The sequence below is a fragment of the Pholis gunnellus genome (genome assembly GCF_910591455.1).
Source record: "Pholis gunnellus genome assembly, chromosome: 20".
NCBI lineage: Eukaryota > Metazoa > Chordata > Actinopteri > Perciformes > Pholidae > Pholis > Pholis gunnellus.
The window spans coordinates 7,727,995-7,872,173 of NC_136547.1; the positions used below are offsets into that span (position 1 = coordinate 7,727,995).

Below are 144,179 nucleotides of genomic sequence, written 5' to 3' on the forward strand. Positions count from 1 at the left end.
GATGCATCACTCGGATAAGAGGAGCAGCGACATGGACAAAATCCCGGCCCGGGGGGGGGGGGGGGGGGGGTCACATGACTCCATCATGAGCTGTGAGATTGACTCACGGTGCCATCGCTGACCAAGTGACACTGACCAAGAGCGGCTGCTGCTGTTACAACATGTTATTATGCTTGCTTTTTACAGCCTCACTACATGTTTCTTTTTGATATTTTCTATTATTCATTAATGTATTTATTATTCCACATATCATTTTTAAAGTTATAGCCTTTAATGTTTTGCGATTAACAAACGTATTGTGTTTGTATCTGTTATCTGGCAAACTGCTGCATACAACCGTCTTTACAGGGATACATCATTTAAATGAATTAATTGTCACTTGCTGTTATGAAGCCCTATCAACTCCCTGCAGGCCGCAGCTATATTTTGTCGTATTTGGTGGCAAACATCTTCTATCTGTTGCCTTTAAGAAAGCTTGTGACATTTATAATGAACTCAGTGTGGTTTAAATGTCCAAGCAAGACAAAAAAAAAAATACATCCATAATGAAATCAAATGTCCTTATAGCTACTTAAACCTCCATGAAAGCCAATTCCTCAGAAATAGTGGATCCTCCCTTGTGCTCTAAAGGGAGAGAAGGAATGCGACCACATGCAGAGAAATGTAAATCACATCACTTTGGATGTCCTCTGTGCCAAAACACACTGAAGCATAATAAGTGACTGTGGAACATCGCGACATCATTGTAAACATTACTATATCATTACTCGCTTTATACATTCCAGGTGTTAGACAGTGTCATAAGCTGTTTCTCTTGGCAGAGGTGACGGCACCACTTAGCAGTGTTGGTATGTTCGTGACCTGAGCTCTGTAGCGGCTCCACAATCAGTCGTCCTTGAAGTGTCCTGTCTGAACGGGCTCGTTCCTCACTAAACATGAACAACAGGGACATCTGGTGGCTGAGCCGAACGTCAGACGCAACATCTGGGACGTTTCAACTGGAAAAGTGTCATTGGTGGTGGGTGGATGTTGGGACTGTTACAGGGTTATTTTTGATAAATCTGTCGTCAATTTTCTTTATAAAATGTGCAGAAATAGTGAGTCATAAATTCCCAAAGCCCAATTTTATGTCCTCAAATTGCTTGTTTTATGCCTCCAACAGTCCAAAGCTATACAACTTAGAATAGGAGGAAACACTCACTCTTGAGAAGCTGGAAACAATCAAAAAAGAAATTTGGCAATGAAATTTCAGTGGAATGACGAACCAAACAATCAACTAATCATTTCAGCACTATGTCATTGTTACATAGGAATAAAAACAGCTACATTTAATATTTTTACATAAGAACTAATCTGAAACAACCTTCCAGAAATAAAAAAATAATGAAAATACACAAAAAAGGAGTATAATTCAAAGCCTGGTGTACAGTATAGTCGTGTTTTAGTACGCGGTGGAGTTCACCTACCAGGTAGCTCTTCAGACGGATGAACTCCACCCGGGTCTCCAGATACTTGTTGGAGTTGCGGCCGAGAACCTTGATGAACTCCACCAGGTCTGAACAGAACTTGTAGCCCCCCTTCAAGACGCACAGCACCGTGAGGTTGTCCCCGAAGTCATCCATGACGTAGCGCGCCAGACGCTCTACCCTGCAGGAAAAAAACACATGAAGACAAAATACAAATGAGCAGGAGATGGTTTTAAAGAGTCACCTTGCAGGTGTGTTCATGTGTTGTTGTTCTTTACCTGTCCATGATAACCCCATGTGGTATGTAAACACTCTCTATGTCTTCATGGTAGTGTTCAGGGTAAGTGAACAGGTCCAGACTGTAGCCTGGCCAGTCGTCTTTTATCTGGGACAGACAGCCGACTGTTAGTACATCGCTGTGGGTGTTTAAACCACTCAGCCGTGCAATATGTCAGAGGGAGCAGTCAAATAAAGAAATACAAAAGACCTGTTCAAGCTTCAGAGAGGCCGGTGGATTTCAACAGTGTAAGAAACATGTAATAGTGACGGTTACTGGTATTTATTTTCAAAATGTATCTGAATTTTGCTGTAGGAGGCATTTTAAAACCTGGAAAACTAACATTCAAAGCAGCTTGGCATGGTAGTTTAACTTTTTTTTAAAGTAATTACAGCAAGGATAATATGACAACAGTTTCAATGAGTTTAGAAGCAGCCAGAACAGTAGCTAATGAAACGTGCAGACCCCCAAAAATGTTAGTACATTTGTTTATCATTAAATTGTCTGGGAAATAAAGATTGAATACAAAGTATATGAGATATACACAAGGATTGTTGGCCCATGGCATCTGTAACCTTTCCGCTCAAACAACAAACTGATTGTTGCTCTAGGTTTAGATTAAATAACAAGCTTGAAGGTTCTTTAAAAGCTGCTTACTGTTGAATTGATCAAAAAATGACTTCAAGGAATTCATTCAGAGAATTACAAACACGTTATCTTTGTACAACAGCTGAGCAAATAATTACCCACAATAAACCCCAATCATTCTCTGTTGATAACAAAAAGCATACCACGATTCCTCTTTTCATCACGGCGTTGTCCATTTGTTGGCGTGTTCACCGGCGTACAGATGCAGGACGGGACACAAAGAGAGAGAGTGTAGAGAGAGCACATGGTCCTGTGGGATCACGCTCCAGTCATTTGCGTAAAAGGACGGCGTTGTTTCAGTCGTGGAGAATTACAGGGATAATCAGCTGCATGTGATGCCACGCTGGCTTGTGGCCGCATCATGGGCCAGGGCAAGAGGATTTAAAAAAAAGCAAAAGTTTGTCAAGAAATACTTGGCTCACTTTCAATGCAGTACATTTTATTCCGTCAGAATTAAACTGATTTTCAAAGGACGCTCTTTTGTATTCTTTTGTTCTCCAAGAAATTCCATTGAGAAGGCAGATTGGTGAAAAGAAAGAAAGAAAGGGATAAAGACTCACTTGTTCTTGATTATCTGACATTTTAAATGTATTATCTCTAAGACATACAGAGGCGTTACATTACAATTGTTCCTTTAAAATTAGAAAGAGTGTAATACTGTATACTTAAGAATGGCAATAGTCCACTGTGAAGTATCCCAACCGCTGGCCAGACTACCATTTTAATTCAGAATAATCTAACAAAGTTTGATCTTTGTTTCATTGTTCATATGACAAAGAGAACACACAAATTCAGCATCTATTTTACTCAAGCTCATGGGACATTTGTTTGGGGGTCTCAAGACACACAGCACAGCACATCCGATTGAATCCAGTGGTTTTATGTCTCAGTGGTCGGATACGTAGATGGTCTTGAACCTCTTGAAGAGGTCCATGTCGTTCTCCAGCTTCTTCATCGCCCCGTCCAGCTGATCCCTGTGGGCCTTCTTGCTCAGGTTGTCTATGACGAAGGAGAGGCCCTGGTACTCTTGGTGCAGCCCATCCCAAGTCTTCTTCAGACCCTGCAGCATGAACCCACACAGGTAAACACATCACTAGTACAATATAATCAGCTTGGTAATGTCACTGTCAGGAAAAAAGCATTTTCTCATTTTCTTATTTTGTCTATGACTTGATACTATTGTATCAAAGTCAGATTCCTTGCATGTGCGATCCCACTAAACCGTTTCTGATTTAGATTCCGACGTGTTGGAGTACCTCGAGCGTGGCTTGTCGCTCCTGGTCAGACAGGTGCTTCATAGCTCCCTTCTCCTTCTGTTCTTTCACAAAGTCGTCATACTCCTCCTGAGCTCTCCGCTTGTCTTCATTGCGCTGCTGCAGGTACTTGGGTACTTCTCCGTAATGCTGCGAATAGGAACTGGAAACTTACAATACGTTGTGGAGCTAATGACAGATAGATAGACGATGTAATCAATAAAAAGGGGACTATTGTCATGTAATATTCTGTGTTTATCTAAACGTATCTGACTGTTGTAACTGAATTAAGCATGCACAATGTCTTTCTTGATTCTTTCTTGTGTGATGTGGAAAGAAAATACCTTCTTCTTGATGTATTTGGAGACAAGTCCTGATTTCTCGAGGAGCTGCCTGTGTCCATGCCGGGTGTCCACGCTGGTAAGCTGGGGCTTCATTGGCACCGCTGTAGCTGTAGCTGTAGCTGTGTGTATAAAGTCTCTCTTGGTGTGAATGCCCATAAGTGGTCTGTCCGTCTGCGCAGGAACGTGTGGTTTCTTCACGGCGCAGGTGTGCTCTTTTGAACACTGTGCTTCTGAAAGTACATTTGAATATGAAGTTAAATAACAGAATCACTGCTCAAAGACGTACCCACGCATTGTTCAGATAGTCTACAGGGGAACTCACTTTCGGGTACTTTGGGCTGTTTTGAATGCTTCTTGAGGTAGTTCTCCGGGGAGGGCACCTCTACCTTCGCTGGTCCCATCGTCCTCTTTGCACGTTTGGTTGACTTTTCCTCAAGAACAACTGTCGGCCTGTACTTGGACATATACCTTCTGAAGCAGGACATTGAAGACATCATTTTATAATCTCAATTAAATTATATTCATCCAGTGCCAAATCATAACAGAAGAATCTCTTTTTTTTACTATACCCTTATATTATTAATTACACATACCCATCAATTCCTTTTATTACCTTACTCTGCTTTATTTACATTCCAAAATAAAATAAAATGTGCACACAATTTACAAAGTTAAACCCAACTTGAGGTGATACTTTGCTTTCTAGGTTTTATTTTTTTTTTGTGCAAACTAGTTGCACTTACCTTTGCGGTTTATGAGCATGAACCTCTTCCTTTGTGAGCCAACTGTAGACGCTCTCTGGTGGATTCACAACGCCAGACATCTTGAAGGACTTCAAGGATTAAAAAGACACTGAAATGAAGTTCAGTTAGATATTTCACTTGACCGGGTTACCATCAGCTAACACGGGTAAAATCGTGGGGTTTGTTTAACAACACAGGGCTAGTTTCTAGGCAACTGTCGTATCACATGATGCATTTCAGCACAGTTGTAAAACGATACATTTGAGGTGTCTGAGCGGTCCAGATGTGAAGTACAAGTCTTGGTTTAGAGCACTCAGTCTTCATATAAAACTCTTTTTTTTAAATTTAACTGACACAACTAAATACATTTTATTCTTCTCGTTTTGCTACTGCATACATATCTCTGTGCTGCATTTCTACAGATAATCAGCTGTCATCAGAAGCAGATGTGTCAGGATGTATTTAGCTATTTATCTGTCTCTGTTTGCATGTCGTGGACTATAAAGAATGAGCGTAACATTGCTATTTTCACTCGTACTTTTCAGATTTCTACTCACTGAAGCACAACGTTCCGAGGAGCATTTGAATGCAGCACAAAGATCACTCGTGCAAGTAGATTCGGGGTTGTTGAAAGTGATTTGATCGTAACGTTTGTAATCCCGTGGTTAGATTGCATAGCACATAAAACGTTTTATAATAATTGTTTTTGTAACGGGAAACTGGTGCGCCTTCGACTTCTCATTGAAGCTGAATCAATTTTGTCCCTCCAGGCTGACCGTAGATGTTTGTGCACACAGTAGTTTCACGTGTGTAGTGCAGAATGGTGCTTGTTCCCCGTTACAACACGGAATACTTAACTAACTAAAAGAATCGTCAACAAGTACGGAAACACATCGTTGCACGTGAGTGTCTTGCTCATTATATCATTATAACACTATGACAGGTCACTACTGTCCTGGCTGCAAAACACGTGCAAAGTTATCGCAGCCACTTGCACAACACACAGTCTATGTTTCAAAACACGAGGTGGCTAGTCTGCATAATACAGATTATTTTTAAGTGACTGTATTTTAAATGTCTCTTGTGTTAACAGGATAAAGGCTGCTGTCATTTGCTGTCCCCTTAATGGGTTTGCTGACTGCACTAAGAGCTGTCAGGTGCTCCCTGAGTCCCCTTTCAGCATCAAAATCATGGCTTTCTTCCAAAGCCTCCCCGCCGGGGGACCAGAACATCCTGCTCATGGGCGCTCCTGGTGCAGGGAAGACCACAGTGGGGAGGATAGTGGCCCACAGACTGGGACTGCCCGCCGTTGACATCGACGATGACATCTTGGAGACGATATGGAAGATGCCCGTGGCCGCCAAGCTGGCGGCGGTCGGCGGAGAGCGTTTCCTGGAGGAAGAGGGCCAGGCTCTGTGTAACTTCTCGGCCTCTGGGTGTGTCGTTTCCCTCACGGGCTCTAACCCTCTCCACGCCGCGGCGATGCGGCGCCTCAAAGAGTCCGGACTGGTCGTCTACCTGGACGTGGACGGCGAGGACGTCATGCAGCGGCTCTCCAGGATGAAGGTGAACAGGATTGTGGGCCAGGAAGCGGGGGCGTCCGTGAGGGACATCCTGCGCTACAGGAAACAGTTTTACGAGAGATGGCTCGACGTGCGGGTGCTGTGCGGCAGAGGGGTCACGGTGGAGGAGGTGGCGGAGAAGGTGCTGAAGGCCATCGAGAGGTATCGCAACCGCGCTGCAGAAACCTTTGTGTCAACCAGGAGCGACAACGCGGCGTCGTCCAATCAGGAGACACACTTTAGCGACGTGGTAATTGAGGGTCTCGCCACAGATGGAGGCCTCTATGTTCCCAGAAGCGGCTTCCCAAACATGGCCGCTCGTGAATGGCTGAGACTGGTCGACATGTCATACCCAGAACGAGCATTGGTGCTGCTGGAACAGTGCATTCACCCGCTGGACGTCTCTGCTCTGGACCTGAGAACGATGATCTTCAAGGCGTACGGGTCCAACTTCTCTAGCGAGGCAGTGGCACCGGTGAAACACCTCGTCCGCAATCAGTACGTCCAGGAGCTTTTCCACGGCCCCACCGCCTCATTCAAAGACCTCGCCTTGCAGCTGATGCCCCAGCTCTTCGCCCACTGCCTCCCGCAGATGTGCAACTACCTCGTGCTGGTGGCCACCTCCGGGGACACGGGAGGCGCGGTCCTCAGCGGCTTCGGCGGCCTCGGTGGCACCGACGTGCACCGGACCGGGGTGCTGGTGTTCTTCCCAGAGGAAGGCGTGAGCGAGACTCAGAAGCTCCAGATGACGAGCTACAGGGAGGGCAACGCCCGGGCCGTCAGCGTGCTGTCAGACTTCGACTTCTGCCAGAGGAGCATAAAGAGGATGTTCGGAGAGTCGGGGCTGACCGGACACCTCGCCGTAGAGTACAGCACGGTGCTGAGCACCGCCAACTCCATCAACTGGGCGCGGCTGCTGCCACAGGTGGGTTGACGACCGAGGAGGGATCACACAAGCAACATACACACACAGTTTTGTTAACGTTTCCTCCTCTTGCAGGTGGTTTACCATTCCTCAGCCTATCTGGATCTGTGCAGAGACGGCGTCGTCAAGTTCGGGGAGCCCATCGATGTTTGCATCCCTACCGGTAACTTTGGTAACGCCATGTCCGCTCTGTACGCCAAGCAGATGGGCATCCCGATACGAAAAGTAATCTGCGCGTCCAACCACAACCGCGTCGTCGCCGACTTCCTCGCCACGGGCGAGTACGACCTCCGGGGGCGGCCTCTGATGCCCTCCCACTCCCCGGCTATAGATATCCTGAAATCCTCCAACCTCGAGAGGTTTATCCACCACGTCTCGGACGGAGACGGCCGTCTCGTGAAGGAGCTGTTCGCTCGCTTGGACCGGCAGCAATACTTTCAGGTTGCCGAGCCTCTTCTTGGCAGGATGCAGCAGGAGGTGGCGGCTGGCTGGTGTTCTGAAGGCGACTGCTTGGCCGCCATCCAGAGCGTCCACGAGCAGACGGGCTACCTCATGGACACGCACACCGCCGTGGCCAAAGTCGTGGCCGACAGGCTGCAGGACGGCTCGTGCCCCGTGGTGCTCTGCTCCACCGCTCACTACGGGAAATTCGCTCCGGCCGTGCTCAAAGCTTTACAAATCCAAAATATTCCGGAGGATCCCGTCGAGCAGCTGAGGCGGCTCGGATCGACCGCGACCGCGCCTGAAGTGCACGGAGGCGTGATGAGATGCCTGGAGGAGAGAGGCGGGAGGGCACACACCGTTTGTCAGGCAGATTACGGCGTGTTGGTTGAAGAGGTGGAGACCATGATACAGGACTCCTTCTTAAAGGTTATGTAGGACTATGTCCTCTTTGCATCATGTTCCTCATTCTTCCAATGAAGTAAAAATGTAGAAAAAGTTCCAGTTTTGAGCAGGAAGGGTCATACGTTTAATGTAAAACACATCATTTAAACCCAGTCTGCAGGGTTAATGAAAAAACAACAACCACACATGCTGCAATAGAGCTCTAAACTCAATTTAAGGCCTATTGATTATGCAACATTTCTTTACATCATTACCCAGAGCCCTGGCCCACTAGATGGGGATGTCTACCTCTTGGCCACTGCTGTGTGGAAACATTTGTGCAGACAGTGCAGTAACAGTAAATGTGTATTACTGTTCGGGGGGGGGGGGGGGGGGGTAATTAATGACCAAGTCAGAAGGTCAAATAAACTAGTAAATGACAAATCAATATCATCAGTCGGGGAGAAACCCTTCTTAAAGATGATTGTAAGCTTCTGCGTCGTGCTGTGGCCGTACATATTTGCCTTGTGTTTGATTGATGTTCAATGATTATATAACAAACGCTTTATTTACCTCATCCTCTTTCTCATTACTCAAATTTTTCCCCGCTGACGTGAGCACAGATGACGGGCTGTGAAAGCGTGCGCGGTAGATCTCGCAGCGGCATTAAAACACGGCTAATGAACTGATCTGCACAGGCCGTTAATTGCCAGGGGAAGCTGGAGCATCTGGTACACTCATCCAATCAGAGTCCTCTGACTCATTAGCTACCCGACTGAAGGTAGAAAAATGGTTATTATTTCATTAAAAAGAAAAACCTTTTGAACCACACTGTTTCCTTTTCTCTTTCATGAGCTGCTAACATTCAGGAACACATATTCTTTAATAAGACGGTTAAAGCAGATTTAGTTATCTTGAGAATAACATTATTAAAATGAGCAATTTGGGGAATTATGCTACAAGAGGAAGTGGCTACATTTTCAGCTCATGTTTCCTCTCAACAAGATATATATATATATATATATATAGATTTACCTGAGAAACACCTATAACTGAGGTAGAAATGTTTAATTTTGTGTTGTTTTATAGATTGAGTACTTGTATTGATTTATTAAGATGAATTGATGTTAAGCTTTTCTTTTCTTAGGAACAACAGCTCCTGCAACGCATCGTCATACAACGGTTCTCATGATTTCTTACAAAAAGTTATTCCTCATTTTTCCAGCAGCACGTGTCAATTTCTGCTCGTTACAATGCTAAATTCATTCATGAAGTCCTTTCAAATTTGTGTTTAAAGATACATTCACAAAGACTTCTTGCCACCCATGTAACAGCGTGTGACTTCAGTGTGTTTGGGGTGAATATATGGAGATTGGTTGTATGATACAAGCTTTCTATAAGTGTCAACAGCTCTTGGGATCCAACAAAAAAACACATTTCGCTCTTATTTGCCAGACATCTGTCAGAAGACGCATCCTGTAAACAGAACAGAGTGGGCCTGAGGGTCATTTTCCACCGTCCGACGAGAGAGGGCTCCGGTCTCTGCGGCTATCAGTCGACTCATTTAAACCCAGGTGCTGCCTCAGCAGCGGGGAGGAAGATACCTTTTCATAGACCTCCAGGATTGCTTATGGCTGCAGTTGTTGAAATGGATGGAAAGTCGGGCCAGATTTGACGAAGCACTTTGCCGACATGCCCTCTTATCTGGATCTCTGTCTCTCGGAGTCTTTGCCAGAACTGAGAGGAGCAAGTTTTATGAACTCCTTCACTTTATCTTTTTTTACCTGTAAAAGCAGTTTTAAAAGCCTAGTTGCTTTCATGGTTTTGTGGGAGAAAAGGAATGGAGGCACCTCACATACGGAGACCCTGCTGCTCTCTTCCCATTGGCTGGCAGAGCTGGGAGCTCTGTGGTTGGAGCCTCTTGGTCTGTTGCCATCAAGTTGGAGAAAATCTATTGTTTAAAACAAAAGAGGTCGCAAAGTAAGTCTTAGTGAGGCGAGACTTAACGGGATATAATCCTATTTCTACGACACAAAATGAGGTTAATTTTAGGTTTAATACTTTTTTCTTGGGTCATTGTAGCTGTTTCTGTATTACTCTCTATTATCTATTTAATGTGTTATTGTCTTTTAATTACTTTGCTGTTTTTTAATCTACCCTTTCTCTATTTTATTGGTTTCATTATTAGATTTTCAGCCTTTTTATTTCCGTGCTGACTGTGTCAACCCTCCGGGGAGCGATCTTCTTTCAGGAGCATAAACGTGCACTTTATTATGGAACAGCTTTCTATTTCATGAGCATGGATGAATTAAATTATACATCATTTAAAAGCCAACAACCTCGTCCAAGGCTGGATCCTAAGTTAAAATACATAAGCTTTCCCTAAGTTATCAGCTCTGACCTTTGTGTGGTCGGGGTTTCCAAGAACCAGAGAGTGGTCTATTTAGTAAATGATATATAATGTCTATACTCTACCCATAATGTTATGCAAATTACAGTCACTAACTGTAAATATTTGTTATGGTTTATTGGGTATTTGGAGCTATTTAACCGTAAAATGTACAGCAAAGTGCACGTGAACAGGGTTGTCTTTGGTTGTACTGTGTACATTTATACCATCTTCCATCGCATATCAGCAAAATACCTCACAGCCCTCCCCACGTTTCTACATGTCATCGGAAAGGAGTCAACAGTTTCCGCATTACCATCGAGAGATAACAAACGCAACAGGAGCGTTAGTCTTTGCTTTATTTCCTCATCTTGGACAATCAAAGTATCAACAACAGGAGGAAAGCGTGTGTGAGACAATGAGTGCAACATCTACAGCAGCCCGTCGCTATTAGTGTGGAAATGAGAGAGAGAGAGCAACAGTCTCTGAGGTGATCCATTGCTCCTGACAGACCTGAGCTCTGCTGCTATTGGGCTCGCAGCAAACAGACAGAGAGGAGGAGAAAGGTGCGGAGGGACATCCAGATTAATTACAACTTCTTGTTTTCAATCAGTGCAGCATTTTTACAATCGCCCCTTCGACTGTACTCAAGTTTCCGTGCTTACTCGATGACAGATCGCCTTTCTTTCGTCCTATATGCATGAATATATTACACAGCACATGCTCACACATACTGGAGGCTTCTATTGCACCGACGCGGCGCTTGTTCTTTCTGCCTTCCTCCCCTCTGTGTCTGTGGTTTGCTTCGCTGGGAGCTTTGGCCTTATTAATCAAGCTGCTTGGCAGGTGAGTGTGAGGAATGGGTGGGTAAAGTGTCTGAAAGGGGGGAGGAGGGGAGCGTGTAGGTGCATGTGTGTGTGAGTGTGCGAGTGGTGAAGGGAAAGAGAGAGCCAGCTGTTGCTCAGCACCTAGTGGCCCACGGCTGGGTGAGCAAGGATAATTGCAGGTACCAGCCTGTTCCCATCTCCTTAATGTGAACCTGTGGAATAATGGAAGCTGCTCTCTCACAGTGGAGGGAGACAGAAAGGAGAGAGGAGGAAACAAACGGGTTGATTTGAGCTTCTGCTCCCGAGATCATTCGATGTATTTCTTTTTGTTGCAATCCTCAATGTGGTGGACCTGAGATTTGAATGAACAGTATTTGGCTCAGGCATCACTGTGGTCTTTTCAGGGTTTCACTGTGGAAAGGAAAACGTGAAATAGTTGTTCCTGTCTACTTTCATTTATTAATTTAAAGTATATATATAATAAAACATATACTGTATCATAGGTACACCAACTTATTTCGGGAACCATGAATTATTATATTATTATAAGAACTGGAAATTTAAGAAAATAAGTACAAACAAACAAGGCCTCCTTACATGTCTCAAATTACAAACTAAGCAGGAATATAATCAAATACAGATTTATAAAAAAAGACAGTAACATAAAATTACAAACTAAATCAAATACAACTACCACAGCAGGGCTATCTCAAATTAATTTAACGCAATCAAGTAAAGAAACCAAGTTGCTCGCACACGAGTTCCCGTGTGATGAGGTCACATATTTTAATATCTAAAGTTTTACTTGATGGATAAAAAATTCATAATAGAAAGAATCATAACTTGACATTATTTGCAGCTTGAGTTTGTCAACAGTTTTACAGACGTCTCCTTCACATCGGTGGTCTTTGAGGAAAATGCTTTTTGAACAAAAGGAGGAATCTTTCAGATGCAATACCGCGAGTGGTCACCGGGTAAGATTTGTAATCTGGGTTGAGCGGCGGTGCCGTATTCAGTTCTTATTGTACATCCATGGTCTCTTCTGTCCAGGTCACAGAATGCATTCATTTACCACAACTTTGAGAGTAGAGTTCAGTGATTAAGTGGGTTTATGTCGTGTCTTAATAGAAACACTTTGAACTTTTTTAATTGCACAATAACTTGTTTTGTAGGTGACTTTTGTAAATGTTGAGAAAGTGAATTGGTTCAAAGTGTCCTTAAAAACAGTCATTTGCATTGGTTTCGGTGGAATTGTTCCGTCCCATGATGGTTTGAATACATTCTATTTCAGAGGCTTTTCCCCTTCTGCCAAGAACAAAACCCACAGGGGGAACGAGGAATCTTTGTCTGCCTTGGCACCAAAAATCGTCACATTTATAAATGTTGGCGCGAAACACTGGCACCAAACGTCGGTTCTGAAGTGGAGGTAAAACACTCGCCCACCTCTGCAAAGACCTGAGTTGAATTCTTGGCAGCAGCGCGTCTGCCTTTGCCAACGTGCTTCGACAGACACAATTATGAGTGTTGGAGTGGGAAGCCAGTGAGGGATCACGTCCCGGTCCAGCTCACGTGTAATCTTATATAAAGTCATAATAAAAGGATTAAACATATACATACACACTGTGCGCTGTACGTGAAGCGAAATACACCAGTGTAATGCAGAAATTGATTTACTTGTATTTGTACTTAATGTGTCGTGTTTATTACAAAAACTAATTAACAAATGAATAGTTATTGAAAAAACGTTCACAAATGGTGTAACAATTGTAGCAGATGGTATAGGATATTATAACTTATCGTTTGTTTAATTGCGTTATTAGTATTATTATTAAAATATACAATGTTACTGCAGACATTGCACTGATGTTGTTGGATAAGATCAGACATTTAGAGGAAACAGCTTCTGATTCTTTAATGATTGTATTAGTTGCTCTGCATCCTGATATCCTCAATCTACACTTTGGTATGTTTGTTTACGAGCAAGTTCAATCAGAATCACCTTAGTTGGACAAGTACGTAGTATGTGTGCACATACAAGGATTTTCTTTTTTTGCATCTCTCTTGATGTACCTTTAAAGAAATAGAAATGACAGCTGAGAGTAAGGACAACACAGCTCGGCAAATACGTGTAAAGGGTAGACAGGTCTGTAGAAAGCCCCAATGATCAGCAATAAAATAAAAAAACATGTATATAGGAGTCAACTGTTCTGTTGTAAACAATACAAATAGTATTGCAAATATATAAATACTGAATAGATACATTGACTGGATGATTATGCACAGCGTACATGTGTAGATTTGAGGTGTGTAAACTAAAAACTAAACTAAAAACTATGAAATTAAAATCTTTAACGGCAGCAGTGGATATTCTGGTATTCTTTCAACATTGTGCAATATTATTTTTATTATACTCTGTGCAATATATGTGCAATATAAAGTTTTACTACTTTTCAGTATCATTGACAATATCACTCCACACACAGGGTTTGTGACCTTTCTTTATGAAACGGCTGGAGGAGACTTGTTCTTCACGCAAATCAAGTGATCTGATGTGATTTGTCAACAGAGTGAAAACAGTGTGTGTATGTGTGTGTGTGTGTGTGTGTAGGTACTTTTTATAAGGAGTATTATTGCACAGAGAAGTGTTTCCCTCCGTGATCAGTGGTTTTTTTCTGGAAGCCAGAGCCAAACAATCAGCTAACACATCTCAACGTCGTGTTCACCCGAGGCCTCCCTGCTAATTACCCCAGACATTGATTTGCACCTCTGTGAGGAAGAGGAGGAGAGAAAGGAGAGCTAATGAAGGCGTCAACGGGAGCTCGCCAACCAGAAGATGATTGTTATTGGATTGAACTTATTTGCATTTTGATGCAAGGCACCACAGCACCCGCCGGCGGGCGCCTATCTGGTGTTAACAGTCTTTGACGAGCACGCGGACAAAAAAAAAAGAGCAAGTGATTGAATTGGAGGTGAACAAAACAACTGAAGGGTCCTGAAACAGATTACACTTAACAGATGCCTCCGTCGGGCTCCTGGCGACCGTCTGAGAATCCATTTCTCACTCGGAGAATGAGAAATCAATGACCCCCCCCGAGTTGGATCTGTGTGAAATGAGATGTGAGCGTCGGTCTCGGGGGAGTCGGCGGGGCTCGGATTGACGGCTGGCTGACAGGGGTTAACTAGGAGAGGCCGACTGGCTCCGAGGTGTGAAACTGACCCCTCTCAGACCAGGTGTTGAGGGCAGGGCGGCTACATGCAGGCCGGATGTTCCTGGTGTCCCAAGATATTCCTGTAATTGTCTGTCTGCTAAGCCCCTTATAGAGTGCTGCAGGGATGACATATTTCTGTAGGACAACAGGAAGATATAGCATCGCACTCCACAAAAAGACAACGGGGATTTTCTTTCCATTTTGGGAATATTGCAGAAAATAAGCTCTTTTTGTTCAGCAAGATGGCAACCGCCTCATTTAAGACACATAACAGGGGCATTTACTGATTTTTTTTTTTTTTTTTATCTTTTTATTGTGTAGAAAAGTGAGTACAGCATGTACATAAACATATATACGAGCTAAGAAATGACACAAAGTAAGACAGGGACGAGAACAAGGGGGACATAAGGACACAAATAACTGAAGAGTATAAAAGTGAGAGGCGGAGGTCCAGCAAACGTATTTTATATCGTAAAACAAAAAGAAATCTCTTCAGCTTGTGTTAACCACGGACCCTTACTTCAGGCACCTAACTAAAAACCCATTCATAAAACCAACTGAGTTTGAGACGAGATGTGCATGAATGCTGACTCCTCATTCCTTCACCGATGTCTCGTGGAGGACTTTGTTTAGTTCAATTTACCGTCTCTCACTTGCTGCCATTTAAGATCCCTTTAATCCCCAACACGGGAAACAATAAGATTATCAAAACGTTTACTATACCATGTTTTTATGTGTTCACGCATAGTTATTTAGTTACTAAAGCTGGGGCACGCCTACATGTCCCATTTTATTACTTTACGACACATGCTGGGTACTGATTTTCTGTAAGTGACGTTGGTTTTCTGGGAACTCTTATCATTTCTTTGTTTGAAGTAGAGTTTGAAGGGAAGTCTCGTTGCTCACGTATCGCTTTACGGCCACAAAGAAGCATGAGATTACCAGTAACACCAAACACTTCCCTGTACTGTTTTTCCTTTCCGGTTTAAAAGTAATTACTGTGCCTTTATTGGCCAAAGAGAGTCCCTCCAACCTTGCAAAGAAGGGTGTGTAAAGAGTGCTGTGATCTGCATGGCTTTTAAAAAGGGTGACATTCCTCCACATCTGAGCTAACTGTGCTGCGAGTCTGAAGATGGGACGAACATGCAGACGAACCGACTGCGTGGCGAAGCCTCTGTCGGGCCTTTTTGAAAGACTTGGGTCTCTCGTGGGCTCCTGCCCTTTGTACTTTTTGGTGATTCCTCTCATACTCTCAGCGGTGCTCGGCGGAGGCTTCACTTTCCTCAAAGACAGGGAGGACAACGACTTTGAGCGTCAGTTTACGCCCAGGAAAGGACCCTCGAAGGCAACGAGGGCCTTCGTCAGGGAACACCTCCCCTACAATGACTCCATGTTTTCAGAGGACCGGCTGTACGACAAGGGCAGCTTCGCCTCCCTCATCGCCGTATCGACCAGCAGCTCGAACATACTGGCAAATCCTGCCTTTGAGGACATCGTCAGACTCAACAACAGGGTCCTTAATATCACCGTGCTCAACGGGAGCATGGGATTCAGTGAGCTGTGTGCGAAAGCCAGAGGAGAATGTGTCTCGAACGTCCTCCTGGAAGTGATCGGCTCCAGTGAGACTGATCAAACCAGCATCACCTTCCCAGTACAAACGCACGGGTCCAGCTCGGTGTTCCTGGGCTCGGTGCTCGGCGGAGTTATCGCAGAAGCCAACGGCTCAGTCACGAGCGCTCAGGCCGTAAAACTCTTGTACCACTTAGAAAACAAGGAAAACACAGCCGACGCCTCGAAAGCATGGCTGAGAGCATTTAAAAGGCTGTTATCAGAGGAGACGGGCAGCAAACACATCGACGTACGTATCACACCGCTGCTTTTTCTCACACGCTCTTCAATATTTGATGCTGTGTTGTGTTTCTTTAGGATGGAACAATGATTATTTATTTTGCTCTGAACAACTACAGCTCCCATGAGGCTTCGACAGCGTGCCAATAGAGCATGTTTTCAGTGCGAATAAGACCACCAGTTTTTTTTTATGAATTGATTCATTTTTCTATTGTATTTGAAATATCTGACTGGATCATAATGTTTCAAGAGAGGGACATACAAAGATGAATGTCAGAGTGAAAGAATACCAGTTTTTAACACTAGACCACAATGCAATGCAGCGACAAAACAAAGGTGGATTTTGTCTCCTAGCTGAACATGCCGTTGCACTGTGATGTTAATCTGTTAATGTGCAATAAAACAAGCAAACAGAGGCGTTTGTCTAAACACATTAGTTGCAGCCTTTCTGCTCCAACTGTGTCTTTACACTTCCTTTTCCGATAATGTGTTTGGCAAAGTTTCAGACACACATCCTGCGCTGTCATGTAGTGACATATGTGTGTAAAACACAGTTTTCTGACTTCTCGTTGCCGTCTTCCTGCTGTACTCTATAGGTGTCTTACTACACATCCAAATCCAGGCAGGAGGAGATTGACAGTCACACCACAGATGGCTTCCCTTTATTCCTCATCACTTATGCCTGTGCTATCACCCTCTCTGTGATATCCTGCCTGAGGTAAGAAGTGATCAGCGCCCGTCACACAGTGAGCGACTTCCTGACTGGAAGCCGAGTCTGAGACGCAGGGAGATGATTTATCAAAGCGACTGATTCAACACAAGCAGCTCACATGTAGATGTCGAAACAAGGTCAGCATTCATGTGTCCAAAGCAGAGCTATTGCAATTTAAAGAGGTTTCATTTTTATTTCAAATTTAGTTTACATTTGAGTTTCTAGTTATTTTAGATCCGTTTGGCTTCTGTGAGGTGTAGTTTCTATCAGGTATTTCATGTTTGTCTGTACAGGGAGTCACCTGCTAATTTAAAACAATACGTTAAAAAACATACACGGGATCAAAACAATACAGAGCTAAACAATAACCAAACACACTCTAGGTAGTTTTAATACACAATTAAACTTGATTATTCTTGTACACAAATTTGATGACAGGTTTTAAAGTGAGACTTTATAACTTTTGAAAGAGGGAACAGCACATTCAGCCTCTTGCAAATGAAATGTTGAATTCATAAACAAACTGATCCACCCTTTCTTAATTCAACACACTCAGGAGTTCTGCTGCTATATCTCTACTTTGTCTGGTACGAGCAGCAGCTCATAGTGGGTCTCCCTGCTCATCTGGCTCCCGTTAGCCAAACAAAGGAAGACACTCGTGATCCAGTTTGTTGACTTTATGACTCGCCTCCACTTGTGCTACCGCAGGTTTGATCATTTACCACGATCCTGTATTTAGTAGCTTCTACTTAGCAAGCAAAGGTCCTGCTTTAAAGGTACCGGCGGAGTTTGTGTTTACCTTCAAAGCTAATTGCCTAAATGTATTGTGTGTATCCTTGAGGTCTGATAAATGTATTCCGTGTGTTTTTATTTCCTCATAAAATGTTTGAACAGCAGATGTTTCTTGAAAGTTTGAAACTTGTGTTCACGTCCATGTTTGCGAGCTAGCAGTCTTCTTCTTCGCTACCACGTGTGTGACGTGTGCATGAGAACAAACAAAACCGGGACCCACACATAAAACATTGCACCATGTAGTGGTCAGAAACTCCACAGGGTCTCTTTAACAGCATTTGTTTTTGCTGACCTTCACGGGTTTCACTGCTCATCTTGCAGCAGTTAAATACAAGCGTACTCCAGGGTGTGGCAGTACATAGTGACATCACTGTTGGGTGTGGTCACATTTACATAAACATTTCAACCAGATGGCAGTGTAACGTAAAGCAAGTCATTTGTCAAAGCCTCATTTTAAATTTTACTACACAACATTTTTCTCTAAATGTGCACATTTTGTAACTTGTTGCTAACAACATGCACGTGTGATGCCTTTGTTACAAGTATCCAACAATCAGCAGGATTATTGTGAGGCTGCGCAGGTTAATCTAAGAACAAGTGTGGGATTAAAGGGATGATATTTGTACTTTGTTAGCTGCATGATTCTAAATACTACACCAACACCTCCCTGTCTCTACCTCCTTGACAGATTGGACAATGTGAGGAACAAGGTGTGGGTGGCCGTCTTCGGCGTCCTCTCCACGGGCCTGGCTGTTCTCTCCTCTTTTGGTTTGCTGCTTTACATCGGAGTGCCGTTTGTTATCACAGTCGCCAACTCTCCTTTCCTCATACTTGGTGAGAAAAAGCATCCTTGTCTTTTTGTTGTTGTTGTTGTTCCGGACTGTAGTTTTGGGGTGTAGTTTGGAATGCAACATCCATCAAGAAATACATCGCATTTACATAAAAGTGACAGTGAAAAAGATATCTCTGTGGTGTTTTAACTGCTTCATATATTTTAAGGACTATAAGACAATTGCGGTTCATCATGTTTTACCAGCATTTTATGTTTTACAGTAAAAAATCCTGTAAAATGTTTTAAGTCTCAAAACTGTCATTGACTTTACATCTCTACTGTATTTTGTTTCCTCCAGGAATCGGTCTGAACAACATGTTCGTAATGGTGTCCGACTGGCAGCACACCAACGTGAAAGACCCGGTGCCGGAGCGGATGGCTCACTCTTACAAAGAAGCAGTCATGTCCATCACCATCACGGCCCTGACCGACGTCTTCAAGTTCTCCATAGGCGTCGTGTCCGACTTCCCGTCGGTGCAGTCGTTCTGCCTGTACGCCAGCGTCTCCATCGTGTTCTGCTACATCTACACCATCACCTTGTTCGGCGCCTTCCTGGCTCTGAACGGGAGGCGAGAAGCCAGCAACAGGCACTGGCTGACCTGCAAGAAAGTACCATCAGACCACAGTGATCATTATTCTGCGGCGTATAACATCTGCTGTGTGGGAGGCGACTACGATAAGAACACAGGAGCGGAGAAAAAACAACCGGCGAGTAATTTCTTTAAGGATTACTACGGCCCGTTTTTGATAAAACCCTGTGTCAAGGGGGTTGTAATCTTCCTTTACGTGGTATATTTAGCTGCAAGTATTTATGGATGTTTCCACGTTCAACAGGGGATTGAACTCTATGATCTGGCAGCTGATAACTCCCACGTTACCAGATTCAATAGGAAGGATAGGCAGTATTTCTCCGATTACGGCCCATCTGTGATGGTTATTGTGAATGAGGAGTTCCCATATTGGGATAAAACCAAGAGGCACCAACTTCAGGGATGCATCGAGGATTTGAAAAAGCTCCAGTTTGTAGACGAGGACGTCTCTACGTCCTGGCTGGACTCTTATTTGTCATACGGACGAGAAACACATTTAAACCTCGACGATAAAGACGTTTTCCTCAAAAATCTATCTCGCTTTTTTGATTCATTTCCTTTTTTCCAGCAAGACGTGAACCTCACCGGGGACGCCGTCCGCGCATCCCGGTTCTTCATTCAGACCGTCGACATCGCCAACGCCAGCATGGAAATTCACATGCTCACAGGTCTGAAAACCACCGCGGGAAGATGCCGCGCCGCATCTTTATCAGTCTATAACCAGAAATTCATCTTCTACGACCAGTACGACGTGGTGGTCAGCAGCACGATTAAGAACGTGTTCGTGATCACAGCTGGGATGCTGGTCGTCTCTCTCCTGCTGATTCCAGACCCGCTGTGCGCGTTGTGGTTGACTTGTTCGATCGGCTCGGTGACCACCGGCGTCACCGGTTTCATGGCGCTTTGGGACGTCACTCTCGATTCCATATCCATGATCGTTTTCACCCTCTGCATCGGCTTCACCGTGGATTTCTCAGCTCACGTGTCTCACGCCTTCGCCTCCGGCGAGAGGACGAGTCCCGACGACAAGGCCGTGGACGCCCTCTCCAGTTTAGGCTACCCCATACTTCAAGGGGCCCTGTCCACCATTTTAGGGGTGTCGGTGTTGGCCACGTCTGAATTTCACACATTCAGAACATTTTTTAAGATCTTCTTTCTTGTCATGTTTATTGGGATGCTTCACGGCCTCGTTTTCATTCCAGTATTTCTGACACAGTTTACATGCGGATCGGATAAAAGTAAAGACGAAAGTAAAGACAAGAGTTTGCAGATCAGCAAACTATGACCACAGTTACAGCGTTGATCGTATGTTAAGAAGGTGCATTTACTTGCAGATCCCACAATAAAAAAGGAATTCCAAAACATTTGCTTTGGAAGTCATCATTAACTAAATATAAATAATGTGTTTAAGCACAACGTTCCTTTTTTATTTAGTTTTTAAAGAAAATCTGAATTCATGTGCACATGTATAAGTTAAGGTGTGCTACATTTACTATTTAAGTTATTCATTTAGTTTTTCTCAAGGAATGAGCTTAACAGATGGGGATTTATTTAGTGATTTTGTAAATAGTTGTTGTTGTATTCAATGCTATGTAATGTAGTCATAGATAATTATAGATTAGGTTTCAATAAATGGTTAGTTATTTCACTATTTTTCTTCTTGCAACAGCACACAGTCACTCTTATAAATGCATTGATTATAATTCCATGCCTCTTATTAGGCCAGATATATCAAAATGTGTAGTTAGTGGAGCACCTTTTATGTGCTGCTCAACTAGTCTCAAACAGAATAAAAAGGTTCCATTTTGTTTCACATCGGCTTTTGTTTCTCTGGCAGCAGCGTGAACAATTGATCATTGTCAGGTGTTTTTTGCACTCTTCACGGTGGTGGAATGAAACACTTCAATGACACAATGATGACAGACCCGGCTATTATAAATACGATTAGCAAAGGCTTACACGTGGGTTACAAAATAGAGGTGAATAACACTTTTTAACATTTAACATCCACAAATCTGAGTGTGTCATTACAACACATAGAGCGATGCAGAGAGGACATATTATTTAAAGCCAACAAGAAGTCAGCATCTCACTGGTTCCCTGCACAAAAAGCCAATGGGATTTTTTTTTCATTGGATTTTGGATTATTGTAGAAAATAAACGTATAAACAAACTGCACCACTGCACGAGGCTGTGAAGGCGGACTAGTCAGCAGGATGACGTTTAACCGTCTCATTTACGCTCAAAGGCTTCACAATTCACAGGAAGGGTATTTACTGACATATTTTATATCATAGAACAAAACAATAAAATAACCTTGTGTCAACCTCAGACTTCAGACATACAACCAGAAAACACTTTGACTTTGAGACGACGGGACCGGAAGTGCAAACCCACTCACTCACTGTGTTTTAGGACTCAACACTGTCACAGTGATGTAACAAACCTGTCAAGTAGAGCAAAAAAAAAGAAAAATCCTGATTTTCCCATCAGGTACTCATTCTTTTTAAATGTCACATTATTCAAAACTGCACGTAATTAAGCAGAACCACAATTTCTCAATTCCAGGAATTGGTGTTGATGACATATCATAAGTCTCCAACTGGCAGCACATTAACATTAAGAACCCACTGCTCATGCAGATGGTTCACACCTCCAGAGGAGGTGCCATGTCCACCTTTGTCACTGTCATCATCACCATGACTGATGTTTTGTGTTTCTTTCATTTCCTTCTCTGCAGCACTTTGATAGCGCCAATATCAAAATGGAAAGAGAAAGAGGAGAAATAATCCTGTTAGGTTTAGGGAAGGATTGAGGCTGATGTAAAAATATTGGGAAGTTAAATGTCCAGTGTGTAGCATTTAGGGGATCTATTTGCAGAAATGGAATATAATAGGGATGTTTAACAGACAATACAAAATGTTGACCGATGATTAATGCTTCAGTTTCCACTCAGTATAACAGTTAAAAGAAATATAAAAAGTAAAAGCAAAACTCCCTTAATAACAGCTAGTCCACCTTAAAAGGTCAGCCCACCTTAAGTGAGGGCTGTAGTTGTCGGTTAGAAGAAATAATCAAAATTAGCATCCCTAGACTATAACATTAATAGGTTTTCTTTAGTGTATAATCACCAGAATGCTTCAAGGAGCGGGCAAACGGGAGGAGTTTCAGTTGATTGCAATCTGCCGCCAAATCCTACACGCTGGCCCTTTAACAGGGACGTTGACACCTTTAATCCACGCTGTCATCTAACTAATGAGCCCAGATGCTAAAAGACCTCAATCCAACAGATATGAATGGGAGTTTCTTACATGCACAGCTCTACTACTGCAAGGACTTGAGAAAGCAGAAAGACTTTTTTCCACAGTGAGAACGTACAGCAGCCATTTTGATATCCTGACCAAAACAGCTGTGCAGGTGTCATCACGCTATTCCAATTATGTTCTGTACAGCGGTGCATTGATGGCAGCTGCTGGATTTCCGGGCCGTTCGCTTGAAAGATTTCAAGAAAGGACAAGCAAGCATCCTTGTGGATGCAGCCGTAAGTCGGCAGGTCATGAAGTCCAGGACGTCTTCGAGGTTTCCAGCATCCCCCCCCCCCCGGTGGCCCACACAGCACACAGGTCCACTCTCAGCTCTGTCACCCTCCGTCACGCCTGTCTGCCGCACCCTGCTTCCAGGACAAGATGCCTGTAGCCCACACAGCGTGACGTGACATGCCCCTACACCCAGGAGACAGAGAGAGGGGAGGGGGGGGGGGGGGAGAGAGAGAGAGAGAGAGCATCCTGCTTGGACTAATAAGAAAGAGAGACTGATAGATTGGTGAACAAGTGGTAAAATAGATTTTAAAAACCCAGATGCTTCTGTGGAGTGCGCTTGACGGAGCAACCGCTTGCATCGACTATAAATTAGTTTATTGATTATAGAAACATGTCCAGGTTGATGGGAAGGCATGACTGAATTGCCACTTTTTTGTTTTATGTCCCTATCTACGAGGACATACGGGACGTACTCTTCAGTAAAAAGATCTCCATTTATGTTCGTTTCTTTTGGCTGAATGACGATAAAAAACTTTCGTAGTGCTTCAGGAAAGGAAACCTTTAGTGGAGCAAGTTTTATGTGGCCAGCCTGGGAGGAAAGGCAGAATATTTTTGTTTAAAGTGACAACTGAGCAGTAAAATAACCTGTGGTTTTGTACAGTAATTGAATAAAATGTTTGACCACTTTATGTTATAGTGTGCTTGCTGTACTGCAGTTGGAGAAGCCCAAAGAATATATATTTACAGTATTTGACAAAGAAAGAAAAAGGCTTTTCGCAAGATTTTGGACCCTGCAGGGATTTGCTTCCATTCAACCTCGAGAGCGTTAGTGAAGTTGGCCCGGCTCACAGTCACCGCTCCAGTTCATCCCAAAGGGAGTAGGATGAGGTTAAAGGTCGGGGCTCCGTGCAGGCCATTCAAGTAACTCCACAACCATCGACTCATGCTTTGTTCATGCGCGATACGAGACAGAAGATTTGGGAGAAAAAATGCACGTGTTTGGGAAGTAGTGAGCATACGACTGTATAAACGAGACTTGGATTGTACTGCGAGGGTCATGTGAGAGTTTAAACGGATGTTTTGAGGAAGTTTTGCTGTTGTTGAACCTGGCCTCCATCTATTCATCAAGGATTCACTCTGAGTAACTGATATACAAAAGGTGAAGTGTTCCTTTAAAGGCTCTAAAAACGTATGTTTTCTCTGCTTAGAGCACTGACATCCTACAAGAGCTCACTATTTTCTGCCAGAGTTTGAACAGTTTTGGTCATTTCACAGAACAATACTTTTGCATCTCCTGTGTTTTGGGCTCTTTCTATTGGCTTGCAGTCTGCGGGTGATCATAAGAAAAAAAGTGATGTCACCTATACTTCAATGCACCAATCAGGATTTGAATCAGAATGTGATGACATTTGATGGGTTGTTTGGTCTGTCAATCAAATTACACTCAAACAGTCGTGACAAAGCCACTAGGCTTAGTTTTTGTGTGTTTTAAACTCTCAATAAATAACATCTTTCAATGTTTCTTTAACTTAGTTTGATGCTTTTTATCACAAATATTTAATGTTATAGATTAATACAGACTTTTCAGGGGATTTAATTGAATTCAAGGGGCTTGAATGCCTATTGGCCCGTTAACAACATTGGCTCCCAAAGGTGTTAAAATACATAAAGCAAACACACATATCTAAATTACATTATATTGAGTCTCTATCTTCATGAACATGTATGGGTATAGTCTCCTCTACACTATATATTTCTCAAATTGTTTTACAACTAGAAATTAAAGTGGTTGTAATTAATCCTCGTTTATTTTCTCCCACTGATCAACGGTAAACAAACGACTCCTGAATGCCAGAGTGAGAACAAAATCTCTACCTATTGATTCTAAATCAAGCGCTTCATTCTGATGAATCAACGCGACGCTGACTTCATCTGTTTTCAGCACCGGGACAGCTCCCCTCCCCGCGCTCCACCCAACCGAACACCGCGCCGTGATTGACGGAAGCGTGCGGCCACATGCGCGGATCGATGGCGCTTCTGGAGCCCCGATGAGATGACGAGGAAGACGGGCTCTCCGTGGCTTTTTTTTTTGCACACGCAGGCCTCACTTAATGCATGCCGTGGTCGGAAGAGGGCGGAGTGCGTTTGTCATCCAAGTGAGAAAGCTCCCTGACTCGGTGCCTCCTAAGAAAAATATATAAATATAACAATAACCTGCCCACTTTACCCCTCCCCTCCCTCGTTTTGATTCAGTCTGTGTAGCCTGCACGCAGAGGGAGAACGTCCGCCGCACAGCAAAGCCAAGACAGTCTGAGAGAGAGAGAGAGAGAGAGAGAGAGAGAGAGAGAGAGAGAGAGAGAGAGAGAGAGAGAGGCTGGGGGGAAACAGCTGCAAGCGGATACTCAACATCAACAAGCTGTATGAGGCATCTGTGAGGAAGAAGACGGGATTGAGCGAGGACAGCGACGGGGTTCCTCGCGCTTCCTCCTCCTCATCTGCCTTTACTGATTTCAAGATCCGACGCGCGGAGCTTGCAAGAACACCACAAGTGGTGAAGCGATGGTTTAGCGGAGCAATTCGGTAGTTTTTTTCTTTTTCTTCTCCAACACGCCCGCCCAACGACACCGTAATTCCGAGCAGCAAACGTCCCCCCGTCCCCTCCCCCTGAACATCTGCGGACGCTTTCTTTTTTTCTGGAGGGAGGATGGCTGTTTTCCGGCTGTCGCTGCTGCTGCATGTGGGATTTGTGATCGGATCGAACCGCGAATACGCGGAATGGTCAGCGCGTGGGGGAGAAGACGCCGGAGCGCGCGAGGCGATTTACGGCGCTCAGACGCACCGTCGGCAGCTGGCGCAGCTCCGCGCGCCTCAGCATCCTCCTCCCGGGGAGACCGCGAAGAAAGCGGAGGAGCACCTCCCCCGGGTGGTCACGGCTTTCCTCCACACGGGGGACTCGACCACCTTGAAGAGCGCCAACTGCTCGCGGAGGTACGAGCTCACCTCTCTGCGCGGAAGGTCACGAGGCACCCCGCATCACTCCATGGGCAGCGTGCTGGACACGGTGCTGCACGCCACGAACTTCCTCAACATGATCCTGCAAGCCAACAGGTCCAGGGAGCAGAGTCTGCGGCGAGACATTGAGTGGTACCATGCCTTAGTCAGGAGCGTGCTGGAGGGAGACGCCAAGATCCACCGGGCGGTCGTCACTTTTGGCGGGGACTCGTCCGCGGAGGGGCCCTCGGTGCTCCTCCAAGCCACCAGGGCCGGTGGGGAGATAGTCCTCCAAGACCTCTCCGGCGTGGCGCACCGCCACCTGCACAACCGCACGGTAGACACGGAGTGGTACCACGGTGTCAAAGACAGGAAGAAGCCCAGCTTCCATAAGAGGGTGCAGAGGCAAGATTTCAGGTCACTTGACAATTCTTTAAAAAGAGGGGAGAGTTTCATCCCGGACAAGACGCACGTCAAATGGTCTGCGCCCTACCTGGAGTGTGAAAATGGGAATTTTGTCCCCCGTTGGCTTCTGACCTTATCGGCTGCCTTCTATGGCCTGAAGCCCAACCTGTCTCCTGAATTCAGGTAGGCACACAGATGGTAGAAGTCTGAACAGTAATGTAGCCTAAAAGCTGGTAAACTGCAAGCTCACTTTTGCCTTCTTGTCATCAAAAGTGCTCATTTTCTTGTGTTACTCTGTATTATAAGATGTGCGTGAATGAGGATTGTGTCAAGGTAAAGGTGAGATCAGGTGGGTTAAACCACCACTACATCATCAACCCCTGCCTCTCTTCCCCCCCCCCCCCCCTGTTATACCAAGGGGCGGAGGGGGTCTCCTCTCCTCCAGTCTGGCTGCTAAAAATAACCCTGGATGTTACTGGATGTGGCAGTGGTGGAAACCTCTGGCTACAGGCCCTATAATTAATTTATCAAATACCCTCTCAGCTGCATGCTTTACTATCAGGAAATGTTGCATGCCCGTGTCTTTTTTATTTTGGGTGGGGGGGGGGCTGTGAAATGTCATCATGAGATGAGAGACACACCGTGCTCATGCTGGCACAGCAGCCAGCAGATGAAGAAATGATGAAATATGTGTCTGATGTTTGGGTGTTTCTTTTTCTCACAATCCATGTCCTGAAGCCACCCTTGCTGCAGCCTGCTCGTGTAATGTGCCACGTTTATGCCACCACCGGTCCTGATATATGCGTACAGTGAAGTGTTAAGGCTCCATATATGATCCAACATCTTCCCCGATGAATATTTAATCCAGATCACTGTGTGTACTGCCTTCGATGAATCTTTAATTGACACACTGGAGTCGCTCACATGGCAGGCACGGATTGCAAATGAGTCCAAACCTGCAGTGATTATAGGCTTCTAATAGCTACCTGGTGGAGACCAAAGCCTCTCAGAGCAGCTTCACACACAGTCTAAAGTCGACTGAAGCAATCTGATAGTAGCCGGCACACGCAGCTGATGATCAGTCAGAACTCCAGTCTGTTTGTGAAGCTAAATTCTTTCATATTTGCTTTGATTTTTCCAAGTGTTAGAGATGCTTCCATGGCCAAAGAAGCCGTTTGTTGTTGTTGTCCCCCCCCCCCCCCCCCCCCCCATCATTAGATGGAAGGTGTGACATGCGTGGGCGTTTGGTATTGTTTAATGTCCCCGGAGAGAGTGGTCTGTTCAGCCGCACCGAAAAAAACATCCCGCTGCGCTTCAAGGAGCACGAGAGCAACATCCATTCATGAATATGTTTTCTTTACACGGGGGAAAAGTCGAGTGCAGTGGCAATCAAAAAAGGGACATTTCCACATTATCACACTTTATTTATGACTCGTAGCAGCATTACTACTAATGCAGTTGGGGATTCTTGTAGATATAATGGATTGCTAGTAGAACTATAACAATTTAGACCAATGCGGAACGGAAACCATTCAACATTTGTCTCCAGGCTTCATGCTAAGCTATGCTAACAGAGCTGCTAGTTGGCGCTTCATATTTTCATTGAGTGCGGTGTCGATCTTCTCGTCTAACGCTCAGAAAGAAAAGGTATCAGAGCAAAAGGGAATCTCAACGCTTATATTGTCAAATTGTGCATGCCTTTGGTTTTTCATGCAAGTACACGTGGGGAATGAAGTTCACAATTAGAGTTCCCAAGTCATAAATATATAGGAAGCTCCACAGAAGTCAATCAGGGAAACAAAATAATAAAAATGGGGTAAAAGGGAAGGGAGCGACGCTCAAAATCGGGAAAATATTCACATAAACTGCAATATCCACACTCATCAAACACACCAGTAAACTCTACATGCTCCTATACAAAAACAACTGTTTATTATAACACTCTCATGTTAGTATGTTAGATATGAAGCAACCACCAGATGCCAGTTAGCTTAGCATACAGACTGGGGGCAGAGGGAAACAGCCAAGAAATAGTTTGTCACATAATCTCCTGTAAAACCACAATTTGTCATTTCTACACATTTGTTTATGTAGACATTACAACTGAGCCGGTCTAGCTGTTTTGCAGTCTTTTTGCTAAGTGTAGAGTACAGACATGCATTTCTTAGCTAACTCTCTCTCTCTGGAGGACAACAAAGAAGCGTATTTCCCAAAATGTCTAACTGTCCTAAAGGCCCAGTATGTAGGATCTGACGATGACATTTCTTTCTGTCATATTCATCCTCAAATTTCTACACATTTTTACAAAATTTAACAACAAACATGTAGCTGTTTTTATGGCTATTCATTGGAGTAGCCATGCAGTCGTGTTCTGAACAACCTTGCTAATCATAGCTCGATTTAAAGAGTTATTGGGGAATATTTCAGGCACACAAAAAAACTGTCTGTTGCACCTTCTCGTTTCCTTTTTGCCACGCATCATCCCTCGCTTAGTTTGCTTCTCAACAGCCATCTCTCAGACGCTCATATCAAAGTCGCGGGCGGCTCATCCTCCCTGTGCTTCAGCACAATGCCAGATAAGAAACTGGAGAGGAGGGGATGGATAATATAGCCGCCTCAGACATCAGCTCTCCTCCGCTTCCCCTCCAGATGAATACACAATCAATACAACAATGAATTAATAATGAAAGATGTAGAACACCGACCCTGCATGGGCCATCTTGATTCCAGCCTTTTTAATGCTTCAGTCACTTCCTGTTTGGAGTGACGATGAAAGAAGCATCGTGACTTGTTTTTATGTGTTCGGCATATGGAAATAGATTAAAAAAAGAACGTGGGGCCGTTTTTTTGTGTGTGTGTGTCCCGTTTGTTTGTCGAACGCGCAGGTGCTAAACAACTCGTGCAACCTTTTATTAGACCGGGAGTGTGTGGACACGTGTTTGCGATAGATCGGCCTGTTTGTTTTCCGTGGAGGTGCAAGAAATCGCACCTCTCACACTTCGACTCCTCTCTTCCCGTCTGCCTCTTCGGCTGCACTGGAGGCACAGGGGAGGCAGCTTAGACCACACACAGAGGACTGGCTGTTGTCAAGCCTGCAGCGTGTAACCCTGTGTGCGTGTGTGTGTGTGTGTGTGTGTGTGTGTGTCATTGTTGGAGGTTGAGACATTCCTCCGGATGCTACGAACCATCCTAATTGGCAGATCACTCTAAACTTCAGACGCAAACGCGTAACAGCACACAGACACACAAATGCAAAAAAAACAACAACTACAAAGTAGGAATGCACAGAAGAGGAAGAGAGGGAGGTAGTGTGTGTGTGTTAGGTGAACACACTACTTCAAACTCACTTTTCACAACACAGACCTTAATTGCTTTGAGGCTGAAGCAGCAGCAGCAATATGATCAGAGTTGAAACTATCTAAAAAGTAAAAAAACTGTACAGATATTTCTTTTTCTGCACATTTCTCCAAAGGCCAAATAGGTTTCTAATTAGATGGCAGGATAGTCTTCGTTTACGCTTGGCTTAACGCCCCCATTTAGCTGCACAAGCAGCTAAAGCCTGGACAGCCTGACTGCTGTGGGACGCCCGGCCGTCTGACAGGGTGGGGAGGCCTCGAGTTCCGGGAGGAGCCGGCAGCATCTGCTTCCATGGACACCATCCAGAGACAAATAGGAAGGAAACCCCACAATACCCGAGGCTAAACACCATAATATATGACGGTAAGCTGAGATGAAAGAGAGAGCAGGAGAGAGAGAGAAGAAAAAAAATTGCATCCAAGAAGGCAAATTAGTGGAGGCTCTGAGCGAAGTATTTCTCACCCGATAAAGATGTGAGAACGCTGAAATCCTGAGTGCACCACTGAGTGAAACCTGAAGCAAGCGGGGGTTAAAGATCCTAAGGTGCTCCCCCACCCTCCCCATTGCTGACGTCACTGGGACTCCGCTGCTCAGCGAGGCAGCCTGTCAATACGACGCCCTCAGCCAGTAAATGTCAACGCTACAGAAAATCCAAACCAGCGGTCCTTCTGACTCGCTGTGAGGAGATATTGTTTTCCTAATAATACTGCTAAGTACGGGATAATCTCTGTGATTTTTGACACCGTGGCGGTGATGTAATTTGGTTGCCTCTCGAAGGATTTAAGTCTGTAATATCGTTACTGCAGGTTTATCCTGAACTAATCTGGAGTGCAGATTATAAAGGACGCTTCAGAATGGACTATAAAGGGTTTAATGTTCAGTAGGAAGAGGAATTGAGCTAATTTCAGGTTTTAAAATGTTATGGAAGGGAAATACAGCAAATCTTTTTTACAGTAGATGTCTCATTATAAATATATAACAGTTATAAAGGAGGAAAAGCCCATGAGGAAAAAGGACATGTTAAACACCATTTTGCAGGTTTAAGACATTTCATATTCATTTAATTTGGCAAATGTCCCTTTTGTACATTAAGTGTCTTACTATAATATTTCCACAGAGTGGTCGTAACAGTTTCATCTAATCCTCCAGATGTCAGCATCATTGTATGATTTTGAGTTTAAAGACAGAATATAGAATTTGAATGCAACTTGTCTATGAACTCTGTTTCAGAATAATAATAATGTTGGTTAGTTGAATATTGCTTGTTGCATTATGGGGCTGATGATGCTTAAAATAACGAGGATAAAGTGCCGTTTATTAAAAGCCCTGATTAGTTTTCATTCAGAATCAAACTGTTTAATTCTGATGTGAATTGTCACCAGCTACAGTCAGACTGTCAGGTTTTCTTTTGTCAGCAGCAGCAGCGACGTGGTGTTCGGTTTTCAGAGGAGTGCTTTTAATGACAAGAGTGTCAAGAGTCCAGAAGTGCCGGCTCTCAAAATAAAAAATAAAAAAAGTCTGTTATTCCCTTTCTGTGACAGCCGCTTCACCACAGGCGCTGTGTCTTTTTTTGATTACCGGCGACAGGACTCAATGAAATGACCCAGGTCGCACTGAAACGCTGGTAGACAAGCAGCATCGTGCCCGGCGGCTACACTCACATTAGCTTCTGCTCGTCCTGTCAGCTTAATGCATTTCCATCACATAAGAGCCATTTTTCTTTCCTCGGGAGGGCTGCACGGTTCTCGCATTGTGATTGTTCCATGACATAATGCACGAACTGTGCCCTTCTAAAAGGACAGCAATGTGTTCTTGTCAAGACACTCTGGGGCAGGAGAAATGTGCATGCAAGTTCATCTGGGCGTGCAAGTCTTCCGGCTACATGGATAAGCTAAAGGATCATGTTTAAGCTTGTGTCGGTCTTCCATGTTCTCCTTTATATTATTATTTATCTGCACACAGTCGGTGTAACTGGAGACATCTGAGCTTAATTCTCCCGCTTCAGAAGAAACGTGCAGATGCTCTTCAGTCCTGTGCAAATATAGACGATATTATAGAAAAAATAATCTGTGTTCAAGATTCACAGATTAGAATACGCCACACAAAGTCTTAAAATAGCTTTTCGGACAATACTTTCATTGAAAGATGTAACATTACGAATCATCTTTTCCATACATCATACTAACTATAAACAGGATTTCAATGGTGTGCTAACATTGCAAAAGTTAGAGCATATACTTAAAGGAACAGTGTGTAGCATTGAGGGGGGTATATTAGCAGAAAGTATTTTTTCTTTAGTGTATAATCATCGGTAAATAATAATTATCGTGTCACCTGAGAATGAGCCGTTTATATCTACCTATGAAGTGGGTCGTCTTCATGGAGCCTGCCGCCAAGTTACAGTAGCCCAGAGTGGACAAACCAAACTCGTTTTGACGTCACGTTTGGCACATGGGAGAAGTTTCAGTTGGTTGCAATCTGCAACCTCACCACTAGATACCGCTAAATCCCACACACTGCACCCTTGAGCTGGTTGTTTTGATGTGTGGTTTGCTGACAGTTTTACTGCCAACTAACGTTAGGTTTACACCTACTATAAGGAATTTGTCTCGGTGATTTGGTGCCTAATGATAAATACAAAACAGTAAAAGTCAAGAGACATAATAAAGACAAGAATACAATAGAAAATATGGAAACAAATATAAGAAATGCCTATATTTGTATCTGTTTTTAAAGTGTACAGTTTTCAGCATGCTATGTTTAACCGTAATGTTTTTATTTAATAAATTAATTTTGTATGTAAAGCACTAAAGTGATTAGCTACATTGGTCACATAAGCCTCATGTTATCACACTGCAGTCCCCACTGAGAGACAGCTAATAATAGCTGCTAATAGAATAGATTCTTACGCAGCGCTTAATCTGGTATTAGTCTTTATACACTGTGCTGGTTTTACCACATCTCTGTGAAGAGCAATGGATTTACTATGAAATGAACGATGACAAGAATCGTATGAATGTGTCTTCTGCGCTCTGATCAGTTCAGACTTGAACCACGGTTCTGCACAGAGTGGCTAAAATGGGCAAAATGAATCTCAGAGTCCATTTTCTGGGCCTGAATATAGACATTCAGCTCAAAGCCGAAAGGCCTGACATTCAGTATTCATTCATGAATACATCAGAGACTGACTTGTAACAAAGGCTTGGACATGGGGGCCTTCATTGCGAGAATGTTTCGGTGAATATCCTTTTGTAGCCCGTAAGCAATTACCCAGATATATCTACAGTCAACTTCATAATGCCGGGGCTAACATTAGCACAGTCTGACTGGTGTGTCAGAAAGACCAGAGCCCCTGCTGGTGGGACGCTCCTCTCTTCACTGTCCTGGCCTTTTAGACCCACAAAGAATGGGGGATGAAAGGAGAGAGCACTCTGTTTCCTGGGGCACCACTATCTCCGGCTCTCTGTGATAATCCTGTCTTTATGCCCGAGGGCCTTGATGGCCACCATGATGCTTCTGCTTCACTCTCCCCGTTCCCGCTCTATAATTACGACCCCGTCTTTTGTGCTTTCTGAACGCATCTTCAGTGGACATTATACGCTATATGTCCACTTTGGCTGGAAGTTGTGAGAGGAAATAAAGGGATAAAACAGGCTATTTAGTCTCTCAATTTCACAAGCAAAACCCAAGCAAATGTTAATGCTTGAGCTGCCAGTGAAACATACATTTTGACAGCTCCTGCATCCTGTTCTTGTGCTGCGTGTGATTCAGTGGACTCTTTCCAACCCTTATTACGTACAGGAGAATTGAAACGGAGGTAATTTCTCAGCAAAACAACCAGCAGTGCAGCGGGGGAAAGAAGAAAAAAAAGCGAGGTCAGTTTCCCCCAAGGCAGGACCGGAGCAGCAGTTATTAATAACAGGAGTACAGGCAATGAGAGCGTTGCACTCGCCAGGTGTCCACAGGGAGCTGGTTCACCTGGAGAGCAGGCCACACCAGCACTACTCATGTGTGTGTGTGTGTGTGTTGTTTGTAAGTGAAAGCTAGACGGACAGACAGAACATTAGCCTCTCTGTGTTGCCAATGATTGTTGTGTCATGGTTTAATACGTGTGTTGTCAATATTTAAAAAGGATTGAATATATTGTTTGACATAGAGAGTCAGCGCTACTCAATAAATCAGCTATTAGTTGTGTAACCACAGATAACATATTTATTTTGGTTCACATTTGTTATCCACGTGATTGAATTTCCAGTTTTTGCTTGTTTGCACCGTAGAGCTTTTACTTACCCCGCTAAAGTGATAATACTCGAGGCTCGATCGTCAACTGGAGAAAGCAAAGCGGGCACTTTACCCGAGGCCCCTAGACTATCAGAGATTGAGTGTCTGTTGGTTTGTGGTAATTTGATTAATTGCAAATTTGTTTGGGAATATGTAATCACTAAGGCTCAATGTCAAATGAAACGATCAGGCTCTTAATCTCAGTCCTGTAATCTCACCCGTCTTGTCTACTTGTGTCAGAATTAGCTGAATACATTTGTTTAAGTAAATTACCACAAATCGCTTGGCCGTAACAACACACTCCCTCAGAGGTGTGCTTACATGTGCGAATAACAGAGTGAGATTTGAGAGACTAAATCGTTCTTTGATCACAACATGTGACATGTCGACATGTGTGCCGTTGAAACGACCTAGTGAGCAGTGAGCTTTAACTGTTCTGCCATCCCTTCTTTATAATTACAGAAATCTGGAACTCTTTCCTCCCATAAAGTGATAAAACACTGACAACATGCTCTGCCGCTTTCTGCCTCGTGTGATGTTTAGCTACGTTACCACAGGAGCTGGTTTCTAGCTGAGGCGGTAGATGGGACGAGGTGTCAACATGCCTCAGTGGAATATCAGCACTGTCCTTTTGTTGATATTTTCTGATACAGTTACGTTTGCTAAACCGAGCGGGAATAGACTAAAATATACTAGTCTAGTATATTTCAGTTTGAGTTGTGCTGTTGGTGCTGTTTTCTCTGTCTTTTCAGTTAGACCTGCTATTGCTGCTCATGCTAACTACTTTGCTGTCGCTGTTCAATGCTTTCCTCTCAAAAACAGACCACTGACACTGTAAGTAAGGTGACTAGACAGCAGATCATGACATGTTTAACTCTATAGAGACTTTTTAATCCTCATGGCACATATTGCGACATGTTTCTTTTCTTGTATTTTGATGTTTGCTTCGATGCAGCTGCAGCACAGCTCCTTATTATTTTAGAAGTGGCTGGCAGACCTACTCAGAGTATTACGATATAAAAACAAAGGATTGTATCATTCCCTGAACAGCTATTGCACAATACATGTATTCATTCATCAAAACTGCAAGGAGTGTAGAAAGTGGTGCAAAAAGGCTGTTTTAAGAACAGGTGACATTGCATTCTCCGTTTATATCTCGCTTTAACAAAATGGCACTGGGGCCAAAGTGTGTTAATAACATAGACTGGGTATAAGAAGTGGACGTGGTCGTTGTGACATCACCCATTGGTTAGTGGACTGCAGTTTGGCCGTCGCCATCTTTGCTTTTTTTGCAACCGGTGAACGGAAGTGACCATATTTGGACAGCGGAGGAGTGACGTAGAGACGGCGTATACGGCTCTGGTAGCGTAGCGGCCTGTCAGTCACAAGGTAGCCCCGCCCTAAAGCATACTCTGCTTAATCTTCTATTTTACTTTAAATGGGACAATAATGTGCTAAATGATCATCATGCTGTATTGAAGAATACTTAAAACTAGAGATTGAGACGATAAACCCATGTTTACAATGTTTACTGAGGGAATAAATCAAGAGAGAAGTAGAGTCATCTTCTCATAGACTTCTATACAATCTGCTTTTTCTTTTGCAACAAAAGGAGGCGCCCCCTGCTGGTCAGTAGAAAGACACTTCCGCATTGGCTTCACTCGGCAGAACCGGAGGTTGCCACCTGGGTAATAATACAAATCATAGCATTCTAATAAAAGCCTTATAGCCAATGATCACTGGTAGAAACACACACACACACACTTACTCTAAAGGTGAAATCAATCGTTCATCCTTTCTGTAGCTCAGGCTAGAAATAGGAAGACCAAAGTCAGTAGTGTTTGCACTCTGCTTTTATCTTTGCTATCTGTTAATCCTCTAAAAAATATAATGTGGATGTCAATGCTCACACAAGCATCACGGCAGTTAAAGGTTATTACAAAGTCACTCACTGGTTTATTGCCGGTGAGGCAGCTCCAGGTTTTGCCTGATTGAACAGATTAAAACACGGATTCAGGTGTTCGCTTTGGACGAGTTGTGTATTTTATTCATACTGATCCATTTTTTGGGGGGGATTTCAGTTAGTTTCTCTATGCAAATGCCTTGCATGTGTATGTGAAATGCCTCTTTTTTTGTTATTGGTGCACATTATCTGGGTGTCATTACACTTACCCTGCAGAGCTATAACTCTCCAGCATGTCCTCCACAAAGTTTAAAGTCAGTATAGATTTTTTTAACAACACCTTGCCCGGAGGGAAAAGCCTGTTGTCACCAAGAGACAGTTAAGAGCTTCCTGCTGAACCGCACTTGTCTGAGATGTAAAGTGTATGTGTCGAATTAAACAGGGACAAACTTGCTTGTTTTTCCTTATATACTGCATCCAGCCATTGCTCTGTCCTGTGTGCTGCAGCTGTCAGATAGAAAAGACATAATATGCCACACCAGTGAAAAGACGGTCAAAATCAGAGAGGACTGACCTCCAGCACCAGAGCTGCTGAGCTTCTCTTCATAGAGCTTTAAGCAGCTAAGTAAGTGTAAATCCTCAGCATCCCCGCTAGAAGTTCCTGCCCGGCTCAGCTGGCCGAAATCGACCAAAGACTCGAGCCTTTCAAGCAACCGTTGCTGAGTGTTTTGTTTTGTTAAGTGATCTATTGACACTTTATCGTCTCGCTGTCAATATGAGTTTCAGCTGAGCAGAGAGGGGATTCAAATGTGGGGCTTCTCTTTTTTGTCTGATTCCCAAAAGCACATTTGTTTTACAGTTTTTTTTACAGTCGACGAGTAGTACGTATTCTTTTCTCAATTTGCATTATAGCCTAATATGTTTTGTGTGTGGTTTGAAAAATGCTATCCATAATTAACTCTACATGTATGTACATGAAAAGTTAAGAGTTTTCAAAGTGTGACACAACCCCCCCCAAAAATCCCCATCCTCTATACAAACAGTAAGTGCAATGTAGCCATCGAGTCAGTTAGTTAGCTGTTATTTTGACAAATTGGCCTCATAATAAGTGTGCTGAATAATCTATTAGCAGTTGTTGTCTGCAGTTTAAATCATGGATGTACAGACATCAACCACTGGATTACTTTGATACTGAAGAACAGTTCAAAACGTGATGATTCTCCAGCTAGTTCTGTGGATGAACTATCTAGCTTAATTTCTGTATTTAAATGCTCGCACATGTTCCAGTAGTAATTCTACTAATTGCTAATGCTAGGAGTCGTAGAAGGGGATATTATTGTTGAATTGATGATGTTATACAGTTTCTTTTATCACAAAATACCAGGGCCAGGATCACCAGTATCAAGAGCAGCTAATGTACTATTATTATGTAAGGGAGAGAAATACTTTGTGATTCATAAGGTGAATGCATTATTAATAGGCTATTTTATATACTTACCATCTTATGATTTGATAAATATGAGGATTTGTTTTTTTCACTATTCTCTGTTAACTACGTAATCTCATGCATGTTTGAACACGAGACATTTTTTAATGGTAAATAATAAATGTGAATTCTGTGAATTCTCAACATTAACAATGTATTCACTGCAGAAATGCAAACACTGCAGCACTAAGAGGTGTTCTTGTGCTCCCGGGCTGAGATCTAACATCTTACTGAACCTGGAACATTTTTAAATGTTCCTAAACTTTCAGGGGACCCGACCTGTAATAGTGCAGTCTTCCTCACTGTGCACTGACACTGCTAATCCTTCAACAGCCGGGTTAATGGTGTCCTCCTGTCTTGCAGGGGCGTGGTGCGAGTGGACATTAATCTGCAGGATGTTGATATCGACCAGTGCTCCACTGACGGATGGTTTGCTGGAACCCATCGATGCAACCTGACCACTATGGAGGTGAGTGTGCCGAACAGGCGGATCAGACAGAAGATTGATTCGCTCTGGAAAACTGAACACACATTCAGTCACATCTCAACGAGGCCATAAATGGAAAAGCGCTAAATCTGTACATCACGTGATGGATCGTAATCTAATTCCTCTTTAATGATACTGTTACAACCACCTAACTAAACACTATAGGTTGTTTTACAATTCTGTGCATAAAGATGTCTATTTGAAACATCTCCTTTAAGATAAGAAAAGCGTGTATGGGGGATTAGTTTGACTTTTCTCCAAAGCAGATCAATGTTCTGCAGTTAGCACTTTGCTTGCTTGTTGTGTTTACACAAAACACAGTATACTATACAATATTTAAAACTGTTACTGTGCAAACCATCCCTTGATTATCCATCCTTATAGATGTATCCGTCAGTGTGTCATGATTACAGTGAGATAAATGTGTTTTGTCACACCTGAAGCTTTGTTAAACGCACCTGCACCTCCTAATCTCTGTCAAGGTTGTTATGCAGTATGATGTGTCTGTCTGTTGAAACTCAATGCACAGCTTTGCGTGACACTACGTGGACAGATGGGCCCAGTATGACAAGTATTATTTTTGCACAACTAACAGAGATGAGGACTTTGTTCCAAATCGTAAGAGTCAGTTTACATGGACAAGAAGAAATATATTTAATTTAAAAGTTAAGTGATGATGGAGATGGAGAGTTTTGGAAACATGCTCAGCCTTGGCAGAGGAAAAAATAGCCCGGCCATTTTTATGCTGATGAAAAATAGCCCGTCTCAAGGCCGTGGAACATGTGGGCAGAGCTCTTGGACAAGATGAAAAAACTCTCTGTGCTCTGCTATTTTTAAGAGGATGTCATCTATCCACATCCTCCATTTCAAATCGGAGAACTGTCATTCATTTTCTTAATTTTCATCAATGCGAGCTAGAATAGATAGTAACCGATGAGCAAGTTATTCAAGGATTCAAGGATAATGTATTGTCATTATGCAACACAGGGTTACAGAATGAAATGCAGCTGTAGCTCATTTGCTACCCGAAGCAAAAAACAAAAAGACATTAGTGCTTTAGTGCGTGTTATTAGTTTGCATCAGGAGGAATGCAAACAGCAGCAACTAAACATTAATTAAGAGAAAATAGTCAAAATATTTCTGCATTTATAGTTGGCTTTTGTTTACTTGGGGGGCAGCTGAAACAAAGGGCTAATGAGTACAACACTGATTTAGTTAGCAAACAACCAGCAGTGAGGGAGCAACATTATCATTCATTTAGAGTCATGCTTTTGGTCATGAATTTGAGTCCAATATTGTCTCTTTTAGCTCTATTTTTGGTCTCCACCGACCCCTGAGAGAAACCTCGGCTCTTTAACTGCTAAATGTACCGCTATGTTCATCAGTGAGTAGCTCACTTTGTTTATTTTGCTGCTCCTTACCGGCCAGTTTAGTGTGAGAGCGGCTACAGTGAATCAAAACAGTAACATTGCAGAGCGTAAAAACCACACGACTTTGTAAAAGATGCTAAAACACTTAAGGGAAGCTGCAGCCGGTGACCACTTTCATATACAAGTAGTCATTTGTTCCATTGTTAATGCATACATATTCCTCACAGCCGCTTTTATATGTATTCCTAGAAAATATACTTTAATTCAGTGTAAACAGCAGAGAGGAACCAAGCTTTTCAACTTACGCCAGCAGTTAGCATCGCAACCAATAATGTCTTTTTACATTCCAGTTGACAGCATGCATGATTAAAACGGTATGTTTTAATCACAGTTCATTAATTCTTTCTGCCTGCTTTCATAGTAACCTTTGGTTTGCAGAGAGCTTGCTGTCTAGGTAGCGGCTAGCCTTCTGGTCGATGCCTCTTACCTGCCGGTTCAGTCTCATCATTAAGAGCAATAGATCTCCACGAGATGCTGCAGATCGGACTCCTTCATAATGCATGTGATGTAATGGATTGCAGTGAGCGTCTTTGAATAATTCATCACTCTCTTTGTCTGAGTACTTCCACCTTTCCGTGGACAGTCAATGCCAGAGACATTTGACATAGTGTGTGTGTGTGTGTGTGTGTGTGTGTGTGTGTGTGTGTTGGGTGGCTGCTAGGAGAAAAATACATTGTTGCTGGTATAGATTTTAGCTGGGTTTGCAAAATAATGATCTCTGCGTGCTTACAGTGCAGAAGTGTAGAAGTGTGTCAGGAGTATGATTACTTACAGCCGAATAATGAAAGCTGTTGTGGTCATTGCTTGTTGTTGCAGGATGTGACTTGTGTTGCTCGTTAGCGTCATATCTGCTCTAGATACAACACGGATACAGAGCGGTATAGAAGAAGGAAGATATGGACGTGAATACCACGAGAGCAGCAGTGATTTTAACCACCTTGTTATCACTTCGCGCCACTTGTTTGTGTCCTAATAGTGTAGGAATTACAACAAGCTATCTGTAGGTGCACGGCCAGGTAAATCAGAGGTGACGTGGGAGGCTGATGTCTTTCTAACTATGAAGAGAAAGCACGACTGCAGTGTAATCAAGTCTTGTAGGGCAGTGTGTGTGTGTGTGTGTGGTAATGTGATTTAAAAAAAAAAAAATACAGCTTTGTGAGGGATGCCCCAGTATTTGCAAACAGGGATTCGTTTTGTGTTATTGCTGTGTTTTTCTCCTTATGCAGGTATTCCCTCTATATGTGCAGCATTAATGGGTTTCTTTGGGGCCATTTGAATAAAACAGACAATCACTTCAGGCGGCTATAGATCCACGTTAGGAGTATTTTCTTTGCTTTATTGGAAACAAGGCAGTTGGTTTAGTTGGTGTTGGAGCGGTTCATTTACCTAAGTGTTTCATTGACGTAGTCACATTTTCAACCCCCCCCCCTCTCGGATGCTCTTTACTTCCCCTCATAATGTGGACTCCACGTTCTGTTTTGCATGCACGACTCTGACAGGATTTGTCCTTTAACGTCTATGAGATCCTTTCATCACGTATCGACTGTTGTTCTCCTGCTTGCGTTTTTAAGTGCCACCATTCCAGCAATTGGATTTGACAAAATGCAGCGGTTTGCAGCCGGCCGGCTCCCTGGCCTCGCCTCGCATCCTGCCTCTCAAGCTGCTGTTTGCCCAGCCAAGCATGCACGGCGGCCCAAACTCAGAAGGAGGCAGATGCTACGGATGACTGATTCACCAGGCGAGCAGAGGGAGGAAAAACAAAATGAGGCTCGGACTGTTGACAAGAAAAATACAATAACCCAACGGTGTCAGAAGCCTGTGGTTATTTGAAGGCAATGCTGTTTTAAAATCAAACAGTTGTCCTCGTTTCTTTCTGCACTGATGGATTTCACCCTACTTATTTTCACCAATGGTGCCCCAATTGAGCTATAAAAAAATATCCCAACCAAACCCATAGGATGTCAGAGTTAACGGTGCTCCGGTCAGGATTAACTATTACAACATTGTATATTAAGTATTTATTAAATGATGAGAAAGATAAAGTATCGTGAGTTGACGACTGTTTATTCGGCTGATAACGATTGGTTGGGGGATCGATCGGAGAGTTGTACCACAGTGTGTATCAGTTAGTGCTTACAAGCTTGAAAGGGAGATAGATGGATAGATAGATAGACGGGCAGACAGACAGACAGACAGACAGACGGACAAACATGACTTGATAAAATGTTGCAGTGTAGATAACGTAACTTTATAGTAAAAACAAACTATATACCATTTCCATTTTGCTGTAAACCAGTTGTTTTTTAAAATAGGCACCTCATTTATCGCCATCAAATTACAGGAACTTGCACACAATGTAGACAATCAAGCAGAGTATGCCAACGCTGCTGTCAAAGGACAATAAAGTATATTTACAAAGCAATCAATTTTATCATAAACTGACTGCAGACCACTCGCCGCTTATATTAAGCCAAGAGCAAACCTTATATTTTCTTTGATTAACGACACAGTACAGCTCTGATGTGCCAATCATGGTGAAGCTATGAATCATTACATAGCCAAGCATGGAGCCCATAGATTTTTCAAACTACAATCTCTACTTAATTTCCTGTTGAAAAGGTGTGTATATGCTGTTATGAGGCTGACGTGTTGCCATCTTTTTTCCCCCCCCTTACCTCTCATCTCTCACTAATGGCACTTCCATTAGTGTGTTTCACCGTTCTGCAAAAGTCCAGGACTTTGCCGCCCTGGGGGCACCTTTCATACGAGAACGCGGCTGTGGACGATGATGAATGTTTCAATCAATTAGCTTATTGCTCAGAACAAGTGGTGGGGCCCTCGGGGGACCGTGACACATAACCTGAATGATTACTTCAGCCGTCACGGCGAGGACTCCTGACTCTGCACTGTTTCCTGTTGAGGGATGCTGAGCGAGAGGAGTGAGGACCGCTGGTTAGAAATAAACATTTATAAACTGAGAGCGAGGACAAAGCTTCAGGAGTTTGACCATAAATACATCGTGATTGGGATTATTTATGGGATGTTTCTAGAGGTAAACAATGTGTCTTGTAGTGACAGAATATCTGGATTTTGAGTTTCCAATCTAAAAACTCAATACATAGATTTTTTTTTTTTATCAGTCACAGTAACCAGGTTTGCCAGAGTTGATTTGTAGACCGCTGCTGCTCTGAGGTCTGGCTCGTACCTGTTTTCAGTAATGGTACCAGTGAGGCTCGGGGGATGGTAATTTCAGTCCACCACTTTGGTCCTCACTGAAATATCTCAGCAGCTGTTTGATGGATTGCCATGGAATTGTGTGCAAACATTCATGGTCCCCAGAGGATGAATCCGTGGATGAGCCTCTGACTTTTCCTCTAGCGCCACCGTGAGGTTGAGGTTTTTGTGGTTTTTAAATGAAACAATTTGCTACACACATTCCTGTACACGTTAAGAGGAATTATAATAACTTGCATGACTTTTATCTAGAGACATTATTAGGTTAACATTTCAGTTTGGGCAAATATCTGCTCAACTCATAATATGCTCACCAGCCCCAGCTGTTCTTTTTGTTTCGTGCAGACACACACACGGTAAACTATGTTGGCACACATTACACCTGCTAAACATCAGCATGGTAACCTCGTTATTTTGGGTTAGTATTCAGCCTCATTTTGCCACAGAGAGCCGCTGTTATGGCTGTAAACTCTTAGTCGTGTTAGTTAAACATTTTGCCATTAAGTTCACATTATCTGGAATCCTGTAACTTAATGTCCTCTTCTTCATATTCGTCTTCATTCTCTGCCTCTTCTTTTAGCCGTTCATAACTTTGAAGTACATATTCACTTCCCAGAATGCATTTGACATTTTGGATTCAAACTCTCCTGCCAAGAATTACTTTTGAAACTTCACTCATTCTCGCACCAAGACTTGCGACCCATGTGGCTGAAAACCACCGCGTGGCCGGGGACTTTTCATGGCCGTGGTATTTTGTACACTCAACAGCATGCGTGGTTTATTTTTGCTCTCTCTGTTGTTGGAAAGCTGAAGTGGATCTTCGCGCTCCGTCTGTTAAATCACTGTTACATCTTGACCTTGGTTCACAAGGTTGCCCCGGCCCAGCCGGCTATCATCTCAATCACACGCTGATTTCTCCGCTGCGTACCTTGTGCTGCTGAATTAATAACACCATCCGTGTTAACGCAACTGCTGCTACCCTCCTGCTTTGTCTGCTCTCACCTTCTGTCTCTCTCTCTCTCGCTCTCTCTCATACATTTTTGCAAACAGAAAAGTGAACACAACACATGCAGTTGTCACTTGTAAGGACATTATATTGACCTACATTCTTTCCCTAGAGGCTTTCCCAAGTCCCAACCATGACCACTATATAATATATAATAGAGAGCGATGCACCGGTTGCAATTTCTTAATGATTTTTTAAAAGTCTGACCTGATTTACTTGGTAAGAACTAAGACAGCAAGGCTCGAGACAAACCTTTTTACAACCCTCCCGGAACCGTCCTGAAAAATCATTTCTACAGTCAGATAAAAAAGTTTATTGGCATTGTTAGTTTTAATTATGTATTATAAGCTGCTTAGAGCTAGTGTTAGGAAGTTATACAGGTCATCATTCTCTCTCTAATATCTATTTTATATTGCTGTGAAAACATCTCCTTCATACAACTCTGTTTATTATTTTCCTCTCCGAAAACTAGATTTTACGTCATGATAGCGCTGTAGTTTAGCTAATCCCAATACTCATCTGTGCTGATTGAATGCGTCATAATGCAAACCAATGCATAGCCTCTGTTAGCATTAGCTGTTAGCTCCGTTAAGAGCAGGACTGTGCAATTTCTCTAAGCGAAGTGGGATTTGAACCTTAACCACAAACCTCTCTCAATTCCAGCTGAGTTGTTGTCGTTGTAGACGGATTTAAAACGCAGGTGGTGACCCACAACACAAGTCGTGCGCGTCATCTATTGTTTCTGTGATTTACATCTGTCTCATGTCCTGTAATCTTTACTTACAGCTGTCTGTAACTTACAAAGACGTGACAAAGGCCACGCATTGTATTGGCAGCTATTGTAACAAGTCCTTTATCTGCACTGGAACGGCGACGGAAGAACAATCATTTCCGGGATCACAGCACAAGAGTGTAATGGACACTTTTGAATTACTCGAGTGCACAAGAGCCAGTCTCATTGGTCGGGTTCATGCTTGTTGCTTCAGAGGCACATATGGCAGGTTGAATTGATGAGATTCATTTAAAATACTTTGAAAACTGATTGCCGACTGAAATTCATTCATCAGTGAGTGTCCAAAAACAAGATTGATTTGCCAATCAAAAATGTTGCTTCATTTGCATGCAAAGGTTTTAGGCCCCGTTCTGTCCCATAATGAGTTGTCTTTTGTGTCAGCAATCATTTCTTACGAGAAATTCCAAATGGCGGATGTGCTGTAAATGAAACTGCAGGGTTTATCCAGTATTCGACTGCTGAAATGAACTCAATGGCATGTGCAATTAAAGCTTTGTTTTCTTATTAACCTTACCTTTTGTTAGCCAGTCGATCATTTAGGAGTAGCAGTGTTTCCCAGAACGCAGTAATACAATCCGTTATAAATGTGCTTTTGAAGGTTTAAGACTAAATGAGTTTCCTGCCGTTGGAAACGTTAGAAAACCTTCTACGATACAATGATTTCTGGTTTGAAGTTACCTCTGAAACCTTTGCTTACTAAAAGGAGAATCAACTTGTATCCTTGACGAATGATAATCAATACCAGCAGTTTATTTGCTTGAAATGAAACAGCTCACTTGGTCATATTTTCCCCGAAAGCCATACACAAATTCCTGAGATAGCACGTAGTTTTACATCACATCCAAATATGTCACTCTTCGCTGGCCCTTGATTGCTCATTCGACATGCCGTGTGCTCCGTTAAACTCCCCAAACCCCTTTGAGAATGTGCTTCACGCTGGTTGAGTAACGTTTAGCTGCTTGTTTCTCCGACAGCTTCCCCGTCCTGGTGTTCCCTCTACACTCGTTCAACTAAAGTGCTTACCCCTTCATCTGCACGCCCAGCCGCATATTGTAAGACAGAAATAGACTTTTGGCATCTTGGGAATACCCCTGCTGTTAGAAACACGGCATCGTAGTGGGGCAGGGATTCCCACGAGGGAGCTATATTAAGAGTAGTTTCACACCAGGCCACGGCCTTTTTTAACCTGCTGATCTCGTTTCGGCAATTTGAGTGGAAAAAAAGGGCACGAAGCATCTTAATTAACTACAGTACTTGCTAGGTTGCCTATTACAGTATCTGTTCGGGAGCCTATAAATAGGGTAATTGGTAATTAGCTACAGTGATCTCACCAAAGCTGTGATTAAGCTTCAGAGTTGATAAGGGGGCTTGATAAGAAGGAAATAGAATAATGCTGTGCACCAGCAGGTTTATGTTCACCCTTCAATTTGAGCAAATCCTGTTTTTTTGCTGGGTGAATTGTGCAGCATTGTAGTAAAGTAAGTAAGTCAACTTGTATTTAGCAACTATAAAAACCCAGGTAACAGGTAAACCTTACAAGAGGATGGCGAGGCGAGGATCCACTTGCGGCTTTGTCGTGTCGCTTCAGCTGCATTCACTCAAAATACAGCAGTATGGCACCTTCGTGCAGGGTTGGGCGGAGGTGTGGGTCGTGTTTGTAGAATGTAACCGCCAAGATACAATCAGTAAATAACGTTTTAGTTCTCTCATTTGCTGATTTGTTCCCGGTAACGCCGCTCGCTCTCTTCATTCACTCTCTAGGAGAAGTAACCTCTGTCTATAAATCAACGCAACGTGTCAGTACCACGGACAGCGACGCAAACTACACGCACACACACACACACACACAATAAACAGACAGCTGTCCAATATTCTGAAACACAGCTAGCATGTATCTCAGCCAATAATGTTGTTGTTTTTACTATTTTTCTATATAATGCGATACCAAGACTTGACCAATCAGATTACTATCAAAATTATTAGTCAAGGACACTTTGGAAAAAAAGTTAAGTCTTGAGTCTGCTGACCTGAACCCAGGACAGCAACGCACAGTCAGCTCGTGTCTTCAGTCTTGGATGAAGAACAACTACAGGCCCAGAAGTGTACGGCATTAGTATTCAAAGCCTTATAGATGAGGAGGAGGATCTTGAATTGGATTTTTGGTTTAATCGGAAGCCAGTGACGTGATGCGAGAGCGATATGAGGTCTCATTGATGAATAGATTTTTTTGGTCCGACTTTAACCGGGTGACAGCGTCTTGGCTTCTTGGCAACAAAGATAAATACAGTAGTCTAAGCGAGAGGAGACAAAATCAGGAAAAAACATTTCCAACTGCTGGAAAGATAACAGTGGTTGTATTTTTGCAACACTGTCTTGACGTGTTTATCAAATTTCAGCTGGTAGTCAAAATTGAAGCCCAGGTTTTTTGGAGGAGGTTTGTAGAGACCTGGTCCGGAGCGAATCCCAGAACTTCAGTTTTGCTCTGATTTAATTAAAGAAAGTCGTAAAGAGAGATCAGGACATTAAGTTCTACTCGAGACTAGGGAAGAGAAAAGGGCAATAAATGTGAGTTTCTTTCCACTGTAGAAAGAAAGATTAAGGAGTTTAAGGATGAGCAGAGATCTGCAGCTTGGCAGATGGATGGAGTGCTACATCTTGGAAACACTTTTTAGAAGTTTTCCGCGCTGCAGAAAGAAAAACAAGTCTTTTTGAATGTTTTTTTATAGCGCCACGGAAATGAAACATCCAATGGCATGTCCTGCCAACACAGTCTGGTACAGAATACTTGAGTTTACTTTGAATATTTTCTTTAACATTGCCAAGATTTCATCACTCAATATCCCTAAAAAAATATAGAAGGTTCAGTTTGTAAATGTGCTATCTTGTCATCCAAGGACATTTTTATCGTTCCCAATAAAGAGGAACCACTGATATACCAAATTCAAGTCCCACATGGGACAGCAGTGAGATGTGTCCTGCGGTTCTGTCTCTGGGGTACTGGAGATGAAAACGTCCAGGTTGAGGGCTGTTGGCCGTAACGCAGTGGGACGAGAGATCACAGGACACTTCTGGTTTTAACTGTGGCCCCGGGCCCTCGGCAGTGCAGCCCTTCCTTAACCACTGTCCCTCTAATTGGCTCTGTGGATAATGCTGGAACTCTGAATTTACATGGAAACACTTTGAAGACTTGAGTACACTCGCCCCCGGGCACAGTCTTACATTCGCTGTGCCCAGCCTCGGCAGCACACCGCAAACCGAGACAGAAAGCAAACACTCGGTCCGGGGAGGATTGAAAAAAAAAAAAGAGTGGAATGTAGAGGTAACATTTGTCTAGGGACCCATGAGATTGGATGTGAAATGAGTACAGCTGTATGCTTACAGAAGATGGAAATAGACTGAGAAAGAGTGGGGAATACAGACAACAACATATAGAGTGACGGTATCTTATTTTACAAATACAAAAGTAACCTGGCTCTTGCCTTTCCTGCAGTTTCAGTCTGATTAAGCTGTTTATATAACCCTAACTCGCCACAGATATAAAATCCAACACATTTATTTCTGCATAGAATTTTGGACCATTGATCCATTTTCCATCACTTTTCCTTTTCCATGAAAGGCGAAGCAAGAAAACCCGGATGTCCCTCTCCTCCGCAGCATCCCGAGTACCTCCTGAGGTGTTCCCACACCAGTAGGGATATATAATAAGGATAAGGATATATAATCCCCCCCCAGTGTGTTCTGGGTCTGCCACGGGGTCTCCTCCCAGTTGGACCAACAGAGGAATACCTCCACAGGGAGGCATCAAGGAGGATCAGATACTCTTGACATTTGGGTCCTTTCAAAGTGAAAGATCAGGGGTTCTAGTCCAACAATTCTTGCTGATATTGAAGCTGCTCATTGTGTCTCTAAAGGGTGATTCCAGACACCCTTGTGATTGACTCAATGGTAATCTGCTTTAGTAAAATATGTGGGACAAAAGCTGCAATTAACAAGGTCAGAAAACGGCTTCTTTACCCAGAATCTTTCCATCTGTAGTAAGCACAGATAGTTTGGTGTCATGATTATTTGTTGAGCACAACCATTTTGCATTGACGAAGATCAATGGCGCGGTAGCAGGTCAGATCTACAGATGTTCTCTATGTTTATTCTCTATGATGTGATTTCTGATCTTTGGCAACTTTAAAACAGAAACATTTCTTGAATCACTTTCAAGTTACAAATTAGGATGACAGGGAGTTCAAGTGAGGAAGAACTTTTGCGGTTACTGTATGAGGAGAGTTGAAGTGTCGGTTGAGTGGACAACAGCGATTTGTGCCCGTTGTCCCCGGAGGCTGCTTTGAGGATGTCAGAAAACTTTGTGATTGCCTGATCCCTTGGTACTCACTGTCCTTGTTTTTTTGCGCTCATGTACCCGAGTGTGTGTACGTGTGGTACGTCTGTTTGCGTGACTGTCCGTTGCAAGTTGCAAGAGTCAACATTACTGTGCATTTTACCGCGCGAACGTGGAATAAATATGCGCCCGGTTCACTTTGACACTTGCGTAAGCTGTGAATGTGATTATGACGGCAATATCCCAGCGGTGTCTGTTGTGTGTTTACCCGTCTCAGTCTGATGGCAGTGCTAAGCTCCCTCCAGGCCAGAGTGTTTATCTCGCTGGTGTTAAAGGCTCACGGTCTTTGGACTGCACCCAAAAAACGAGGCCTCGCTGCCCGGGCAGCTCGGCCCCGGCTAACTTGTGCTAGTTGACCTCGTTTAAAGGCCTGGCTGTCTGTCTGTCCCCCTGAGCACGGAGCCACAGCCATCCAGCTCTCAGCAGTGTCTCTTTGTGTGTCTCAGTTAGAATAATGCTCAGGCTTGAAATTGTGGTCTGAGCCAGATCCAGCGCCAATTTATTTAGCCCAGTCCATGCCCAACAGCTAAACGCTTCTTTTTTTAGGATGAAGCCGGCCAGAAGCAAAGATATTGACGTCAAAACTCATTCTTCTCTCCTTTCTGTATCCTTTGCTCTCTCATGTCCAGAGCTACACACAGCCACCAGTTCACTTCTTAGGCTTGCTGCTGCAACGTAATGTGGACCAGTTCATCATGAGCATTAAGAAAACAATTAGAAGAAATAAAAGATTGTTGAAAAGAATGCTCTCTCCTTGCTGTGGACTAGAAATTAAGCTAAATTAGGTACATGTTTCTAATTTAGCGGCTGGCTAAGACGTTAGCTTGCAAATTCCACGACTGCACAGACCCCAACCCTTGGAAATGCAACACACCCAAAAAGTATACAGCACACTGCACATACAAGCAAACTCAGTAGCAACTGTACTGTATGAGCAGAGTAAATTGCCCTGCAGTCAAGTATTCTCCTTCTCACCTCCTTTCTGTGCATTTGATAGTTCGGTCTGTAATTATTGGACGATGAGCTTTCCTCAGGGTTTACGTTGTATTCTGTAGGGTCATTACAAATATCTACAGAGGCCTATTAGTGGTTGATTAGGCACTGTGCTGGACCGGAAGAGCGTGGGCTTATTTCAAAGAGAAGGAGAGTCCTCGGCAGGCCTTAATTAGCCGGCAGAATTGAGCTAGTTCCTGGTTTTCTGGTCAGGTGGAAGACAACCGGCCTCCGCATTAATTAGTGCTATACTCTGAGAGTTGGTTCTTATTCCCCCGCTTCATGTTACAGAAAGGTGATGGAAGATAACTGCTGTGTTTGATGTCAGGAGGAAGGGTATGTAGTGTGTGTGTGTGTGTGTGTGTACATTTGTATGCAGGGAGTGGAATGCAGTGATGCACAGAGGATATGCAATTATAGTGAATTTATAGTCCGAGTTTATTTTGAAAGTTACTCAGGCCTTCACTGTCTTGTGAGCACCAGTATTTATGATGCTGAAAACAATACACACTTTCCTCTTATTTTAGAAAATGTAATTTGTGTATCTGATCTGAACACATCATTCACAAATGTTCGCACAAATCTGTGCTTAAACCGTGTATACGAACATTTTAGACACAAATACAGGATTCATCAACATCATATATACTCGATAATGTAGGGTGAATATTCCTGTATTTATTTCTTTTTTGCAATATATATTGAATAAAAATAAAATATTGCAATATCATTTTTTCCAATGTCCTGCAGCCCTAATTGGTTATCATGCGTCTAAACTATGATTTGATGCTTTAGCATTAATATTTCCCTTAACTGGAACTAAGGGTCCAGCTCAAATCATGAGAAATAGCCCCAGACCAGCAGTGAACTACGGGACTGAGGAGTCCACATACTTTTGGCCACTTAGTATTCAAGTCTACTTCCCTCGGGTCAGAGCTGAGATGGAGTTGTGGTTTCTGTTTATTGCCTCTGTTTAATTGATTTTAGATTGTTATCAATTGATTCCAACCACGTTACAAACACCACTGATTGTAAGAAAGGGAGAAATAAAAAAGGAGGCAGAGTGTGTGTGTGTGTGTGTTGCGTCTGTTTCTGAGCCCTTTTATAAGCGCTCCGTCACAAGGCAGACCACGCTGGCATGACAGCGTGACGCACGCCGATAAAAAAGGCTCTCGCTTGCGGTCACACACATGTCACCATGGCAATTAGTATGTCAGGGTGCGTGTGATTGACAGCTGCCACAGCTGGCATGTCACCAGCGAGCGGTGCTGGTGGGGGAACCATGGTGCACGGAAGGACAACACAAGCTCTTAGTGTGTCTCTCACATCATATTTACAGTTCTCAAGATTTAATATTTCAAATATTTCTTACATCCATGTCAGATGTTATCAGAAACAACAGTTTCGCATTATTCTCAATCATATGGACGTATATATATATATATATATAGAGAGATTTATTATCAGCTGATGTGATTTCTGCTGTCTTCTGCTCACTATGGAAAGAGCAGTATGGCTGCCTGAGTTGCTCGCTTTCAATAGAACATCATCAAACATAATTAATAGCAACTGTCGTGCATATAAAAGTAGGTCAGTGCTACGTGTGCTCTGTTTGAAATACTAGAACAGGATGTTGCCTTGTAATAGCTGTAGGGCTGCAGCTGTGGATTGTTTCTACAGATTTATTCCATCGATTAATCGAGTAGTTGGATGAAAAATATTTTGCTTTTTATAAAGGATCTATAGAAAAAATGCTACATTTTGATTGCTTAAATTTAATACAATAATATTATTATAATATTATAATATTTATTGCATCAACGAGTTTCTCAAGGAATCCTTTAAGCCCTAAATATCTGAATATATTGTGTATTTGACAATAATGGAATCATATAAGATGTGGAAAAGTGATTTTAACTGATAAATTGATTTTGAAAATTAGGTCGCCTGTTCACGTTTGTATGCGTTTGTGTGCCACTAGTGGTGAAAAACATACACATTGGTACCTTTAAGTTGCCTACTTATATTATCAAAGATTTTCATTTGATTTCTTAAATCTATATTTTTGAGAAAACAGCCAATTCTTTTCAAATGGTGGAATAGAAATCACCTGAATATAACTTCACCCTAGACCTTGACATCCGTCCCTGGTGTCTCCTCAGCTCCTCATCCCTGTGTGGAGACCTTTACACATCTGGTTCAAAAGCTCCTTCTTACGGCCCCTTGATATGAGTCTGGCTCCTCGGATCCCATGTGACTGATGGCAGGTCGCTGGGAGCCAGACTGCGTTGTCTGGGCCGCTTCCCTCGTTCAACTTACTCCACATCCGAGTCCCCGCATCAATCACCGCAGCAGGCAGGAGTGGGATGCACTGTCAGGGCTATTCCTGGCCCTCCCTGTCTCTCACACACACACACACACACACACACCTGTCTCTGGCTGTTTCTTCTGGTGCCTTTCTGAGGTGGGCATATTAGCAGTGGCAGGCAGTAGCTGCAGCACGCTCCACCTGTCCTGAGGAGACGACTGTGGGGAATCAGAGAGGAAATCACGCTGCACCACAGACCTCGTTTAAAGCTGCACCAGTTTTATGAAGGAATACACGACTCAGCAGCCTGAATCAAAAAAGAGAGGCACCAACATAAAGCACCATCTAACCTGGAGATTTGTCAAATTTACCCAAACAAAATGCACACTTTGACTCTGTATGTGCTGAATAAAAACTGCTGTCCATATTCAAATAGAGGCCGATTTACGAACGTCAGATTTGACTCTTGAACGTCTCTCAGTCTTGCCGGGTTGGTCAATATGACCATTGAGTGAGCAGTTACCTCCAGCTGTCATTAAGAGACATGAACATGCACATTTGTTGCAGGTTTTAAATACAAGAACACACATTAAAACATGCAAAGCATAAGCTTGGATAGCTGAAACAATCTAAATAAGATAAGATAAGACAATCCTTTGTTAGTCCCACAGTGGGGGAAATCATCTATTGCTCACAATTGCTTCTGCTTACTAGTTATTGGTAAATTCTTGGTGGTTGCCATGTTGGCTCCCTTTTCCCCTCTTTAATCGCAACAAACACAAGATTGACATACAGTATTAACAAAGTGTTATATGACAATGTGTAAGCAGAGAAACAGTTTACTCATCCAGCAAACACAAAGCAACATTTGCATCAATTTGAAGTCAAGTTTCTGGCAACTTGTTGTAAGTTGACCAGCTTTTTGTTCACTTTCCTTTCTGCCGTTTTCACAACTTTTTGCTGAAAACAGCTGAACCAATATAGTAAAAAATTTTATGTACACACAGTCATTTGCCCCAGAGTACATTTTAAATTATTTAAAGGGCAGCTTTAAGTTCAGTTGAAAACACAAACCAAAAACATTGCCTCTATGCAAGTTCACTTTTGAACTTTTTGAAAAATGTATCCGTGTTGTACTGGATGTATTAAATATGACAGAACCCTTCTTTTTGCTTCTAGTATGAATGAATTTGGATCAAAAAAAGAAAGCTACCTTGTGTCTGGGACCTTTTATCTCCCATTAAAATTCACTAGTGAGCCGCAATGCATGATGGTGACGTGCATTCATAGCATCTAATGTTCAAACACGTGTAAGAAGTCTTGAAATAAGCAAATATTTCCTGTATTGTGGGTGTGACATGGTGTCTGAATGCGTAGAGGCAAAGGTTTACCATTTTAACATCAAACGGACCCATTTCAAGACTGTCACCACATCGGTGTAGTGCCACTTTAAATGCTTTGGTCTCTTCAGTGGAGTTTGTTTGAGGAACTATTTCGCTGAATTGTAACCCGGTAATTACCTTGTGCTGCTGAGCGCTGGCCGGGCCTCTCCGAGGCTTTGACGGAGGGCCCGCACTCTCAGCATTCGTACCTCGAGAGACGGGTCAGAAATAGCCGCTTCTCAAGACCTGCAGATTCCAGTCCGCTGTGAAGAGCGTCGCCGGCGTGACTGACGCTTCATTTAGACGCTGGTCCGGCCTCTGGATCTCGCTGTCGGGGCCAAAAACACTTCATAGCGTGTCAAGTCCCGTCGCTATTCTGGGCTCCTCGTCGTTTCTTGGGACTCATAAGTCATTATCATCTCTGCTTAGTGTGAAAATAAGATGTAATGTAGTTTTAGGGAGAGAGAGAGAGAGAGAGAGAGAGAGAGAGAGAGAAAATAATTTTGCTTTGTTTTTTACATCAATGACCCAAATGTGTTCACACAGAAGAGAGGATGAAAATCGCATTCCCACAAGAAGTAGAATTACTGGTTCTCCTTTTAATCAAGCCTGTTCTTAATTTAGATATTAATGATATCTCGTAATTTGGCCAACAGCACACAAAGTCTGCCAAGGATGCCCCCTGACGCCCCGCTCGTGTTTTTTCTCAGCAGCCCTCCGTCTGTTTCCTATCAGACTTTCAATCGAATGGAAGACGCTTTACTAATTTATTATTGAGTGGCGAGACGGCACAGTTAGACTTAAATAATTAGACATTTGATCCCATGTTCTCTTCTCTGATTCCCGGCTACAGGCTTTACTTTTGGTCTCGTGTTGACATATTGTAATTGCTTCTATATTGGTGTCTCATAAGTCTGTATAACAAGAAGACTAATTACTCATTTATTATCAAGGAAAGTCCAGTTCAAACTGCATCCACTGTCTCCTCTGTGTGGCTGATGTTCATGTTTTTTGCCTCTTCGCAGTGTTCGCCGATCCACGGCCACGGGTTCATCTTGGACAAGTACACGTGCCGCTGCAAGACGGGATTCTACCACCCCAACAGAGTGGCTGTCAACGGCTTCACCAGTAAGTCAGTGACGAGTCAATCGCCTGTTCACACGTACTCTTATAAAGGATGGCCGGCCCCTGTAAGGTGACTTAAGAGGTCACTTTTAACCCATCAGAGGAATCTGTTTTGGCAGATTACAGCATGCTAAACTTAAGACAATCTGTATCGTAATCCTTTTTAATAAAAGGTACAGTTAAGAAAGAGAAGTTTGACAAAACAATTCACTTCAGTCACATCTTTTTATGGAAATGTGTTCACTGATTTAAGAACATGAGATGTGGTTGAAAGCTCAAGAAAAAGCTAAAGTGCACCTTCAGTTGAGATTATTGTGTTAAACTATCTAAACTATCTCAGTACTTCTGAAGTGAAGGTACTGTCACGTAAATACTGTCATCAAAAACTAATCATTTAGTCTTTTACAGAATTGAATTTGACTTCCCTGCGTGGATTTAAAACATGTTGTCCTTTGTCATAATGAACATTTTAGACCCAAAAATGGTGGCATGGGTCAGAAAAGGTAAAGAAATTACCTTTAAATTATATCTCACAGTTCTGGTACAGTAAGTGCCACTGTTTTCCATTTATATTATTAAATGTTTCCACTTTATTAAAGTTTCTGATTGAAGAATTGTGCGTGAAACATACTGCTAAAATCAATGGAACTTACTGTTTGCAGTGATTCCAGTTTTTATTTGTTCTATTGAGGTTAAACAAATCCACTAATATCCTTAAAAAATCATTTTCACACTTGGTGCGATCATGACTCTGCTTTTAACCAAGACAGAGAGGGAAAGCTGGTAAAAGGGTGTTAACGGTAATAAAACAAAGACGTTTGCTTCCTCTGTTGTTAATTATCAGCTATTGGACACCCTGTTCTGTGTCCTTCATGCAGCACAACCTTAAGATGTTTTATGAGATCACATTTATTTGAAGTGATTTGCCAGCAAAGGTTAAAAAAACAACACGGCAGCCAGTTTGGAGGAGACAAGTCTTTTCATGTAAACAGCAGGTGAGCTCATTTCATCAGTTCTGTATAGATGTTGCCCAGCAGCTGTTATCAAAAGAACCACAAGTTCACCTTTAATAAAACATGTTATAACTATGCTGATGAAAGAGGCACGTGTCACTGCCCTGGCTGACAATGGACGTAGCCCCGGTACCTGGGGAGGCTAATCAGGTTCAAGGTGGGAAATATCTTTTTAATGGTAGTTACTTTTCCCAGTTTATTCTGTCTGCTGTGAGTTAATTAAAAACAGCTTTTGCAGACACAGAACCCCAGTGGTTTTCACCTGCCCTCCATCACTCTCCTACTTTCATTTCGATCCACTTTCCCTCCTGTCTCATCCCACACAAACCTCGTACAGCATGTTCCTCTGTGCCCGTCTCAATTTTACCCCTTTTCTCACCCATTTCCACCGTCTTATTGCACCCATTTTTTACCCTGAAACATTTTCCCTTCATGCACACACACAATTTCTTTTCTCAGAGAGCCGGATGTCTGTGCTGTCTGCTTCTGCCCGTTTGTGCTGTTTGCCGTGTACACAAACGTACGTGTTTATGTGTGCACGTCTGCATGAAAGCTGTGTGTGTGAGAACACAATAATAGAGAGGAGAGGCATGCCTGTTAGTGAGGCGTAGTGCTGCAGTCTGGCCCACCATGGGGCCAATAACAAGCCTGGTTAATCCACGAGGGGACATCCTTGACACTCCTTTGCGGAGGAAACCAGAGCAACTCACTTTCCTTTGTCTCCCAGTGATCTTCCACTGTGGATCTTGCACATTAATATGTGGGAGAAGCCGAGACTTAGCTTCCTCTGACCGTCAGTCGGCTGTAGGAGCGACACACCGATGAGAGCGAGCTGAAGGATGTGACTCATTTCTACGGAGATAAGTAGTCCTTTTGAAGGGATCAATGATGTGCAGAGTCATAGCTTTGAAAAATAGGCCGGTTTTCTTTTTAAAGGCAAAATCCCTGCAAATCTCTGAGACAATGGCTGTTTCCAATAAAGCCTCCATAAAAGCTCTATATAAGTCCACCATTCGTTATCTATCCAACCATATGGGCATCTCTTAGGAGATTTACCAATAACAAGTCCACTCGCTTCTTGTTGTCCCTGTTTGGTTTTTACCTTAGTTTACCCTGGGAGGTTTTTAGCATTCGCTGCTGTCCGGTTTTGGCAACAGAGCAGCTCTATTTTAAGCATTTAGTGGTTTAGTGGTTGGTTTATACCTCAAACTCTGTGGAAATTCTTGAATATGTGTACTTTCCCCACCCAGATCTTGCGCCTAGCTTAAATACACATATTTTTCTTATGGTTTGAGCCAATCTGTCCTGTCTTTAGACGCCCCAATCATCCCCGTCCTTGTCAGGATTAAACAAATGACTCGGTTCCTGCGCGTCTCTGTGGGCTTTTTCTAAGGAAGCCGCAGTTATCAGCCTTGAAGGATATGCCAGTGACTGAACAAGGTGCTGCGGTGTTGACTTTTCATGTTCACACATATAGATCCATCTCCCTTGTGTTGACACAATGTCGATGAATCCTTGTAAGGTCAGAGAGGGATAGGAATATATACTCAGGGCGCTTCAGTCCGTCGGAGAAGCACTTCATCTCCTTTATCCTTCAATACCGGCCTCATATCCAGAGGAAAGTACAATGACCAAGGAAACGTAAGAAAATGGTTGTTGCGACACAATCTGCTTCTTTTCCAAAAGATTTTGGAAACATGATGAACAAATTCTGATTTACCGCCATGTAAATAACAACTGTATAAGACCATTTGATATGTATTAGGTTCAAATCAAGGGATGCCCAGATTGATCTGCCTCTGATCATAATATTAATCGACCAATTATTATTGAATATGTTAATAAAAAACAATCATGTATTTACTACCCATTTGAATTGTGTGTTTTTACGCCAGAATTACCACTATATGAGTAAGATAATAACATTACATCACATTTTAAACTATTATCACTCATTGAACTATTATTGGCGTATATTATTATTATTTATCCGTTCCTTTTAGCTTACTTACTTAGCAGTTTTCTAGGCACGGTCAATTGCAACACATGGTTCTCAGGTTTTACATCAATAGGTGAACACATTTTTACTATCAAATCATAATTCCAAGAATCGAGCTGCCCTGCAAAGGTAAAGGACTCGCTGTCTTGGAGACGACAGCTGACGGTTGATAGCGTGATCAAATCCGATGACGGTAAGATAACATGGGACAGTTGCTGATCTTTTTGCTGTGGAATTAAACTCCTCTACTTCTCCATCTTGTTTTGTGACAGGGAGGGGGAGAAAGGGCAAAGCTGCAGACAGCGGTCCCAATGCGGACGAGGGGTCTTCCAGCGACTGCCTGCCGTGTCAGCAGGGCTGCGCCTACTGCAAGGACGAAACCCCCTGTGTGGCGCGAGAGGACGGAGCTCTGCGCTTGGCCGTGGTCTCCTTCCAGTGCCTCTGCATGCTAATCGTCTTCGTTAGCATGGTGCTTGTCTACTACTTTCGCAGGAACAAGGTGTGTATCCTCGCACGACAGAGACGCTGAAGCTCTGTTTTCCTTTATTATTATTTAAATCTTTAAGATCGGTCACCGCACAATGATCTCCTTCAGCTTTTAGGGAATTTGTTCAGTCACCATTAAGAGTGAAAGTTTAAAAGACACAGATTCAATTCACAATTACAACTTCAGTCAGTCGTTTGATGTTTTCTGGGCCGTGTGGTCATCAAAGCCCTTTGGATCAATAAACCAGTGAATCTGTTTGTGGGCGGTCACCACAAAGCTTTGAAATCATTTCAAACAGGCGAGGCACCGCGGATCAACTCCACATCAGCCACTCCGACAGCGACCAGTGTGTCTAAACGAGAGCACTGAATTCAGACGTGACTCTGATTGATACCCGGGGCCACTGGCCGCTTCACGTTTCTCATTTTGAGTGATAATATGTCGGAATATAACTTTCCAAAGATGAAATATATGCTGGTGTTTCGTTCACATCATATGTTGTCATCAAATCTACCTCTGTTGTAAAATGTGTCAGTGGGAAATATTCGGTTTTGTGTGTTCGCACCTGGCTGACAATGTCATCGTCGTCTAATTCAATCACTTTAGCAAATAATATATTCTCTACATCAACTTGAAAGGTGTTGAGTGACATTTTCATTGCATCATCAAACTGTGAATCTACTTGACAAACACAAAACTTCCTGTATGGAAAGTGAAGATAATATTGGAGGGTTTTCTTCATAGTTTGGCCGTAGCTGTGTTTCTGTGCTTCCTAGAAATCAAAGTGAGATAACAGCGTGGACAGGAGTTAAACGTTCAGTGAATGAACAACAACTCATCATTCAATTCTCACCAGTGTTTTCTGAGCCGGGTCTTTCTAGGGCTGTTTAAATCCTTAACAGATTTAATTGTCACTTTGCCATCGAGGAATCTGAAGCAACAGCCTCATTGCATCATTGTGAGCCGCTACTCGTCTCCACGTACTACTGTAGCTACGACAAAGCTGGATAAAAGGTGTGCAGAAAGCTCTAAATGAGGGGAACATGTATACACATACTAAACTAGCGAAGCAACGTATTTACATATAGTTTATACAACTTTTGATAAATATCTCATCATTCAAATCCTCTTAGAGGAAATGGCCATGGTGCTTTATTTCATTTTTCACAAATTGCTGCAGTTTCTACCAAAAACTGCCAGATTTCACCCTGCAAATACAAAGAAGGCCTTTTAATTTAGTTGTATCTGTTTGCCCCATTGCCACATTTCTCATTGTCGTGTTGGCAAAAGCCTCGTGTTGTGTTACAGAACTGCTGAGCTCAACTTAAATACAAGTTTTCTTTTTAGATGTGGCGATTTACTTTCTCCCAAAGTAAACTTTTGACCAAACTTATGAAATCCTCTGAGCCTCTGGTTGCTACTCTCAATTAATTGTCTTAATTAAAGGCTTTGTTTTGAGCATTAGACGTGTGGGGATTAGCCTGAAGACCTCACTGCTGACAGGGGAACACCTAGCGGCTCTATCTCCCTCACACCTGAAGACTCCTGGCATTATATCAACCAGAGTTCAACAAAGCATCGCTCCCATTAATAATGCAGATAAAAGTTTGAGATACTCCAGGGCTTTGTCATCATTTAAACACCACTTATGTAATCCCCACTCATCTTATCAAACTAAGTTTAAGAGCTTAGCTTCTAAGCTGCTCACAGACTTTGCAATAAATTAAAAGTTTTTCATAAACAAATCAGTTAATTTGGCTTGTAGATTTTAATTTATCTCAAACAAGATAAACACTCATCTGCTCTAGATAGCTGTGAGTGGTGTTTTGTTGTCTTTTGCATGTATTCTTAAATGAGTGGCTCAGTTGTCCCATGCTCTTTGAAAGCCCCCTCAGGCGTCTCTTCAGTTTGAGGACGATATTTAACAAAATATCGTCCACAATAGGAGCACAGAAAGAGCATGAAATGGTGAACCCTTCTATAAAAAGTCCCTGAGGCAGGAGCTCTCGATGGGCTTTGTTCTCTTTCAACCAACGAAGAAGAAAGCTCCAATCCGCTTTTAAGTCCTGCTGGAATATTGTAATCTCCTGCTGTTTTAGACTTGTTTAGACCTGCTGCAATGTGAGAGTTGTATTCCAAACTGTCCTGTATCCATTTTGTAGAAAATAAAAAAAAAACATTTTCATTGTAAACATTGTAATTTAGTGATTTGGGACATAAAAATTAAGAAGATTTCTTGCAATTTCAAATTAAAGCTGCTGTAATCAATATTTTTAGTCAACAATGGATTAAATTACTTCGCATAATGTAAAAGCGCTGTTCATAGTGACAAACCCTCAAGAGGTTCCACAATGGTAGCTTCTTGTTTCGGTTCGACTGTAGGGCAACTTTCATCACTTTTTTGTACACCACCTTTTCCAGCATCAAAGAACAGACGGCGACCATTTGCAAAAAGCTGGTGAACGTACAGTACTTTAGCATTTAGCTGCGGAAGAGAGAGACCAAAACAGAGCTAAAAGATGAGTGAATAGGAGACAAAAACACATCTCCAAAAAGCTTGTTGCCCCATGTAGCTAAAACCCTGTTAATGTAGGTTGAAGTATATCATGCATAAACGATAAGTGTAATAATAGGTGTGTCTTTCTTCTTCTGCAGAGTATCCGAGCATCAGGTTTAGTCCTGCTGGAGGCCATCCTGTGTGGAGCTCTGCTTCTCTACTTTCCGGTAAGCCTGAAACACTCGCTTGTGTGTGTGTGTGTGTGTGTGTGTGTGTGTGCAGGCCGGTATCCTTTCATGTGCTCATTTCTCGACATGTTTGTTGATAATCCTCATGCCCAGCTCCTTTGAGCTGAAAACAAAAATCTTCTCCTTGACTGAAGGTTGGCATTCAGTTTGACCTTTGGTTCACGCTGTCACTCATTCATCTAAACCAGAACAAAGCTTCGTATCTGCATCAGCGGCACCGAGCGGGATTGTTTGCCTTGTCAGATAGTGCATACCTCAGTCCATAAATCATACCTGGCGTGTTTTCTTTTTCACGGCCGCATGGAGCTGTGATGAGCAGCGTTTCCACAGCCACAGTGTGATAAAACGGGACTGGCAGAGACAAATATCCCAGGGCTTTTTTTGTGACCCCCTGCTAAATGCACACAGAGCAGGCCAATGAACCCAGCAGCCTGTCAACACCACCATCTGTTGACTTCATTCAGACCTTCACACGGAATAAACTCCCATTACGTTTTATGTGATCTTAACCTTTTAAAGTCCCAGAGAAATGGATGTTTCTCAGTGAAACAGAATATCTGAGTGGTGGACAGTTACAAGAGGGATTTAAATCAAACCCGTCGCATTCGATTGGACCGCTAAAAAGTGGGCGGTACCTCACCTGTTGTTAGATCAGGAGGACGAGGGAGAAACGAACGGGATAATTTGGCGATTGTTAACCGTCACTGCAGCGCGGGGCAGTACATGCAGATGAACGGCGCCCGGCCTTTCTCCATGCTGGAGCTCCCCGCCCACCCGCTGGCAAAACTCCTCCGATGACCCGTTCGGCTAGCTGGTCGCCTAAGGTCTCATTTGATTGGTGGATTTTTTTGTTAATGCCCCTGCTTTTTTCTTCTTTCTTCTTATATTTGCATATATTTATATTCGCTCTGATATGTGCTTACGATCTGGCTCTTGGTGGCTGTGTTTTTTGTTTTTGCATTGGTTTTCGATTGTTTTTTTTGGCCCCATATGACTCCTTGGTATTGTCTTGGTACTGAAAATGGCTTTTTGTGAGATTGAGAAAACTTTGGATGAATATACAGTGTAAAAGAGCTTAAACATGTGGAGATAATAACAGTTACTATTATTGTAATCTGCATCAGCAAAAAATCTATCGAATTCTGTTAAAAATAATCAACAGTGGCATCGTTTGCTTCTGAAGCACCTCGTTATTCATCCAGATTTATTCCTGCACATGACCAGACTCTGTCCAACACCCACGTACCGTTGATTTACACAAATCTACCATTACGTCCTCCTCTTGGGTGCTCGGGGCATCGGCTAATTGCAATTTAGTTGCAATCATGTGGAGCTATATGCTTACCGAAGCAATGCCGGGTAAATGTAATTAACGGCAACTGATTTAAAGCCGGCTAATCAATGCAATTTGCTGCGACAAGGTCCTGGGAAGTAATAATGTTTGAAATTTGCAGACTGAAAGCAAACTTGGGAGTCAGGTTATTGGTGAGTGAATGGATGATAATCCTGTATCCAGCTGGTGTAGTGATGCCACCAAATGCTAAGAATAGACTGCTTGTAAAAAGGTAGTACAAAGGGTAACTTCACTCTGTAGCTATGAATCCTACCTTGTTCAGAGATTAGATTATTCTATCAGGCTATTCTGTACCGTTAAAAACGGTCACTGTGCACACGGCAGATGTTTTTATTTTAATATAAAATATCTCAGCCCGATCATGTGAGAACAGCGTCTCTCTGCATGACTCTGTGCAGCACGCTAGATTGATCTCCACCCTGATGCATTTCCATGTCTCCCCGTGCGAATCCCACATGAGCTGCGAGCGTGAGACGCATCACTCCCAATCTAAATATAGATTCAGAAATATTCCGCCGCTGCTGCTGCTGCTGCTGCTGCTGCTGCTGCTTCAATTTTAAATAATTCCTCTGTTATTAAGCAGCAGGAGATACATCTCATCCTGCTCTCATGGCATTCGGCTTTGTGGGGTAATGCAACCCACCACCCAAAACCCCCTTTCTCTCCTGAGTGTGTCACATGCAATAACTTCATACTCCCCCACCCCCCTGCTTTGAAATGAGAAGGGAGGAGGGAGGAACAGGGAGTGCAAGAAGGAGAGAGGCAAAAGTATAGCGGTGCCAAAGCCGGCTATTTTCGTCTGGCTGTGGAGAGGGGGGGGGGGGGGGGGACACACATTTGTGATTCACAATGTGATCCCTGGATTAGCTTGCCAGCCCTGCGTTTGTCTCTTTGCAGCTTCTTATTGACGCTGCTGGGGAGGCTTAGATGGCAGCAAAGTGACGGAGTTTGGTTTGCTTGTTTTATTTTTTCCTCCTTCAGCCGAGACAGGAATACACACACACACACACACACACACACACACACAGCCTACTGAATCAGAGGAGTTGCATTGTAGTGCGACATGGCCTCAACTCGTCAGAAGATAGGTGCTTCTATAATAGGGGCAAATGCAAAAAAGGCAGATCATTTCAACATGATTTCACTTGTCGCAACAATATTTGCAGTTCACGTGTCACACAATAGCTTGTCGAAGGGATAATACATTTGAGTATGCATGTAGGAAATGGGAGAACACACTGTAGTAGAACAACAATAACAGTATAAGAAGTAAACACAATGTATGACATTTATTTTCCTTTTGCTACTTCCTGCCCATCTATGTCGGCTGCCCCAGAGATAACGCCGGTTGTCGCTCCCTGCATGTTCTCCCCCGTGAGGCGTGTCACGCCTCCTGCTCTGCCGCTTATACATTCAGAAATGTTAACTCACATGTAAAAGTGGTAGTCTGCAGGTTTCTATTTTTACTTTTCACGACACCTTTCTTGTTAAGCATTGAACGCCGGTGTTTTTGCAGTGCACTTCCCAGAGATTTGCTACTTGTCTTGTTAGTCAGGTTTTTACCTTGAATTCTACTTTGATATGATCATTGTGTATCTCAAGGATATTAAATTAAGCGGAACTACTTCAACCTCAAGGTATTTGGCAACGAGTCGTCCAACAAATACATAGTTTAGCGACTTTCTGAAAACCATTAGAGCATCTTCTAAACTAGTGCTACTGTTGGCAAGATGACATCGTTTTAAGTGTTGACCACTTGACCAACACAGTTTCTGAGGAGGACAATATCTATGGAAAAGCACTAATCTGGAAATGTTGGGATCTGCCTAACATGATGAAAATACTCTGAGAAGGATTACATCACTCTGCTTTCCCATGTTGATACAACCCTTGGGGTTAGGGGCAGAGTAGAGAGCGTCATGTCCTGCTCAATAAATCCTTTGCAGTTTTGAAACCAGCGACCTTTGAGTACGACCCCCCCCCCCCCAGGTCCTTTGTTCCTTGTCTTTCCACCTGTCCAATCTCAGCATTGTCTTGGTGCCAAGCTGGGCCGAGGTGCCACCTCGACCCAACTCAGGGCTCCGCCGTGCATGGCAGGCAGGCAGGCAGGCAGGGCCTCACAGCACATCAGGGGGCTAATGAGAAACGGTACGGCCAGGGGATAATGTATCCTGACCTGACAGGCCATGAAACACAGGCTGCCAGCCAGTTCCCTCCTGTGCTCTCTGCTCGGCCTGCCATCCAAGCTGTTCTGACACTTTCAATCTGACTAAAGTGGATTTGGAGGGTTGCTGTTCCCTTCTCCCCCTCTCTGCAAAGAAGGGGGAGAAGCTGTGGAGTCCCCCCCCCCCCCCAAAAAAAAGTTGAAGTTGAGGATACACAGCTGCAGCTGGAGTGTTCCTTTTATCTACATGTCCAGACACACAGAAATGATGAGAGACTGGAAAGAGAAAGATAGCATCTCCACATCTAGGCAGGCTATTCCCGCTCTGATATGTCCCTTAGTGCCCAAGCAAGATGGGAATATCTCAGCATCTGACTGGTGATGAGGAGGGAAGGGATTTGTGGGAGGCGAGCACCAGCCAGCCCCGGGCTCGACTGCGCAGAGTGTGAGCTGGATGTAATTTACACTCGGCCCACCTCAGGGAGCAGCGGGAGCAGAAGAAAGCATCACCTGCCTCCAGAAAAATGCCCTTCCCATGTGGCAGTGGGTGTCGGCTTTCATATATAAATGGATCCATTGCTATTACAAAACCCCACCTCTCCTCCGCTGCCTCCTCCCACTCTCTCATATTGAAGGTGTTTTGAGACGGGGAATGAGCAGGAGATGCTGACCAGAAAAAGCAGGCCATGGGCGGACCGGGTGTCGGTCCTTATTTCATGTCAAAGCAGTAAAAGTAGCACAAGAGCTTTGTTGTGACAGAATGATTCCCGAGGCTGCACCATCCCATCCTCTGCTCACATGGAGGCAGACACACTAAATGGCTCAAAGTCATTTTTCTCCCCGTTAGCTCGGAGCAGATTCATGAGACACTGTGATAACAAAAGGCTGCATTTCAGCGCCGTCTGTTCTTTTGACTGGAAACGGTTTTATATTTAGTCATATTAAAAATCGACGAACTGATATGTTTATACTGCGTCATTGACAGATGACTAATGTATGATATTTTATTTTGGCATTTTCATTTCAGTAAGTGCTCCATTAGTATGAGGTTGCTCTTCGAGTCGTTGTAGCTGCCAACTATAATAACAATAATTCATCATTCAAACCATCATTTAAAATTCCTACTAAGTCTAACAGAGGTACGGTTTAGAGGCATTAAAACCATTTGGGTTGCACCATCAGCGTCTTAATTTTCTAAAGTTCTGACCACATTCATTGTTAGATATTAACAAATTAATATAAACACGTTTGAGAGGATTGGCAGCCACAATTCACCAGTCTAGACTGCAGCTTCCTGCTGTCTTTGAGGTCTGTTAAGTCAGCACAAAGGAAAATTGCTTAATGGCACCAAACAGGGAGATGTAGCTATATTGTAAAAATATGATCTAAATTACTATCTTTTAGCTCTTTGTTTTGGTTTTATGAGCCAACTTAACTGTTCTAGTTCACTCTTACTACTCTCATCAACCTCATTTCTAGCTGTAGCAGGCAGTAGTTTTTGTCAACAACATGTCAAAATGAATGCTAATGTTGCCCTGCGTCTGCTGCATTAAATTGTTGTCTCTTCTCTTTTAAAGGGTCAGAAGGTTTTGAATGTTTGATGACTCATTGTGCACTCGGGGCATTTACAACAAAGCATACAATCAAATGAGACTTTGGGCGGCTAGTTAGCCACACCGGTCGAATAAAACCTCACATATTCAAAACAATGTATTCAAAACCAGAAGTACTGTCAGTCATTCACAGTGCAACAAGAGTTACGCTGTAGTTCAATGACTCCCGGATGTAGTAAGTATGTAATATTTATTTGAGGACAAAGTCAGTCAAAAGGGCAGTTCTTTTTTCTTTTTTACATTTGATAGGATGATCAAATGTATTTAGATGTGTCACAAAAAAAGTGTTACATGTACAAGTACATTGTGTAACTGTTTAGGTATAATCTCCGTACTAAAACCTACGTAAGGAGTGAGCATTTCATCTGTAGATTGTCAATGTCTGCAGAACACCTAAAAACAAAACCTACGCAGGTCAACAGCCGACTCAGAGTGTGTATGAAAACAGACCACAGGTATTGTCACTCTCTACTGGGTGCGGTAAACTCATTTCACGGCATTGAGGGAGAGGTCTGACATCCTAGGTGATCGATACGCTGTGGGACACTGACCTTCACGCGAAAGAGGATCAATCCCTGAAGCTTTCCCCCTCTTCATCGACCCCCTGTGCGCACACACATATTTGCATTTTTATTGTCTTCACACTACAAGCTAATTACAAACTGCTGCTTTTCGATCCTCTTTTTTTCTAACTGCATTCGTCTAAAACAAGAATCAACCCGCATGGTTTTTTTTAAGCGTTATTTGCTGAATATCTCCTGTCTGCCCTAGAGCGAAAGCTAATTCTCTAAAGCGGTCTAGCACAAAATGATTTGTGTATGCTCTGTGGTGCATCCAGTCGGGCGTCATATTTTGTTTGTGGGTGTGCTACCATTCTTACATGAAGCCTTCGGCGACTGCAGAGGTCCAGAGTTTGTGTTTTCATGACATTTAGCGCTAACACTAGCTGTAAACCTTGCTATTATCTAAACTCCAGTTAAGGTCATATCTTAGGTCTCATGTATGCTTCAAACTAACTAGGTTGTACAACGTCTTGTACCTTGTTTTGAGCGGCCATTATCAAAGGCAGGGCAAAAAGCATCATAGCCACAAGGAGAGGTGAGACACAGTGAATTGTGCAACATCACAACAGCTCCCTGGAAAGCTGCTGCTCGCACCACAGCTGGCTGTCTTGCGTCACCGCCGTGTCAACAGGGACACTCACTAGCGGATAACCAACCCGCTGAATCTGAGTGTGTGTGGAGCCAGCTGGTGGGTGCTGAAATGGGAGATGATTAGGAATAAAATATAACTGCAAATTAAGTGACTGAGTGTTGATTGAATGAGTAAGTGGGTGAGCGTGTGAATCTTGCTCTTGTTGTGTTTGTCTGTTCTTTTAGAGTTCCATCACTCCAAATTCAACCAGTGATCATTGTTAAATAGATAGATGGAACAATGAATGGATGCATCCTGTATGTAAATCTGCTGGGATGTCTGTGTACTACGTATGCTATCTTTCTGTGACAGTCTTGATTTGTCTTAAATATCTGAGCAAAGAAACAACATCTCAGTGGAACATGTAGTTTATCGCAGGAATTGTCTTCTTGCTGCAGCAACCTCCGGTTCTGACGAGTGAAGCCAATGCGGAAGTGTCTTAAACTTGCATTCCCTCTACTGGCCAGCAGGGGGCGACTCCTCTGGTTGCAAAAAGAAGTCTGATTGTATAGAAGTCCCTGAGAAAATGACTCTACTCTCTCTACTTCTCACTTCATTTATTACCTCTGTAAACATGAGTTTATGGTCTCAATCTCTAGTTTCAAGTTTTCTTCAACACAGCATGATATTCATTTAGTAAATTATGGTTCATTTAGAGTCAAATAGACCATAAAGAGGAGTATGCTTTAGGGCGGGCTTACTGTGATTGACACGTTGCTGCTGCTACCAGAGACGTATACGGCATCTCTACGTCACTCCTCCGCAGTCCAAATATGATAACATGCGTTCACTGGTTGCAAAAACCCAAAATGGCGACAGCTGTAATCCAAGATGGCGACGGCCAAATCGCCGAACTTGAGGCTTCAGAACGTCAGCCCACAAACCAATGGGTGACTTCACAATGACTACCTCCACTTCTAATAAACAGTTTATGACAATACCACAGGTTCAAACCCCCAACAACAGCTAATTTTCCCATCAACAGCCATTATGTCATCGTCCAAAAACAAAACACCTGCTTAGTCACTGCCCTACGAGTCATTGTTGACAAGAGCATTAGAAACATCTGCTGTCATGTTAATGTCTCTTTCACAGAAGGCCATGTGCGTACCAATAAATGACGTCAACTAATGCGTTGTGTAATGCCAGTTCATAGAACTTCCAATAGGATGGAGAGAACTTTCATTGTTGTTGATTCAACTGTATGGCTTTTTTGTTTGAAGATATAGTTTGTCCTGCTGTGAATTGGATTGCATTATACTGACAGGTGTTTCTATTATTTTGTCAACCCCATTTACGTCAATGAGAGTAGGCAAAATAATAGAAACATGTACTTAGGACAGAGCGCCCCTTAGTACAGGGCTCATTATAAAACTGTGGCGGGATAATTACCTGGTTTTCTTTGTTACCCGATCAACACAAAAGGCTTATTGATTGAACACACCTAATACATATTCACAGTGCTGTTGGAAAAGGTGTGTGAATTGTTGAATTCAATATCTGGTTGAAACTCTTTTGCAGCCAAGACCTCAATGAAGCCGCAGATCAAACCTGCTCACTCCTCAAATGGAATTTGGCCAATTCCTTCTTACGGAACAGTTCCAGTTCCACCCGGTTCTTTGTGTGTCTGCGGTGAATGGCTCACTTGAGGTCTGTCCACAGCATTTCTATTGGGTTGAGGATTTGGCTTAGACTGGGCCACTACAAAAGGTGGATTTTCTTTTTATAGAGCCATTCTTAGGTATTTTGGGTCATTGCCCTGTTGCATAATCCAACCTCTCGTGAGCTTTAGCTTGCGGGCTGATACCCTGACATTTTCCAAGATATCTTGGTGAACTTGCAAATTCATCCTCCGCACAATGATTGCAAGTTGTCCATTCCCTGAGGCAGCAGAGCAGCCCCAAATCATTACGCTCCCTCCACCGTACTTTACCGTTTGGGGGATGATTCCATGACATTATGCCGTGCCTTTCTGAAGCCATGTGTAGTGCTGTGTTTTCTTGCCAAAAAAACTCCACCTCAGACTCATCCGTCCACAATGTTTTTTTCCCAGTTGTGTTTCCGGATGCTGGGGGGTCTTTCCTTTGAGGCATGTTTCACATCAAGCATCTTGTGAATAGTAAAAAGTTTGAGTGTTTTTTATAAGTCATAGGAGCTCTGATCCACACCTGCAAACTAGTTATAATGTATGCAATATGGAATGGTCCAACACAATAATGTGTGGGTTATTCCTTACAACAGATTGTGTTTGTTCATTTTCAAAACTTAGAGAAAGATCAGGCCATATTTTATGACAACTGCATAAATAAATGCAAGTAATTCCAAGTAGTACACTCAGTATTTGTCAGTTTCAAATGCTCCGGATGGGTGTGTCATGAAGCATGTTTTGATGCCAAACTATTTCGGGAAGTTGCACTTGTTTATGTGACTAGCTCAACTAGCTCGTTGTCATTTTTTGGAGCTGAGGTTCTCTTACTTTAGCTATCACGCTTGACTGCGAACGGGGCTGTTGTCACTTTAACATACAATTCTGCTCTAAACTTCTCATGAATGGAATATTATATAGAAGAGGTGTACATGAACACAGGATTTTAACAGCGGTTGGAATGTAACCAAGTAGTCTACATTTACACAAGTACTATAAATGCAATATCGAGGTACTTGTACTTTACTGGAGTATTTCAATTTCATGCTTGGCCTACTTCTCCTCCACTACATCTCAGAGGGAAATATTGTATACGTGTTTTTATAACCATGGAGGTATTAAGGGTAAAATAAACCAGATCATTTAGTATCAATAGTATTAATGACTAATGTATAAGACAAAGATGGTACAACATCGTTATAGAAGGGTTTATTTTTTAGAAATGGCAAAAAAGTGAATGGAAAAACTAATTAGAATGAAAGTAAGAATCATCCACATTTATTATGTGTTCAGATGTCCTGTGTGGACAAAGTCATAGAACTGTATATAACAATCAGATTAAATGCTACACTCAAATAGAGCAGAACAGCTTCAAATATAACATGAAAAGTAATTTAAAAGATTAAGACAGAAGCAAAAAAGACACAGTGGAAAATACAGTAATATATGGTCATACATGAGCATAAATGCAGAAAGAATATGTGTCTCCAAAGTGTATGAACTCAGACTAACAACTATTTCACAAGTGTTTCACTGGGCAAACATTGATATATGTACATGATATATGTCATTTCATATCTTGATAACAATATATAACACGATTTACCATGTTTTCTGGGAGTTCAATAAAAAAGTAGTCTGTATGAAATAATCATATTTGTTTGTATACTTCTGTGTGAATGAAATACTTGACTAATTAAAATCACTGAGTATTAAATGAATACCTTTCCAGCTAAATGAACATAAGTTTCAAGTGAAATTCCAGTAAAAACAAAACAAAATATTTCCTCCCATATCCTGACTTTGTTTTCATGCCTGCACACAAATACAGAGAAATCAGATTTCATTATCAATTTAGACAAAGTAGTTGTGTAATACGATATCCCGATACATGATTTCGTCACACCTATTCGTCTATCACATGCACCTTCATGATAGGTTTGAAGCAGTCAGACATTGTGGCCATGATGGTAACATTTTCACTTTCATGGGACAGAGCGGGGCCTTTTGCTTTGCCACTGACAAATGTCGCGTTTGTATTTTTGGACATCTCGTTGTAAAGATCTATATTACACTCTTTGCTGATGCCAAAGATTCCCACTGCGTACTTGTTTGACTTCACGTTTTGGTCAAATGGAACCCGGAACAGCACAGCTATTTTCTTAGAGGGGTCTTTTGTAGAAATATTGAGGAGATCGTAGGTGAAGATCCCGACACATCCTCTCGCTGCGATTAGAGGCTTGCCAAACAACGCCTCTCCAGATGAGGACGGTTGAATGCTATCGGGCAGAGCTTCGATGCAGCGTCCAATATGGAGGTACATTCTAGAAATAATAGAAACATATATGGGTTCTGATTTTAAAATAAGAAAGAATATAATGAGAAAAAAAGTTGCATTTACCTGGGGTTACAAAGACTGTAGTTAGAACAATCATTTGTAAGCATGACTCTGCACTGGCGTTGTGTTGGTATCTGTTTACCAAATGTTTTTCCAACTTCAAATGCGTCAGTCACCAGCGATACTATGTTGTCAGCCTTTTCAAGTTCCTCCATTTCTGCAGTGTGATCACCTGCTCAGACAGAGATTTTAATAAAATAAGATGTGGCTGTAAAATCATTTCCACAAATGTTAACGGAATAACATTCCTGTCATGAACTCGTCCATTGTGATAAGAAGCTCATAGTACAGAGTTATTTCCTTAGACCTACCTGGTTATTCTTACCTGGGATGAAGACCTCTGAAGAACAGCTGAAAGCTCTGGCTGTCAGCCTTAAAACTTGCCTTGTTATACAAGTGATGGAGGTTAAAACCTGGTTCTCCAGGAAGTTGGATAGAGATTTACAGTAACTGTAAACACACCCACATACCTGACGGTATCATGTTGTCAGAGGAATGTGACTCCACCTCTCTAGAAGACAAAAGATATAGAGGCCTGAAGGGTATTACTTTATTAAAAGCTCTGCTAATAGATGAATCAGGAAGGTCCCGTTGTTCTCATTCCATAACGTCTGATAGCCGGCATGGATACATGCCAGACAATAAAACCATTTTTGGAGATTAGAGAGGAAACTAATTTGAATGAGTACGACTACAATAGAACATGTAAACTCAACAAACTCTTCTTTAAGAGGGAATACGGTTTTGACAAATGAACTAATGGTGATAAAAGTAGAGAACTTGCCTTCCTGCTGTACTATACATCATGAACGTCTGTATCAAATTTCTTGGGAAACTTGTCCAATAGTCGTTGAGACATTTCAATGAAACCCAACAAATAGAGTAGATGCTGAGATACTCCACAAGGTGTGTGAAAACTGTGAACCTGATCACCAAACTCCAAAGACCCAGCACGGCTACAAGTCTACGGCTTAATCACCTGAACATTTCATTTTGTGTTGTTGACATCAAGCAGAATGCAGCAGCTCAGGTTGTGTTTTGGCAGGTTTTGATAAGAGAGACAAGAAAACCAGGTGATGCTCATCGTTCAACATGCCAATCAAATCTAAGGTATTTAGCTCTCATGTCTCATGTTATGAAAACAAAGGTTATATAACTTGGTATAGTGACAGAAACCTCTGTGGGAGACGGCCGAGTCCAGTTTATTTCATCCATGAGCCTAACTGAGGTTTAACTTTAATCAAGTAAACTTAAACAAACAAACCCTCCATGGTAAAGAGAAGATACAGTGAGTCATATTGGTCTTTTTTTTGCAAATCAAAAGATACAAGTTTAAAAGGACAACAAGAGGAAAACAAAACAATGAACACAGGACACTTAACAAAAGTTTATCCAGAGAACAAGATAATGAGGTGAAGTTAGTTGTATTTTATTAGCTCAGACTTTAACCACAAACCTAAAATATATCAAAAGAAGTCACATCTATTGGTGGAAACAACAATTTCACAAGTTTTTCACCGTGGTCGTTAGGTTCTGGGCGATATGCGCAAAAATCTTCTTTCCTGATATGGATCATTAAATATCTTGATAGCGATATATATAACGACACAGTATGTTTTCTGGTAGTTCAATAAATAGTCTACATGCAATAACCACATGGTAAAGCCCAGTTTTGTATACTTCTGTGTGAATTCAATACTTGACAAATTATAAGTAATGAGTATTTTCTCATTTAGGTTTTACCATAAGTACTAAATGAACCTAAGTTTCAAGTGAAATTACAGTGAATAATTGATGTTTCCATGCATGCACACAAATACAGAGACATCTGATATTTTTATATATACTTCGGTATAACCATGAGCAGAATTCTTAGCAATTCAGATTTCCTGAGAAAGTTGATTTAGTGTCTGCTCGTTATTATCTTTTTCGACGACGTAGTTATGTAATACGATACCCCGATACCTGATTTGATCACAATACGATTCCATTGAAAGACAATAAATCATCAAATTGAATATCGCCTATTCGTCGCTCACATGCACCTTCATGACAGGTTTGTAGCAGTCAGACATTGTGGCCGTGATGGTAACATTTTCACTTTCATGGGACAGAGCGGGGCCTTTTGCTTTGCCACTGACAAATGTCGTGTTTGTATTTTTGGACATCTCGTTGTAAAGATCTATATTACACTCTTTGTTGACGTCAAAGATTCCCACTGCGTACTTGTTTGACTTCACGTTTTGGTCAAATGGCACCCGGAACAGCACAGCTATTTTCTTAGAGGGGTCTTTTGTAGAAATATTGAGGAGATCGTAGGTGAAGATCCCGACACATCCTCTCGCTGCACCGGGAGGTTTGCCAAACAACGCCTCTCCAGATGAGGACGGTCGAATGCGAGGGGGCAGGGGTTCGATGCAGCGTCCAATATGGAGGTACATTCTAGAAATAATAGAAACATGTTAATGATATGAGAGTGGATTTCAAAATAAGAAAGAACATACTGAGAAAAAAAGTTGCATTTACTTGGAGTTACAAAGACTGTAGTTAGAACTCTCATTTGTGAGCACGACGCTGCACTGGCGTTGTGTTGGTATTAGTTCAGCAATTTGTGATCCAGTTGAAAGTCCTCCAGTTGTCAGCGAAGCTAGACTGCTAACTGTTTCGAGAATGCTCATATCTGCAGTGTCACCTCCTGCTCAGACAGACGTAACAATAAAATATTTTTAAAATCACGTACAAATACATGTACCACTCACTGCCACTTAAAGCCGCCAAATGTGGCTTTAAAATCACTTCCACAAATATGATCAAGTTAATTGCAGTTAAACAATTTAACCAACAAACTGAATTGCTGCAACATTTTGACTAAATGACAATGATACGTTTGTAGATGTCAAGTTAAGTAATTCCTGGTGTTGCCTCAAGAGCCTTTTAGTGCACAACAGGTCAGCTGAACATGCAGAAATACTAAAGTAGCAATAGATGAACGTTTACCTGGCTTAAATTGAGCATTTCATTTATTCTAAATCATATCTCCATATAATTAGTGACAGATTATATTGTATCTATTATTTGTTAACATAAAGCAGCAGCATGGAGACTACCAGTTTGCATAAACTCTTCCTAACATCAGAAGTCATAACCTGCTCCGTGTGTCAGCAAACAGGCTGAGCGACGTGCCGCTTGTTTGAAAAGCCGCTCGCCGTGGCTCTATTTTGACCAAGTTGCGAGCACCTGCTTCACCTCCAACCTGTTGTCGAAATCAACGCTGACAGTTATCAATAACAATATCTTCCTCTATTTCATAGAGACATCGCTCGTTGTATATCAGGGCAATTTTTCGCGCTCCCTTCGCTTACCTGGGATGAAGACCTCTGAAGAACAGCTGAAAGCTCTGGCTGTCACTTGCCTTTTTATACAGGTGATGGAGGTTAAAACCTGGTTCTCCAGGAAGTTGGATAGAGATTTACAGTAACTGTAAACACCCACACATACCTGATGGTATAATGTTGTCAGAGGAATATGACTCCACCTCTCCAGAAGACATAAGAGATAGTAGAGGCCTGAAGGGTATTACTTTATTAAAAGCTGTTTATGGATGTCTGTCACACATTTCTTGGGAAACTTATCCAATAGTTGTTGAGACATTTCAATGAAACCCAACAAATAGAGTAGATGCTGAGATACTCCACAAGGTGTGTGAAAACTGTGAACCTGATCACCAAACTCCAAAGACCCAGCACGGCTACAAGTCTACGGCTTAATCAACTGAACATTTCATTTTGTGTTGTTTGCATCAAGCAGAATGCAGCAGCTCAGGTTGTGTTTTGGCAGGTTTTGATAAGAGAGACAAGAAAACCAGGTGATGCTCATCGTTCAACATGCCAGTCAAATCTAAGGTATTTAGCTCTCATGTTGCCAAGTGAGTTATGAAACAAAGGTTATATAACTTGGTATAGTGACAGAAACCTCTGTGGGAGACGGCCGAGTCCAGTTTATTTCATCAATGAGCCTAACTGAGGTTTAACTTTAATCAAGTAAACTTAAACAAACAAACCCTCCATGGTAAAGAGAAGATACAGTGAGTCATATTGGTCCTTTTTTGTTTACCACATGGTAAAACCCGGTTTTGTATAACTGTGTGAAGTTTCAAGTGAAATTTCACCAAAAATAAATACATTTACTGACTTCGTTGACATGCATGAACACAAATACAGAGAAATCAGATTTTTGATGCGCACCTGAGTGTAACCATGAGTCAAATTCTTAACAATTAAGATTTTCTGAGAAAGCTGCAGTGCTCGTTATTATCAATTTAAGCAAAGTAATTGTGTATCACGATATCTTGACAAATCATCCAGTTGAATATCGGCTATCCGTCTATCACGGATAGGCCTTCTGCTCTGCCTCTAACAAATGTTGGGTCTGTATTTTTGAAGTGTGCAGACAACAAGAGGGAAAAAAAGACAGTTGACACAAGTTTCGTCAAGAGAATAAGGTGTTGTTAGTTGTCGTGTTTTTCTGTGTGTGTGTGTGTGTGTGTGTGTGTGTTCCACACTGTCTGCCCTTGAAAGACGAAGTAGCCTCTTCCAAATGTGCCATTGTGCACTTCCACAACTTAAAATATCTTTTCATCTGCCTGTGGAAGCTAAATGTTTCTCTTCTCAGGTGTGCGTCTGTAGAACACACTGTTCTGTTATAGTTTCCACCTGACAAAGCTCTGTTTTGGAGGGCAGATGCAGAACCGGGTTGTATTAAGTCGGGTGTCTGGGGAGCCTGGAGACCAGGCCGGCGGGCGAACATGATGGTCGGGGCCGACATCCAGCTGCGTGTTCACCTGCCTAGAAAACCCGAGATATTCTATTAAAATATGGCCTCAGTACCAGTTATGAAACCTGTGCTATTGGAGCCGAGAGAAACTGAACCGTACTTTGGTGTTTCATTGTTACCTTTTTACTTAAGATCATTAAACTTGTTTTTATTTTCTTTCTACAAAATGTACCAAAACACTGGCAATGAGGGAGATCTTGATAATAATGAGAATAAATAGTAAGCAAAACTCAAACCCTCTATACTACAGAGAAATCTGGTTTCAATTGAAATCAAACACCATTACTAAGCTTGTTTACAAGATATTTAGTCAGCTGATCTATAGGGGGAACCATAAAGTGCATCTTTGGAGGGAAGGGAAACACAACACTGCATTGAAATGCTATTGACTCTGAATTCCCCCCAAAAAATCAGAAACAGTTGCTGTTACACTGATCTGATATTGTTGAAATGTAGAATAATGAACCAATTTTAAATGTTGGGTGCTGAGAGGGCTGCTAGACGTTGGCAACGACGCTCACTCAGCATTTCCAGGAGCCTTTACTCATGCTGTAAGTGAGACGAGTCAAAGAGGGGGAGGCAGGCAGAAGAGTAGTAAGTGTGTTGATAATTGTCTCCTCGATATTGATGTCCATTAGATAGGTATAAAGCACCCTGCTCCTCTCAATCCCCCCACATGCACATAGCACCAGCTCCTCTTCCCTTCCCACAGCGCTGAATCTAAGATTCCCAGCACTTAGCATTGATTATTAATGGAAGGTTTGAAAAGAAAAGGGGGGCAGAAACTGATCTCTCTCTTTATGCACACTGGCGTTAAGAGAAACACGTCGGGGGGGTTCGCAGCCGATCGCTTCCCAGAAACCCGACTGATGGAAAGTGCATGTCTTGTGTAAAGAATTTCTGCTGAGAATTGTTTGGTCTGAGGGGTCACGGCGATGTTTGAGGACAATGATTACGCATACTTTCGCCCTAGAATATGTGTATTGACATTAGTCTGAGCAGCACTGGGGGGACGGGACACACCTTGTTGTATCAGATGAACTGGGGAGAGCTGAGAGTCCTCAGGAATGGATTGATGGCTTTGTTACAGTGAGCTGTTACGAGAATTTGAGCCTCATCATATTCTGTAATATTTTCTGAATATCCTCAAACCTGCTGCTCAACATCAGTAAAATCAAGGAGCTGATTGTTGATTTTTAGAAGAAAAAAAAAGGAGGCAAAGACACACCCCCCTGTCTACATAAATGCATCTGAGGTGGAGCAAGTTAACAGCTTTAGGTTCAAGCGAATGAGCATCACAAACAACCTGACGTGGTCCTCACACATCCTGGTGAAGAAAGCTCATGAATGGCGGTATTTCTTAAGGAAACTTAAAAAGGCAAAATTCCCAGGTCAAGTTCTTGTTAACTTTTACAGAGGAGCAATAGAAAGCATCCTGACTGGAAACTTTACAAACTGGCATGGGATGTGCACGGCTCAGGGCAGGAGGGCTCTATAGCGGGTGATTGAAACCACCTAGAACATCACTGGTAAGGGTTAACCAAGCCTCAGTGATATTGGTGACAAGAGGTGCATGCGAAAGGTTAAAAGAATATTTAAAGACAAAAACCCACCCCAGACACAACCTGTTCACCCTGCTGCCGCCTGGAAAGAGATACAGAAGTATCAGCTGCCGAACTAGCAGACTTCAAAACATAAAAAACTTCCTCCACATATAATATAGTTTTGTGAGTGTGTGTTTTTGTGTGTTGTTGTGTCGCAAAATGGGACTGCAATCTGCATCCCGTTGTGCAACCCTGTTGCACGATGACAATAGAATAACCTTGTAACCTTCATGGACAAAAAGTGAAAAGAAAACTAAATCTCCAACCAAGACGGACAGCAGGTGAGATCGCATCATTAGCCAAATGTGTTAACAACTCTCTATGACGACTCTTTCAGATGGTTTGGAGTCGAGGGGAGGGAGCAGATAACGCCTCCACCTCCACCAGTCTTTAACTGGCATGTGAAAGAGATCCAGATGTTGTTTTCTAGTTTATCTAAAAAGGAGCCATGAGCAGTGTTTTCCCTCGCTGCGTTTTTTACTCATCTTCTGGTGCCCTCTTCCGTCCCTGCAGAGTTAAATGTGCGTCAGCAAGTTGCTCAGCGCCGGCTGGGCCCTGCTATCTCTTTATCGGCTCCTGGTCCTCTTCCTCCATTAAATAAATAAATAAAAGAAAGCACTGAGGACAAGTTACGCATTGTTATTTAGATATTTTCTTTGAGCTCACGAGTCTCGATGTCCATGGAAACTCTAAAATGTAGTTTTAGAAGCTTTTCCATCAGCATGAAACACCCTGTATGCATTTAAGATTAACAACTGAGCACTCATCTATTCATTATTTGCTCTGTGCCACATTCCCTTTGCAAAGCTGAGTCAACTGGAGCGCGCTTTCTTTGGACTCAGAAGTTTCGTGAGCGGACGAGGATGTGGGCCACCCTTCCTCCCGTGGGGGTCCTCCGCGTCCCTCGACTGAACTCGAACCTAGTGTGCAAAAATATCCACATGCCTGCGTCTTCTCCGCAGCCTGGGGGGAACGTAATAATGCCTCGGCTAATCCGATTAACATGAACAATCCCAAAGGGTAAATCGCTGCACATCTGCAATGGACCGATAATTATGTTGCCTCAGATGTTTCTTTCTTTTTTTCTTCATTTTATGTCTTTGGAAGACCATCAGTGTTTCGTTTTTGGGTTGTTGTTTTTTGTCGGCTTGGATGGGCACCATGTCAGAGTGTTTCTAGGTCTTTGTAGCAGACATGGGTGGATACTCTCCTCCTTGTCTCAAGGGCAAGCTTTGTATGATGTTAGCAGGCTCAGGCTCTGTTGTTTGACTGACGCTGAGGACGGTTATGAAGCGACGCTGCACTTCACTGATCTGTCTGGTTTTACTGTTATGGCCAAAGCAGTTCATGAATTTTCTCTGTAATACGTCAGGTGTGAATGTTACCGCTATTAAGATTAGCAATAATTGTAGTAATATAGCGAGATCGGTAGTATTATTAGTTGTACTACTCATAGTAACTATATTAAATGTTGTGAAAGTAGAAGAGGTGCGAGTAATATTCATGCTAATGTTGCAATCGCTTTCATTTCAGTCTCTCTTATCCATTAAATCTTACATCTGAGGCGACTTACTGAACACAGAATGGCTAAATGCTTAATTGCTGTATTATGCAATGATTGCACTTGTTTACTCGGGCGACATGAAAGGATATCGCAGCACTGGCTGCACCATTGCTACGTATTTGGGGCAGTTTAGCAGACGAACAGTAGGGTGGAGTAAGTTATCGTGAGGGTGGAACTCACACTGTCCTGGGAAGTCCTGGAAAAAAAGCCAATAAGTCGACCACATATTGTCAAAAATACTGTTTCAAGTTGAAGAAGAAACTTGTATGCTTGATTTCATAACATTTAAAATTCCCTTTGATAGTTTGATGGTGGCACAGGAAGTGGAGAAAGTTGATCTTTTGAGGAGGAGTTGAAATATGAGCATGTAACTGTGAGTTAATGAGTGATACAGTAACTAAACTATATGAGATCACTTATGCACTTGCTATGTGTTACAAACCACCATTTAAATAAGTTTACTCCGCACAATCAGGCAGCAACTTCCCAATACTTAAGGCTTCTTCTGTCCTCTTGCAGGTCGGGATTCTCTATTTCCAGCCGAGTGTTTTCCGCTGCATCCTGCTGCGATGGGTTCGACTGCTGGGCTTCGCCACCGTCTACGGGACACTGACTCTTAAGTTGTACAGGTAACACACACATCCACACAAGACCATTTGTCCAACGTCATTATCCATCCGAGGAAATCGGATCACATTGACCTCTTTAAGTGCAATTACTCTGTGTCTTACGCGTTAGCTCTTTGTAAAAGTAGGAGCCTCGTGAAGTGTGGAGGGCAGCATGTTCCTCTGCTAATTCATCACCAGACTACACCGCCGCACATGTTTAGAGGCAAATTCACTGCCTCATTAAGTGGAAGAGGGAAATGCCAAGTGAAAGTAATTAAGACAACACGGGGTGCTTTGGCCCCAAATGATCCCCCATACATAACGTATTATTGAATGATGGCTGGCAAGAAACAAACTAAGAGGCAAATGTGTGAGATCAGAGGAAGCGAAAGGACAGCTGGAGGATACAGTGAGGGAGGGGGAGGGGGTTTATCCAGCCCGGAATAGTATATATAGTCCGCTGTATTTAAAGTAATGCACTTAAAATAGTTCATCTGAGGGTTTTTCTGTCAGGTGAACCTGTCAAAAAGGCCGAATGAAGATGCTGATGAAGGGGATGTGGCTAATGCGAGCGGGAGTCGAGTAAACCCTCAGAGATGCAAGTTAACATATTGCACAGATCAATTTTTGATGGGGGGCTCATTAGCAGTGGACACTTCATCAATGTGCGTGAAGGGCACAGCCTAAGAATAGCGATGGCTGGTCATGTGTTTGAGTTTAATTCCTGTTTCACGGTCTTTGTGTTTGTGTCTGTGGAGTCAAAGCTGCATACTGTCGCGCAGAAACGCTCAGAATAACTGCGGTGAATAATGATGCTTTTCAGAGCTGGACAAACATCAAACCTGAAGGAGAAATAATACATTCTTAAGTACTTCAGCTCATTGCTATATGACATTAATCGAGTATCATTAATCTATTAAGATATTTGCATTTTTAACATTTTAAAATGTCACATTTTCTTCCAAACTAAACCACAGTTTGGGTAATTTGTCAATCATAAGAACCTGTCTGATCTGGTCACCCTATTGGCCCAACATTTGTCAATCATTCCAGGTGACTATTTTCTGATGTGCCTCACTCATATTTATATTTAAGCTTTTATTAGGGCAAAGAAAACTACTTGTTTAAGGGTTAGAGAAAGGTTATGGTTAGAATGAGGGATCCAAAACAACATGAAGTGACTGATCCTCATGAAATACAGTGTCTATATATTTTAAATATATATTTTAAATATATATATAAATTCCTTGCCTTGTGATAATAACTTGCATATAAATGATTCCACTTAGCTTCCCACAGGGAAGTTAACAGATTTCAAATTTCAGAAAAAGCACTGATGTTGAATTGGTACCTGAGTTGTGATACTTCAATCAGGAGAGACAAGTCAGATAAATAAAAAGATAATTGTTTATTATGAACAAATGAGTCTTTGGCTCTTGGACTCTACAGGGAGTAATCGAGGAGTCCAGACACTGGTGGCGATGGTGGCTGATGAATCTGCACAGATTGGGCGGAGATGGGGAGGTGGAGGGTTGCGCAACAGCAGCATGAACATATACTGAAGGTAGAGAGACAATCATATTTAAGAGAGACAGCAACAAGATGATAGGCCAACGATGTAACGGTGTCGTTGTGCTATTGGATATAGAGAGACCAGCTGATCTAGACAGCTGATATCATGATTGACAGCCCCGAACAATAAGAGCAAGGAAATAATGAGTGTGCATGCGTGAGGAGTGATTGGCAGATGTATGAGAATTAAACTACGGGCTTAGGCATGCGAGAGTATAGTCTTCCTGTCTGAACTTATGCTAGAGCTTCATTTGGCTTGGCTCGGAGGAATGGCTTGTCACCAAAATACATCACATCAATCATCATCAGCATCATAGAAAGCAGAGCATCTGTATTTATGACGGTAATTAAAATCATACTGTCTGGCTTTCAAAGAAACCAACGTCGCAGTACCTGCTCCGTTACTTCTGAGACACAAATCATTATTTGCGAAGCCACAAGAGGTCCATGTCATATTAATGGGTTTGGACAAGTTAAGAAAAGGAATAGTCTCAACGTTTTTGAGAGTCACGGATAACAACCTGCTGTAGAGAGCGCATTTCATATTATAGGCAAGGCGAGTTCATTTTTATTGCACATTTCAGCAAAAAGGCAATTCAAAGAGCTTTAAATAAAACATCAAAAGACAAAAAAGAGGACTGCAAAAGAAACACATTCATGTAAATACAATTTAAAAGCTTTTCATTTAAGAGCCAAGAAAATAAAAACAAGTTCAAATAGATTAAGACAGTTATGGAATAGAGGAAAACAGTGCATTATATAATAAAAGGCAGCAGCAAACATTAGGATAAGAGATAGTTCGGTAAAGTAGCATCAGTAGGTCATAATGCATTGAATCTCTAGCTCTTGTCTTTTGCTGTCATCTCTTATATCTTCACATATAAGGGTTGCTAAAGGGCATTCTGGGAAATGTAGGAACTTGATTAGAAAAGTAGGCCTCAGGAGAGTTCATGTGAGGGGGATGAAAGGGTGAACGTTCACCCTTCTTTGTGTGGTCTTTACAGTTGGAATTATCCCAGCCTTAATCTACAAAGATTTTTTATTGTGATGGTCTCAAAGTGAGCTTCTCATCCCCCCCCCCCCCCCCCGCAGGGTGCTGAAGGTGTTCCTGTCCCGCACCGCCCAGAGGATCCCCTACATGACCAGCTGGCGAGTGCTGCGTCTGCTGGGCATCATCCTGCTCATCGTCTGCTGGTTCCTGGTGGCCTGGACATCTGCCGTCTGTCAGAACCCGGACAGGAAGTTGGCTCTCATCGACGTGGGCTACACGCCCGACGGGCTGCAGTTCAGCATGTGCCTGCTGGATCGCTGGGACTACATGATGGCTGTCGGTAAGCCCTCGGCCTTGACTTACACACACTGAACTCTCTGCGTGCGAGTACCGCAGCGGGTGGGTTATCTGAGGTTACTCGTGGCATCAAATCAAGAAGTAATTTGTTCGGCGTGGAAAGCATTTTGAGTTCAAACAGAGTGAGAGAGACAAGAAAAGAGAAGCTGGATGAGTGAAACAGTTTTGCCTCCATCTACATTTGGTGATGATCTCCCGTTTCCCAAAAGTAGACGTTAATCCCCTCCACCGGGTGCTACACTTTTTTGGGATATTTCCCTGTGCGGTGTGAGGCGGAGAGGGCAGACGAGAAATCAAAGATGCTCGGAGGAAAGCAGCAACTCGCAGTGAGGAAATCCGCATGCTGTTTTTAAGTCTGCTGACTCAGGCTTAAACGAGAGACAACCGAGGTCCTTTTGTACTTCTGGGAAAACAGATGGACCCCCAGCAGAGCCGTCATGCTGCGATACTGTATACCGAAGGCACATTTTCATTCTGTTCATTAGGAGGTGAAAATCGGTCGGTAATTGGGTAGTGCAAGTCAGCTCCGACGTCACTTCATGCAGCTCATAAATTTCCAAAAAACACCAAGACGCAATAAATCTTTCTGATTTAGAAATCCGCACCTGCAAACACTCGCAGTGAGGGGTGTAGTTGTAATACATTTGACTTTTCTTTGCTTTACATAACATTAGAAAAAGCTAGTTCCAAACCAGAAATGATTTATTATTTAGCACGCTTTATTAAGTATGCACAACAAAACTGCAGCTTCAGCGTTGCAATGATGTGTTGATTTAATCTAAAACATTATTTTGCATTTAATTACATTTGTCTCATGTTCTTGCAGACCCTCCAGCATTTGTATGGTTCATGCTGTGTAAAAACAGCCTTTTGAAGTCATTATGTTGGATTTTTCCCTAATATTTAAGGCACCTTTTAAAAAGGGTTTATAAATTGTTAAAATCTTGTTTAGAATTTGAATGTCAACGTCGTGAATGAAGCTTTGATCTATTCGGTCCAGCCAAACTAAGACACGGATCTCAATTGTAAATTGAAAGCTGTGGATGTTTCTTTTGCTTTCATTCATTTTAGATATTTTGATCTTCACATGCCCTCACACAACCTTGACAAATATCTCTTCTATGAGTGGTCAATTGCACCAAAATGCTCACAGTTGCTCCTGTTGTGAGGAATACATGCGATTCACTCCCTACAGTTCAAGCAGAGGACACAATATATATGTGAAAATAAGGGCAGCGTGTTTATTGCTGTGGAGTTGGCTGCCTAGGAGACATTACATGGAGGTGCACAGGGACTCATTTATTGTCCAGAGAATACAACCACAGCTGTTACAAATGAGGGCATTCTCCTGTAAACCTGTGTTGTTGCACTGCAGTACAAATGTTCACCGTGTTCACCACCTCTCTCTCCTTCTCGCGTCGCAGCTGAGTTCCTCTTCCTGCTGTGGGCGGTGTACCTGTGTTACGCGGTGAGGACGGTGCCGTCGGCGTTCCACGAGCCGCGCTACATGGCCATCGCTGTTCACAACGAACTGGTCCTCACGGCGATATTCTACGTCATCAGGTAGGTGATTTCTAAGTCTGATCTAAATTTTTGTTTTCACTTCTGTGTTTATAACAACAGATAAAAAAGGTTTTGCCAAAATAATCTTTTTTAGTTCCTTAAAATATATTTTTCATCTCTAAAAACAAGCGGGGGAAAAACATTTTTGGCAGGTGAATTATATTTTATTTATTTTATTTATTGTATTTATTTTATTTATTTTTTTTATTTAAATGTTTGTTGTTGTAATACTAATTCTGACCACAAGAGACTGAAGTTCACCGCTACCCCATGTTTTAAATAGGATTAAAAGCAAGCTAAACACAAAGTACATATTTTGTGTGTTAGCAAATTATATAAATTAAAACAGCACCTGTTTCACAGATGAAAAATAAGTAAGTAACTGGTAAAGATTATCCTGTCAAAACCTGTTTTTAGCACATAAAAGAAGGAGAAAATACAATATAGATTAGACTTTTCTTCCCCTAATGGCCTCTCTGGGCTTCCGTAGTATCTGAAAACCTCAGCAAAAAAAAAATTATGTAAATTGTTCCTTTAAACTTAGACGTCAGGCTCCATCTTAATAGTCCTGCTGCAGTAACCCCCACCCATCTGGGGCTCCACGGAAGATAAAACAAACATAATTACCACCAAAAGCATCTTCTTTATCATCCAGATGCTGTCACTTGCACGTTCCCCATACACTCCATATTTAATATCATAGACTTTGATTGCCCTCCGCTGTTGTCATGTTGATGTTTCTGTCCTCCGGTAGCGTGTCTCATTTCCATCACATACAGGCTACCTACCGCTCAACCCTTCTGTTCATCTGGGAGTTGTGTTTTTTTATTGGAGTGAAATCGTCCTTCTCCCTCAAGTGTACGTGTCAAATAGCTGCAGCGTGCACTTTATAAATGAGGCGTTTTCAGCTGACACCGCCGCAGCCATTCCTAGCTGGAGTCCCCCTAATTGAGAGCTCAGCTCCATCACATTATTTACTAATGAACCGTGTCAGAATGATTTATATTGGTTTTTTTCAAGATGGAAAATAATAGCTTGAATTATTGGCAGCCGTATTTCAGTTATAAATTAACCTCCATTATACCAGAGAAAAAAGAGTCAGGGTTTTTCACCTTTTTGATGGTATTTGAACATCTGGCTCTTTGTGATTACCGCGCCGACCCTTTAAATCTGCCTCGTCAGCCTTGTTGTGAGGCTTTTCTCTCTGCAGAAAAACGGCCAAACGAGACTCTTAATAAATTGGAAAGTAGCCTGGTGTGGCTAGTTATCTCTGCTGGCTGCCTCCAGAGACCACAGCGCACACCGGCGCTTGTTAGAGGCATCTGGCGTCCATTTGTGTTCACTTACAGAACCCGCTGTTTGATCCCACTGTGACCAGTTAAGACTTCCCCCGTTTGCCGTGATGGTCATCGGGGTTTTAGCCGGGTCCAGGTGTGAGTGTGACGCTAAGAGAAAGTGAACGGGAGCGTTACAGCTGGAGCTGGAGGCGTGAGTGATGGGGAAGTGTTTCAGTGAGACGCTGCAGGCTGAGAGGAGACAGCATGCCAGCGTTATTAAATCCTCATCTGCACTGAAACCCCTCGCAGAACATGAATGAGGGAAGACTTCAAAGCTTTGGGACATTTCATGCGATGGACCTCTGCCTTCGTTCATATCTCCAAAGCTATTACCGCATAACCGTTCGTTAATTAGCCATTTGCCAACTTCAACAACGTAATGAGCCAGCGAGATGACATTTGCTTTCGATAGAGGCTCTCTGGTGGTTGAATTAGCATCTGACGGGTCATACCTTCACATCTTTAGTGCGCACGAGGTCTCGCTGTGCTGGAAGCCTGTCCGTGCATTTCAAATAAAAAAGGCTGCAGCACTGCTATTGTTTCCGCCAGTGATTTTCTCATTTTCGAAACAACTGCTGCACCGCGGTGTATTATTGTGTGATGTATAAATAGGACGAATCTTGTGACCAGATCAAGGTCAGTCTCCTTCATTGTGAATCCAATTGAAAGAACGAGGGAAAATATTGTGTCCTTGCCGGTCGAAAAGGATCATCCAAGTGGAACATTGTATGTGGCGGTGGAGTTGACGCCTCGACAGACAGTGTATAAATCTACTTTGGCTGAAAACCCATTTAGTCTGCTGGTCGCTGTCTCTCCCGGCTCCATCTGTATCTAAGAGGTTCACTGCAGACGGAGCAACGTCTATGAATATCGCAGCATAATTTAGTCGTACTTCACTGCATTTACTGTACGGACGTTTGGAGTTTGACAATCCGCTATCATAAAGATGTTTACGATGTATTTATTAACAAAACTGTTGAACCGGGGGGGAAAAAAAGATGTGAGCACAGATACTGATGAACACGGTGAGGTTGAACAGCTTGATAAATGACTGCATTATTATTATTATTATTATACCAGCTGTAGTATAACCAATAGGAAAGCTATCTGAAGCGTCAATCTTTAAGATTTCAGTCCTGGTTGATTGAAAATTTCTATTTGAGTCAAAGCAAAGGAATTGTGCTTAAAACCTAAAAGCATTGCAGGCCTCAGATTTGAAGTGCCAACACCCTTGACACGCCTCACCCTTGACACGCCTCATTTTTTGGTGCGTTTTTGGCCATTTAAAACAAGTAAGGTGAACTTCAAAACCTGCAGAGTTTAACAGTCTGGAGTCTCACTGGAGCTTCAAGTTTTCAGAATTAGGTGCAGACTTTTTATGTTGTTTGTTTTTACAGAAAAACTGCATTTCTTTTTCTGGGAATGTCACCACAGACATCCTGGTTGTAATACTGAAAATACTTTCATCGGTAGGCCATAAGCTCAATCATCATTGCGTTACCTCCTTCAACGATAGAAAGTGACACTTTATTTAAATTAAAATCTTTGCTGTCATTACTCTAACACGGGGTAAACATCTGGATATCCCTGCTCTACAATATATTTATCTCTCTTTCCTGTTTCTCATGTCCTGCATATCTTTCCTCTTTGTTTCCTCTTCACGTCCTGACAGGTTCACTCTCGCTCCGGAGCTCCATCCAGACTGGATGCTGCTGCTGTTCTTCACCCACACCCACTTAACTGTCACAGTAACACTGGGTCTACTACTCATCCCGAAGGTAAACATCCGCAACAAAAGTGTGGCTTTTCTTTGTTAACAAAGCCCTACAAATTTAACAAATGCTAAATTAAATCAATATTATATTATTCTCGATAAATCCCATGAAAAGACCAAAACACACAATGTAAGTAATGTCTATGTTTAGTTTCTCTGTGCCAGAGAACTCCATTGCTGTCCAGAAACTATTAAAACAAATCAATGAGCTGCACCTTTTCTTTGGGTGACATGTTGTTTCTAAAGCAACACATGTATTTGTGTGCAGCTGAAAATAGTCCCGAACAAATACACTATTTACTCCTGTTTGAGTGGCGTTCGTTAAGCGCTTCAGCGCACAGCTGCTGTAGGAAATAACGTTGCCTTTTTTATGCCTCTTCACCAGTTCCTGTTTGCTGGCGCCCACATGAGAGAAGATATAGCCTCCGAGGCCTACGAGGACGAGCTGGACATGGGTCGCTCCGGGTCGTATCTCAACAGCAGCATCACGTCAGCGTGGAGCGAACACAGTCTGGATCCCGAGGACATTCGGGTGAGCCGCGTTCCCTTTTGACCTTTCACTCTCCATTGCATAACCTGGTGATATCTTTTGAATCCTCTAAAAATACTGAGCCATGGCAGTTTTTTATTGCAGACACCAGAGGAAACGGGCCATCTCAGTTCTATTAATGGCTGTGGCGTAAGGTCTTGCAACAGTCTTTGGGAAAAACGTACCAACGTGAGCAGAGATTTCCGTTTGTCTGTTAGAGCCGAAGAAGTCTCAAAGGATTTGGGCCTATTTACCAGAAGTTATTCACTGTACCAGATGTGCATAGAGACAGAAATACGAGAATTTAAAGACCTGAGCTTCGAGGCTGTTTCAGACCTAACATTAAAACGCTCTCCGTTTCCTTATTTGATGCTGTCCAAGACTGTCCTGTCTTTTTTTATTTCAGCACGCATGTGATATTCCGTCGTTCATCATTTAACAACCGTTTCTAGTCACGTGTCATGAATTTGTACTGCATGTTCTCTGTGCAGTAGAATGTCTGCTTTTTTCTGTTTTCATTAGAAAATCCCTTTTTTAAGCTGTATAAATGTTATTATTTGCTCTAAACAGACCACTGATCACTTTGCTTCTTTCTTCCCCCTCGCTTCTCTCATGAATACATAGGAGGAGCTGAAGAAACTCTACTCCCAGCTGGAGATTTACAAGAGGAAGAAGATGCTGGCAAACAACCCTCACCTCCAGAAGAAGCGGAGCTCCAAGAAAGGGTTGGGTCGCTCGCTGATGAGGCGCATAACTGAGATTCCAGAGTCGGTGCACCGGCAGTGCAGCCGCGAAGACAAGGATGCCGGCGAACACGGGAGCAACCGCAACAGCATCTGCATGTTGAAGAAGAACCCCTTCGATCCGACTCACCAGTCAAAGCCGGCGAAGGAGGAGACGCTCAAGAACAAGGTCTTCTCCCTCAAGAAGTCCCACAGCAGCTACGACCACGTCCGGGACCAGAGTGAAGACAGCTCAGCGACGGACAAGATGGAGGTGACCCCAGCTGAAGGCTCCCTCCTCGATACGCTTATGGGCAAGCAGCTGGTCAAGAAGCAGTCCAGTGAGAATATGAGTGCCCCCAGTGAGTCCACGGAATCAGTTCCTTTGGTCTGCAAGTCAGCCAGCGCTCATAACCTCAGCGCAGACAAGAAACCAGTTCACCCTCGAGCCTCCATGCTGCAGAAGTCCCTCAGTGTCATCGCCTGTGCCAAAGAGAAGACTTTGGGCTTGACAGGAAAGACCCAGAGCACGGAGGACAGCAATAAGAAGAGTCAGCCAAAGAGCAAAGACACGAGGGTCAACGCGGAGCCGGAAAACGAGTGCCAGCCCAAGATGATTATCAGCCAGTCGGTTGAGTACAAACAGACCGCGCCAATGGGCCGGATCATGAAACAGCCGGTGAGCAGCAGCCAGCCTTCAATCTGCTCCGATCCCGTCAAGGGAAAAGACCTCTACGATCTCTCTGAGGTGTGTCCCTGGGAAGTGGAGGATCTCCCGACTCCGTCCGAAAACAAGGTCCAAAAGCATGTTTCCATCGCGCCGAATGAAACCACGACGGTTCACGGAGGTAGCAGCACCAAGGGAGGCAAATCTCAGAAGCAAAAAGCTTCCGATCAATCTCCGTCGAGTGGCAGGCTTTCAAAGGAAAGTCAGAGGACGACCGCCGTCCGGGCGGATGTATGTCCGTGGGAAGATGGAGGGGAAAGTCAGGGCAGCCAAGAGGAAGGCTCCAAGCTAAAAACATACAGTCAGGCTAGCAAACCCGCTAAGACCCAGCAACCTCATTCTACAACAGAGAGCTCCAAAACACATCGAGTAGAAGTTTGTCCGTGGGACTTAGAAGAGCCCCAAAAGACAACAGAGTTGGCCCGTTCACCGGATGTGACGACACAAAGAAAAGGCCCCTCTCCTGTGGATGGGAAAGGGAGAAGTATCCTTTCAGATCCGTCCAAAACAGGAGGCTCACTCCAGCCGCCATCTTCAAAAGCCGACGTGTGCCCCTGGGACCACGACAGCGCCGCCGTATCTCCGAGTTCAGAGAGGACACCGAGTCCCTCTCGAGCGTCCCTAACCAAGGACTCCCCGTCAAAAAAGAAGGATACCTCTTCCCCGAGAACAGTTGAGAAAGAGAAATCAAAAGACGCTGATGATGAGAAAAGTAGAACAAAAGCTAAGGACAAGAGTAAATCTTCAGAGAAACCCGTGAGCCAACAGAAAATGGCCGAGGTGTGCCCGTGGGATGTGGAGAGTCATCAGGAAGTGCCGGTGGTGGAAAAAAGGAAAAGCGCAAACGTCGGAGCAGCCAAAGCAAAGCCGGTTGACGTCTGTCCGTGGGATTTTGAGGATACGTCAGATAAAAAAGGTACAGACAAAAGTGGTTCTGTGGTGAAACAGAGCAACCTGAATCCTAAAGGCGGAGATGCAAGCGCCGGAAAAAAGGCCGACGTTTGTCCCTGGGACTTTGACGATAGCACATCGAGCAAGAAGGCATGACACTCGAACCTTAATGGACCACTGAAATTATAGTTATTGATGTATACTTGTTTTTCCACTTTGAAATCGTTAAATATTACCTTTTACTAATAGTGCGGTGACTTGGAAGAAAAGTTGATCAAGTTCCACAAGTTGCCTTCCTTTCCGAGGTTTTGTTCCTGTTTTACCTATTTTGAAAATAAGTAAAATGTACAAAACAAAAAAAAAACAAAGTGATGACGAGCATTCCAGATTATTACAGGAAAATCCTGAAGATAAATCTTTAGACTAATTATGCAACTTTTGATTCAGCCTTTTCACTTCATGAGCAAAGTCAAAAATCTGCATTTGTCATGTTCTGTATTCAGTCAACAATTCATACGTCTTTCTTTTTTTGTGCATTAATCATCACTTAATGGACTTAAGATATGACACGACGATTGGATTCAGAGGGAAAAAGAAGTAGGACGTTAAAGTTGTACAAAACAGCTAAAGTGAAAGCCAAAGATTAAGGGAACATCTGAAGTAGAGGGATGTTGATCTTAAGGCAGTAACATTAATTTGTTAGTTTGTGTCTAACTCTTGGCACGAAGGGAAGGACTCAGTGAGGAAATCAGTCTATAGCACTTTAGCCAACACCATAAACTCAGACCAGGCTCTGTTCTTCTTGAGCATTTCGTCCTCTTATTTCCAACTTCATGGCATGACACCACACAGGACATCACACTCCGACCAAACATGGACATGTTTCTTTCTTTTTGTTTAGATCTATTTAATTGTAGTTCTCTGCAGATTTAAAAATGCTTCCGAGTCTGCAGAGATGTACTGTATGTGCCTAACTAACTAGCATTGTGTTGTATCAGTCTGAGGGGAAGCGAGTGGCTTCTCCTTCGGCCCTTTGTGACGGTGAATTATATAAACAGCATGCACAGCCAGGTGTCGAGAGGAGTTGCACCCTAACGGTTTGTCAACTAAAGCAGTTAATGTCTTGATGAATATATAACTTTTCTTTTTAATACCAGAGGCACTCCTTTTTTCCTGCTTTCATATTTCCAGAAGCTCATTCAGGGTGGTTACGAGTATATGAGAGCAGCATTAACATGAATGTGTGTCAAGATGTCTCATATGTACACTGTAAAAAGTAGGAATAGAAAATAACAGGAGCAGCTTTTTTCATGAATCCAGCATGGCTCTCTGTGTTGGCTTGCACCAAGTGTGTGTGTGTGTGTGGACAACAATATATCAAGAATCTAAAGTGAAAATGTCTCATACAGGATCAAGTCCTGGCAGCGCTTTCTGTCCTCTCACTCGCTCCGTCTCAAACACCAAAACTAACCTTTAACTGAAGAAAAAAAAGCAGCTGATAGAAGCTAAAAGGATAACATTGGTTTATCATAACTTGTGTTTTATTTGTATAACATTGTACTTGCTGAGACCTGGAACTCCACTAGAACAAAGTCTAATGGCACGAGCAAAAAAAGTACAAAAAAAAGGCAAACAGCAGAACTAGAATAAGAACTAGAACTAGTTGAGGATTGTAACTGGCCTTTTAGATGCACTCATTTTATATTTCAATGTAAAATAAAGCAGGCTGTTCTCATTCACTGTTTGTAGTTTTACCCACGAAAAAGTTGCCGTTGCAATTAATTTGTTTGTAACCCACGTAATCCTGAGCCAGGACAAGAGATGTGGTTTGAAGAGCGATAGGGAGGAGGTCAGGGTGGATTTGCAGGTCTAAAAACAAAGGACTTTCACCCAGGAGACCGCTGTTTGTGTCCCGTGTGAGGAACATACGTCCTTAAGTGAGTAGTCTTTTTAACCCAAATCACGATCTTTTCATAAACCCAATCAAGTAGTTTTGTTGCTTAAACACTGCCGGGTTTGTCCAGGATGTTGCAGAAACTATGCAGGAAAACACACGAAAGATAAAGATATTATACGTAAGGTATTAGGGTTTAGGTAATAACTGTTAGCTTGTTATCAACCTGTGTGATCATGTGACCAGTCGTGTTTCCTGTCAGACTTTGTCTTAGCGATGTCGCCTTGTTTCCAGATCTCAGCAAATCACTTTGGTGAGTGCATTGTTATCACAACTATTGGAAACAATGAGAATAACTACAAAATTAAAACCCACATTTTTATATAGCGAAATCCTTTCATATTTTTAAATAATAATATTCCTACTAGCACTACACTGCCATCAGTTATTTCTCTCTGTTTCTGTATTGAAAGTATTCACGAGTAGCGTAACGCATGTTGTTGCCAGTTTAACGCACTAAAGCCCCGTTGAGTTATGAAGACGATTATTTTAGAATTAGGCTTAGCAATGTGGTCATCAATTAACAACCCGACTGAACCTTTTAAAGGGTTTTGATTTGTTCAGTGTTTTGTATCAAAATGTCTAAACATTAATCATGAACTGTCAAAGTGGGGAAACAAAGGAAATCTCCCACTTTTATTTAAAACAACAACTGCAGTCATGAGGAAAACTATGTTATCGATTTAGCATCTACGGTACTTTATTGTATCTTGTGAGATTTACTGAATGTTGTCACTGATTGTAATTATCTATGATTGCTGTCAAATTCCTCAATATCCAAGATCGGTAAGAGTCTTTACTAACTGTGGTAAAATTACAAAAAAAGTCCTATTTAAACACAGTTCTTCAATTTCTAATTTGTATTGGCATAAAACCGAATACAATCCAGTGACAGATACTTGTAACCTTTTTGTTTAACTCTACAGCTAGCCTCCATAAACATGATTCAAACGCCGCGTCTTGTATCTCTGACAAATTACACCTCCGCCGCTGACCTGTCGGGATCTCGTCTGAAATATCTCAGGCGTGGAGCGTTTCGCCTCGCGGCGCGTGATTTGTCATCACCTCCTGCTTCATGAGCTCCTTTAGGAGGCGGCGTCCGGGAAGAGCCGTCGACGTGCATGGATTGATTGTAATGATTTGATGGATCTGTGTGATATTTATCAACCACGTGTTAGGCGTCATCCATCATGTGCACCGTGGTAGCGGATGAAGGAGCCAACAACAACGACATTTCAAAGGCCCTTTTCCCTCTCTTTCCCTATATAATCACTGCCGCATTGATTTTCTTTTACTGCCCTGGATGATGAATAATATGCTGTCTTATTTTATTTCTTTTGTCCTTGTCTGCAAGCTATTGTAAATGAGGAGATGTGTTTAATTCATGGTGATTATTTAGAAAATCTACACGACCTTAGATTGAGCTCATACAGACTCTGACTCTGGTGAAATACAAACAAACTTTATTTATTTTATTTGTATATTTTTACACACAGGGCCCAGATCAGAGTTAGCTGGAGCACAAATAGAACACGATTATATAATAATAATAATAATAATAATAGTAACAATAATGCAATATTCCACCGTCACACTATGGAATACGTCACATTCTCGGTTCGGTCTGCTATTGCTGTTTAAATTTGCATATTTTCAGATAGTTAGCTCGCCCTAGCGTCCCTCGGTTCAGTCAGTCCATAGCCGTCTGTGTGCTAACTCGTGTGAACATAACCGGTGTCTGTTTTCCTCGGAGATCATCATCGTGCTTTAGTCATATCATCGATGAATCGGTGAATCGGTGACAGTTTGTTCTCGAACCATCTCGACATAGACGACACATAGTGTCCTGTAGCTTCTTCGTCCACCGATCGGATCTTTGCGTTCGTGGTGCGTTCTGTCAGCTAGCCGCCTTTTTTTTTTTCATTTGAACTTCTCTTCTCTCGTGACCAAACCAAACACAACTACTACTATTGCTACTACTATTCAACGCTGTAACGTCGTAAATCTTGCTCCTGTGGCTTCTGCATGAATTCAAGAAAAAAACAAATGGTAATAATAATAATAATAATAATAGGACCGATGTTTCACTGCCCTTGATAGAACAAAAAAGAAAAAAAATTGATCTTTTATGGACTGTTACAAGTTGTATAGTGAGTGATACTGTCCCTAACCCACTGTATTATGTGCTTGTTATGACTATTGCTCTATGACAAGCTTATAGCATCAATATATGGGAATATTTGGTAGATTTATATTGTGTTATATTGTGATAGCATGTACATAAAAGATACCTCCTCTGCAATAAATATTTATATGAAAATGAAGCGCGAGCTCAGTGTGTTTCTGAACGTTTTGCTACAGTCCGAGTATATTTTTAATCTACCGCTTCCCTTAATCCCACGGGAACTTGACTCAAGACACTCCCATGATGCATTTGTGCTCAGCAATCATCCCTGTCTCAGGTCTGTGTGCTTCTTCCTCATGCGGACGTGCAGTTGGAGAAACCCCGGCCTTTTAAAAGCCTCGTGCATCATGACCACTCCAGGATGTGCGCGTCTTGGCGACCGTCCTGAAATGCTTTCATGGCTTGATGTGGTCTTTTGGACGGAGATCAATGGAGGCTCTGCAGGAAGCGAGAGATACAAGATGCTATCAAACGCTGACTCCAGACCCCTGCAGAAAAACCCAGCGCTGCTATTTTCTGATCCCAAAATAATTATTGGCCAAGCTGAAATTATTTATTCCCTGAGCCAAAAAGGAGGAAATAATTTCTTGCTCTATAAATACTTTTTCCATCCCTATAAATTCTGCATAATGACGCATAACGCATGAAACTGTTTCACACGTGCTTATGTCTCTATGAATATATCGGAGGGCTGCAGCCAAATGACATTGCAAAAGAGTATTGTGTAAAACATGTTAGCATTGATTCCTGTTTGCAGGAGCACTTTCTGAGCCTTCTCTTATAAATAGAAGATCAATACAGGCTGCTGCAAATAGAGAAACGTCAGAGAAGAAGACAGTTAACTGTGAGAAATAACTTGATGCTGACGTACGCTATTGATGTTCTGTTTGATATTCATTATGGTGAGATAGCAGTCTGTCCATAAAGAAACCTTTTAAAGCAGCTATAGATATTTATATAATAATAGATCCATGGATCATGAGACAATGAGCCTCTGGGTACAGACACATTTCACTCTTAGTAGTTGTTTTGGTGATTTTGTTCTTATTCTCGTCTGTGGTTGATTTGTGTCTCTTTGTATCCATTTTGCATCTTTTTGTAGTTGATCTATGTCTCTGTGGTTGTTTTTCCCCTTTTCATAGTAATTATTAGTCTCGCTATTTCTCTTTGCAGCTGTTTTGTATCTCTTTGTAGTTGCTTTTCGTCTCTTTTTATTCATTCTGCATCTTTTTGTAGTTGATCTGTGTCTCTTTGTGGGTTTTCTGCCTCTTTTCATAGTCATTATTAGTCTCTTTGCAGCTCTTTTGTATCTCTGCGTTGTTTTGGTCTCTTTGTATGATTTTGAGTGTCTCCCTGGTTGGTACATGTCTCTTTGGGGCCTCTTTGTAGGTGAAGTCCTGAAACTTTGGGCCCCTGGATCCTGTGACTGGTACACCAGTTCAATAATCCATCCATGACAGTATCAAATGTGAAAGGTGTCGCTCATAAACCTATAAAGAGAATTATCTTCTGAATTTGCAGCAGTAAAAACTCTCTGCTCACCACAGTATCAGCACCAAACAGCAGACACAGTTAGACCAGCTGGTGAACATAGTGGAGCATTTAGCAGATAAAGAGACAAATATGTCCCTCAGTATTTCATCAAAGCCCTTAAAATTGTGGTTTAAAATCAAATGGTTTTCTCTGTAACATGAAATGTAAATAAGCAACATTCAAAGTTAAGCTAAAAATATATTTCCTAATTAGGCTTTTTGTGGATTAACCACATGTGGGACCACGCCGCTACTTTGCTGCTAGAAGATTAATTGATCCAACACGTGCTGGAGATCAAAAATGTCCATTAGGCATAGTTTTAAATCGGTGATCGGTGCATGAATCAAAGCCTTTTGAGACAGGAGGAGGAGGAGGAGGAGGAGGAGGAGGAGGAGGACGGACAGGAGAGAGATGAGAGGAAGCTGATCAGTTCGGCACCAGCCAGCATCGCTCCGTCGCTGACTCATCATGTCTTTCAGATGAAGGGACGGTCAGGAGGGAGAGGGTGGTGGTGGTGGTGGTGGTGGTGGGATGTTGAGGACATGGCATGTGTCGTGTAGGACTCATGACTCACAAATGAGGGTGGTGCGGGGTGCCACACAACATAACTACAAGTATAGAAGTTTTTTCTTTTTCTTGTATTGCACCTAACAACTCCGAGGACTTCAATACCCAGAAATCATGTAGTTTGTTTTGCACCAAAGTTTGAATCAGGACTTTAGGTGAACTAGTCCTTTATTACATCCCAGAATTGTTTTAACTTCTCCCCTCCTGTGATGCGTGATGCACTGTAGTACCTCATCTCGTAACGTTTGACCTCAGCCTCACTCTGGTCCGGACTACCCACGCGTTGCCCCACCCCCTCTATAGCTGCTGCGTCGTTAGCGGAGCCCCTGGTGATGTGAGCATCCGTGACTCACAGACAGCCACCACCTCCCACCTCCACCACTGGCAGATAATTCACACATTAACACACGTACGTGTTTACGCTCACAGTTCAGTTACTTACGCATGAGCAGGTTCTGTCGATGAGCAATTCGTTGCCCCCCCGTTGCTAAAATGTCCTTGTTTGACTGCTGCAGAGACGAACATCTGGAAACACAGCTCATGAAAACCTTGAAGCAAACTCTGCTGCCTTGTCATGTAGGTGGATCAGCTGATCTATGGAGGGCTGATGTCATGTGAAAACCTCCATAAAAAAGACTAATTTATTTTATTCAATAATGAAAAGCCATAAAGGATCATTGTTCTGAATGTGATATTCTCAACCGTAACGGTTTTCATTTGGATTGAGGGTGAAAATGTGAAATAATTGATGTACCGGTGTCTGATTTTTTGACCTTTCTGTAAATTGTATTTCCCAGTATGAAAGTCCAAATGTTGTTTCAAAGCCTCCTCCACAATGCCAGGAGCAAAATTCAAGTCAAATTTTAATAAATTGCATCCAATCATGTGGCAATCAGCCCACAGAATACCCACCATGTGTAAGTTTCTACTTATAGAGCTCCTCCCAGGTTGCTAAAAATCCCAATATTCCCATTAAATAACACATGAGCTGCACTGGTCGGGTTCCCACTAAGGGGAGACAGCATCATGTCACAGAACATGGTGTAACACTGGTAAATACATAATGATGAATTTATTCACAGCAAATACAAAAGAAAAGCAATCTGAAGATGTCACTTTGTGTAAAAACTGTGAGAACTACAAGGATGAAAAGTCTAAAAAATAGGAAGTTACACATTTTCTTTTTACCTTTGCTACTTACTGGAGCTGCTCTTACAAAGTACTGTTGCATCCAGTATGCATTCAATTGGGACAAACTACTTCCTCAGAACTTTGACCCTCTCTCGCAAAGGATTGTGGGTCAGAACAGCCAGAAAAGCATGCTTCAAGATGTAACCGGATACAGTTGGACATCCTGGTATTTTGTGGCATACTGCATGTACTATGACTTTGGGACGCACTACATCTTTTTCTGGCAGACTAAATATTATGGTATTATAGGTGTTGGACACACAGTAAATTGTGAATTATGAATACAGTTGCAGCCCAATACAAATACTAATAATTGAACAACTGCGACCCATTTTTGTTTTTTTACAGAAATAGACCTTTTGTAATTCTGAAATAACACGAGCCATTGTTTCCTACAAAGGTGATTGATTGCACAAAACGATGATAAACTCAAAAGGCTAATAGTGTAATCTATCAGCCGGGTGGACAGGATGAGGTCAGCTGTGGCTCCTCTCTGATATTGAATGACCATCTTCGGTTAATGGCTTTGGCCTCAGAACCCATGTGCAGTATTTCTGGAGATGAACTCTGTGAATATTGGCAATCGATGTTGTTATTAGTGGGACTGAAAGTGGAGAAGTCATTAGTCGCTGGGCTCCTCCTTTACAAACTCGTTAGATATTTATGAGCCAAGTTATATCTAAACTGCTTATAAGAGTCACAAAATGCCAGTTTTACAGTCTTTATCTGTGATTACAATTATTTGTTAATTACGGTAACGTAAACGTTCCCGGTGTGCAAACACTGGTGTTCCTTTGTTGGACTAAAAAGTAAAGCCTCTCCCCCACACATGGCTGGGTTTGAATTTCACTTTCACCCCTTTCACGGTACGAATATCACGGTATTACACTATTATTATTATTAGTTGCAATGACCTTTAACAGAATAATAACAGGATTATAATAATAAACTGAATTATGCTGGTTTATAATACATCATTACAGCATGTTTAATTAACTGCTAAATGAAAAATAAGTGATCAAGTGACTTTCATTCATCACATTTTGACTTTTTTATTTTTCAATAATGTTATCAACATAAACACTCATTTAACCACCAACTTTTCTTTCTCTACCAACTTTAATAAAGGCAGGATAACTTTACAAAAATGTACAAATGTAAAAAAAAAAAAAATGAAACTTTAAACTTAATTTAAATTCAAATAAAACAAATTCATTTATAATTTGAACATTTCCAAATGTAAATCATTGTCCATAATATTCTTGAGTTACCACACTCGGCAGGAAAATAACTAATTATTGATATAACTTTTTTTATTGGACAAAATGAGTCAAACTGATGACAAACAACAAAACTTAATCTGAACTCAAACTGTTCCAGAACAGCTGTCAGTCACAGCTGTTGTCGCACTCTGATTGGTCCAGAGACACAGAGCAGGAATCTGATTGGTGGATTCACTTCCTGAAAGGTTTCAAACAACATTTTAAGTTCTGAATCGTGTACAGGTGTTCTGGGGCAGTCTGGATCCGATTCTGGATCAGACTCTGGATCATCTGGATCAGGCTGGATCGGTTTCTGGGTGGTCTGGTTGGAGCTGGATCAGATTCTGGATCAGTTTCTGGATGCGGTCCAGGATGATCTGGTTGGAGCTGCAGCAGTCTTCGGGTCCGTACGGGGCCGTGATGGTCAGGACCCCCGCCACCTTCAGCTCGTCCCCCTCCTCCTCCACCGGGAACCGGTTCTTCTCCAGCCACCTCCGGACGCCCCCTCTCCTCCTCCTCAGCTCCGCCGGGTCCAGGGTGCGGGTCTCCGGTGGGAGGAAGGAGGTCTGGAGACGCTCCATGGTCTCCTCGTCCGCTTCCTGCAGGACCTCCACCTCCTCCACGGCGTGACCCATCACCACCTGCACCGACGCCCTGCCCTCCTCCTCCCCGAAGTTCACCAGGACCAGACTGGCGGAGACCGGGTCCACTGTGAGCAGCCAGCCGCGGCGCTCCTCATCTTTTCCCGCCTTCACTTTCACCTGTTTGTTGACGTAACGCATCCACTGCAGCGGACCCAACAGAGGCCAACCGCACTGCATCACGGTCCACCTGTCAGCTATGAAGTATGAGAATTATAACGACCGTTCTCTTTAAACATCCATGTACCGTCCTCTCGGAATACTGCACGACCTTTAAAATCCTCCGGAGGAAACACGAATCCGGAATAAAGGTTCCGCTTCAGCTCAGCTGCCCCTGAAACATACAACTGTGTTTAAAATATCACAAAACTTCACAAATAAATGAAACTATTGATGAAAGTATCAGCAGCAGAAGAGGAAAAATGACAACAATTTGTATCATAATGTCAAAAGGTTAGATAAAGCGGAAGTTAAAAACATAACATTAAAATAAATGTAATTTTTTTACAAATATAATCCCACAAACAGAAAAACTATACATTTATTTAATGTAACTTTTTTAAATAGATGAATTGAAAAACAATTTGTCCAGCGATTTACAAACAGGGGGAGGTGACGCGCGGCTCTGTCCCGCCCCCTAGCGGCGGGAGAACATTACGTCATGACGTCCTGAGATGTTGACGTAAATCGTCATAAATTCTGCTGATTTTTAAAACTGAATTCTGCTCAAGTCTGCCTCACTTGTGTTACCGGTTTCAACTCAAACCATCACATCAACGGTATTTATGTCACACCACCAGTTAAATACAACATGTTGTGTTGTTGTGCGTGTTTTGGGCTCATTTAGCCCTAAAATCTAAATCTGTTTGTAAATGTAATGTTTATTTTCGGGGGTTGTCAGTCATGTGCTGCATGAAAACATAACAATAACCCCAAAGATGGGCTTAAAATGCATGGAACTGTTAGCAAAGGTTGCATTAATTAACCAATTAAATGTACTGTGTTGACCTGTAACTATCTATCTCAGGAAAACCATGGACAGTAATGGGAAGTCACCATCACATTGTCCTCAGTGCCCAGCTGCATCAGCAATGGTTTGTAGCTATTGCATCTGCATTCATATACAATAGGATATACTGGGAAGAACAAACAAAATAAAATATACACTCTGAGATATTAGGCTTTTAATAGCTTTTAATACTGTGTTTAATTGCTGAAGCTGCAAAAATCCCATTGTAAATCAATTACATTTATTGTGAATTATATAATCCATGTGATCTCCACAGGGCAGGAGGACGGTGGCCAATGAGGAGTCCATCGACGAGAGGGTTGAGCTGACGATGGGGGTTAAAACAGCCAAACCCAAAGTGTCGCGAAAGCTTGAGGACCGTGAAGCCAGCGTGTGAGTGTCGCACAGTGACAAAAGTTATCCAGCGCTAAAGATGCACTTGAATAGACTACATTGATTATTTCAGGGCTCATCACAGCGATGATGAACATGAGGGTGATTACCCAGCAGCACCGTGTTTTTGCAAACGCAGGAGCACAAAGGCAGGTCCACTCATCTAATAATCCAATTTGTTTTGACTTTTAGCAGCAGAAGTGGCGTTTCTGATTCACCAGCGACTGCTGCAGCACAAACACAAACGCCAAGCACAAAGCCCAAGGCCGGCGCGCCGGTGAGTCACAGCCACACCGACGTGTGTGAATGAAGGCTAAGTGAACGTTCATTCATTCAGAAAGAAAAAGCAAGCTTTCATTTGACGTCATCGGTCTTAATCACCCAATTACAGCAATTTCCAGAAGGTAGCTGTGCTTTATCTTCCCCGTTTCTGCCTCCAGGTAGCATGCAGGCAGCTGACTGATGGGAGCGAGGCGGCCTCTCTCAGGGACCCATGTGAGATCATTCGCACACTGTTACTCATTCACTCGCAATCATTTGTGCTGGAAATGTATGAATCACCCTCTCTGCGTGTGCGTGCGTGCATTCGCGATGTTTCACAACACTCAAATGAAAAGATTCCTCGAGGACGAACAAGATTAGAATGAAACTTTATTGCATGCGAGAGGCCCCGGAAGGCGGTAAAACCGGTGGGATGTGTGCGAGCAAATGTGGCCAAAAGTATGTGGACACGACATGAAGAAGAAGTTGTTTTTACCAGTTTGGTTTAAAAAGAACTTGACGGGTCCGGACCTGAACCAGTGGTGGTTCTGGGTACCTGAGGTGACAACATGAAACCAGAACACTGGACGATGTTACGGCAGCAAATTAAAGCCCATTGTTTGTAATTAAATGTAATGTAAAATAGTGTACCGTGTAAAGGGTGGTTTGCTCAACAGCCGTGGCTTCACATGACATATAATGAGAGAACAAGGTTAATTTAGTAGCCTCTTCTGGTGCTTTTGGTCGTATCGCATGATCTTCATCAGCAGATGGAGTTTGCCCGATTGTTGTGAAATTGTAGACGTGCAAATTTCAATTCTTCATTTCAATTTTTCTAATACTTTTTTTTCTGAAGAAGATCATGTTATATGACCGAGAGCCACTCATGATGAAACTCTTCTTGAGATAATTCAAGAATAAACTTTAAAACTCAACGTGTGAATTAATTTGAGCCGACATTACATGTAACGGATGCAATTGCTTCAATTAAGGACTAGAAATATGCACAATGATGAAGAATACAATCCCGGTGTGGATAAAACCGTGAGAACATAATGATTACACAGTCAGTATTCTGAAGGATATATGAGAAAGAATTATTCTTTTCTGTTTTAATTTGCAATACAGAGATGGGATTAAATCCACAGTACAGAAGCAGCTCATGAGGCTGAGGCTCCTTATTGTTGAAATGACTTTCCTTTATGACAGTACAACCCTACCACACGCACACACACACACACTCACAACATGAGTCAGTCTGATAGTACAACTTATTATGAGTGGGCTTCACTCCAGTGGGAGCTCAATGGATGAGTCATAGAGAGGCTTTGTGGAGGAGACCGTCTGGGTTGCCGAATAGATTTATTGATTCGTGTTACGTGAGTCTCCGCTCACTCCGGGCCGAACCATTAAGAGCTGGAATTTGAAACATATTTCACCAAAAAGGAATTTAGGTTCGATTCATGTCTGTTCAGAAAGGGCTTAAATTTCACAATATACCAAACAAAGAGAAAGAATCATGAAATAAAATGAAATATTGGCAATGCATGGTTCAAATATGACACTGTATTTACACAAGATACTATTATGACACTTATTTTGATTATCAGATGAATCTTCAGGTCTATAAAGTGTTGGAGAGCCAAAAATGACAACTTCAAATTGCTTGTTTTGTCCGACCAACAGTCAAAACACCCCAAAAATATTTAATTCACAAGGAAAAAAGGCCGCAAATTCTCACATTTGACGAAAATAATGAATTTATTGATCGTCAAAATTGTCACCATTTCGTTGTACGTTCTCAAACATACAAGGGTATATACTATGTCGATATATATATATATATAACACCTAATGTTTTCGTTTAATTTAACCGTTTCTTCTTTCTCCTCAGCTCCTCTGCCGTTACTGACACTCAAAGGGAGTGTGAGTTTGTCGAGCTCTGACCCCAGGAGGAGCTTTTCACTTCACACATCCATCACCGTATGTTTTACAGCAGAGGCACCAAACTGCTGCCGTGATTCTTTTTTTTTCTTGGCTTAAAGGGTTGAAAGGTTGTCGTTAACAAATCCCACAAAAAGCCAAAACCACAACGTGTTCGCCTGTCTCTCAATACTTTCCCCGGCCAGTCGCTCAACCCCAAACACATCGGTTCCTACTGAAGACGGATAAAACAGATAAATAGTTTCCAATTTTGTTCCAACTGTAGTTTTTTGAAAATATTCCTCAAACAGGAGTAAATCGTGCAGAGGATTAGTGCAACAATGTGGCTTATTGATGTGTTTTTAATCATTTTTGGAGGTACTATACCTGGCACAGAGGAATACAATATATGAGGTTATACAGGCATAGTTGGATCAATTCATTGTTGGTTTTGTCTTTTCATTGGATTTGTTGACAATGTTAAAAACACAGGATCTTTCCAGAAGGTGTATTTAAACTGTAGTTAGTACATATGACCACTAGGTGGAGGTGGTGATCCATGTTCAGGTTGTGCTGAGAGTCTGTTTCTTCCAGGGAGAAGCTTCAGTGTCGGCTGCTCCACAGCATGAAGCTCAAGGGTTGAAGAGGAAGCGTACCATCACCAGAAAGGTCTTACTTTATCTTCTGCCCTCTGCATACAGATTAATAAAATATATTTGATGCAGGACGTTGTAACAGAAAGTTTATGTCTTTCTTTAGGGAAACAAAAGTCAGTATAACAGAGACCTTGGCCAGCAGGTAGAGGAGAAGAAACAACGGATGGAAAGGGAGAGAAGTAGAAATGCTGTTGATGAGCAAAAGGTGAGTTACATAGTAAGAAGAATGTAATAAAGTATGAATTAGGACCCTGTACTTCCATGGTAAGATTGATAGTAGATTACTTATGTTTATTAAAGTTGTCATAAATCTCCTATCATCTGCAGCACAACGACACCGAGCAGCACACCATCTGGGGGAGGCCGGGAAGCGGCGCCCCAAACTACCACCTGGGCACAATGAAGCGGACCAGGTGCCTCCACGCCGCCGGGATCCTACCACAGGAGCAGGTGAACAAAGCACCGTCTATCAGCCGAGCATTGTTCCATGCAACAAAAGCCCAGTGTACTCAGAAGGTCTCCTGATCGGCCTTGACAGAAAAGAAACGGAGAGAGAGAGAGAGAGTCTGCAGCCAAAGCTTCCCCTTACAAATGAGGATTGTGTGTCGTGCAGTGTACCTACTGCAGTATTGACAACAAGAAAGTTAGAAGTAAAAAAACAACAACCTTGAGCCTCCTGCAGAGCTTTGCCGCCTCAAAAATGTTTACAAGTAAAACTCCATCCTGACCTCCTTTCCACACGTTGCAGTCGTTTTGTAGCGGCTGAAACTCAAACCTGTCTGTGGTTCTTCACAGTAGGAGCTGGTCAGACTCCAAACAAGTTGTGTTTGAGGTCTAAACTTGAGTCGGGGGTCCTTGGCCCGCTTCACATTACAGGCTGTCTCTTTCATGGCCGCTGCTTCTCAATGCTGTCTTTGTTCCCAGATCCGTGATAAAAGCTTCAGCGGGACCCCCTTCCGCCGCCAGTGAAACGAAGACCATAACATCCCCAAACTGAGCCCGCTGAGAGCAGCCAGGCAAACAGTCCTCCCTCACTTTTGTCTTCTAGTGATGTTAGTTTTGCAGACCGTCGAGGGTATTTCGGCTTTTACAAGCAGCAAGTTCTGATGGTGGCAAAAGAAACACAGACTGTCAATAAACTTAGAGAGTATGAACAACTGGAGAACACTAAACAAGTGAGTCTTCTCTTTACAGCTGCATGTGTTGCTGCATGAACAGGTGCCTGCAACAGCAACGTTTCCCACTTTGCATATCAAGAATGGACTCGTGTTTGTGTAATTTAGGGCACGTCATGGTTTCATGAAGGGCCACGCAGTGATTAAGTTAAGTATTGTACTTTTATAAAGCCAAACTCGAAGCAGCAGGAGAGGCTGAAATATCCTGACTTTTTAGTCTCTGGTATTGATACTACAACTCCCACAATGCAGCTCAAACAGTCAAGTTCAAACAAGTCTTAAAAGAATCATCTGACAATAGGGGAAATATACTATTTGCTTTCTTCTGAAATTGTTAATTACGTTTACACATCAACTCTTGAACTTTCATCTGTCGCTAAAGTTTTCATAACAGTTTGTTTTTTCTGCTTTTTATTTAATATGTTTGCCTCCGTCCGAGTAGTTTGACCAATCAGAGCCACCGTAAAGGCAAATGTTATCATCCATAAATGGTATATGTTAAGCTGATGCTCATTTGTTCGCAAATCAAAGGATGAGCAAAAGATTAGACGGTTGTGATTGTGCTCTAGGCAGCTAAACGATAGCTTCTTGCTAACGTCGTTCATTCATTAGCGTCCGTTTGGGACTTTAGCGCTATCCGCTCAAACCACGTAAAGATTAAAAAGCACATTCAAAAAATAAGGACTTGCCTTTTTAGATGAGATGAATGATACGCATTTCACATTTCCAGAGTAAATATGTAGCTGGAGCCAGCACAAGGTTAGCTTAGCTTAGCATAAAGGCTGGAAACAGCCCGCCTAAACCAAGGTACCAGCTGCATATTTAATCTACAACCAAGAGAGTGCTTTGCTAGAAAGTTTGTGATCACATCGTCCTACACCGATATAGAAATGTTGTCTTCCTGCTGATTTGAATCCTACTGAAATACGTTTTTACTGTGAGTCACATCTTGGCATTAGATACTGCTAAAGAAACGTCTACTAACTTACTTTGACCAAAAAAGTTTCCCCGATTGATCCTCCAGGTAATTTCCAGATAATGACACAGTGAAGGGAGATGAATCATCCTCGTCTAATTGCACGTCTTTGTTAGTGCGAGCTCCTAATTGGAACAGTTTACTCAGACACAGAGTGTGCATGTATTTAGTTCTCATAGGCTAAAGGGGCCTCGGTGTGGAGGGCAGCAGCTCTCCTCCTCAGTGGGTGGGTAATTATCATGTAGGGACAGTGAAATACCAATGCTTAGAGCGTAGGCTGGTAATTACACTGTAGAACACGAGGTTTGTAGCTTTCGGGTCATTGTTGTCAGATGCAAATGCTGTACACTAAAAGCAGAGAAACTGTTCAACAAGTTAGAACGTCCTCTGTGTGAATTAATGTCGTTTAATTTGATGAAAGAAGAGTTTATGTGTTTCCTCGTCTGTGTTGTGGAGGATCTGGAGTGTGTGACTTAATTCACAGAATTACAAACATGGGAAACTTGGTTTGAACAGCGGGAGAAATAAGAGCAGGAGCAGTTACCCCATATCCAGGAAGGTCTACACTTTGCTCTACACTTTGCTTACACATATATTTATGACTCGGACACATTTACACACCCTTGCACAACTCTTCTCTATTAATATACACTTGACAATTTAATAACCTACTTGTGTTAACATACTCTCACTCGTTTGTTTACCATATGTTTTTGTACATTTTCATATTTTTAAATGATGTCTTATACTATTGCACTGTGTTTATTGTTATGCATCAATCGCCTATAGCCAAATTCCTCGTATGTGTAACGTACTTGGCAATAAACTGCTTCTGATTCTAATTTAAGTAAGATTTTGAATGCAGGACTTTTATAATAACAACTTTATTTATAGAGCACCTTTTATAAACAATTTACGAAGTGCTTTGACAGACATAGCAGCAAAAGCAAAGCAATAAAACAGAAAGCTCAACAGTGAGGCAACAACAAAGCGAGACGAACTAAAACCTGATAAAACAGCACAATAGATGAAACAATAAAACCAATTAATATGATGAAAATAAAAAATAAAATAAAATAATTTAGCAAAATAAAATAATAAAATATAGCAGTTTAACAGAGTATTTCTAGACTGAGGCACTAGTACTTTTATTACTAGTACTACTTTTTTAAAAGATAAAACAGCACAATAGATGAAACAATAAAACCAATTAATATGATGAAAATAAAAAATAAAATAAAATAATTTAGCAAAACTAAAAAAATAAAATATAGCAGTTTAACAGTGTATTTCTACACTGAGGCACTAGTTTTTTTATTACTAGTACTACTTTTTTCCCTCACCACTGCCTCTGCCGTGGTGTACAGTAGGTCTGCACAGGTGCATCATGGGATACCACACTTGGTCCTGGATGTAAACGGTTAACTAGCGGTCCGTGGTGACGTCAGACGCTGCTTTATTTCTGCTCCGGGCCGAAGAGATAAGTCTCCTAAACTACTCCACGGCTCTTTACGGACCGATCACCAGCTGCTGCCGGGGAAAAAACATCCTGAAAATGGGCAACTGTCAAGTAGGTACCGCTGTCTGCAACGGTGCGCTCCAAACGCACTGATTTTATGGAGATATATGTATTTATATATGGAAAATATTTTAACAATCAGCTGTTTTGGGGCTTCTGCTGCAAGTGTGAGCGATAGGGCCGAGTTGACGTTATATTTCGGGGGTTCATTTCCGATATAAATGTATTTAATACTTATTGTAGCCTTGCGTTACGTCATGGATCGGACACCGTGACGCCTCCGTTCTCCGTCAATCCCTGCGCACATCATATAAATATATATATTTATTTATTTCAGCTGACATTGAGGGTAATTGGTGTCAGATTCATAGTATTTGGGTGTTTCTTTAAATGTAAGAGCATGCCACCGTGTGACAGACAACCGTGTCTGGGTTTACGCAGAGGAAAGAGCCACTCCCCTGCGGAATGCATCACAGCTCCGTTAGGTGTGTGCGTGTGTGTGTGTGTGTGTGTGTGTGTGTGTGTGAGTGTGTGTGTGTGTGTGTGTGTGTGTGTGTGTGTGTGTGTGTGTGTGTTGATGAATGAATAAAAGGGTCCATAAGTGCAAAGATGGGGGAGGGTGTCGTTTTGGGTGCCTCTGTGCTCATTTGTTTTATTAGTGATAATAATTGGTAACTTTAATTACACCAATCAGTAAAAATAAGCTTTATTTTAATCCATAATTGTATAAAGTTAGTACTTTAAAAGTGCTTTTACACTTCAAATAGCATCCAACTCAAAATGCAGGTATTGCAACATGAAATAGAATTATTACATAATAATAAATAATAATAATAAATATGACTTAATAAAATATATTATAATAATAAAAAATATATAACCTAATATGTAATAATATTATGAAAAAACACAAAATATGAGAAATAATAAAAAAATGTAAAGTTAATTGACTATACATTATTCTTGTTATGGGACAGACAAGGGGCATTAAACTATTCTACTCGGGATGATAGAGTCTTTCCCAGACCCCTATTGGCCCCTGGACCGCACTTTGCCGTTTTTTTAAGCGGGGGCCCCCACCAAGTTTGTTTAAAGAATTCCTCAACCCAAGCATTGTGTCATTGTCCTCCCCTCCCCCATCAGCCAGCTGCTGCTGTATAGCTATCATGAACCCCTCTGGACTATTTTAATTAAACAAACAATCATACAACCAGATTATTAGCTTCATCTACATAACAATCCTCTGTTATTCTCTCAGCCCACAATCGTGCACTACGAGGATTTTGACGTCGTAGCTGACATCAAGGCCATCCGCAAAGCCTGCAAAGGGTTCGGTGAGTTGTAAACGTTGATTTGAATTCTAACTAATGCTCTTATGAGTATTGTTGCATTGTTTTATCATCTGTTTCTGTGTTGTCTTCTCTACAGGAACTGATGAGCAGGCCATCATTGACATCCTGGCAAATCGCAGCGCAGCTCAGCGTCAGGATATTAAAAACGCCTATTTTGAAAAGTATGATGATGTGAGTGTCACTCAGTAATACACTGAATACTGTTTATTTTTAACAACCATTTTAATTATTATTCTGTTTCTGCCCTTTTTAATCACCCATCCCAATGTAATTCGGTCTCTATGTGACAGGAGTTGGTGGATGTGTTGAAGAAGGAGCTGTCAGGGAACTTTGAGAACGCCATCCTCGCCATGCTGGACCCGCCCTTGATCTTCGCTGTGAAGGAGCTGAGGAAGGCCATGAAGGGAGCGGGCACCGATGAAGACGTGCTAGTGGAGATCCTCTGCACCGCCACCAACGGCGTCAGTTTAAAAGCATCAAATGATTTAAGAGTTTATACATCACCAGTCTGTGTGCCATTGAGTTCAGTTACTTTTGTTTTTGATGTAAGAAATACTTTCAATGTATGCATTCATTGTATATAATTGTTTCCCACAGGACATCCAAATGTTCAAGGAATGCTACTTTCAAGGTAAGCCATTCGCAAAATGAACTTAATTGTGTCCATCAGATGCTGTGCAGTAGTTAAACCTCTCATATGTTACTAAATGTCACTATTTCCCTTCCTTGTATTATGAACCCTGGAGGAAATGGCTAATTGTGACTCACTAGGATGCCTAACACTGTACTGTACTATTCTTGTCCCTTTAGCTGCGTAATGTACAGTCACACTTTGTTTTGTCAAGACCCATCCTGCTGCAACTTCCTGTTCACAATACCAGATAGCTGATTATATTTATCAATATCTTCTTACAGTACTTATTTATCAATATCTTCTTACAGTACTCAAGAGTCTCTTAGCTATTAGCCACGTGTGGAAGGAATACTGTAATTCTTTCAAATATATTCCAAATATACGACTTTCTCACGGTCACTTTCTACTAAGGCCATCTGTATAAAAATTGATCTACGATTGTGAGTGACTGGGGCAAAGATGCTGAAGCTGCCTGTGCGTGCTACATGCTAATTAGCTCATCAGGTTGTTAGCTGGTTGTGGTTAGCTAGCATGTTGGTAGCCTTGCTGCTTGTTAGGGCGAGGTAGCCCAATAGGCCTTATTTGGTTAGTTAGCATGTTGTTAGCTTCTGGTAACTTCCTGTTCACTGTGATACCAGCGCTAATAACTGATTTAGCTCACCAACATCTAAGGTGCATGTGCTTGCTACATGCTAATTAGCTTATCAGGTTGTTAGCTGGTTGTGGTTAGCTAGCATGTTGGATGAGAATGTGCTATGTTTTATCAACATCTTAGTGCTAACCAAGCTAGCCACTATATTTGACTCTTGTTAATCTCTTGTAGATAGTATGTGGATGTTTACTAGAATTCTTAATCTAATGTACTTCCTGGGGGGAAGTAATGTTGACCTTTCACTCGAGATAGTTTCATCCTGGCACTATTGAGTAAACTATTGAGTGTCCTTTATACAAGGTAGTAGTGAATGAGTGAACAAGGGAGTGATTTTGGAAACAGCTTTAGTCTCTAGTTTTGTGAATACAGTTATCTTGTAACTGTACTAATTCATGTTTACAGTACCTTTTAGGTATAGCTAACTCTTTTTTTATGGAATCTTGTCTTTTTCAGATTTTTTTAAACACCGTCATTGAATTTGTTGTCCAATACTGCTTTTGGAGTTTTGTGTGTACACATTTCAATAGCTATTTGCTGCCTTCACCTGTAATCGGAAGTGTGTTTCACCCACATGCACAGTGAGGGCAGGAGAACAATTACATTTGGTTGAAAAACATTCTCATTCATGTGTAAATACTAGGTCAAAAAAGTGAAGGATTCTTTCTAGACTCAAAATACAGGCAGGACTCCATTATTGAAAAGGCTGAGATACTAACTGGTGATGTCATTAAACTAAAACACACTGCAGTCACAAGACTTGAGGTGTTTTAAGAAGGAAATCAGGTCAAAATAGGATCATTTTTAACTTAATGCTGGTTAAGGGAAAGTGGATATACCCAAAACTTAATTATAAATGAAAAACAGACTGGACAAGACCAACTTGTATCTGGTACAAGAGTACTGTAGGGGTGGACTTGCCCTTTAAATACTGAGACGTACAATAAACAGTGTGACTAGTCGTTTCATTTGACCTCTTTTCTGTTTACATTTCAGTGCATGAGCGTGATCTTGAAGCAGATATCGAGGGAGACACAAGCGGGGATGTAAGAAACCTGCTCATGGCTCTATTGGAGGTAAGTGGCCTTTAGTTTCTACTCCACTCGCGTAACTGAAATCCTCCCGTCTGCTCTGGGACTGAAATCGAGCTCACTCTCCCTTTGCCCAATCATTCCCTATGAACACATGCACTCACACACACTTACTGGCCACAGTCCAGACACCCTCTCAGTCAGACACAGCACACAGCAAAAAGTCATCTAACTCTTTGTCCTCCAGGGCAACAGAGATGAGGGTTACGAGGTGGACGAGGAGCTGGCGGAGCAAGATGCTACCTGCCTCTTTGAGGTACTGTTTCAGTATTAAATTCATCATATCCTCAGATTCATTAATGCTGAACCATATTAATAGTTGCTGTTTCTGATGCAGGCTGGTGAGGGTAGTTTTGGAACAGACGAGTCCACTTTCAACTACGTCCTGGCGTCCAGAAACTACCTGCAGCTCCAGGCCACCTTCAAGATATACGAGCAGGTAGGTTTTGGGTGTCACGCCGTCCACAGATAGCTGCAGACATATTACATGACCTGACGAGCGTGGGAATCGATCAGGGTTGGTGTCTTTATATTACCCTTGAGAAGTGTTGTGCAGACGGACTCTCATGGGGCTTTAAAATGTCCCGAACGGCTTTAATCATAGGATTAGGAGAGAAGTGTTGATGTGGGGAAATTGAACGTTATACTTAAAAGGCATTGCCGGTGCTTTGATTCAACCAGTCATTTTCTCTCCTTAGCTCTCTGGAACTGAAATCCTGGACGCCATCGAGAATGAGACTTCTGGGACACTGAAGAAATGCTACATAGCTCTTGGTTAGTATGAAATACAAAGTGTGTGATCTGAATTTATTAGGACCACCTTCCCAAATAAATGAGGAAAAAACATAACGTGGCAGAAAAAACTAAACTGGGCTGTGAATATATGTTATGACACTTTAACTTATATTTACATAGTACCAGTAAACAGCAGTGGTATTAAATGGACGCCTTGCTTTCCTCCCCTCAGTGAGAGTTGCTAAGAATCCTCAGCTCTACTTTGCCAGACGGCTGAACGACGCCATGAAAGGAGCGGGCACCGATGAGGACACCCTGATTCGCATCATTGTGTGTCGCTCTGAGGTAACTAAAGACATGACATCAGACAAGTTATTTTATCAATATTTAATTTATTGACTACTGGGTTACTGGGAGAAATGAGGTTCTACCGACAAATCCTTCTCAGTGTCTTTAATATGTTTTCATTTATAAGTATAAGTCAAATATTTAGCTGTGAAAACAAACTGTAAACGCACTGATTACTTCTTCTTCTTGTGAACAGTACGATTTGGAGACCATCAAAGACCTGTACCTGGAGAAATACGACGTGTCTCTGAAGGAGGCCCTGAAGGACGAGTGCGGCGGAGACTTTAAACGCCTCCTACTGGCTATCTGCCACTGAAGGTCTGAGAGTGAAGCAGGACGGTATGGAGGACAGGATCTGCAAAAAAACGAAATAAATTGATAGATGTCTCAAAAAATACATGAATATGTCATTAAATGTACAACAATATTAAAAATAGATGTAGGCATTAATAAATTGATAAAAGATATTAGTTTTTTTCTTATTGATTTATTTACTCTATATGATGCATATATATATATATATATATACACATATATTTATATATATATAGTGAATAAATACATTTATAAATAATAATTTTTAAATAAATAGAAAATAGAAGAGTAGATATATAGAGGAATTAATACAAAGGTTAATAAATAAAGAAGCAAATTAAAACAGAAATATTGATTTATCACATTTTATCAATTAATGAATGCCTATCTTTATTTTTGATATTATACATTTAATGATATTTTAAGTTATTTACAGAGTCATGTATATTTATTTTTTGATTTTGGCAGTTTTTGGACTCGGACAACAGAGGCAGAGACAGCAGAGTATGTTTGTACTGAGGGCGCTGCTGTTTCCTGTCTAACAAACTAATTATTACTCTCTCTCTCCATGTGACATAATGTAGGGAGCAGGAGGGTGGAAGTAATAGAATGATTAACCTGGCTCGTGTCTTGTCTGGCTCACTGTGAGTGTGGGTGGCTCTCTTTTTAAACTTTTTCCACAGACGATAATTACGAACTTCCGCATTGAACTGGAATCAATCCTCTTTCTGTGTCTGTCAATTACTGCCCATTTCTTAGTCAATTTTGAGCTCCAGTTCTAAACACATTTACCAGCATTTACACAGTTTTAGTCACCGTAAACAAGCACCAAGACTTCTACATTTCCAGGAGCCATCTGTAGTCACACTGACGCCATTACACCGAGGATAATAACATATTAACATATGTTTGTACACTGTGGTGAAGCTATTGCTTCGGTATGTCTCTCTGCTGCTGCATGTATTAAAGTAATGAGTGTTACACTATCACCATCATATAAGTATTAATCTGTTTCTTTTTTTCTATATCTTTCACCCTCCATGCCCCAAACTCAGTGACTGTTATGTTTCACTGCTGTTACAACTAATGCAATCAGTCCATGTGGCTTGAAGTTTGTGCTTTTAAATGAAGAAATGTGAACGTTTGAAATGATGTAGTTGGTGAAGAGAAGGATATTATGTGATTGGATGTTATGAATTGTCTGAGAGAACGAGAAAAACTTGACAAATCCAAAATACACCTCACCTCGTGATACATATATTTTGTTTTGTACTTTACGACTAACACAGTAGAGTGTTTAATATATATTATTTAGTGTACTGTTTAGGCCAGAGGGTATATGAGAAGAAACCTGTAAGAAACATTTAGCATCTAGACAGTGTGATGTCAGTTGTGTGTTTCTATAAGGCAGCTGAGATTTGTTTAAAGTACCACTATTGTGTACTGATGTACATGAGATAGTTGCAACATGGGCATCAGTTGGACAAATGTTTGTCTCTCTATAGCCAAAGATGTTTAGTCTAACTGAAAATAAAGTTCCCTATAACATCATTATGTCTGGTTTTATTTGATCTTTGACTATCTGTGATACTCTGAGGAAGTAATACACATAAAAAAACAACTTATCATCAGTATACATAGAGTTGAAATTGAAAAAAATGACATTTAAACAACTACTGAAGACTGTAACGGTCCATGGAAGGACACGCCCCCTTCTAGTCTGTCACCGCTGCTTTGCTGCCTTCATGTACAGTCGGAAATATGCACGTTTTAAATAAAAGTGGGAAAGAATAAGGGGAAACCTGATATTTTACAGTATAATTTAACTCGTGTTATACTAATACTACACATATATATACATTGTATTTGTGTGTAGCGTAAGGATGCAACTAAATTTCACTGTGCAATCATGTATTGTATAAAAACAAACAAACAAACCTAAGTCATGAATTACGATGTTCCAGTTGTTCCCCTGAAGGCATCTTGATGTTGCCTCGGTGCTCTCTGGCCCCGCCCCTCCCGCAGACATGCACGCTGTACTGTAGACTCGCAATTCCTCCACTCGTCTCTGTTTATATTATATTTTAGAAAAACGGAGCATTGTGCACGAAGTGAGACTTGAGCTCTTCGCGACACTGACGCAGGAAGAACCTCCGACACCGGTGTTACCCGCTGGCCTCTCCTGTAGGTACGTTGTCCCGTATGTTGCTTCTTTCCCCTTGTTTTAGCAGGTAATTATAGTCATTAGCATCCATCTTGGTAGAAGCTAATTAAACCACTGCAAGGAGAAATGGTTGTCCCTTTAGCCTGCGAAACACTAGCCTGCACATTATCTTTATATGCTGTGAGGTTTATAACGCATGCCATGTTTAAATACAAGGATGTAATACCTTAATATTCATGCAACACCTTAATATTCCTGCAGTAAATCAGTAGAGATAAAGATAAAAGGCCTGCAGGCTTTGCTGTTGCATTATCGCACTTAATTATTAGTTTTTACCTCATGTGCTAACAATAAAAATGTTAAATTCTTCCATAGTTCACCTGATTGTGTCAGGTGTGGAGGCCGGATTAATCACTGCAGCATGGTGTGTTTACGTGCTGCTGCTCGCACATGTTAGTAGAGTCCGTCACCATCTCTATGCGTAAACAAGCAGGTTAACTATTCTACTTTAGTCTGTTCTGCTGTTTGCATCCAGGTATCGAGCACCTGAACGCACCACCTCTTATTGCTATGCTCTGCAGCCAGTAACCATAGAAGGTAAACAAGTATAATAGGGTTAAAAGTACACATGCATAACTCTGTATCAGCAATTAATGTTGCTTATTATTAAGAAATCATGAAGTGATTCAGAAGATAAGGGTGGGTACAATAATAAATGCTGTTGCATTATGGGAAATGAAGGATCCAGAGTATTTGGAGCCTCAGTGACTAAACGTTAGGATATTTAGGCATCTGTTGCTTTGATTTTGACCCAACCATCGACAGAAAGTAATGTTGACATGTTACAATCAGGTTTTTACTCCAGTTTATCACTTCATTACTTTATACATTTTTACATATGCATAAACATGTATAATCTCCCCTGACTGGCAACTGGTACCCAAAAATAAATATAATTAACTCTTCAAAGTGTTTCTAATTACAGGGTGCACGCATCCACATGCTGCAACATCTGATACAGAAGCAGCTGTTTGGTTTATGTGAATTATCCTGTGAGGATTGCTTGAACAGATATTTGCATTTTATGTAGGAGACACACAAAGAGAACATGTATTATCTCAGGATGAACCCACTGAGATGTATCTTCTCGTTTTCAAGAGGGTCCCAAACAAACACTCACCAAACACAATAGAAAACACAACAATGCAATACACAATATCATATAACACAGTAACAAAACATGGGCAATTTGTTTTAAGATGAGAAAAGGAAACATTTTTAAATAACGTTTAAAGAACATTAAGAAATTAAAATAAAATTCTGAATACTGGTTCTAAATTAAATTCATAAAAACGTTGGTTCCCTGCTCATTGTTAATGAATGCCTGACTAATGCATGATTCATCCTGTTCTAATGAATGTACTTCTGCTGCATAAGTCATGGACTCACGTGGCTCAGGATTAATAAATGATTCAGTTTAGTCTTTCGTTTATTAAGTTATTCCGTTCAAAAGGTGAAAGCTGCAGAAATAAAAGGAGCGTTTGTCCGTCATTAATGAACCGTTCACCACTTTAACCGGAGGGTCACACCGGAAACACGGTTAATGACGATTATAACATTCAACAGATGTGTTTATTTAAATGCAGGAGGACATGGCCATGCTGAATATGAATTATGTTATAAAACCTCTCAGTCCCTGCATTTATTAAAATGTTTTTGTATTCAGATACGTGCATTAGTCGCTGTTAATTCATATGCATTTCTCATAAAGTCTCACATGCATGAGTTAATGCTTTGCATGCAGAAGTAAATAATATATGAATTAATGCAGATTAACGTAACCTACACCTACAGCTTAAACTACAGCCTTTATAATCAAAAGCATTGATATTTTATATTTTTATGAATGTCATTTTTGCACATTCTGATGTGCACTACTGCTGTTTATAAATGACAATCTATATCTTTTAATGGAATTCTCAGAAGATAAAAGATATCAGCTTTCATCGTTTGTCTCTACATTGCAGCTTTAAAACTTTTTATACCTTTTACAAAAACAACAACATACGCACTGAGTCAGGAAAACACAGGTACATAACTTGTTGTCACAAACCTTTAAAATAATGGACTTATCTAGTAGTTATGACTTCTGTATCTCATTATTTGGACTTTCTATCTCATATTTATGAGGAAAGTATCTCTAAATTAGTCCTTCTCTGAAATGCAGCGTGCTTTGTGATGTTGCACTGTATTGTGTAACCCGTCACATTCTGTTCCCTGTAAAAGAGTTTCTGCTGTATTGTAACTGTTACTTTATACTTTATAACTTTATACTTTGTCATAATCTTAAATTTGACGGGTAGGCCTTTTAGCAGAAATGGTGAATTATGATTTCTGTTAACCAAGAACTCACACACACTAAGTTACTCTCCTGATTCAGAATACTACGGCACCGCCATGTTTTGTAACAGCTGTCCAAACAGAGCATGAATACATGAATAATAATGCATGATATCTTGGACCAGTGGATCTGAAAATACAAACCTCTCCAGCAGCGGAACAACATCTTGTCTTAACGTATCAACTATATATTCATCTCTTGATGCTCCACAGCACGATGAATAATCATACTGCCTCTATTATTCTAATACGGAGTCACAGCAGTTCACGTAACAGGAGGCATTCAATCCTAACGCAGTCATTCAAGAGTTAAATATATCCCTACATAGGCATGACTCATGCATTAAAGCTCGATGAGTCATGTTTTAGTTTGATGTCGCATCTTATAATTACAAGATCCGTATTTCATAAAAGAGATCTTTGTCTCTTAATTATAAGATGTGTATCTATAAATGTCTTTCTATGAAATGTTTGGCATTAACTAAGTTCTGCTTGCTTTCCAAATCTTTTTAGTTCGTTTTTACATAATTGATTTGTTGTTTTTTCCCCGTTTTCATGTACAGTGTAAAAGTATATTGTTATAGGTATTATTTTCACAGTATTCTTTCCTACTATATGTAGTATTCAAAATATGCTGGCCAGTAAAAGACCAGTAATTCAAACTTGTTTATTCTTTGTCAGAACAATTAAGTTGTTTAGGTTTTGGTCTTGATCGAGCAGCTTTTATTAGACTACTTTATACAAGTTTAGTATCTTATAATATAAGTATTTTTCCCTCCCCTCTGGTCCTCTCAGGTTTGGAGCGATGGCGTCCGTGTGGCAGCAGGAGCCCTCGGGTTATTCCCCCTGCGTGGAGATCGACTCCAGCTCCGTGAGGTGCAAAGACAGACTCACGTCTCCGGTCTGGCTGAAGCAGGAACAAGACGACCTGCGCATCATCAAGTGGGAGAACTTTCAATCAGGAGCCTCAGCCGACGCCGTTCAGGACAACACGCCCAGCAGCGCCATGTCGGGTGAGAGCGCACATACATTTATAGGGTTGTGTCGTCTCAGTCTTTAAAGGGACAGTTCGGGTGTAGTGGGGCTGTATGAGGTACTTATCCAGAGTCAATGTAGTACCTGCCCCCAGTTTCACAGGGAAGCAAAGCGATGTCCTTTTGTGGACGGGGGAAGCAGCAAAACGTGTCGTAGACACTTAAAAATCTGTTAAATTCAGTGACAGTGTAATTAGAATATCTTCACAGCTATATCGTGCGTTGGGACAGTCATTTCCGAAGGGGAACTGAAATTGCTATGTGCATCTATGCTCTCGCCAAAGGCACCAGACTCCACTGGAAAAAATACAACAACAGACAATTTAAAAACAAGGGTTGCTGGTCAACCGCGGGTGCAGAGCCACTTCAGAGCTGGTTTAATTCAGTCTAAAGAAGGAGTGAGACCAATGAATCACACACTAGTTTCATCACGACAGTGTACGCATCCCTTCAGTAGTTGCACACTCGCGCCAGTCATATTTCTTTGCATTTTGGGTACATGTTTCATCAGCTTAAATAAAAATAAATATGCAGCAAGTTTGGTGATGTTTGGACAAATTTACGCCAGACCAGGCTGGAACTAATGGCGCCCTCTATTGAGTGATTTCAGAATAGTTTTACACACACAGTACAACATTGTCCTGAAACATGTCCTGCATGTTTTGTGATGATTGGACAGTTTCTGATTTATAGTCTGATGTGTGTTGTGCCACACTCATTTTAAGCATTTTAGCGCCCATTAGTAGTCGATTTGATTACACCGTTCATGGTATGTTTCAGGTACTCTTGTGGACACATCCTGCACGATTTGTGATGATTGACACAACGGTTGTTGACTCAGGTCTAGTTGTGTGCTGAGCCACTTCCCTTTTAAAAGTTCATTGGTCAATGTAGTCTGGTGGCTTTGACGAGAGCATAGATAACGGCTTTAGCTCCTTGCTGGAAACAGACTGCATGTCTGCAGCTGTCTCACAGCAAGGAAAATCAACAGAAATATTCTAAATGTAGCTTACACTTAAACCAACATACTATTTTTTTTAGGCAGGTCTTTATTTTAGGCGTCTAAAATACGTTTTGCTGCTGCCCCCGTCCACAGCAGTACATTGCTTTGCTTCCATGCTGGTACTCCTGTCTGCTTCTCCAAACTGCTGACAGTCATCTACTGTAAGTAATACACTGACTATAGATATGTACTTCATACAACCCCACTTCAGAACATCTGGACTATCCCTTTAAGCCCGTTTAAGATAACTGTTCCCTGTTTTCCCCAGTGTTCACAGTCTGGATTCAAACGTGGACCACCAGTCTCTTCCACCAAAACGTTTCAGCTTTATTTGAGTTACAAGAAAAGCGACATGTTCTGTTTTATGCCATAAAGCATTTACATTACTTCCCCTTTTAGCACATAATGTAAAATCTTATATATTTGTTATGATTATACTCATGTCTCACAGTCAAAACAATGATTATTTCATGTTTTAATACCATGTACGGTTCCTTTTTATTACCCAACAGCCCCACTACAAACATAATTTAAGTGAAGGAGTGATTTTGACATAATGGGACTATAAGCTGTGTGTTGTAATGTTGTGTTTCCTCCAGCTGCCTCACATGTAGACAGCCTGCCCCCGCGGGTGCTGCTGACCATCACCAAGCTGCAGTGCATGCTGGAGAGCAAACAGGAGCGCATCGCCGCTCTGGAGAGGCAGGTGGAGGACCTGATGCAGGACCGCAAGTTCCTGAGGAGCCAGATTGAAAACCTCACGTGTAACCGAGCCATGCCCACCTTTGCGTCGCCCAGTCCTCTCACTGAAGGTCCGTGTCCGACGTGCAGGCGTGTTTGACTCATAATGTCTAACCGGATGCTCTTATTTATGTTGATTCTTGTTGATCACGCGCAGCTCCGAAACCCAGCAAAGTGCAGCACTCGGAGAACAGATCCCGGAAGAGGGAAAGAGCTTCTTCTTGTTCCTCCGACAGCAGCGACAACGGCTCCGAAGCGTCGGGGTCATCGGAGGTTTCAGTGGCCTCGAGTGAACACAGACGGAAGAAACACCACAAGGACAAGAAGAGATCAAAGAAAGGGAAGGACTACAGCAGGAAGAGAGGTGAGTAGATGTTCTAGTCATTAGAAAGCTAGTGCATATTGTAATGTGTTAGAGTGCTCACTGAGCTTCTGTAAATGTGTGCACATTCAACTTTTCCTCGATAATTTATACGTGCTATTCAATCCTACAGTTAGACCTATCACAATAATTACATTATAACTTATGGTGGGATTTATGGAAATGACTATGTTGTGTTAACATACGAATGTCACCAACATGATAACGGAATTAACAGCAGGGTTTAGGAGTCTGCTAGTGTATAAGTGTTATTAAAAATACTTCATATCATCCAACAAAAGTGTTTGTTGTGACCGGCCTACCTACAGCTGTCAATGTTGTGTGGTGTTAGATATACGTAGATTATCTCCCTCTTTAAAATGTGTAAGAAATACAAATAAATATGTTATACTTGTTAAAGCATGTCCTTCAGTTTAGAAATTGTCTGAAATTAGAATCAGCTAAAGTTTTGTAGGTAACACAGTGTTGAAGGGTAGCTTCTGTATTTTTCAACCTCAGCCCGATTCTCCTATATATTTGTGTCAAAGTGACAAATGGGGAGAACATTTTTTGAAATTGGTCCGGTATTGAGTGTGAACGCTGCTAAACGGGCTGCAAGGTGAGCGAAAGGTAAAGAAAAATGTTTTATTTCTCGCTAGAGGATAGGGAGTTCCTCTCCATGATGTTGTCAGACATCTGCGAAACAAAAACACATTTACTGGATGTACATCGACGGTGAGGAGTTGCCCTGAGGGATTACATTACTCTCCCTCCAACCGGACCATTTTCAAAAATTGTTGTCACCAAAGTCACAAAAACTATCCAGGTCCAGGTGAGAAAAATACCAAAGTTATCCTTTAAGATAAAGTTCTTCTCACTTTTCCACATGCTGATCAAGGCTCTGTGTTTGCAATGACTACATATTCTTCATCCCTTCTGTAATAACCTTGTAATAACATGCCTTCTCATGTTCCTTCCAGCCACGGGTGTCCAGTACGTCATCCACCGTTACAAACAAGTCCTGTCGGCCTTCATCAAGAAGAAAAGCATGAGCGAAGCCTTCCGCCACCTGGGAATCGACCGCAACACCATCGCCAACACGGCTTCCATCGCCGAGCTCCATCTGGCCGGCAAAGACATGGTCCCCCTGGTGGGCTTGTTTCGCCAAGGAGAAGAGACTCTGGTGAGCTACGCGCAGAGGTGCACCTTGGTCATCGACAGCGACGTCGACCTGTCCCGCAAAATAGACCATATGAAAGCCAACGGCGAGCTGCTGCCCATCTCAGGGAAAAGGCCCAGGGTGCTGCATTCTCACCTGCAGCAGCTGGGGGGCGCTGCAGAGAGCATTTTAATAGGTTGACGAGGAGGGGTGGAACATAATGCCTTCACACAGAATATATGTTCTTTTGTTTGCTTTTACACCAACCTGAACTGCTGGATTTAAATGTTTTATGTGACATTTCTGCATTTAAAAAAATGTTTATGAAGTTAATGCCTCAAAGGGAACAAAAATGTTAATTATTTCCAGTTTATGCATCTCAGTAACCACATATCCACATTCAGGATGTATATTTTGTACTTGATAGCCAGAAAAGATGATTAATAGCTGCTGTCACCAATATGTTTTTATTATTTAACAGCAGAGGAGCGTGTAGTGTTAGAAACACCCACCAGATGGCACTCATATATTATATTATGTTCACGGATCACTCTTCTGTCATTTTACTCTAAAATGGTGGATAGTCAATTTCCATTTCCCAGCACCTTGCTTTATGTCGGAGGTGTAACTTTCTGTTCATAGAAAATGAAATTTTCCAGATGCTATCCTGTGATTTATGAAACTGTAATTGAAGCGAGCGTTAATGTTTCTGAACTGCCGACAAATGAAAACACTGTTCACAGATATTTCAGTGAGTCGTGTTGCTTCTCTGTTTGTCAGACGGTGTTTCTCTGTGATGTCACTCTTCGTGACCTTTTATGGAATATGAAACCTTTCAGAGAGAGGGGTCAGAGGTCAAAGGAGCCCGACAGTGAAACCTCTGCATCGCATCAACACCCAAAACACGCCGCTTCTGTCTTCTGTTAGCCGACATGTGATTGACAAATTCTGAAATGCAGCACAAGTGTTTATGGTATGAAATGATTCTGTGTCTTGACCAGAGGAGTGGGCCGCAAACCAGTTGAGTTGACAGATGGAAAAGCTTGCCAAGACGTCCTCGGGCGACGGTAAGTGTCAGTGCAAAGTGTTGCCGCTCTTTGCTTCTCACGCGGAGTGACAAATTACTCGTGCAAAGCCATTAACAGGGGCTGCACCCAGGCTGTTTATCTTTGCATGGGACTCTGTCACTGTCACTCCCATTCACACGCCGGCTATCTGCTTATCTTTCACTCACCCCCACCACAGCCCTCTTCTGTTATGTCTCTCACTACCTATCGCTCCTCCATCTCTTCCTCAGCCTTCCTTTTTCTTTTCCGTCGTCTCTGTTTCACCCAAAACAACAATAAGCTGGTGTAGTTTGGGGATAGTGCGGAAACATTTCACGCCAGCAGAGGCGACCTGGATTTCAGCCTCTCGGCCTGTTGGCAGCCAGAGGGGACAAGTGCATGCTGGTCTGTCAGCAGCGTGAGGTAGAGAAAGAGGAGTGGGCGTGTTTCTCTCACTTCTTCCCTCCTGAGGCACGCAGACGTCTGCTCTGATCTCGTCACCAGCTCCAGATGTGACAGCAGGTTTTCTGCAAATGGGGGAAAAAGGGGACGCTGAGAGTAAAGTACAGGGTGGGATCAAGGTATATGACTGCTTCACTTTTCCACACTGGTGGTCAGCATATACCCCTAGAAATAGGAAAGCCTCCACCTGCTGACACTCCAGAGTGGCAGCTGTGAATTTGTTGTTAATGACTCGGCATGATGGAGCTGAGGATGGAGATAGGATGTGGGCCTAATCGAGCCTGAAGCCTTCCCTCCTCCTCCTCCTCCTCCCTCGGCCTTTTTGACTCACACTGTGTGGAGCCAGCTGGGACTCCATTTTGTGTCTTTCCTGGTTGCAGGTGCCTCGTCACTGCGGAGGCTCAAGTGCAAAATCAACCCCCCCCCTCCTCCTCATCCTCCTCGTCTAGCTTTGATCCTGACCGTGACAAAAAGAGCATCTGGATGTTCTCACACAGAGTGGCTTGTAATAACCACCAATCACCCTCTTAATGATGCAAGTAAAATGGGTTTGACCTGGTGGGTTCAAATGTTTTGTTGTTATTCTGTCAGTGTGGGCCAGACCTGCTGCGTAATAAACACCTCAGACACATTATGTAAAGGATCACGAGGGTATGGAGACAAAGAGCTCAGACTTGATTTTATGCTTTCTGGGGAAAATAGTGCTCGGCTTGAAAACCACTGAGTTTAATGTCACTTTTTAGATGACTGCTGGATATTGAGAAACCAGTTGTGTTGGCATCTCCTCGAGCTGATTGTTTGTCTAGCAGAATGGTTTTTGGGGGAAATATTTGCTTTCTTGCCGAGGGTTAGATGAGAAGATTGATAACTCTCATGTATGTGAAGCTACAGCGGGGAGTTGTTTAGCTTAGCTTAGCTTATCACAAGGACTGGAAGCAACAGGGAAACGGCAAACCTGGCAGGATGCAGTTAATACTGGAGTCAACTTAATTTGACAAAGAATTTAAATAATATTTAGAATCAGCTTTATTGGCCAAGTATGCACATACAAGGGATTTTACTGTGTTTTTTGTAATCCCTGCACAATGTATCTACGCAGAAATAGAAATGACAGCTGTAGGGACAAGGACAACAAATCAATACAAAATAGGTATAAATATAAATGTTGTATATCTACAAAAAGCACCAATAATCAATAATGAAATGAGAAAAAAGTCACATGTTCTGTAAGTTGTAAATAATACAAATAGTGCAAAGAAATGAATACTGAAAGGATATACATGGACTGATGATTATGTAAAACCATTTATTTTTATACAGGGTAAACAAACTAGATATAACATATTTACTGAGCTTTTGGTGTGTTTTCTCAAACTAGCTGTTTCTCCTGTTTTCCACTCTTTTTGCTGAGCTATGCTGGAGCCAAAGCACTATTAGCTTAGCTTAGCATAAACACTGTATACAAGGGGAAAAGCTAGTCCGGCTCTGTCCAGAAACAGAGACTAGCCGTTTCCCCCCCTTTTCTAGTTCTTGTGCAGCTAATCGGCTTCATATTTACTAACACCAGAGTGTTTAAACTGCTGCCATCTCAGGTAGAACCTTTAATTCCACTATAAACCAAATTATTTTTCATAATTTCCGTTGCTTTATATCTTGAGTAAGTCTGCAGTATGGTGTTTTTGAACAGTAGTGACCGGTTCAGGCTTTAGACTCAGTGACACATCCTCATATCTAAAGGACTTGACAACATAGCAGTGGTCATCAGAGTCACTCATTTGGAAGCACACACTTTTAGTGTCAGGCCGGCTGCACAGAAGCAGGCCAGAGACGCTCAAACTGATTTCAATTCTCCAAAATGAACGGACAGTTGATGTGACTGCATGTCTCTTCACCTTTCCTCCGCCCTCGGTCTTCCTGCTAATGAAATCTTAAAATAACCTGCTGGGAAGAAGAAGTGGGTCAGAGCACCAACGCTACGCCAATCCAAAATCATCAAGTAGTGCATTATGGGTATTTCCCCCTGTGGTATAATAGAGGTGGGGGCCGGAGCCTGCGTACTGGTGGGTGACTGTTCTTGTCCTCTTTCTGCAGAGAGGGGACGTCAACTACAGTTTTTGTCAACCAAAATCATAGTTTATCATGTTTTTGTTCCCCACACTATATTGTCTAATCCACATTGACTGCACGAGACCACGGGGTTGTTTCTGTGTAGCACACCCACCCCCGAGCTGCTCGTGGTGAGAGGCACTAGAGGACAGTGTTGCATCCAGTTCACTCTCGTCATGTTCTATTGTTTGTGGCCGGACGCATCATGCACACACACACACACACACCCGTCCATGCACAGTTTAAATTACCACAGCTGATAAGATCTGGTCTGATAGGTTAACAGCAATAAGGTCCCACTACAGTGTCGCGTGACTCTTCAAACATGCATGTTAAGACACGGATAGGACAACATGGATGCAAACCTTCTCAGACACAATGTTTGCCCTGCTGTTTTTTGTAAACCCTTCAAGCTGTCCACACAAGCCATGTGAAATGATCATTAATGACACTCCTCCTGGCAATTATAAAATAGAGATGATGCTGATCTGGATCCCTCTACAATGACAGCCTTCCTGCCAGCGCAGCTCCATCAACAAGTCTTGAGGTATTGCTGGTGCGCTCTCCGTCTGGCTGCCACTGATAAGAACTTACTGGGGGCTGCTGGATAATAGTCTCGCAAGCTTAAAGCCAGGAGGGCGGGGGTGGGGGGGGGGGGTCATAATGTATTCTGGGGGAATCCAGCAAACAGGACCCTATAAACCAAACCTCATCTCCCCCCTTTGAGCACATTCGGGCAAAGACAGCCCCCTCCTTCGATAGAGCCATTTGGGGTGGAGGGGGGGGGGGCATCATGTCGCCATAGTCGTATGATTCACCACGAGCGTGATTTTTTTTATTCCTGGAGAGACAAGATGGCTGCACTCAGCCACAACATCTTTGAGCAAGTGCTGTTACGTTAACGGTGCCGTAATCAACCATGAGCCAACGCTGAGCTTCTGCACTCACGTGGATCTATTTCTCCGTGCAGCAGCTGCATGGCCTTGTCTCTTTGCACTGTTTGGAAATATGTAAAGCTGGTACAACCTCTATTTTCAGGGTCAGAGGCGCTGACTGTTTTTCATTTTTTTGGTGTGTACCCCCCCCCCAGGTGTCCTCAGACTGACAGCGGTGCCTCATGGGAGATGTAAGAGCAAAAAATGATACATGATTGTATGCCGTGGTCAACGAAAGGTTGCGTGTATACATTTTGTGGTAGCATGATGTGTAGTTGGGTCATTTTATGAATCTGTTTTCGGACACAACCTCCAAAGATGGAAGGCAACCTGTGAAAATATGAAAAATCGTGTCTTTTTCTCTCTCTCTCTCTCCTCCCCAGAAACCAGCAGACTCATGTGACGGCGACGTCAACCACCGACAAAGAGGAGATGATGGGATGTGACGTAGAAGAATACGCAAGATGACAGCATGAAGGAACCCAACCCCACCCACAAATCCTGTTGGTTATCCGCTCAGTGACGCAGGACAAATCTTTGCCACAAAAAAAGAGAAAAATCATGTTGAAGGGGACTGGATTCAGGCAGACACACAACTCAGGGTGTAAAAGACTCACAATGTGCTTCGGAATATTTGCTGACAATCGGGGATGATTGAGAGTTTGTGTGTCGTGAGTGGCCAAAACACCAAAGTATTCATATAGGCATCATCTCAGCAGTGGTGTCTATTTCCTGGCATGTTTCAGCATGAGAAGGTTGTTTGACTCGGATGATTCTGTCACAGTTCTGTGGGTCCTCTCTCTCTCGCTCTCTCTCTCTCTAGCCGAGGTGATGACAGGAAGAAAGTGAAAGTAAAGGAAATAAAGCGAGTGTGGTAGAGTGAAATGACTCGAATGCAACCGGCCATTAACCGCCGATCAGAGCTGTCATATTATCTGGAAACACTGACAGATGAGGAGGTTTGGCCGTAGGGGAAATGCTTTCCCTATCTGCCATGATAGTAGTGATGAAGTCCGAGCTTGGAGAGAGAAAGATGTGCTTTGGAAAATGATTGCACGCCACACACACACTGTCTCTGAAGATATGAGGTCTGGCCTGGTTGTATTTTCATTTTGGGAAGGAGGGATTCTGCCAGATTAGGGGAAGCTGGGCTTCTCTGTGTATTCTCTTCTACTTGACCTCTATTATGATAACAGATGTTAATTACACACTGCTGGGTTTCCCAATGAATCTGCCAGTTGTTCTCACACATCCCTGCTCTTTCACAGAACACGCTTTGAGGTTGTTTTTGAGCAAATACTCTGTGCACTCTGTTGTGTTACGGCAGTTTTTATTGTGGCGTGACCACATGTGGGATGGCTGCATGAGGGGCGGGTGCCTTTGCTCGCGGCTGTGAGACTCAGCTAAACTTGGCAGCGCTGCCGAACATGGAAAACCATGTACTGCAGCCATACGGAGCGAAAGCGGATTCGGTTTTATCAGAGTGTTCAATATGTTTGCTCCGTCAGTGGAATTCCAGCACTGGAAAATAAGCTGAGGGAGGCAAAACTCAAAGTGAAACTCACAAGAATTGCACTCAAAGTTAACAAATAGTTTGTAAATATTTTTGGCAACTGCTGTTGATGCAGCACAAGCTGATGTGGTGCTTGCTTTTTTTAAAACCCTTGAAAACAACCAACTTTTGCGAGGATGAACACACACACAGACATATGCACTCATAAAATCTGGGCAGAGGAATGAGTGCTGAAGAGCCTCAGAGGCCATGTGCATCAGCAAGTTATACAACTCCTCTCCACTGGGGAAAGAGGACAAACTCTTTGAGGATGAGTCACTGTTGGGACGACTCGGCATCGTGTCAGGTGCCCCGCTGATTCATGTGGGATGGCAGAGGAGTGGGCGGGGAAAGGTCAGAAGCACTTTGTTGTTCATGTTGTGTTTAATGCTCTTAATGCACTACCTGTGCAAGAGGATTTAACACAATAGGTGGCCTGGCTCTTTGGATAGAAACATTGCAATGAATGCAATCTCATTGTCAGTCCACTTCTTTGGTCCAGACTGAATTATCTCAACGTTTGCTATGAGATTTTCTTAACACATTCATTGTTCCCAAATGATACATCCTAATGATTTTGGTGATCCCCTTGATTTTTTCTTGACATTTGTGGTTTTGAGTAAAAAAGGTCTCGACAATTATTGCATAGAGTTCCTTGAATGTTCCCCTGAGGATGAATAGACTTTTTCCACAGCAGACATATTGACTTGTCACAGAAGGAAAAGCACAAATTCCATCTATAGCTGCTTTGATTTCAGTTTCCTGGTATCATGCTAGCTCAAGCTGCGTTCCAAATTTCATACTTTTTCTTTTAACTTTTAGTTCATGCTGCAGCTGCCCTTACAACATATGTCCTGTTGCATGCAATTTGCATTCAATTGGGACATACTACTCTCTCATAACATTAGAACCTTGAACTCTTGCTCATATATCTGCTGCTCAAAGGATTGCGTATTTGAACGCACATTGTCTCTCTCACTGGTAGACCTGAATAGAACAGAGCCATCGTTAGTGTTATTAGTAACACCTGTGCTTTTCCTACTACGACAAGTCAAAATGTCCGCTGTGAAAAAGGCCTTTCGTCATAACTTTGGTGAACACTTCATTTCTTATCCAGCACCATCGTCAGGTAAAAAAAATATTTTGTCCAATACTAAACTAGACTAAATACCTGTAAAACTAATGACATTCCCCTCTGCTTCAGCTGGACTTTGTGTTTAATGCTGATTAGCAAAGATGTCAGCATGTTAGCATGTAGCGTAAAGCACCGCTGTGGCTAGCAATCTGTCAGGTTTATACATTCAATTTGAAATTGAAAGAATTTGAAATTCCTTCAATATAAACACAGTAGTTACTGTAATGTGTAATCTTATACATTTGTAGAAAACACAAAAACGTAATCACAAATTGAATGTCACTGGAAAGGTAAATTAACGTCTGCAGAGCTGCAGAGGGTGCTAGTGTGAACTGATGTCTCAAAGAAGCCCTGTGTTAAGATTATGGTAGTCTAAATGTGAATTCAAACTGTGTTGCTATAAATACATCATTACGTACATCAAATACATCGTCATTCAGCCGACTTACGTCACACAACCTGCAACGAATGCATTAACGTCACATGCAAAACCAAGGCTCATGGGCTACTGCTGTGCTCCCACACTTAAGATTAGCTATGTGTCACGCTTGTGTACCTCACCATTGCATCAAATTGAATGAATTTATGCAAACATTTATTTGTTTCACCTCGAGGCATTTGTGCCTTCACGCTGCATTGTCCTCTGCACAAATGAAGGAAAAAGGAAGATGGATGAGAACGCGTTCATGTAACTCCACTAGAGCAGCAGTAAAGTGCAACGTAAAGCCTCCCAATATGCTCATATAAACACTGTAATGATCAAAGGTTGTGAGGTCAAAAACAAATTCAAAATGGAGCGTCATGCATGTATATAGCTGTGCCAATGATATCCTAATGATCCTTCTATTAACTGCGCAATCCCAATACTCATTTAAGTGGCTCATGATGTGCTCTACACCACAGCTGGGAAAGTCACGGCCCAGTGGATCGCCACAATGGCAGCCAGTCATTGACGACAGCCACGGGCCTGTCAGGCATTCACACCACGTACCTACGGCCACAATAGCCTCATCAGTAGCCTTATTCAATCAGTCCTCGCAGACGGGAGTCGACTCGGGTGCTGCAGACCCAGCCAGCCGTCCACTGATCTGCATCACAGAGGCATCAACAATCACTGCGTCCCTCCTTAAATCTCCTTGAAGTGATCTCTGATTTCGGCCTGATTGTATCCGACACTGTGCCATTATGACCATTTGATTAGTGCAGGGGGAGGAAGGGTGCAGTGGCCTAGTGTTGTCTTCTTCGTGTGAATTGTTTAAGCAGCATTGTTACAAACGAAAACAGACAGAGGAAAGGCGTCTGAGTCGAGGGCTGTGAGTGGCAAAATTCATGGGAAATACATGATATTTACGTGAGGAAAATAAAACACAAACGCAACCTCTGTGAAGTCATTCTGGCTAGAAGTAACCTTGTAATGGCGGTGCAGGACAGCACAGGGTCCAGTCGGTGGGGCGATTCGAGGCTGATATCGATTCCCACATGTGCACACACACACACACACACACACACACACACACACAGAGAGAGGGAGCGACTGTGTTAATCAATTCCCTTATCAATCAATCAATCAACCTTCATGAACTGCTGCTTGTCCTTCACCACTGCAGCAAAACCGCTCTCAAAAGTGTTCAGATGACATGCAAATATTCTCCATCCCCTTTCTAAAGCAACTTGGGCTGAAGGAACGCTAATGCAGTTTTTATTCCAACAACATTCTTGTGAATGTGAAGAGAAATGGATTCTTGAATTTATCTTTGCAGCGTTTCGCACAGGCATCGATCCCATTGTAAATGTCTCTGCACTGTGTAGCACAATTATACCACCCAAGTTCATGCTTTCATGTAGAATGTTGATTTCTTCTGTCTGAAGCCAAGCAGACTCACTTTCTGAGTTCATGTCACAATGCAGAGATGCTCATAATAACAATGCAGGCAGAGTTCAGTGAGTGGGCAACAAGAGACTTGTCATTCCAGAGCCACTTAATTTTCAACAACATAATTGTCCTCGACCACTTACACTGTTCTGAATCCGAACACATTTCATAAATGGTTTGACGGCGGAGTCGGTCTGAAAACATGTCTCACAACAGCTACTTTAATTTCAGGTAAGACACTTTGTTCATTAAATCTTTCTAAAGCTAATTATATATCTAAGTATCTGGCTTTAGTTGTTGTGTTTAATGTCTTCAAGTAGTTTTGGATGTTCATCTGAGGGATTATTATTCAAACAAAAGCCGTGCAGCTCTGAGAGATGTCGCAAAAAGGTGTGCACCCAGTCAGATTGCATAAGTATGTGTTTGTGTGTGTTTGAGAGACCAAAAGATATTTTATTGGGTGGAAATAGATAACATTTTCCAGCTTAATTTGGTTTAAATCATATTATTTACTGTGTTTTTATTCTGTCAAAACAAGCATGAAATGAGAAGACTAAAATAAGCACATCAAAGCAGAAGGACGTGCAGTTCTGTACAGTATGTGCAAAGGATTATTCGATCGTGCAGCCATCTTGTGTGTTTCATAAGATGAGATATCTCATGGTTTCAGTGTCAGTCAGAGAGGATGATTCGTCTCGGTGTTGAGACTAGCGGCTGATCAGCGGGTGAGAAGCTCGCAGTGCAGCAGAGCACTATGTAGGTTACCTGTCAGGAAATTAAGCCTATTAACTGCTTATGTAACACGTCACACATTTGGCACGTGGGTTCTCATCCAATATTTCAGAAGTGGCAAGAGAGGCAGACTTTTGGAAAGACAAGTGGACTCATCAGGAAGTTCTTGCACAACCCTGACATTACACTTTTGCTGCAGTGTTACTGTTGCATGACATTTTCATTCTAATAAATAAACATCTTAGCAAGGCTAAGCATGCACAGCTATGCCAGCGACGATGCTTTGATCTAAATGCAAACATCAGTTTGAAAACGTGCTCACAATCTGACAATGATTGATTACAGTCCATCCTGAGGGCAGTGTGAATTTTTGGACCACGTTTTGAGACAATCTATCCGACAGCTGCTGAGACATTTTACTCAGTACCACAAATGTCTGCACAAAATCCTGTGCTGATCCATCTTGTAGATGTTGAGATATCCAACTGGATCAGGGAACACTTTTACCTGCTGTTGTGTAGAGGGGATCAATAAAGTCAGAAGGGTGTATCCTCTGTGCACTAGGAATGTCTATTCACAAAATTTCATGCCAATCTATCCAATAGTTGTAGTAGATATAGCACTAAAAAACCCACAAATGTTAACCTCACGATGGCGCCAGAGAAAAAGGTAAATGTCTTAAGACTTCATCCTCTTGTGACCATGACTATCTGACAATGTCAAGGCAATCAATGCAATAGTTGTAGTAGAATTATTTCTCTAAAAAACACAAATGTTAATCTCATGGTGGCGCTAGTGACATAGTCAAGGGATCACAAACATCTCTAGAATTCGTCCTCTGGAAACCATGAATGTCTGAGCAATCCCTCCAATAGTGGTGGAGCGACCAACTGGCCAGCATTGCCATCCATAAAACCACTAATAAGAGAAGATATGGGCAATTAGCAAAGCATGGCAAAAAAGACCAACACCTACAGAAGCTACAGTTAAAAAAACAAAACATATCACAATCTTTGTTTAATAGATATGTGACAAACACTGAACTAATGGCTGCTTACCATGAAATATGTCAAAAAGAGGACTAAAAATCAATAATTTTGAAAATGATTTATTTGTTTTTTTGTATTTTTCTGTTCCAAAACTGGTCAAATAGCGGGGCAGGGGGCGGGGAGGTGTGTCCAGTCTGCACACTGAGCTGGACCTTTGCCCACTCTAATCATACAGCTATTATGACCATCAGTGCACCCCCATCCTTGGTCTATGTTCAGCCTCCAGGAGCCATTTGTAAAGCAGCGGAGCAGGAAATGAGGTTGGTTTACGGCCGGCACCCAAGCCTGGAGGACGTGCTCCAGGGAGCCACGCTTAAGTCACGCGGGGTTCCACCCAGACGGAGAGTGGGGGTGGGGTCATTGGTAGGAGGTGGAGGTGAAACAGAGCGGTGCTTCGCAGTGGGTTTGAACTAGACAGAGACATCACTGGCCCCGAGATTTATTATCGGCTACCAGGGGCCCTAAAGCCGACTGATTGATGAGGCTCTATGGCACGGTCAAAGCACTGGACCTATTGCAGTTCCTCTTTTTAACAATGAAAAATTCCATCCTCTCCTCATCCGTTTGATAGAGTTTGTGTACGGTGTCTTCCTCTACTTCTTCTCATTTCCTCTTCTTCTTTTCAGTGAAAATAAAAACAAGTCAGTCTTTTCTCTCTATCCTCTATGACTCCTGCTATTATGATTGACCTTTCTTGTCATAATTGATCTTTTTAGGTCTTGTTAAGATATGAGGAACATCTCACTACAGTTGAGATAGCAGTTTCAACTACACCATGTCAACAACTACCTTCTAATGTATCTGAAGATGTTTGAGCCAGACAAACAGAAAAAGATTAAATAAATAAACAAATACCAGAAAATAACCGCCTGTTGGCCCTCCAGTCACAGTCTAGGTGCCATCAATATTTCAGCTATAGAGGCCTCCAAAAGAGTTCAAACTGCTGTGCTTTCTTGCAAGTTGGAGTCATGTTCCAGACATGAGCTTGAAAGGTGACTTCAACAGACTGACCAACTGGACCGAGGTGGGATTGGATATCAGTAGAAGGGACGAGACTTTCTTGCCCTCTTGAATCCCAACAAAGTATAAAGTGTCATTCAGTTTGACACATGAGAAGATCTGAGCATATCTGATAATAATAACTGCACATTGGTGATGTTAAACTGGAGTTTTATTGTAGTTAATGACAGCCAAAACAATAGAAAACTACAAAATACACCAATCCAATATGCTTTGTTGGATAACAAGAGATTTTTCTCTCTCTCTGATGGTTACATGCTTCTGAGTATTTAGGGTAAAACAATCACTGTCCCATCTGTTACTCTGTAGGACGAATTAACAGCTTCACTGCTTGAGCAATTAGTTTCTGACAGTTAGAGCAGAATCAATAATTTGATGAGAGCTGCATGAAATCTCACTTTTCCACTACATGAAGAGGTTGTCAAAGGATGTGATGGGGCACATTTTTAACATATTATAATAGGTATTATTAATGTAAACAAAATATTTTCATACGCCATAACTCTAATCAACACTTACAATCAGTCACACAGAAACGACAACTTACTTCCTTTATAGATTATATTTGTTACAGTGAAATGCACCATTAAGCCATCAATTCTGCAGCTTTAGCTACATGTTAGTAATTGTAAAAGCTCGTGTGTTAGCAAGCTAAACGGATGTGGAAATAACGCTAGTGATTTTAGAGAGAGTTTAGCATGCTAACAGCTGTTGTGTGGCTAAACAGTTGTGGTCATAGTGGTTAGCTTGCCAATAGCTTCCGTGTTAGCGAGTTAGTTAGCGATATTTTCCAGGTCTGAATTTTGTTTTAGTGACGCAGGAAAAATATTTATGGAAGCCCATTTCTACACTAAATCATGACAAAATATAAAATTAAGTTAATATTATTATTTATTTTTTAATTTACAAAAATAAAAAACAAGGGGAAAAAAGAGATAGAAAGGGTGCGTTTGCATAGTACAATCCCATGTTTTGCATGTTTTTTTTTTTACAAATACCTCAAAATTAGTGGCATATGATTTATTAATATTGTTATTTTTTAAAAAGCTCAATCCCAGAACCTGAATAGATTTGAGCCGAGCTTTAGATACCACCAGACAGTCCTTAAGCTGAACTCTCAGTCCAGCTCTGGCTCAGCCCCACAGCGGCCCTCTTGTAATGGGACACTGCTAAACGACGCTGAGAGCCAGAGCTCTCCAGTGCTGTCATGGCCTGTTGCACCTGACTCGCTCCTCGCTCCTCGCTCCTCGCTGCAGGCGCCTGTTGTTAGCTTATACAGGCTAATTTATGACACTATCAGGCTCAACGGCTGCAACTGGACGTCCTCGTGCTAAAACTAATTACTTAAACTAATTACTTGAGCCTATCAACTGTTTGGTATGCTCTGCAATATTGTCTTCCTTATTCGTGATGTATAAGACATAGCAGAGGAGGTTTTGGGGGCACACAGGAACTAAAACTCGAGCATGTAAATGGACGCAGAGTAAGTATGATGATGACTTTTGGCTTTCCTTGTCACTAGATATGCTACTAATGCCAGAAACTTGTATATACATATTTGTTTGTTGAGTGCATGTTTTTTTCTCTGCTTCATTTGGATTCCTTATTTGCAAATTTTGGGAGTGGCTCAGCACATTGCAGCTGTGTTTACCTGTGCACAGGTGTGTGTGTGTGTGTGTGTGCATGTTTGTATGTATTCTTTACTAGCACCATCCATGTGTCTCTGTTTGCTTTTTCCCTCTCACCATCATCCATCAAAGGTCAGTGATATTAGAATATGTATTATTTAATCTGTACAGAGAGGTTTGTCTTATGTTCAGTGTAAGTTATATTAATAGTTGCTGAGCAGTAGTACGACTCTTTGCCTGGTAAGATCTGTTGTTTTTATCTGAAACATGTCAGTGTTTCTAAATTTCCTCAACCTGAATCCTGAACCATTCCCCTCTTGTGATGAGTGTTGTAGAAATACTTTAATTACAGCAAGAACCGAACAAAAGACATATCTTTTACTTCGCTTCAGGATCTTTATCTTCCATTAGCAGCCGCTTGCATCTCGCCGTGCACTCTTTAAGTGAAAGTATTTTTCACTTTCCTCCAGCGAGTCTGACTATCTTGGCTTATAGACCTGCAGTCTTGTGCCAAGGTCCACCCGATACTTTAACCCACTCGTCAGCGTCACAGATTAGTCCACGTCGGTGTCCCCTTAGGCCAGAGGGATCTTCTGTTTCCTTGAGGAGTGTCAAGTGGCCAAACCTCCACTTACACATCTCTCAGATCAGACAGTACACTTTGGTCTTTTGTAATTTAGTTAATCTTTGGTTTTCAATGTGATTTTTGACAATATTTTCTTGCAAAACCACAGTAAATACATGCTCAGTTATACATGGGACTATGCTTAACCACATCCCTAAACAACTAACTAAAAGTGACAGGCAGCCAGTGCTCCAGGGCAGGCAAAGGTTAGACCACCGTCTCCTCTCAGGGGTCATTTCCTCGCTGGTCGGAGGTGTCCAGTGTGAGTCCTTCGGTTTCTCCCTCCTGTCTCGTGTGTCACGTATAGAGGCAGCGATGTATTATTGAAGACGTCTGCAGGTTGCTTAGGCGATTTACATTAGGACGAACACAAGTGTAATTACCTACACGTGGATGCTTTATGAACGGGAATGTAATTGCACTGCATAGATAATGACTGATAATATTTATCTACATGTATGTGTGCCAGTTTTATGTTGCTCTGCAGGGATTTATTCACAGTAACCCGATCAAACAGATTCATATCGTGGTAATCAGAACTACTAACTGCTGGGTAGTGAATCCAACAGGCGATCTCCCTTGAACATAAATAAAGTGAGCACCGATACTAAATGGAGCAGCGCCCTGCAGCGCTGTGCGCTTAGGCCCTCTAACCAGCTTTCCTTTGTGTATGAATGGGCGTCTATATGGGGAAAGGCTCACGCTGCAACAGTGGCTAATTCCTGCTAATCCCATCGTATCTTCTACCACTTAGAGATGGCTTCCAATGGCAACTCCGGAGCAGTGTGGGGGGATTGCTAGTGAGATTAGCTCGCGTTAGCTCCTCCTCTGTGGTTTACACACAGTCAAGGCCAGGCTCGGACCACCACTGCTAACCTTTTGCACAGAAATGGATTAACTCTTTTTCCAAAATGTTTCACGTCCTTTTTAGAGAACAATGTAAGTTTGTTTCCGTTTGCTCTGCTTTTGTTCCGGCTTTAGTTTTCTGTGCATTCAGTTTTTAATGAGAAACTGTGAGGGGAGCAACAGGCATCTTTATCTTGAAGGGTTTATTAACAGTGAACAGATTTAGCAGAGCTTTTCTTTACATGATAACTTTGTGACTAACCTTCCTTTGCACGTTTCCATGCAAAGATACAATCCTTTTGTCTTATTGCATTTATTAACCTTGTGTTAATAGCATCGTGTTGTGATTTTACCATTGTGTGATACATGTTACATAAATGGTCCAAATGCACAAAGATAAACTATATGAGAACAGTAGGAAACACACTCTGCTTTGAATGGTTAGAGGCAGGAAAAGAAATGTACATCAAGAGTTGTATGGATTGTAAAATCCTCAATTCTGTAGTTAGTCAGTTATAAGATACTGTGTTTAAAATGTGTTTATGTAAAGTGATTTACAATCTTTAAAACACAACTTCTTATGGTTTAAATGACAAACTATTAAATAAGAGAAAGCTAATGATTCCTAAATACTATGATGCATCAGTATCCCAATAATAAAAACCCTTGATGTCACCATGGATGATTTATTTTTGTTGTAGGCCAACGAGAAATTAGCATCGTACTAGTTCCTTTGACAAAAAGCCACTTGCCTTATTCTAAGACATGTATAAATACACGAGAGACGTATTCACTGACCTTTTTTATGTCGTAGAAAAAAACTTGAAACCTATTTGTTAACCACAGACCTTATTTCAGACATCTAACCAAAAAAACATTCAAATAAACCCACTGACTACAACACAAGGGAACAGGAAGTGTAAAAATGCTGAGTCATTCCTGCAGAACTTCATCCTGAAATATCCTTTATCTGCCTCCAGCACCTAGTTACTGTGTGCTAAATGCTTTCAGTCTTATAAATGACTCTATGCCCAGTCGTGTGAGGCACAGATGAGTCCTTTCAGATAAAAACAGGGTTGAAAGTTTAGTTATTAGAATACAGTGCGACATAACACTCTCCGTCAGGGGTTTACCACACTTTGAAATGCATTGAGTGTTGTATTTAGAATCTAAAGAAAGGTAATAAGTGTGTTTTTGAGGAACAAAATCCCAACAAATATCACTGTGTCAGGAGTGGTAACCATTGGTTGGTAGTCAATAGTCTCTGTCTTCCTTTATGTACTTGTAAATGGGCTTTAAGTCTCCTGCAGACGAGCTTTTATGCATCAATAAGCACACCAGCCGGTGCACACTGCAGGTTCTCCACCAGCTGCCACCTTCCTCTATCAAACCGTGACTCGTGTGCTTTTTCTTTCACAGGAGATCTCTCCAGAAGATGTTTCCACAACCAGGGAAATCGATTGTCTTCGACAACTTTCCAGATCCTACCGACGCCTGGGACATCATCGAGACGATCGGGAAAGGGACCTACGGAAAAGTCTACAAGGTGCTCAACAAACTGGATGGAAGCAAAGCGGCCGTCAAGATACTGGACCCCATCCATGTAAGTTGACTTTCTCATCTGGACCGTGAATTGGCGTGGTCTTAAGTTCACGTGTTGATGTTTTGGATAATGTCCTCCCTCCATGCCGTGCACGTGTTGTAGTCAGTGCTTGTGAAAGCAGCTGTAAGCTTGTGGTGTGTTTATGCCTTTGTTGGAGCCACTGGGCCGACAAGTTACTGTGTTGTGGCCCTTTGTCTGTCACATTTATAGCATCTGTATATTTAAAGATGCAGACACCAGCACAGATTAGATCTGGGCCACAATCATTTCTCTTTCAGTTTGTTAACTTTATGGTTCAGTTACTCAGTCCGTATATTTCCCCTCATACTCTCTATATATTGTATTTAGTGTATTTGAATTATATATACACTATATCATTTACAAACCACTCTTTTTTTAGTGATATGGATGTGCCGTTTCCAGAACATATGATGTTGTGTTCTCAGGTTTAGATAGTGTTTGTGACTTGTTTATTGTGCCTCTCTTTCGGGTTGTCTGTCTCAGGAACGCCTGCAGAGAATTTCCTCAAATTTGGCGGAAACGTCCGCCTGGATTTAGGATTGAAGTGATTAGATTTTGGTGGTCAAAGGTCACCGTGAACTCACAAAACCCATTTGTGGCCATAGCTCAAGAATTCATACATGATGACAGATTTACAAAAATGTCTAATAAGATAAAATGATGACATTTGGACATTTGGATCCGTCCTATAAAGCAAAGATTATTTCATACAGTGACGAGATTTATCACTTACGGGACATTACGTGGCAAGAGGCATGACAATCAAGAAAGGTCATTATTATCAGATAAAAGATCAGTAATGGAGGCTTTCATACTTATTATCACCACACTGCTCATCATTGATCTCATGTTATGGTGTCATTGTAACTCCTCCGTTTATTTTTGAAGGTACAGTGAACTTCATGGCTTATTTAGCAGCTCTAATGAGCAGCCATTCTCCATTAGATTCAGCCTTCATGCTTATACAAGTCTCATTATTGTGAATTTGTTACTTTCTCATTATTGAGAAATGATTATCCACAGACCACTAGCCTGTGAGCACCATCATTACCATTGTTTTAATCACCCGGAAAACCGTATATCTTTTACACTAAATCATTTATTTTTCACTTTTCCCTCCTGCTTTTCTTTGTCTTGTGAAACACGGGAGCATTTTATGTTGTCAGGAAAACAATTTGAGACGGGAAAGTTGCTTTGGTTGAACTTCTTATGACGCTATGACGACCATTTAAAACGTGTGATGAGAGGTGACTCGTAGACGTCGGGCTTCGTTTTAAGTGTGTTGGAATAGAAATCACTGCAGATGTGTCCATTGTGTGTTACTTTTACTTGATCCTAATAAATAAGTTTACTCCTGTAAATCTCAACATACAAATGTATTACACTGTTTAATCACGTTACATTTTCATTAGTCGTCATTGCAGGATGTGAGGCACATAAAACACGGAATAGTTTTTCTGTCGTGAACTTAGTTGTGTATGTTTAAAATTAATCAGAGAGGTTTCTTGTTTGCCTTAATCAGACAGTATGGCTGCAGCATGCAGTAATAAAGCATCCCATAATTGCCGTTATTATAATGTCCTGGATTTGCCCTTTTCACCCACATTAAACTAGAGTCAGTGATGGAGACTTCATTAAGTCCTAAAGAGCAGCAACAGAGTGCTGAAGTCCTGATTAATGTCCCTGACTGGAGTTGGACGACAAGATCTATTCCTCTGTTACAACTGTTACATGTGAAGCTGGATCCAAGAGACTGTTAGCTTAGCTTAGCATTAAGACTATAACCACGGAAAAAAGGCAACGAACTGTCTCTTGGCTCCAGTTTCATATTCATTTACAGTAATGGCACGAGTCACAAATAACTAAACTAAAACTGTTTCTTGAATCCACAAAGCTGGTTTTCCTTTGATATCTTCTGGCATAAAGCGTCACAGAATGGAAACACGGTACGTAAGCGCGCGAAGCATGTGACGAAATGTGCCTTAACTGATCTTCGTCCTTGTTTTTCTAGGACATCGATGAGGAGATCGAAGCGGAGTACAACATCCTCAAAGCTCTCTCTGACCACACCAATGTCGTGAAATTCTACGGGATGTACTACAAGAAGGACGTGAAATGTGGAGACCAGTTGTGGCTGGTACTGGAGGTAGGAGCACGTGTGATGTTTGCATAGAGAAGCCACTATATGTTTTGCCACAACCCATATATTTCACTGAGACCTTAAATAGCGTTCACCTGCATACTGTGGCAGAACCGTGCAGACAATGCAGTGCAGATTAAAGGTCTGGCTGAACATCACACACCGCATGTCTCGCCAGGTATGTGCAGCGGCCACCAAATATGGCCGGGGATTACGTAACAGTTTTAGCCGCCGTGGGCAGTCTAGGAGTTTACTTATAGGCCACCTGGGGTGGATTTGATCGCGGGCCAACAACTCGGTTGTGTTGGGGGGTGGAGGTTGGCTCGCGTGACGCCGGCACCCCGCTGAGAGCAGCAGAGCAGGGATTTCTGTTTACAAGGACTGTCGCAGTGTATTAGCTGATGACACCTACACTGCAGCGGGTCTGGGCACAGGCCCACATGTCTCCTGTGGCTGATTTCTGTTGTTCGGCAGGCTGGAATGGAAAGGATGCAACACTTTTGAGATGCAGATATGAATCTGTGTAGGGCTGCCCCCTGGAAGTTGATGAGTCGGATGATCCGAGCCGTTGTTTTTTAAGAGGCTAACTCCATGATTGTGCTTCCGTAAACAATGTAATCATAAACACATTGGTTTTAAAAGTATGAATGGTTGTGACACGGCATAAATCATTACCGAAACGTTGATACCAATGGATTTCCGGATTGTCAGATAGTCTCAAATAGCCGATTCTTCGCATTGAACAGCCAAACAATAGAAGAAGTTCAGATTCGGTTACAGCCCATAATTTGTGAAAGTTCAAGGGGACCTTGCTGCTGCTTTCTTCATATCTGGAAAAAAAAGCCTCCAGCGCTGCATCCTTCATATTTCATTGCCTGCTGTAGCTTTTTCAAATGTCAACTCCCAGACAAACATGTAATGGAGGTCAACCTCAGAGGAGGAGAAGTGTTTGCGGGGCCCAACACGGTGGGGGATGTGGGGGTTCTCTGCCTTTTGACTTTCTGACCATGTGCTTTGTGTTCCTGCTTTGATGGAGAGCAGCACAAACCTGCAGAGGTCCTGTAAACATGGTCAACAAACATGAGGAGGGTTGATGTTTGTTATAACCATCCAAAGTGGCTACGTGCATAAAAGCATTAGTGTCGAGCCGTGAGATGATGGGAAAAAAATCTGCAATTCCTGTACATCCTGTAATAAAATAGCATTTATTTGGAAACTATTCTGACTGCACCTTAAAAAGAAATCTCTACCATCTGTGTTCCACATTGTTCTGTTCCTTCTTCCTCTATCAGGTACGGCGCTGCTAGAACAGAGTGTCCATACTCCTGTAATCCAAGCTCACCCAGTGGATAGTTTTCAGCTCTCCAGCTTGTGTTTCTTTCCCTTTTCATCGTATCCTTTCTCCTGACCTTTGCAGAGGACCCCGCTATTACTTTCCTCACATATCCAGTACGATCTAAGACGCAGAATCCCTATTACAGGAGAACAAAGACCTTTATCTGATACACATAGCTATTATTTTGCACTGAAGTGATAGTTAGTTATAGTTTTGTTCTGTCAGGACTCATTTCTTTCGAGTAAAAATACAAATCTGTTGTTGGGAGAGTTCGCTCAGCTTTGCTACTTTGTTTACTTCCTGTTTCCTCTGTGGTCTGCTCCATTTTCTAAATTTCCCTTGCAAAAATCTGCAGCCAGCAGTCCAAATCTGGTGGCTAATCCTGAGGCTGAAAATCACCGCCTGACAGTTTAGCAAGTGGCTGTGTGCCTGTGTGTGTGTGTGTGTGTGTGTGTGCTCTGAAGTAGATGCACATGGGGTTTTTCAGCAGTGAAGAGACAGGAAAGCAGGCGGTGAGACGGTCATTCACCATGGTTACTGTCCTCTCCTTTCTGAACTGTAATTTTCCGTCCTTTCGCTCTGCTGAGAGGAGCCTTTCTCTGCACTGCACTGACAGCCGGCCGCTCATTATGAACAGAATACACACAAATTGCTTCCTTTACTTTGTCAGCCTCTCATTGGGGTCTGCGAGCTTTTGGCTTTGCCTCTGTAGTGCGGGTCCTTTATGATAGCGGATGCGGTCAGAGACGAGCAAGCTTTCATGTACGACGGCCTGTTTCTGTTCCCAGAGAGCTCAAACGTACTTCAAAGATGGAGCCACGATGGAGCGACTTTTATTCTCTAATTGGAAATAAAAACCTGATTTGGATGTGCATTTCATTTGGGAGCTGCAGCGTTTCACCCAAGGACCCCACGAAATGAAGGCCACTGATTAGTGCAACCTCTAAAAGCTCATCTTAAAGATGCAAAAAAATATAATAATGCTAAATTGAAATTGCTTTACTCTGCGCCTATGTTGCATATTGAGTTCTGACTTAAAATGGTTGTTTACAGAGTTTAGCTGCTAGTTCTTTTACTCCTGATTCGTTGTTACTACCATTTGTAAATATTAATGCTAGTAGAAGCAGTAATTAGGTGGTAACTATTATATGGAAAAGCTGATGTTTACATTTGGCCAAAAAGCTGCTGATCTCTGCTGGGAAACCTTGCTTGTGTGAACATTTTAATGACTTTTGCCGAACATATATTTCATCTTTTTCAATATGTTATCACACCTGAAGCATCATGACCATTTTTAAAAAATCCTTTCTTAAATGTATTGCTATTAAAAGACAGAAACACCTCGTTTGTAGCTGATCTGCACCTCCTCAGAAATCTATGCACCAGAGTTCTGGGGACAGACTGTGATGTTAACAGAGGGTTATACACAGGAAAACTGTCTGCAAATGGGCTCAGCCACTGGGAAATAGAAGAAGTAACTGGGCATGAAGGGCTTTTATCAGGACCAAAACTGCATTGGCATCTTTAAGAGTTTCAGCTTCTCTGCAGAGATGGAAGCACTTGTTAAACTGTCTCTGTAGCACTACATTAAACACGCCTTTATGTCAGCGTGGCTGAAAATAATCGTTGCTGAATAACAAGCCATACGACAGCACACTCAGAGTTTGTCTAATGGCACTTGCAGAGGAATGTAATGGCAAATATAGAAGCATTGTGATTTGGGAACTGGTCAAGATTGAGAAAAGGTTGAATGAAAGCTTCTGTGATGGAAGATCATAGGACTGGGAGATGACTCAATCTATCAAAATCTAAATCTTGTGATAAAAGTCTTCCACAATAAGAATGACAAAGACCGGTTGCCACCTCGTCAGGGCCGTGCGACGCAAGAGAGCTGACCATTATCTGGGCCTCGTCGACACCGGATTTTTGGCCATGATGCAGTATTTGGCTCTATTTTGGTAACTTACCAAATGTTGTCTGCTTGATGTCTATGGATGAAGTTATTCTCGGCCAATATAACACTGGACCTGGGCCTGCATATCCCCGAGTAGCTCAGCCAACAGGAGGAAATGGAAGAAAGCCAGGTATGCAAAGCTGGTAGAGTCCAACCAAAACACATCTATTATCATTCCCATTTCTTTCACTGAAATCTCCATTTAAACCAGAGACATTGATTTATTTTTTACCCTTTTGTTCGTCCTCTCTCATTGTACCACATAGATTTATATTTGTCGGACACCTTCTAAAAGTCAAAAATAGACCTCCGCTGCTTTCGTTTACCCCCATTAGTCTCTGTCCTGACTCGTCCTGCCCTCGCACCCCAACCTCCACAGCCGTTTATTGACAATGAGGTTTGAAATGTTATTCAGTGTTTGCACTTTTCAATAAACGGGGCCAGAAAGTAGACACCTCAGCTGTTGTGCTGGTGTAAACGATCACCCCGCAGTCACACTGGGAGTGTTTTTCTCTGGAGACGATCCAGCGCGTAACACTCACAGAAGACACACGTGATTATTGAGTGCTGCAGACATGATGCAACTGCATACGTCCAATAATCAGGCAGCAGATAAGACACAATTTATATTTATATTTGCGAGGAAACGTACATCAAAGACGGCTGACTAAAAAGTCAGCACCTGTGTGTTTTAACGGCCGCTGTGGTTTCTCCCCACTGAGTCAGGGGGCAGCCCTGTTTGTTTCATCTTCACGTTTGTTTCATCCACTTCTTTCTACACGTCTTTGATCGTCTACTTTCATTTACATGACTAAACGAGCACCTGACCTCGTTTGTAATGGAGAATAT

The 144,179-nt window shown here is 42.2% G+C and overlaps 10 protein-coding genes and 2 long non-coding RNA genes across 13 annotated transcripts in view; 7 read left to right on the forward strand and 5 right to left on the reverse strand.

The window, feature by feature from the left end:
• Positions 1 to 2,567, reverse strand: part of prtfdc1a (phosphoribosyl transferase domain containing 1a) — a gene marked incomplete at both ends in the record, with an annotated part of 8,360 nt that extends 5,793 nt beyond the window's left edge. Inside the window, 3 exons of the mRNA XM_079181945.1 lie at positions 1,467 to 1,647; positions 1,745 to 1,851; positions 2,535 to 2,567. Of these exons, the coding sequence (XP_079038071.1) occupies positions 1,467 to 1,647; positions 1,745 to 1,851; positions 2,535 to 2,567 (321 nt within the window). The remainder of the gene's footprint in view (positions 1 to 1,466; positions 1,648 to 1,744; positions 1,852 to 2,534) is intronic.
• Positions 2,568 to 3,277: 710 nt separating this feature from the next.
• Positions 3,278 to 4,811, reverse strand: enkur (enkurin, TRPC channel interacting protein; the record flags this gene model as incomplete). The annotated part of the gene is made up of 5 exons (XM_079181127.1): positions 3,278 to 3,451; positions 3,648 to 3,794; positions 3,989 to 4,218; positions 4,311 to 4,459; positions 4,732 to 4,811. The coding sequence occupies 5 exons, from the start codon at positions 4,809 to 4,811 to the stop codon at positions 3,278 to 3,280; spliced, it is 780 nt and encodes a 259-aa protein (XP_079037253.1).
• Positions 4,812 to 5,592: 781 nt separating this feature from the next.
• On the forward strand, positions 5,593 to 8,097 carry thnsl1 (threonine synthase like 1; the record flags this gene model as incomplete). The annotated part of the gene is made up of 3 exons (XM_079181166.1): positions 5,593 to 5,633; positions 5,825 to 7,218; positions 7,294 to 8,097. Exons 2-3 carry the CDS (start codon positions 5,857 to 5,859, stop codon positions 8,095 to 8,097), a joined length of 2,166 nt encoding a protein of 721 aa, XP_079037292.1. The 5' UTR covers positions 5,593 to 5,633; positions 5,825 to 5,856.
• Positions 8,098 to 15,600: 7,503 nt separating this feature from the next.
• LOC306712032 (patched domain-containing protein 3-like) lies at positions 15,601 to 20,527 on the forward strand (the record flags this gene model as incomplete). The annotated part of the gene is made up of 4 exons (XM_079181128.1): positions 15,601 to 16,326; positions 16,913 to 17,034; positions 18,509 to 18,654; positions 18,951 to 20,527. 4 exons carry the CDS (start codon positions 15,601 to 15,603, stop codon positions 20,525 to 20,527), a joined length of 2,571 nt encoding a protein of 856 aa, XP_079037254.1.
• A 4,958-nt stretch (positions 20,528 to 25,485) lies between these two features.
• Positions 25,486 to 90,192, forward strand: gpr158a (G protein-coupled receptor 158a; the record flags this gene model as incomplete). Its single annotated transcript, XM_079181839.1, has 11 exons — positions 25,486 to 26,360; positions 37,568 to 37,673; positions 54,253 to 54,355; positions 57,637 to 57,863; positions 60,507 to 60,575; positions 79,485 to 79,594; positions 82,238 to 82,476; positions 83,918 to 84,056; positions 87,066 to 87,171; positions 87,553 to 87,699; positions 88,321 to 90,192. 11 exons carry the CDS (start codon positions 25,486 to 25,488, stop codon positions 90,190 to 90,192), a joined length of 3,993 nt encoding a protein of 1,330 aa, XP_079037965.1.
• On the reverse strand, positions 69,761 to 71,361 carry LOC306711930. Of its 2 annotated transcripts, none has more exons than XR_013767534.1 (3): positions 71,290 to 71,361; positions 70,968 to 71,136; positions 69,761 to 70,890 (listed from the first exon to the last, which is right to left on the reverse strand). It is a non-coding gene; the product is annotated as an uncharacterized lncRNA (long non-coding RNA). The 2 variants fall into 2 exon arrangements; XR_013767535.1 differs by having other exon boundaries at positions 71,276 to 71,345.
• On the reverse strand, positions 72,300 to 74,389 carry LOC306712110. Its single transcript, XR_013767540.1, has 3 exons — positions 74,327 to 74,389; positions 73,491 to 73,659; positions 72,300 to 73,406 (listed from the first exon to the last, which is right to left on the reverse strand). It is a non-coding gene; the product is annotated as an uncharacterized lncRNA (long non-coding RNA).
• An 8,373-nt stretch (positions 90,193 to 98,565) lies between the features above and the next one.
• gemin6 (gem (nuclear organelle) associated protein 6) lies at positions 98,566 to 99,629 on the reverse strand. Its single transcript, XM_079181956.1, has one exon. The coding sequence runs from the start codon at positions 99,547 to 99,549 to the stop codon at positions 99,025 to 99,027; it is 525 nt and encodes a 174-aa protein (XP_079038082.1). The 5' UTR covers positions 99,550 to 99,629; the 3' UTR covers positions 98,566 to 99,024.
• Positions 99,434 to 104,644, forward strand: LOC306712034 (uncharacterized protein). The gene is made up of 10 exons (XM_079181133.1): positions 99,434 to 99,573; positions 100,397 to 100,463; positions 100,656 to 100,771; positions 100,964 to 101,048; positions 101,212 to 101,266; positions 102,927 to 103,015; positions 103,550 to 103,624; positions 103,715 to 103,816; positions 103,939 to 104,061; positions 104,536 to 104,644. The coding sequence occupies exons 1-10, from the start codon at positions 99,569 to 99,571 to the stop codon at positions 104,578 to 104,580; spliced, it is 762 nt and encodes a 253-aa protein (XP_079037259.1). The 5' UTR covers positions 99,434 to 99,568; the 3' UTR covers positions 104,581 to 104,644.
• A 2,410-nt stretch (positions 104,645 to 107,054) lies between these two features.
• On the forward strand, positions 107,055 to 113,946 carry anxa13 (annexin A13). The gene is made up of 11 exons (XM_079181515.1): positions 107,055 to 107,332; positions 108,540 to 108,615; positions 108,710 to 108,804; positions 108,924 to 109,094; positions 109,231 to 109,264; positions 110,913 to 110,992; positions 111,195 to 111,263; positions 111,345 to 111,446; positions 111,706 to 111,781; positions 111,975 to 112,087; positions 112,287 to 113,946. Exons 1-11 carry the CDS (start codon positions 107,318 to 107,320, stop codon positions 112,404 to 112,406), a joined length of 951 nt encoding a protein of 316 aa, XP_079037641.1. The 5' UTR covers positions 107,055 to 107,317; the 3' UTR covers positions 112,407 to 113,946.
• A 616-nt stretch (positions 113,947 to 114,562) lies between these two features.
• On the forward strand, positions 114,563 to 121,536 carry LOC306712491 (coiled-coil domain-containing protein 106-like). Its single transcript, XM_079181795.1, has 5 exons — positions 114,563 to 114,593; positions 117,765 to 117,982; positions 119,606 to 119,818; positions 119,905 to 120,111; positions 121,089 to 121,536. Exons 2-5 carry the CDS (start codon positions 117,775 to 117,777, stop codon positions 121,466 to 121,468), a joined length of 1,008 nt encoding a protein of 335 aa, XP_079037921.1. The 5' UTR covers positions 114,563 to 114,593; positions 117,765 to 117,774; the 3' UTR covers positions 121,469 to 121,536.
• A 16,175-nt stretch (positions 121,537 to 137,711) lies between these two features.
• LOC306712422 (myosin-IIIa-like) overlaps positions 137,712 to 144,179 on the forward strand; it is a gene marked incomplete at both ends in the record, with an annotated part of 17,426 nt that continues 10,958 nt past the window's right edge. The window contains 2 exons of the mRNA XM_079181704.1: positions 137,712 to 137,879; positions 139,912 to 140,046. Coding sequence (XP_079037830.1) covers positions 137,712 to 137,879; positions 139,912 to 140,046 — 303 coding nt within the window. The remainder of the gene's footprint in view (positions 137,880 to 139,911; positions 140,047 to 144,179) is intronic.

Bases quoted from the DNA above. Each gene is read 5' to 3' on its own strand.
- gemin6 (XM_079181956.1), bottom strand. From the start codon at position 99,549: ATGCAGTGCGGTTGGCCTCTGTTGGGTCCGCTGCAGTGGATGCGTTAC.
- LOC306712034 (XM_079181133.1), top strand. The intron at 103,625-103,714 runs GTCTTACTTTAT...GTCTTTCTTTAG, and splicing joins AGCGTACCATCACCAGAAAG to GGAAACAAAAGTCAGTATAA. The intron at 103,817-103,938 runs GTGAGTTACATA...TATCATCTGCAG, and splicing joins ATGCTGTTGATGAGCAAAAG to CACAACGACACCGAGCAGCA.
- anxa13 (XM_079181515.1), top strand. The intron at 111,782-111,974 runs GTTAGTATGAAA...TCCTCCCCTCAG, and splicing joins GAAATGCTACATAGCTCTTG to TGAGAGTTGCTAAGAATCCT. The intron at 112,088-112,286 runs GTAACTAAAGAC...TCTTGTGAACAG, and splicing joins TCATTGTGTGTCGCTCTGAG to TACGATTTGGAGACCATCAA.
- LOC306712491 (XM_079181795.1), top strand. From the start codon at position 117,775: ATGGCGTCCGTGTGGCAGCAGGAGCCCTCGGGTTATTCCCCCTGCGTG. The intron at 117,983-119,605 runs GTGAGAGCGCAC...TGTTTCCTCCAG, and splicing joins GCCCAGCAGCGCCATGTCGG to CTGCCTCACATGTAGACAGC. The intron at 119,819-119,904 runs GTCCGTGTCCGA...GATCACGCGCAG, and splicing joins GCCCAGTCCTCTCACTGAAG to CTCCGAAACCCAGCAAAGTG.